General features: G+C 46.3%; 1 protein-coding gene across 1 annotated transcript; it reads right to left on the reverse strand.

The window, feature by feature from the left end:
- Nucleotides 1-43,057: 43,057 nt before the first annotated feature.
- LOC147749195 (maestro heat-like repeat-containing protein family member 1) lies at nucleotides 43,058-121,515 on the reverse strand. Its single transcript, XM_086936550.1, has 14 exons — nucleotides 121,455-121,515; nucleotides 120,743-120,804; nucleotides 119,027-119,146; nucleotides 110,671-110,778; nucleotides 109,352-109,472; nucleotides 100,015-100,055; nucleotides 99,584-99,725; nucleotides 98,627-98,679; nucleotides 97,195-97,302; nucleotides 93,778-93,897; nucleotides 92,700-92,798; nucleotides 46,362-46,445; nucleotides 44,730-44,801; nucleotides 43,058-43,102 (listed from the first exon to the last, which is right to left on the reverse strand). The coding sequence occupies exons 1-14, from the start codon at nucleotides 121,513-121,515 to the stop codon at nucleotides 43,058-43,060; spliced, it is 1,236 nt and encodes a 411-aa protein (XP_086792676.1).
- Between the last annotated feature and the right edge of the window lie 381 nt (nucleotides 121,516-121,896).

Here is a 121,896-nt window from a genome sequence, read left to right on the forward strand (position 1 = left end):
ATACAGCATGGCGTATTCGATGCCCAGGTCTCTCAGTTTCTTTTTTACAGGATTGAACTCCTTGCGCGCCATTTGAACCGCCATGGTGTGATCAGGATAGAACTCAAGTTTATTTCCCTGGTGGTTGATGTCTCCCTTTTCTCTGGCAAGTCGGAGAACCGTGTCTCTATCCCTGTAGTTAAGCATGCGGGTGATTATTATTCGCGGAGGAGCCCCTGGTTTCGGCCTAGGTGCAAGTGAGCGATGAGCGCGTTCTACCAGGAAGACCGTTGATAGTCCTTCTTCTCCAAACAGCTCCTTGAGCAACGACTCCACGTAGTCCTCCATCTTGCCCGTGTTTGTGGTTTCTGGCAGGCCTGCTATTCGTACGTTGTTGCGTCGAGACCTGGCTTCCTGATCCTCCACCTTAGCTCGCAACACCTTCAGCATTTTCTCCATTCCTCCCCACTGTTTTGTCGTGGACGCTGATTCATCTCCCACCTTGGAAAGACGTTGTTCTGCCTCCACTAGTCTTTCTCCGTGTTTATCGAGTTTCGCAGCCATGTTGTCTACACGTTGCACTACGCTATCCAATTTGCTATTCATTTCTTGTAGACTGTGTTGTATTGCCCTGAGTACGCTTTCCATGCCGCTCCCCTCTTCAGTCTCATTGTCCCCTTCATTCTCAGATAGCGCAGCGGCATTTTTTGGCTGTTTCTTCATTTCGAAGTGCAGCTTTGATTGTTGTTTCTCAGGTTTCCCCATAGTGGTCGTGTGTGGCTTATAGTTGCGCAGGTGTTGTCACAGTCCTTCAATATATAGATTGTGCTCTCTATGTTAGCTGGGTGCATGTGCCTTAGTCAGAACATCAGGGCCATGGTATCTGTAGATCGTTATGTGCTATTTATCGTGTTCACAGCACCTACCCTCCGAGGTTCCCGACTGCCACGCCTGTACTGGGCATGCAGGAGCGTCGTTGTGTGTATGTGTGCGGCTATGAGGAGTGGCAGGCAAGTCCAAGCATTATGTTATGTCTTTATTTGCGGCAAAACCTCAACAGCGCCACACGTTTGTGCTTCCCTGTTCTACTGTGCTTTCTGCTGCTGCCATATGTAGCCAGTAGTTGACTCAGAGGTCGTACTTCTCTGTGCTTAATGATTGCGCCCTGCACCGTGTAATTCATGGCGTTTAATTGATGACTTTTGCTCCTGCAGTGGTGGGCCATTTATCTTGTAGCGCTCCCGGTCATTAGTTCTTACAGCGCACCGCAAATAGCAGTTACAGCCGTCTCCTGCACATGCGGTTTATCCTCCTTGCACTCTCCAGCGTTATTAGTACCACCACTGCCTCATTCTCGCCCGGCACACTTTCATTACAGTCCTACCAGCATTGCGATAGCTCCGTGCTCCCCGTTGCTCACCGCCGCCATCTCCGGGTCTATGCGTTCCAGTTACGCCGCCATTTTGGGCACAGTGGAACGCAAACCCGGTGCCGTTCGTGCTAAGTGCAGAGCGCACGGGGCTTACACTTTGGGTTTTGTGCTGGTTTCGCTGTCTATGCCGAAGTTTTCCTCAAATTGGAGCCCTTGCCTGACATCAGTAGTCGTCTCTCTGTCACTCGGTCTCAGTGACCGGGAGCCGCCATTTTGGGTGCCTCGGGTGACTGCAGTTCTTACATCCGATATCTTGCTCGTCTGGCACTATTTCAGGTCCTTAATGCTCGCAGTCGGCGGACTGCATGTTCCGATTGCGTTTTCCGACATTCTCGCTTTTCTCTCGGTCCATTTACATACTTTAGGCCGCTGTATGTTACACCTGTCCGGCGGAGCTGGCTCACAAGCCAACTATCCCGCAGTGCGCCCTCTAGCGCCCCCAATTGCATCGCATCTTTAAGAAATGTTTAACCTTAGAAGTTCCTGATGACACAGAAGTATTCTAGAACGTATCGTGATCTTCAGATGATCATAGGATTGCAGAGTGAACAAACTTTGGTCTTTGTTAAGAATCAAACTTCTGCATGTTAATCTTTAATTTGTCTCTTATATCTTTGCGCTTTGGATATTTACATTTGGATCCCGCTACACGCAGTGAACGACTATTCACCACCCGGGCCTGCATCCCGTACACAGAACGTTCTCGGGCCAAACTTCGTCCATGAGAGGCGCCCCCCGTGGACGACCATCCACCACCTGCACCTGTGTCCAAATGTAAGTGAGTAACAGTCCCCGACCATTCTTGGACCGTGACAGGTGCCCCCCCTTGAAAAAAGACCCCCCCCTCAATTTCACCTCAAACAGTCTCATCACCAGTGCGCCATGGCCTGGACCTCCAAATCCATAACCCCCTAACCCGTCCTCTAGCAAGCACAATCCATGCGCGTGACCAGGATGCCCCATGCTCCGTTCACTTGAAACACATCCCGGGCTAAGCATCCCAGGATAACGCCAGACCTGACATATCCCAGTAAACTTCTCCCCCGCATGTATTCTCAGATCGGGGCAACCTCATATTTTCTACGTCCCAATGTCAACCGTACTGGCAACAAACATCCCCCCACAAATTTAATTTGACTGGTTCCCCCATCATCTCACAGCCTGATGATTGTGGTCCCTGCCCCAGTGATGTCTGCACACCCGCTAGCGCGCCTCCCGTGCTGTCCAAATGCCGGGAAAAAGACCACGCCCATCTAGGCTACTGCCCTGGCTCCCGCTCTACTTCCAGATCCTATGGTAGAAAAAGAAAAATTAGTTCTGCAAGAAATACATCGTGGTCCCCAGCCCCCTTACGGCAGTCATCCTAAACACCTCTGCAAAAAACCCATGCCCCCAGTACCTACGTCGCCACAGACACCATACTGTACTCCTGTCGCCCGAGTCCGCAGCCCCCCAAAGGATTAGCCCCCGCTGCTCTGCTCGAAATGCCTGTGGCTCATTTTTGGCATCGACTGCCGGGCTCGACCTCCGGCCTTGTTTCACCCCCCCTCCGGGTCGCCACAACCAGGTGGGCCCAAGCACCACCGGGCCTCGTGCCGTGCTGGCAGTCCCTCAACCTTGTCCCGTATACCCTTCACAGCGCCATCTACAAACTCCGACAGGGACCCGTCGCCCGACCCCCCTCCATCCCTCCCATGCCGTAAACCCCCCAGCTGTCTCCAGTGCACCATGACCAACTAAATGGTGCAGGTTCCAAGAATGGTTGGGCTCCTACCTCCACCTCGCTGCTAGAAAAAGATAGATGCCTGATGGAACCACTGCCGGCTCCGAGGATTGTCATTAAAAAATGCTCACAGTCCACTACCTAACCACATTAAAAAAATTCCCTCTGCAAAATTAAGGTGCCACTATCTGAATTAAGGAATGGAATGCCACCGAAAGACGGCGAACAGCTACCACAAAAACTCATCCCGGTGCTTAATCTGGGCCCGATCACGCACCCCCCTGGCACCCCGACTCAAGCCCCCCAAGCCTGAGGATGCGACGAAACCCCCCCCCTCGCTACGGGGCCCCCAGCAGCCGCGCACTCTGGCTCCAACCCCCTTCCACTTGCAGGTGGAGGTGTGCACATCATTAACATGACCTAATGTGGTCTCATGACAATCCTTTCACCATTTTCATAATAAAAAATTTTCATGACTTTATTTTGGTTTCAAACATCATTTCTTTTTATTCTTTTAGTCTTTCAAAGTCAATTGAATTAATCCATTCATTTGTGACGATTCATTACTTTAACATTCAACATCTACCCAATGCATTTCGGGTCGAAGTTGACCCTTCCTCGGGGGTCTGTGTGGAAAACAAGGGATATAATGAGCTATTCAGCTGCTATTTCAACTTAATCAATAATACAGTCAATTGCTGTTAGATATTCATAAGGAAAGAATACATCAATTGCAAAAAAACATTCTGAATCTTACTAAACTGCGTTTTGACAAAAATGAACCCATGTTCGTAATTTACCAAACTCGATATTACCGAATATCTGAACCCTTGTTCATAGGTTATTGACTCTTTACATTTCAAGGTGTGACCATTATACATCGAATGCCTTAAATACTATGCGCTGTTCAAAAGAAGTTCACACTAAACTAAAATATTAACGTGCCGAAGCCAAACAAACATTCTGTCTTCACTTATTGCCAAATGTCAAGTATCGCGCGCCGTGTCTTCTCTACCAATCAGGATACCGGTGACATACTCTGATGCATTCTCACCACTTTTAAACCATGCGATAGGCTCGAACCGCGATCACGTGATCGCTACTCAGTTTGACGGAATTACTAGAGGATACCAATAAAAGATTGGAGAAATATGCTAAGGAAATTGAGGAAAGAAAGATTAAAAAGTATAGAAGAGACACTATTGACTATAAGCTGGAAGAAGTATATTGTTGGGCAGAAGTATATAATCAAAGAAAATGGCAACAACCACCAACTAATTCAAGCTCATCACAAGAAAGTGTGGTATCTGACTCTGACACAGCTCAGAATAGAAAACCAATGGGCAGAAACGCACAAAGGGGACGAAAAGATCAACTAGATAAAACGGCTTTTTTAGAAACAAGTCCAGCGGCAAACAACGCTCCTTCTACGAGCACGACAACAGGAGAACCATCAAAACAAGGAGGGGAAAAAGAAAAAGAATCGGAAGCAGAGCGAGAATTGAGATCGAAGAAAAAGAAGACAACCTAGTCATAAATATATCTGATAAACAACTAACTAAGGCACAAATAAATGTGTTAAACAAGGGTTTAACTTTTGTTCCAGTATATAAATCCAACGCTCAAGAAACTTAAATATCGTTTTTTAAATTTCTCCGCATCCTACGTCTAAAGAATTTCTTCAACAATGCTCCATTCATTGAAGGATCAAAAAGTGAGCTCAAAGAATTCAAAACCAAGAGCACATTTTGTGCCCCAACATCACACAAAACTATTGATGCCTATGAAAGAGTGATAACTAATGAAATGAAAAAGATTAACCAGTGGTACCAAAAGCAACTTCTTGAGGAGAGAATGGCAGACTTTAAAATCTCTAACGGAAATGACAGAAATAACAATACAAAAAGCGGATAAAGGGGGAGCGATTTTAGTAATGAACACTGAGTTCTATAAAGATAGTGTACGCGCTCATCTTCAAGATACCAACACATATCAGAAACTTGAGGAGGATCCAACTAATGCATTTTCAGCTACTCTTAAAATTATTCTAGATAGAGCACTAGAAATGAAGTGGATCTCAACCAAGACACACCAACTGGCAAGGTAACATAAGGCATCATACCATCGAGCTGTTGCCTAATTGCCTTATAGGTAGGGCCCCTGGAATTATACTGCAGGAAAGGCCAAATTATGGGGCAGGACTGAGTAAATTATGCGGCAAGAAAAGGCAAATTGTGCAGCTTAGTGCTGCTTATTTTGTAATAGTATTACTTCATTATTTAGTGAGGTCAAAAATAACAAGCATTGGCATAGCCAATAGGTCTCACATTTGGGAGCTTATAAGTATTTAGGTATTCAGCACAATATCCTTGTTGCAACAACAGCAGCTGTTGCATGGCTAAACACTTATAAGGTCCCAAAGGCGAGACCTATTGGCTATGCCAATGCTTATTTAATTAGGCACTTTCTCTCTCTTTACCTCTCCTTTTCAAGAGTTGACAATCCATGCTTCCCTAGTTCAGACCGCCCCTCCCATGTGGATAATTTGTCCTCGCTCCCTGGGAGACCTGGCCTTCACAGGTGCTCTGTGAGGGCTCCCCGACTCCTTCCCTTCCTGAGATTATATTGGGCTCCCTATCACTGTCTTTACCCGCTGATCTTTTAAGTACAATTTGGCACGCTTAGGAGTTCTGGAGCATCTCGCCCTTGGGGTTGTTTTCTGGTTTTGAAGGCCTCGTTCTCTGGCTGCAGCTTCCAACTCGGTCTTCAAGGCTCTCTAGGATTGTGGGAAACACGCCTGCCAGCTCGTGGCCTTGCTGGTGCCGTATATAAGGCCACCTCAAGAAGCATGCAAAGCAGGAGAGAAGGAATGTGCGGGAGGGGAGGTCCAGACAAGGGAGACTTCGGCAGAGAGGACACAATCCTGGGACTGTCTGCCATGAACATCCCCGGACACAGTTCTGGGAGTGTCTGCCATGGCTGCCATGGACATCCACACAGCGGACGCCATTGTGCTGTTTTTGCTGCAGCTCAGCCTCACTCGAGCAAAAATTAGCTATTGCTCGGTCACCCAAAAATGAGGAATTTCAGCCATGCCACAACTCTGTGGCTAACTGCGGCGAAAACAGTCGAACAGCAGCATAAGCAAGTAGGATTTTGTAATGAGACACTTACTTTTGCAGCAGTTGCTGCCAACGAGCCTGCTCCTTGTAGCCGCAACTACACAGACTGCTGGGCCACCCTGCTGCGATGACTGTCCCCTGAAACAGCTCCGACCATGGTCCAGGCCTTGAGGCGAGGACAGTGCCAACGCAGCATTGATAATGGCCTCAATGCTGCTGGACAAGCTACAGGTTGCAGTGTCTGCTGATGCACTGTCACTTTGGTGGCAGACGGGTTGGTGATGACGGCGTGGGCATATTACGGTACATAATAGTCTGACGCAATATGCGCAGTGTGAGAACTCAGCAGAAACGGTCTGCGCAACCTTGCGCTCGCGGCACAGGTGAATTAGTTAAGTTGTAACCCCACCTGCTTGAGCCTTGTGCGAGTGGAGCCAGCCCCCCAAACAAGCCTGCAAGCTGCGCCCTCCGAGTGCTGTCAGCTTTCTGTCTGTAGTGTTAATTTACAGCGCTCCTGTTTATTTTGAGAGCCCAGGAGACGCTATATAAATGCATGATTTTCCATTTCAGTGCGGTGATGCGGACCACCACACTTAGGGTGACCAACTGGCATTGGTGCAAATTCAGGACTGTGAGTGTAAAAATTCAGGACAAAGGGTCAAAATTCAGGACACAAATTCAGGACAGGAGGTCAAAATTCAGGACAAAACTTCAGGACAATAGGTACGTTTTACAGACACATCAGAGGTCGCACAATAGTATATAAGTAAGCCCAGCCATTTCCAAACATATTCAACCATTTGCAAACCTATCCATCATGTATCCTTCCATCTATCATTTCACTCATCCATCCCTTCATCCATCCCCTCATCCATCCTTTAGCTCATCTCCATTATCCATCCATCCATCCATCCACCATTTCACCCTATCCATCTGTACACTTATCCATCCACTCTTTATCCCATCCATCCATTCACTCATCCATTCAGCCATTTACCCTTTCACCAATCCAGCCATCCTTTCACTTACTAATCCTTCCACCCATCCACTATTTTAGTCATCCATCCATCCTCCCTTTCTCTCTCCATCAACCCTTTCACTTAGCCATCCTTCCTTCCATCCATCCATCCACCCACCTATCCATCCATCTACTCATCCACTCATGAATCCATCCATTGATCCTATCACTCATCCATCTATCATTTCACTCCTTCACACATCTATTCATCCTTTTGTCCATCTACCCTCCCTTTCACTCACTCATCCATTCTTACATCCACCCTTTCACTCATACGTCCATTCATTCACCCTTGCACTTATCAATCCATCAATCCATCCATCATTTCACTCATCCACCTACCCACCCATCATCCACCCAACCATCCACCCACCCACCATCCACCCACCCACTCATCCATCCTTTCACCCACCCACCATCCAATCCACTGATCCATCCGTTCACCCACCCACTATCCACCCACCCACTCATCCATCCATCCTTTCACCCACCCACTCATCCATCCATCCTTTCACCCACCCACTCATCATCCATCCATCCTTTCACCCACCCACTCATCATCCATCCATCCTTTCACCCACCGACTCTCCATCCATCCATCCTTTCACCCACCCATCATCCATCCATCCATCCATCCATCCTTCCCCTCATCATCCATCCTTCCCCTCATCATCCATCCATCCTTTTCCCTCATCATCCATCCATCCTTTTCCCTCATCATCCATCCATCCATCCTTCTACCCACCCACTCATCATCCATCCATCCTTCCCCTCATCATCCATCCATCCTTCCCCTCATCATCCATCAATCCTTTTACCCACCCCCTCATCATACATCCATTCCCTAATCATCCATCCATCCTTTCACGCACCCCCTCATCATCCATCCATCCACCCTTCCCCTCATCATCCATCCATCCACCCTTCCCCTCATCATCCATCCTTTCACCCACCCCCTCATCATCCATCCATCCATCCCCTCATCATCCATCCATCCATCCTTCCCCTCATCATCCATCCTTCCCCTCATCATCCATCCATCCATCCTTTCACCCACCCATCCATCCATCCTTCCCCTCTATCCATCCCCTCATCCATCCATCCATCCCCTCATCCATCCATCCATCCATCCCCTCACCTATCCCCTCATCCATCCATCCATCCCCTCATCCATCCATCCCCTTACCCATCCATCCTTCCCCTCATCCATCCATCCCCTCATCCATCCATCCTTCCCCTCATCCATCCATCCTTCCCCTCATCCATCCATCCATCCCCTCATCCATCCTTCCTTTCATCCATCATCCATCCTTCCCCTCACCCATCCATCCATCCCATCCATGTATCCTTCCCTTCATCCATCCATCCATCCATCTCCTGATCCATCCATCCTTCCCCTCCATCCATCCACTCCATCCATCCATCCATCCTTCCCCTCATCCATCCATCCTTCCCCTCCATCCATCCTTCCCCTCCATCCATCCTTCCCCTTCATCCATCCATCCATCCTTCTCCTCATCCATCATCCTTCCCCTCATCCATCTTTCCCCTCATCCATCATCCAGCTACCCTTCCACCCATACATCCAGCTATTTACATTTTCTCTCCATCCTTCCCCTCACTCATCAATCCATCCATCCTCTCTCATTAGCCATTTATTCAATCTTTCATTCATCCATTCACCCTTTCACTAATTCATCCAGCCATTCACCCATCCCTTCACTTACTTACTCGCCCACCTTTCCATAATAATTTTGAGCTGAGCCCTTTTGAGAAGAGGCCCATCAAGGACTTCACCCTCGCTGCAGGGGCCGTTGCAGGACTGGGACAGAAGCCACCCAGGGAGGAGACAGGATCCACCACAGGGGGGGACAAGAGCCACCACAGGTGGGGGTGGACTGGAGCCACAACAAGGGGGGACAGGTGCCATCACTGAGGGGAGGGCAGGAGCCATCACAGGAGAGGGAACACAGGGGTGGGCATGCAGTATTCTAGTATCATCTTGGGCTCCTCTCCTGCACAAGACAACGAGAAGACAGGCTCTCTGTCCAAAATGCCATCCCCCACTGTGATGTACAGTACTTACAGGAGATACTCTAAGAGAACTGATTGTCCTCCATACTTTGTTAATCAGTGTGGGTGCGATTGTGCCATTTCTTTATTTTCTTACATTATAGACTGCATGTTTGAAGAACTTACAATTTAGTGACAATAATTAAGCTCTGTGAAGAGAACCACGTGCTGCCTCGGTGTAATCAGGGGTGTAATCTGGCCGAGTCTCGGATGTTTGGGGCCCTGGGTAGAAATGGAATATGTGAGCCCCCCTCTAAATAGCAGAGACATGGCACATTCAGGGCTGTTTGCATGTGAATAGATGTTGCTGCTCCTGAACCGGCAGCCCCTCCCTCTCAGTCACCTTCGAAGCACCTCTTAACAGGTCATCAAGGGCTGGAGGTGTGAGGGTAGCCATCCCGCTGTGCCTCTCCAATGCTGCGGGGCATCTGAGGAGCTTTGGTGCAGCATCGGAGTCAAGAAAAGAGGTGGGTGCAAGCTGTGCCGGCTTTAGGGTGGAGCAACCGGTGCCCTGTTAAAATGACGGACAAATGGCGTCCGTTAAAGATTCCTTCACGGACAACGGACAGACGGCCGAAATTACGGATGTCCGTGAAATTTACGGACGATTGGTCACCCTAACCACACTGAAAAGCATTAGTCTAACAACACCTGATGCGTGATACTTAGCAGGCCTGCAGATTTAGTCGGACTATTGAAGGAATAAGATTGATTCATGGGTCCTTTCTTTTAAGGGATGATCTCCTGGTTGCTGAAGTGGTAGAGTTCTATATTCTGTGGCATGTTTTTGCTGGTTAAAGGTTTGGTTGTAGATTCAAAATCAATTGTGTTGGAGGTTTTTTTTACCCTGGCGAGTATACTTCAGTGACTGTGAGACACGTCCTAGGGTAATTGGTAGTATTTGTGTCACAGAGCTTCCAATTGGTGCTCTTGCCTCGAAATGACCTTGTAGATTGAATCGGTCACGTTCATCACCACAAAGCCACAGCACTGTTCGTTTGTCCAGTTCGAATCCCCTCCGAAGTGATAAAGATGTCTTTTAATTGAAATCCTATATCCCAATATTAACAGATTATTTGAAACGAGCAGGTTTAATATAGCTCCGCGATTATGCAGAATTGTGTGGGGTTGCAGTAGTCTCATATTGGTAGACCCTTCTATTGCATACTGAGTGGCACCAGCAGAGTTGTTTTTTCAGGTCTCCTTTGGCAGTGCAGCATTACATCTTGTGGAATCAACCGAAATAGCTTTAAGAACGCTTCTGAGAGTGGTGCTTGGCTCTCCCATCCATATTGGTTACCTTGAGTACAGTATTTGAGTTGTACTTCAGAAGACACCAAAAAACAGTAACTTGTCAACCTGCAGAAATGTATCAGGGAAAAATGTCTGGGGGAAAAAAGGCAAAGCGTTTGCAATTTGGTGTGTTGGAGGCTAATTATGTTGGGCGTTGTTTTCTTGTTGAAAACTAGAAATAAGAGGCATTTACCCCGAATGGTAAATACCTAACCATACGATAATGTTATTCACGTGTGGTAAGTATGCCGCCCAATAGCTTAAGACGGTCTTCCTCGATTCAGAATGGATCCATTTGAAGGTCTTGCAGAGTATGCAGAGGGTGTTGAATCATGTGTGTAGATCTGTCAGTTCATGGTGATAGAGGAGTTGAGTATGATGGCGAGGTTGCGGGCATGGTCCACGGGCATGGGAGTGTTTCCGAGGGCGGCGGGCCTCCAGGTGTCATCCCACGAGGAGGGGGTGGTTTTGAGGATGATGACTTCTGTTTTCTCAGAGTTGAGCTTCAGGCAGCTGCTGCTCATCCAGGTGATGCTCATCTAGTATTCCTAACACTTATATTTATGTGGCACAGTTTTCAATAAAGCATTGATATTTTGAAGTGCTTGATCTGCTGTGATTTCTGAATATCTGAAGAAAAATGTTCCTTAAATGTAGCTATCAATCAACCTGCTTTGAGCGTATGGGTCTGCTGCAAGTTAAGAGCAAATTAAATATTGTAGGGGTACGTGCCCAAATTTTTGCAATGTTTTACCTGCGCCTGATGATTTGCAGCTTGTGCGTGTTCAGAAAGCACAAGCTGGGCTGGATGTCTGGAGGCGCCTCCATGGGGATAGTCGGGAATTCACCTATTTATCCGCAGTACATAACTCGTTCTCCAGAATTGACTATCTCTTTGTCCCCAGAATGACAGTGAGTACAGTGGTGTCAGCGGACATTCTGCCCCGGGGCCTGTCAGATAACTCCCCGGGGGACCTTACACTTCAGATGGGTCGAGGGCGACAGCCGTTTAGGTGGCGTATGTCTGTGTGGCACCTGTAGAAAGATGACTATAAGGAGCACAGGAGTTAAGCTATCTATCACTACCTGACTGTTAACGTGGGGTCCGTTTCCTGTACTGAGACACTGTGGGAGGCACTGAAACCCATGCTGAGGGGTGGATATTTCGTGGTGTGCAGCGGCGCGTAGGGAGCGTAAGAAGGAACTACTGCAAGCGCAGGGAGGAATAGAGGTGCTTGAACGTTGGAGCTGGGAGGTAGAGGGGGGCCCAGTCAGGTGGCAACTGTTAATGGCACAACAAAATTATGCGGCCCTCTCAATGGATGAGGCCCGCCAAGCCTGGCTGGCGACGCATAGCAGAGTGTATCAATGCGGCCCGGCGGGAGAACCAATTATCGACTCCCCGGCTGTTCCCGAAAGCTTGGCTGCTTATTATGCTTAACTTTACGCTTCAAAGGAATGCTGTAATTTATGAATTAGCTGCCGTCATAGGTAAATTTATCGATGATTTACCGTCTAAAGATGTGTCGGTTGAGGTGCGGAAACAATTGGAGCTGCCACTGACAGATGAGGAGTTGGGTACTGCACTTGGAGAACTCAACCCCGGGAATGCCCGGGACCCAACGGATTCCCCATTGATGGCTCACTCCCCCGGACTGGAGACATGTGGAGGTGGTGGTATTCCACAAACCAGGTAGGCTCCCAAAGCAGCATGCTTCATACCGTCCCATCTCCCTCTTGAATGTGGAGGCGAAGGTTCTGGCCAAGGCTTTGGCCAACCGTCTTCTGCCCCACATTTCCACTCTGGTGCACCCCGACCAGGCTGAGTTTATGCCCCAGAGGGCGACCAGGTAGGTGGGCACATGTGGCGGCCAGCGGGCAACTGGAGGAGCCAGCTGCACTGTAATTGGCCAATATGAACAGGGTGTTTGACTTCCTGAGCTGGGTGTACCTTTTTGCCTTGCTGCGAAGGCTCAACTTCGGCCCGCGCTTTCTTTCCTACCTAACTCTACTATACGCAGACCTGACGGCATCGGTGCGGGTGGTGGGAGCACTTTCTTCATCCTTCTCTATTAAGCGGGGTACACGGCAGGGCTGCTCCCTGTCCCCATACTTATTTGCGCTCGCTATGGAGCCGCTGGCAGCCTGGGTGCGCATTGACGCTCAGATCTGGAGATTTGAATGGGCGCCGGGCCTGTTCGATAGGATTGCATTATATGCAGACAATGTTCTTTTCTTTCTCACGGCTATAGATAGGACGGGGCCGCGGCTATTGCGCATTCTGCAAATCTTTGGGGAAACTCCAAGACTCTATATGAACCCTCATAAGTCAACACTATGAATTTTAGGGGATCACACTGGAGTAGGAGTGTGGGAGTCCTCGGTCCAGCTGGCGGCGGGGGAGCTGCAATACCTGGGCATGTTTCTATCAGATATACCAGCAGTTTCCTGGGAACGCAATCTGGTCCCAGTGTGGGAACGCACTCAGGAAGATCTTAAGTCCTGGTCCCATATGCCTCTGTCCCTATACGGGATGGTGGTGCTTCCTCTGCTCCTCTACCAATTGCAGAACCATCCATACCAGATCCCACCCCGATGGTTTAAGCAAGTGAGCTCACCACTGGGTCAGTTCCTGTGGGAGGGGGGAAAGGTGCGGGTGGCCTTGCGCAGATGTTTCCTGTCCACCTACTGTGGGGGGCTGGCGTCCTCGGATATCCTCTCTTAATATCAAGCTTCACACTTGCTGGTTCTTAATGAGTGGTGGTACGGTGACCAGGGCGGACCGGCATATGCAGTTGAGCGGCAGCCCATGGAGCGCCATTCCCTACATACAATATTATATTTGTCGCTGCCATCGGTCATGCGAGCAGTTTTTCTGATTTGGAGGCAAGCTCTACGCCACATGGGGTGGTGGAACATTTTGACTCGTGAGACCCCCCTCTGGAACAATGGGCTTCTGCCTCAGCTAGCGGCCTTACAGGGTTTCTGGGGTTGCGACGCAATAGGTATCTCGGTCCTTGGCGATGTCATAAGGGGCGGGACGCTCAAATCTTTTAAAGACCTGCAGAAGGAATCTTCGATGCCACAATCCCAGTTTTACCGCTATTGCAATTTAGGCATGCCCTATCCCCTAGTTTGGAGAGCCTGGAGTCACTGCCGGAGTTCAGTCCATTAGAGGTGAAGGTCTTCATGGGAGATCTCACTGACCTGAAGATCTCTCGAATTTACCAATCCCTGGTCACTCACTGCTCCCCCATGCTACAGAGGCTTCGGAAGGCTTGGGAGGAGGATGTGGCACATTGGAGGAGGAGGATTGGACTGAGGCCTTAGCAGCCCCGCGGGGCCGGCAATAGCGATGCGCCTTCGGCTGGTGCAGTTGAAGTACCTACAAAGGGTCTACTTCACCAAAGTGCGTTTGTGGAAGGCAGGGCTGATCGCCTCCTCTATGTGCCTTCGCTGTAATCAGGAGGAGGGCACATTTATTCACACGTTCTGGAACTGTCTGTCTCTTAGTCGCTTTTGGAGTTGGGTATATTCCTGCCTCTCGGAGGTTCTGGGATGGGAGCTCCCCCGCATGCTGCAGCTTGCCCTACTGCATGTTATGGAGGAGGTAGGGGGTAATATCTATAAGCGACACCTCATGCAATTGGGCTTTACACTGGCAAAAAGGGATATTGCCAGGACATGGGAGGCACCTAGGGCCCCATCGGTGGCTGCATGGAAGAATGAGCTGTTCTTCTGTATGGGGCTAGAACAACCCATTTTGATTGCTAGGGGGTGCCCGCGCAAACACTACAAAATTTGGAAACGGTTGGCAGATTATCGGGTCTGGTGTTGGACCCGCCGCCGGTGGTAGAGGCACATTTGTTAGAATTATACATATGCATACTTTTAGACCAGGGGGGCAAGTTGTGGGAGGGCTCGGAGGGGCTACCAATCCTGCTGTGCCTCTAAGTGGTGGACAGGTTTATGTGGAATTGGCGCGATCTGGGGGGTGGAGGGAGGAGGGGGTAGTTGTTAATATGTGTTTGGTTATTAAATGTCAAAGTCATTATCACTGTATGATTGAATTGTGCAGTTGTCTCTGGGGTGCAGAGCCCTACAATATATGTGCAACTTGACAAATAAAATTTGTTTAAAAAAAAAGAAAGCACAAGCTAGTTAAAGTGGTCAAGCCAAATAAATATTATAGCACTTAAGGGTGACAAATAAGGGTGGGCTTCTATGCGTCTCAGTCATTGTATGTGGAGATTGTTCATTGTATTACTGATAAAAATTCATATACTTTTACTTTATTGTAATCTTAGGACTTTTGAAAATAAACCAAATAGTCATATGAACAAACGGTCATCAGTGCTGAAATACTTTGACCATTAATTCATACTAATATATTAATTGAGGAAGTTGTGAGATCCTCCAATCTATGCATGTGTAATTAGGAAGTATCTGCTAGTGTACCTGTTTATTTGTTAATATTATGATATATTATTAACCTAGCTATACCGTTCGGTTTAGATTTAACAGTTTGGACACAAAATGCTTTGAACATCTTTTTAATATTTAATAACTAATAACGTTCACAATCTGCTACAATTCAGCATGCAGCTTGATTAGAATGTTAAAAGTAGTCTGGGTAAAGTCCAGTAGTATTCAAATTGTTTGTATTCACTAAATGTTCTGCATTGTAAATGAAGACTATACGGTTTGCAAATAAGTATTTGCTTAGTATTCTGTTAGTGTTTAAGAAGTATCACTCACATATCATGCCACTATGCAGACTTTTTCAGATCTCCGTGCTCTGTGCGGAGCTCAGAGTGGGAAAAACTCAGTAAAAAACTCCTCAAGTGCAGCAAAGTTTAGTGCCCAGCTAATAAACAGAATTATTTTCTTCATGTTGCTTCTCTTGCCCATGTCTGAGCCAAGCAAATTCATAGACAAGACCAGTGTGTCCCTGTGTTTCAAATTTGTGAATGTGATTTAAGGAACATGTTTCATCCAAATCTTAAATTCTGCATAAAAACCTTGCTGAGAGTGATTTTTCAAGAGTGATGCATTGTGTTGCAATATGCCCCACACCTACTTAGTTTTGAAACTCTATCTTGAAGGATTATGCCAGTCATGTAGCCAAGAATATACGATAGCTCTCATTAAAGGCAAGAGTATTTGTTTTCTTCATTTTTTTATTTAGTGCCAATGGCGCTTAAAATGCATAACAAACAAAAAATTTACAATGTTTACATTCAGTAAGGTCTGGGTAAGAACATTCACATTACATTTATTTTAAAGAGTCAGATTTACTTTACAAATAGTAAGCAATTTTATATTCATCATAGCTGTACAATAACTATTTATTAACTGCTTAATATTGCTCAAGTTGAGATGAACCAATGTTTCATGGCTGATATTGGAGAATGATTTGATGTAGGGGCCCCAGACTCGAGGAAGCAGTACTTCATTGTCATTGGAGGTGATTCTAAGCCGCTGAGATGCTGTCGTCATTCTTCGCCAAATCACAAAAGTCGAACCTTCATGTTTCTCTACAGCTGGTGAAGCTTTACTATTCAATGATTTCTAAATGTTCTCTGCAAGTCCTCTGGTGGGATATGGCATTTCAGCACTGAATGCTTCTCAGAAAGGAAATGGCGAGGGATCCTCCATAAATGTTGTCAGTGATATCAGTCACAGTGGTCAGAATCAAAAGCTAAAGAGATGGCATTTAGTCTGGAACCTGAAAGTTGAAAGGTACAAAGTCAGATTGGTCAAGTAGGCAATTTCCCATCCTTACAGTCTAGCAAGCAACGTGGAGGCACCATGAGCTCATAAAATATCTTTTGCCTTGTTTTAAATGTTGGCTTGCAAAGAACTTGAATAACTTTAACCAAGGTAAAGGGGGAGTTAGCTGGGCAGAGATTGGGCCTCTTTAAACACAACAAGAGGTAAGACAGCTCATCAAAATGTGCTGCCATACAATATTGTACTCCAGTAGCTGTGTCGTCTCTTCTCCAGTGTCACAACCTCTCCCACGCAGGAGCTACTCCACAGAATTCTAACACTCTTGGAAGTCTTTAAACAGCCAGTAGGTGTTTTGTAATCATACAGATTATTTATAACAATGTGACCGCGACCTGATAACCACCAGTCTTAGACTCTAGGGGGCAGATAATGTTACTTAGCCATTGGGTCCCCCTTGCATCTGACCTAGATTTGCAGAATTATTTTGCTCTTCTGTGGCAATCCCAAAGCATCCATAGTGGGATGACAGCCAAGCTCTTGGGGGTCCATTCCCACGTGATGCACATAATGAATTCATATAAACAAAGTCTTTCTCTTTTAAAAGGTTTTGCACCCAATCTTAATCAACATAAAAGTGTTTCTTTGATGATGAGGACTTGAATGACCCTACCCCAGAATCGCTCCTCCTCAAGCACCAATGGGATTTGAGCCTCAATCTCTCCATGTCGTATGTTGATTACATTTTTCCCCATGACTCTTAAAAACCTTTGTATTTCGTTCTTTTTCTACACACCCAACTGTAATGTAATTTAAAACATTAATCAAAGGTCTTCTATCAGAAGTGGCTCTGGAATTCTGAAACTATGAAGGGGCGATTGTATTTTTGAATATATAGGACAAGAATATTGTGGCACAGTAAAAGAGTGGACAAAATATCGAGGGACAAAATAATGAATGGTAAATGCATAGAGGAACGTATACATTTGCCATTCTTAACGCCACATAAATGAAGATATATGTGTATGTTTTTTTGGTACACCGATGTGGAATTAGGTGCAGAAAATCTATACACATACCTTTTGATATTTTGTCTCTCGATTTTTTGTCAATGATATTAGTGCTTCACAATATTGATATTCAGAGACACATTTGGAAGGCCAAATTATGGAACACAGTGAAAATGATGCAGCAAATGTAGTGCATTCTGTGACAATAATATTTTGCTGTTTCATCACACATTAATGCTATTCTCGCAAGATGTTCTGCCTCTCTAGTACCAATTTAACACGGGTGAAACAATCAGGCGAGTAGTTAACGTTTGCCACGGCGCAGCACCATGTGTGATTTTTGATCCTTCTAAAGTAGCAAAACAAATCTTTGTGGAAAACTGCAAAGTGTGTATCATAGGGTGGATTATTTGGCAAGTAAAGCAAACCCATTATTGTATGAAAGAAGCCCCTGGATACCCTCTAGGGTGACAAGCACTGCTCTACAAATCCACCTTACATTTACATTACATTCCAGCGACCTCATTGAATAGTGACGGTTATTTGTGTGATTCTTTCAATTAGATAGTACTCACGCTCTCTCTTTTTGACAGAAAAAAGTATCAAAATCTTACCTCGCTCTATGTAGAAAGTATGAACTCATAAAACCTGAGAGTGCTGTTCATCATTTTGATCATGTTCTCAAGCTGATAGATAGAGAGAATGGAAACAAGAAGGCTATTTAGACATGTAAAACAGTTGATTTATTTTTCTCTAAAATAGCAAACTGTGGGCATTACCAATAACCGGTTGATCCTAGGTAATAGGATAGGATAGTATTTATAAAGCACACTTATACCAGCTGATGTCAAGGCGCTAAGTGAACAGGGAGAAGTAAGCACCAACAACCTGCTAGGAGGCAAATAAACAGGGGCCTGGTGTACGACCCGGGCATTTAGTGACTCGCAAATTGCTCTCAATTGCGAGTCGCAATTTGTGAGTCGCTAAATGCCATGTACAACAGTGTCAGAGACACTGTTTGTCATTCCCAATGAGGTTGCACATAGCATGCCTCATCAATATTCATGAGGCACTCATAGTTTGCAACCCCAATAGGAATGGCTGGCCTTCTCAGGTATGGCGGCCTGCTCAGCTCAACAGGCCTCCATGCCTGAAACTGCTTTTCAATAAAGCATTTTTTTAATGCAGCCCGTTTTCCTTAAAGGAAAACTGGATGTATTTTAAAAGAACATGTAACGTTTTCATTTTCCCCTGCAATTGCAAAGTGGAAGGGGTCCCCTGGGGACCCATTCCCATTTGAGAGTGTTTTATCACCCTCTTGAAGAGGGTGGTAAATTGTGAGTGTTTTGCAACTGCAATTGCAGTAGCAAAACATTCTTACATAAGGTAGCAAGTCGCAAATAGGAAGGGGCACTCTTGGAATGCCCCTTCCGATAGTGAGTTGTAAATCCTATTTAGCGAGTTGCAAATAAATTGCAACTTGCTAAATAGGGTTTGTACATGGCCCTATTTGTTTTTGCATGCGCAAATGAGTCCATAACCCGTTTGCTCATGCAAAAATGGGTCGTACATCTGGCCCCATTACTTTAAGAGCTTCTTAAAGACCGGAAGTGAGTCTGCCTTGGAAATCGGAAGGCGCAAAGATTTGCAGAGTTTTACGGCTGCCAAAGAGAAGGAGCAGCCACCCCACTTGCACCTGCGAAATCTGGGAGTGACCAATTTTTTAAGAGAAAAAGATTTTTTTATTCTTTGCTCAAAGCCAATGCCAGCCGAATCTTTTGCTTAATTTAGAAGTGGGGCTAAATTTGATCCTAGAGTGAAATGGAATTTTTGAGCCCATAGTTTTTTGCTCGTCCACAAGTAGGATCAACCCTGTGTTTTTTGTTCTCGTCTCGCACAGAAGAGGTTAGTCTAGTAGTCAGAAGGATGATTGTTTTAATTAATCCCTGTTTCCAGCAGGAGATAGATTCCACCTCTGTCTGTTTACACTGTGCACTAAAACCAGCTTTGAAATTAAGAGATCAGCTGTAGCTCTCTAAGGGTTCCAGTGGATGAGAGACAGATTGAGTTGCTACACCATTCACTCATTGCTAGTATCGTAAAGAATTCCTTTGTTTCTGAGAATGGAGCGCATTTTCCACAGGCAGTTATTCCTGTGATATCTTGCAAATTTACTTTGATTTGTGAAGATAGAATGGAAGAAACATAGTTTGAGAGAGAAGGAACATGAACATGATGGTATGGTATTTTAAAGAAGACTCAAATGTTTCTCAGCTGCTAAGGTGGGGATGTTGAAGACATCCCTGTGTTCCGGTGGTGTTACTTCTTCAAGTAGTTTATATGGATACTGTAAATATAATAAAAAAGATCAGCATTACCAAGACCATTGTCAAAAAATGTAGACTGTCATGAGTTTCACAGAGACGGAAGTCATGTAACGCTGCACATCTCAAGGTACTAAACATTTTAAAAACCATTTGTACAAGTAACTACATGCTATGCTTGCTTACCATTTTGGCATTTCACATCCATAGCACTTTGTGTTTATCACCCTCTAAAGTAGAAGATAGGTGTGAGTGAAATATTTCTATCTGTGAGTAATAGATCAAAGATGCAGAAACAGTGAATAAAGGTGAGCTGGCTATGTACAAGTGTGCTGCTACCAGAAGTGCTCACTCTGCTCTTTACCCAAGAAATCTTGTGTGACTCCTTCTAAACAATACAGTTTCTACCTGAAATGAGGCGCTAGGGGGCGCACAGCGGAATGGCTTGGTGAGACCGCAGCTCCGCCGGACAACCGAAGGAAACGCGGTCTGTGCTCGCCCCGAGGCCTGCAATGTCGCCGACGGAATATGGCCCCGACGTGTGAATACATCAGGATGGTGAAAAAGCGAGTTTGAACGCCAATATCACGAGTGGAGTAGAGAAAACTGCGGACAAAAGAGAGTGGGACTGTGCGGCGATTCAAGATGGCGGTCGCCGCGTCTGCTGCCGACTCGTACAAGCCCAGAACTCCGAAGTAAGCAACGCGGAGACCAGCAACACCGTTAGCGCTGTACGTGTGGGCTGTGACATGCGGGCTGAGACGAGCACCGGAAGGTATGGATTCAGTGCCGGACTGTAATGGCTGGGGTACGGCTCCTTTAAGCGCCCGGGAATGCACTGAGGCAAAATGGCAGCGCCCGTGTAACCTGTGATCGGCAGGCGAGCATTGCACTTACTATACGACCAACGTGATATGTGGGACTGGGGGAAGACTGCTCACTGTAAACCAACCCTTGGATGTGTAGGCGGCAGTGGCGTCCAGAGCACGCGCGGTGCTTCGCGGCCCAGGAGGCGATACTTCGCCAGGCGCTATGGCAATGAAAGGGCGCGAAAACGCACAGACTGGTCAACCCTGTATGCAAGCGAAGCCTACGGACTAGGACGATTCGCTGTGGTGCCATTGGGAGGATACGGACTTGCAGTGGCTTTTGATGCGCCGTGTCGCTCCATTCATGCACCTGATAAAGCCAACACTGTACTCAGCGTCCAATGATTCATCAGGGCTGAAGGCTGCTCGCCCTTAAACAAACATCGTGGGGATCAGCCATCCTGCTGGGTATTGCAGTGGTGCCCCCCTCAGCCCCATTACAAGATAACACTTTGCACCCCACCAGGCAGCTCAAACCACGCCTCGGTTGGACATCGGGAGCGGCGGCGCTAGGGACCCTGATTTGCACGCGGTGCACATAGTTAAATATCGCTTGGCAGCAACGACGGCGGCATCAACCAGGATCACCAGGTCCTCGCTTCAGGCTGTGGAACCAAGACCACCACTGCCAGTGAAGATGGTTAAGCCAGACAAACAGCAGCAAAAGATTTCATTTGAAAGCAAAAAAGCACCTAAACCCACGGAGCAGATGGCGGACGGCGAGGTGTCGACCGACCTGGCGCCGAGTAACAATATGGAGAAGATACTGCTTTCCATTCAGGCGAACTTACAGGACATTAACGGCAAATTGGACAACTTGACATGCACGATGGACGGCATGTCTGACAAACTGGAAAAACATGGCGAGAGGTTGGAAACGGCCGAAACCAGGATATCAACAGTAGAAGATGAGTCGCGCGCCACGACCAACAAATGCGCCGGCATGGAACGCATGTTGGAAGTGATAAAGGCGAAGGAGGAGGAATTGGAAGCGCGGTCCAGGCGCAATAATGTGTGTATCGCTGGCCTTCCTTCTGGAAACAACAAACACCGGTCGCATGGAGGTATACATAGAACAGTGGTGCAAAGATCTCTTCGGTGCAGACGCGCTATCTCCGATCTTCATAGTTGAGAGGGCTCACAGATCCCTCGCGCCTCGTCCACCGCCGGGAGCTCCACCACGGCCCATAGTGGCGAGAATTCTTAATTATCGTGACAGGGACACCATCTTGAGGCTCGCACGTGAGAAGGGAACGATCACCCATCAAGGTAACACTTTAGAATTCTACCCGGACCACACTGTAGCGGTACAGCAAGCAAGGAAAGAATTTGCGTCTGTGAAGGCCAAGCTCCGAGATCTCAACATCAGTTACTCCATGTTATACCCGGCAAATTACGTGTGTCTTGGGAAGGTAAAGCTGTACTGCTGTCGACCCCTAAGGCCGCGCAAGAATTTGTGAAAAAGGTGATGAAACAGAATAAACTTAATGCACGAGTGGAACAGAAACCGGATTCCGACTGAGCGGAATGGACAGATAGGCAGTACTCCCGCGAAAATTGTGGTAAGACGATCTCTGATCATTTGTGGTTTGATGTTCCCAATAACTGGTACGGTCATGTTCACGGCGTGCAAACCCCAGGTGGCATCGACTGCCAATTTCCGTGGCCTGCACTAACTGTTTCAAAGGGCTGTCAGATATGCAAACTATTGCTTTGGGTGTAATCGTTGGAGGCCGCTGGGCGTGACAGGACTAGAGACTGGCCCACTGTGTAGCCATGAGAACTGTATCATTGCTACGCTCATTAACAAGGCGTTGTTATGCATTAATCCTAGCCTCCAGAGGGCCCTTTATCGCTATGGGTTGCACATCACTGGCATATCTGCATTACGACCCTAACTTACTTCTGATGTAATGAGGAAGTGCCTTGCTGGCTGATTGTTAGTGCTGGCCAATGGGTCTGCACATGCCCTCTATACTGTCCCGCTCCACTCGGGACTCTGTCACTCTGCATGATAATGTTTCACGCTCCTATGCGTCCTGTAGACCACTGCCCGTTTGACGAAAGGACCAGGGTGAACAATGGCAAAGGAGCACATGACCTGTGATTTGTGGTGCGGCCATTACGGCCTCACGCAGTGTCATAATACAGAAGGTTCGATATGACCGGGTGAGATATATGTGCACACTGTATACCTTGTTATCAGCCTTACACAAAGCCCCCTAAATCGCTGGCATCTTCATGCTGGACTGTCATGCTCTACGAGGTCACTGATGTTACTACTCACAGACTGTATCCAGGTTCCTGTTGGTGGTGGGTGGGATAGGGGCAGCCAGCCATACCACACATGTGTGAATCGATCGATAAGTGAGTCATCCGCATCCATTAAGTTGGGTGTTGAGTTGTGCGCCAAGCGGACCTCCGCAAGGATATCCCCCCACGTAAGTTCTGTTAAGATGGGAATTGTTCTGAAGTTCTCTAGGTTGAAGGGTATGTTTCAGAAGGGCAGATTTGGGTTGCTGGAGTGGGTGGGGGGAGGGGTAGGGGTATTTTTCATGACAATGTCAAGTTCCTGTGTTTTGTATGGCAAGGGGCTAATAGGTCACACGTGACCGCACACATTGCAGTGCGTATGGATTCTGATCATGATTGTAAGTTGTTGCTAGCTTGGACTCAATGGCCTTATCGATGACTCCGGAAGGTAGAGGTACAGGTAGAACACATTTAAATTTCCTCACGTGGAATATCAGAGGCTTTACACAACCAAAGAAAATAAGACAGGTGTTTGCCTACCTAAATAGATGGGACATAGATGTGGCTGTGCTGCAGGAGACATACATCGCACCTAACACACATCAGCACATAGGCAAACGCTGGGCGCAGTCGTCCTACACTGCTACTTACTCCTCTTATTCGAGAGAGGTGAGCACACTGATCCGGAGGGGTGTGAACTTCACAGTACACAAATGGGAGATATGTTATTGTGTCCGGCACATTACGTGGGCAACGACTAACGCTCCTTAACGTGTACGGTCCGAATGTGGATGCACCCGAATTTTTTCAAGAAGTGTGGGGGCATTTACAGACACTCACAAACACACACATCATATGCGGGGGTGACTGGAATGTGTCTATGGTGGATGGTGTAGACCGTTCCTTACACTCCTCGGAACAGCACAAGCAGGCAAGGACGAAACTTGTTCATATGCTGACGGACCTGTCGTTAACAGATCTTTGGAGACACAGACACCCTGACACACCGGGGGCCACACACATTTCAGCGATCCACAATAGTTGGTCACGTTTGGATTACTGGCTGGGCACGGATAGCATTGCACTGTGGGCACAGGACTTGCGCGTCCTACCTAGAACACTGTCAGACCATAACCCTGTATTGTTAAAACTCACGATACCGCATTACGCACTACCCCCGTTTCACTGGAGGTTCAACTCACGTGCTCTAGCTGATAATGTTTACGCTAAAACCATCAATAAAGCGATTAGGGAATATTTTCAGATAAATGCACCAGTGGTGGAGGATCCAGGGCTGTTATGGGAGGCATTTAAGGCCACAATACGGGGCGTGTGCATGAGCACTACAATAGGCATATTAAAGGACATTAGGCAACAGATAAAGCGCTGCGAGACGCGCATGAAGGAGCGAGAAATGGCCTTTGAGACCACTCACGATATCACCCTACTGGGGGAACTGCGTGTAATACACACAGAACATCAAACATTTGTTGACGATGAAATAAAGTATATAGATCGAAAACACACGGCTAGATCTTTCGGTGAGGGCGGTAGACCTGGCGGCGTACTGGCAACCAAAATATGCGAGGGCAAGGGACACACGGCTATACTGCGCATCAAGTCTAGGGATGGTACATTACAGACACAAGCCACGGACATTCTGAATGGCTTTGTTGACACTCACGGGGCACTATACAAATCACAACCGATAGCATTGGCGGAGGAGATTTTTAGCTATTTGGAGGATGTGGCAATAGGTTGGCTGTCGGACGGCCAGTGTGGTACTGAAAATTCTGGACCCCGCTATTGTGTGGTACCGAAGCTCTGCATCCGTGTCATAAATATCATCGTACCATGACGATTTTGGTATCGGCAGACCGGTAATGATTGGGATACTATACATCAACATTTGCGTCATGATCGAGTGATGCAATCACCCTGAAATCGTAGTTTTCGTCTTTGAACCCTCGGGTTCCATTTTGTGAGCGGCATCCATTTTGTGATTGCCCTTACCTAGTCAAAACGACCAAAGGCCGAATTCGATCTAAAAGGACACGTACACCTTTGCTGACTCCTCTGTGACCTGGGCGAGTTGACTCCACTGCCTCAAGCCAAACCTGTTCGGGCAGTTCCTTTCCCAATGGCCGAACAAGATTAGTATCAAGGCATAACATGTCATAAACCGTTCATCGCATACAAGCTATGTTTTATCTCACACACACCTTTCCCTGTTTCTTCTTTATGACCTGTTTTACAAGGAGGAGGTGCCCGATTTTATTAGGGGTCTGTCGATATCTGATGAAAGTTCTGGGCCTTGCCGGGTAATCTATCACGAACTGGACAGACTGAAATGTGGGCTTGTCATCGTGACTCTGCTTTTTCTTTGCAGTGAAAATATGTATATGGTCAAACTGTAAAACAAGGAGTTCTTGCCTGAAGCTCAATATTTTGTATAAAAAGAGAAGGCTGGTTCTGTAAAAACGAGCAGTCTCCTGAGAACATACATGCGCTTCATGCTATTGTACTTCTAGGATACCTGTTACTGGTTGCAGCCAATAAATACGATCTTTGCCATCACCTAGAAGACTGTGTTTCTGTGGTCCAAAACAGGAAGGGCTCGAGGTCTTTGGGTGTTTCCCCTGGCACCGCCGGGTCCAAGCCAGAGGTTCGTGAGGAGCTTCGAGTGAAAATTCCGGAGGACGGCCAGCCACTTCAGCGACCCCTGTATGTCGACGTGGTTCCGAAGGTCTTTGCTGCGAGGTTCCCCACGTCCCGACGGCTACGAAGGACTGCTGCCCTGACTATCGCCCTGTTTTGGACCCTTGATGATTGGTAGAGCGAAACGATAGACGAGTCTTCTGGTGACGTCATCGATCATCGATACTTCAGTTAAGTATAAGTGGAGCGTCTCCCAGTCCTTAGTTTGGTTCTTTGTTTGGTATCCTTCGGATACGCTTTGATTTGGAACTTGCAAGCGCCAAAGCCGAAGGACTCGTGTATTCACGAGACTATCGTATTCGATAATCCTTTGCAGTTTGAAGCCAGACTAGAGAGCGAAGATGCCTGGTCTTAGCAGACTTGGAAATTTGTTTTGTCTTGGTTGTAGTAGGGACTCCCGATTGGAGGACTCGTGTCCGGTTCCTCCGATTGGAACTCCAACGTATGAGCTCTATGTGAAGCATGGCGTAGGCCCTATCACATATAATGAAGTGTGGATCCGATACACCAGAAACGATGGTGTCTTAAAATGGCCCCAATATGGTAGCTTTGACACAGAGATTTTAGATAATCTGCAGGTAAAACTTTTCAAGAAGAAAGCCCGGGCGGCGATGTTTGATTCCTTTCGCCTATGGCGCAAAGAAGCCAAACAGAAAGAAATGAAATTAGCAAAGAAAAATAAACAAGGTATGTCGATGGTACAAGCTGCCGTGGCGTTCAGGGATAATGAGGAAGAGCAAGAGAGTGAACAAACACTTAGAAGTAGGAAGTTAGCGGTAGACAAGGTCTACCCAGTTTTGCCACGTAAAGGACGAGGATCAAAAGAAGAACTCGATAAAGATCCTTTAATGTCTCATTTACTGAGTTCACCACCGCCTTATGCGCAGAGTGCTACAGCACCCCAACAACCTCCCATTGTTGGTCCACAGGTTCTACCACAAGCACAGCTCCTCTTCAGCTGGTTCCTACTGCTCCGGCGCAGCCCTCTCAAGGGTCGCCGCCTTTGCTACCTACTCCATCTGTTTTTCCTACGACTTCGCCTACTGCTCCAACTGCTTATCCTAATACTTCCTCTATTACTGCCTCCACCTCTGCTTTACATCAGCCTGTCTTTTCCGGCGCTTATGCCTTTCCGTCAGTTTCTCCTTCTGTTCGACAGAGAGTAACAAACACTGTTACTGGCCTTTTCTCACCTTTCTCACCTTTCTTTGGGTCGCCTAATACGACCCCTAACTCAGAACGAAGACAGTTGCGGAGTCAACTGCCTGACTATCGGGAGAGAGAATTATTGGATGAGTTAGCGCGCAAATGGGTTGTCGATACTGCAAGACATGATGAAGAGTCTATTATAGAAGTCTTCCGTCAATGGGAAGCATCGAAACAGAGATATGTTTTTGAACAAATGTGTGTACTTCTCCGCGAAGATCTGAAGGGAAATGATCCGGAACACGATCTGTCTGAGTTGTACCTTGTGCGGTTCAGGTTCGCGGAGGGCATGATTGTGGGCACCGATGTTGAACAAGCGGTTGCGACATTATTATCCTATAGGAGTAGAGGGGGCACTTCCAGATCACTATCTGAATGTGACGCACCAGGTAGGAAAAAGGCGCGACAGTATCCCATGAGAGAGGTTCCCCCAGTTTGGAGGGAAGGTGACGCAAATGCTAATCCAGCCATTCCGCCGCATTTTCAGCGTGTGTGGGTACATGTTCCTTGATAGAGATCTGAAGTTTTGGCTCTTAAACAGACATTGCCTGATCCCCGTAAAAATCCTGCAGGATATTATAAGGAGTTATCACAGACTGCGAGCTCCTGCATCATGAATTTAGCCGATATAGACATGTTGTTTGGAAATGTTGTTCCACAGCCTTTATGGGGAAAGATTCGTCATACAGATCATGATCAAGAGTTAGGTGACACATGGGTTAATATTGCAACTGCTGATGCTAGACAAGTTTATGGTGCTAAACCTGAGCCTTTAGTAGCAGAACTTCCTGGTAGGATTATTACGTATATGAAGACTTTAATGCCCGAATTGCGTGTGAATTGGGACAAGTTGTCTGCGTGCAAGCAGAAGAAAGATGAGACTGTGTCCGACATTTTCACGCAGTTCGAGGAGACTTTCGTCGATAATAGTGGTCAGGATATGGCTACTGAGGGTGGCCAGAGATTGTTTGTTGACAAATTTGTACATAATTTGCTTCCTGAATTATGTAATAAGTTGAAGGATTCTGAGAGTGCTTGGGCCGTTTCCACATCAGCACAGATTTTAGCTACGGCCCAGTACTATGAAAATCGGCGCAAAGATGAGCTAGAGAAAGCGGATAAAAAGACTAAGGAATTGAAAACTATAGTCCTTCTACAGCAAGCTTATCCACCTAGTACTACTAGTCAGCGTGACTATCAGCAACCCCAGCAGTATTCGAGAAACTCGCAAAGAAACGAGTCTTCTCAAGAACGTTTACAGTATGGACCGAATCAGTGTGCGTATTGCAAGGAAGAGGGTCATTTCGAGAGTAGTTGTCCGGTTTTGTTACGACGTATGAATGGTGCTTCTGGTGCAAGAGGTCGAGGTGTTCAACAGGCTCCTAGAGGTAGGGGCCGTGGAAATTTCCCCCAGAGTGCTCCTTCTTTCCCGCCTCAGAATTCTATGAATAGTTTTGACCAGCAGAATAACGCGTTCGCCAGGACAGCTCAGTACTATGCTGATGACTACTATGCAGAAAACGATTATGTATGATTGCTAGGACAGCCATGGACAAAGAGAGGGAGTTGTTTCAGTTCCAGTAGATCAGAACGGACCTTATGTTGAGGTGATTACATCAGGTGTGTCAGAGCCTTTTCTGTTAGATACTGGTGCTACAAAGAGTTCTATTATGCACTCAAAACTCCCTGGCGCACCTTTGTCTGGCGAAATGAATGTTTCAGTAGGTTTTTCTGGCGCCCCGGTTAGGAACCGATCTCTAGTCCTATGTCCCTTTCTGTTGGGCCATGTGAATTAGAAGCACCCCTTTTTCTCACAACAGGTTGTGGCGAAAACTTGTTGGGATTGGATCTGTTGAAAAGATTGTATGCAACCTTGTACTGTTCTCCTTCGGGAGTACAGCTTACACTGGGTAAGAAAGTGGTTTCTCCAATGTACATGTCAAGGGAAAAGCTCCCAGCAGAATTGTCTTCTCTTCCGGATACACTTTGGGCTACTGGCTCTAATGATGTGGGTCTCTTGGAAATAGCGCCATATGTTATAACATTGAAAACTAATGTTAGAATGCCACGCATTCCCCAATACAAGATCTCTAGTGAAGGTGAAAAAGCGTTGTTAGCGATCACTTATGATCTGATTGAGAAAGATATCATTGAAGAGACAGCAGGCAACATCAGTAATAGTCCTGTTCTGCCGGTTCTGAAGCGTACTGATCCTTCCCAGCCACCTGTGTACCGATTTGTGATTGATCTTAGAGAGGTCAATAAGATTGTTGTGCCACAATTTCCAGTCGTCCCTGATATCACTGCCCTATTGACTATGATTCCAGCTTCAGCCACTTGGTTCTCGGTGATTGACTTAAAGAATGCTTTCTTCAGCATCCCGATTGCCGAGGAGAGCAGAGATATTTTTGGCTTCAATTTAGGAGGCCGAAGTTTCCGCTTCAAACGCGCTCCTCAGGGCTACTGTGAAAGTCCATCAATATTCAGTCAGGCCTTGAAATCGCAGCTTGACACGATCGTTTTACCCGACGGCGCTACCCTTATTCAGTACGTCGATGATTTGCTAATAGCTGCAGATACTGAGGATATTTGTAGGGAAGCCACATTGTCGTTGTTGCGTCATTTATGTGATCTGCACCACAAAGTCTCTCTTTCAAAGTTGCAATATTGTCGACAAGAAGTGACCTACCTAGGTCACCTCTTATCGAAGGAGGGAAGGAAACTGACCCCAGAAAGAATTCAGGCAATTGCAAGATTGAGTGTCCCAAGGACACAGAGAGAAGTGCGTGCTTTCTTGGGCATTACATCATATTGCAGGCAATGGATATTGAATTTCTCCTTATTGGCCAAACCTTTGGTAGCATTAACTCGATACACTGAAACCCATTCCGTGGTCTGAAGAGTGTCAGAAAAGTTTTTCCAAATTGCGTGATGCATTGTGTTCGGCTCCTGTGTTGGGTACCCCCGACTACAGTAAGCCTTTTACATTGTATGTCCATGAGAAAGAAGGTTGTGCTTTATCAGTTCTGACACAATCTTTCGGGGACAAACAGCGTCCATGCGCATACTTTTCAGCGACTCTAGATCCGGTAGCTAACGCATTGCCAAGTTGCTTGAGAGCCACTGCGGCAGCAGCTGTCTGTATTCGACAGTCTGCTGGGTTAGTAATGAATAACATGCTAATTGTCATGGTCAAACATGCAGTAGACATTTTGCTAAACAGAACAAGGACACAGCACTTAACTAGTGCTCGATTGTCAAGTTATGAGCTGACACTGTTAGCAAGTCATGTACATATAAAGATGTGCGACACACTAAACCCAGCCACGTTATTGCCCATTCCAGTAGAGACAGATGAAGTCGAGGAACATGAGTGCTGTTTTAGGACAGAAGAAGAGACAAGAGGGAGAATAGATTTACAGGACACTCCTCTTCCTGAATGTGATGATACCTTATGGGTTGATGGTTCATGTTTCAAGTTGCCGAATGGCGATACGACTGCAGCATATGCTGTAACGACGTTGCATACTATTGTTGAAGCTGCACGTATCCCCCACAATTCCACGCAAGCAGCAGAGTTGATTGCACTTACAAGAGCATGTGTTTTGGCAAAAGGGAAACGAGTGAATGTGTACACGGACAGCCAATACGCCTTTGGCGTGGCTCACAGTTTTGGACGTTTGTGGCGAGAACGTGGGTTCCTGACTTCGCATGATGCTAAGATCCAGCATGGTCAGTTAGTAAATAAGCTTTTCGAGTCACTGACCTTGCCATTACAAGTTGCGATTGTGAAATGCAGTGCACACAAAAAGGTGACGGATGATGTTGGTCGTGGAAATGCATTTGCGGATGAAGTCGCGAAAGAAACTGCAAGGAATGTAATGAGCCGAATGTATGTTGCAGGCCCTGCGAGATGGATTGGTGATGCAAAAAAGGAGAACGCAATTGGCGAAAAACCTATGACACCGCAGATAGAAACTCCTACATCCTACTTAGGAAAAGCTATCATTCAACTATAAAAAATGCCAAAAAAGACTTTTACACCAGAACTATAAATGACGCAAAACAAAAGCAAAAAACTTTGTTCACAATAGTGCGATCCTTTACCCATCCCGTAGCCCTACAGTCTGAAATACCCCCCTCTCAAGATCTCTGCGACAAAATTGCAGATTTCTTTGAAGAAAAAATCAATTTGATTCAGAAGAACTTCCCCACCTACCAACGATCCCAGCCACCAGCCAGACAGGAACTAACAGATAATACTACTGCTCAACTAAGGGTCTTCTCTCATGTCACTCTTGCACAGTCCAAGGAAGTCATTTTAGCTTGCAAATCAGGTTCTCCCACGGATTCCTGTCCTCCGAGCATCCTGCATCAGCTGATTGATACCGTAAATCCTGTTATCAATGAAATAGTCAATACTTCCCTCAGTACTGGTATCGTCCCTAGTGCTTGGAAACACGGCTCCGTCAAACCCCTGACGAAAAAACCTAACAAACCCCCTTCCGATTTGACCAACCTCCGCCCTATTTCCCTCCTCCCAGTCCTGGGCAAGATCACAGAACAGATAGTTTACAGAGAACTCAAAGCCCACCTGGAAGCAAATAATATCCTCCACCCCCAACAATCTGGATTCCGTCCCCAGCACTCCACAGAAACAGCCCTGATTGAGTTGACCGACTCTATAAAAACCCTCCAAGACCAAAGGAAAAACGCCGTACTGATTTTGTTGGACCTCACAGCAGCGTTCGACACAATCTCCCACCAAATACTCCTAGACAGACTTAAGGACATTGGTATAGACAACAGGGCATTGGACTGGATAATATCCTTCCTTTCAGAAAGAACACAATCTGTGAAACTAGGACCCTTCAATTCCACAAAGAAAATGATCGGATCAGGAGTCCCACAGGGCTCTATCCTAAGCCCTTTGCTTTTTAACGTCTACCTCATACCCCTCATCTCCCTGATCGAATCTTACGGTATCACGGTTACATCCTACGCCGACGATACCCAACTTATAGTCCCGCTAGAAGAGAACACCACGACTGCTGAACAAAATTTAACCAACTGCCTGAAGGATGTCTTCCTGTGGATGGAAACCAACCACCTCAAATGCAACACAGGGAAGACAGAAATCCTCCCCATAGGGAAAAACGTCAACTTCCATCCCCACCTCTGGTGGCCAAAGGACTCTACAGCCCCCCCACAGACCGTAACCACTGCAAGAAACCTAGGAGTCACCTTTGACACTGACTTGTCCTTCGACCACCATGTCAGGACAGTCGCAGGATGCTGCTTCGGAATAATCAAGTCCCTCAAAAATTTTTTTGATTTCCTTCCAATTGAAGCAAGAAAGACGGTCACAGTGGCACTAATCCTTTCGCGCATAGACTACTGCAATGGCCTCCTGGCAGGTGTGAAGAAAACCACACTCAAAAAACTCCAGAGCGTCCAGCACTCTGCGGCGAGGCTAGTGCTCAAACTCCCCAGAAGATCTTCAGCCTCTGCCGCCCTGAGAACCCTCCACTGGTTACCTTTGCACAAAAGGATCCTTTTCAAGATCCTAACCGTGGCTTTCCGGGCTTTCAACCAGATTGGGCCCAGGTACCTAGTGAAACGTTATCTCCACTATAATCCTCACAGGTCCCTGAGATCCTCAAACAACAACCTTCTTACAATAGGAAAGTTCAACCTAAAAACTAAAGGGGGCAAAACCCTCACCCACCTATCCTCCAAAGCATGGAACGCCATGCCTCAGCATCTGAGATTCCTGACAAAGGAATATACATTCAGGAAACAACTGAAAACATGGATCTTTAGCTTACCAGATGAGTATGTGCGCAACATCATCTAGTCCCGGCATATTCCTTCCCCTCCACTCACCTTCCAGTCAGCGCCAGGATGCTTCTTCCGAAGCGACAGCCGCGCTCTATAAATATCGCTTCCAATTCCAATTCCATGTTGGTATGTGTGAAGATGCGATTGAGAGTGTGAAGTCTATCCAAGCCGAAGCCACAGAGAAAGAGGTGAATGAATGGAGAGAAAGTAAGGGTAAATTGGATGCGAATGGTTGTTGGGTCGAATTGTCAGAACATCAGAGATGGTTGTTACCCGATGCGTATGTGCTTGCCGTGGTGACAATGGCTCATGGAATGGCTCACATTAGCGTGAAAGGGATCTGTAAGTTGTTGGCTCCAGTATGGCAAAATGTTGGGATCCCTAAGTGTGCAGAGAATGTGGTCAAGAATTGTATGGTGTGTCTGAAATACAACCCTGGTAGAGGAACCCCAACTCCAGCTGGTCATTTTGCGCCTCCAACGTATCGGTTCGAGGTTTTGCAGCTAGATTTCATCCACATGGAAAGGTGCAACAATCTGAAATACGTACTCGTTGTTGTTTGTGCCTTCTCCAGGTGGGTGGAAGCATATCCCCTTAAGGACAACACTGCCTTATCCACAGCTAAAGCCCTTGTCAAGGAATTCTTCCCTAGGTTTGGAATGCCTAGAATGGTTTGGAGTGATAATGGAAGTGAATTTGTGGGACGAGTGATGAAGAAAGTGTGTGAGGGGCTAGGCATACAACAGAAGTTCCACGCTGCAAATCACCCCCAATCAGCTGGACTAGTAGAGTGCTATAATGGCACTTTAAAACTGAAACTGGCCAAGATTCAAGCAAGCACAGGTCTTAAATGGCTTGACGCCCTGCCCTTGGCGCTCCTATCCACAAGAATGACTGTTCACTCTAGAGTGGGACTTAGTCCACATGAAATTGTGTTCGGCCGCCCGGCCAACATATGGGGAGTGCCAAGGCCCACCATGTTCAGTGAAATAGAGCATCCTGTACTGCTTGACTATCTGTATGAATTGACGGCTAAATTGCGTGTTTTACACCAACAGGTCCACGACATCCTACCTCAGGCCTCTGAAGCTCCAGGACACCCTATCGATCCTGGAACCTATGTCCTCGTGAAAAACTTCCAGCGGACAAAGAATGATGAGCCCCGCTGGACCGGTCCCCACCTAGTTCTCCTCTCCACAAGATCGTCGGTTCGAGTGGAAGGAAAGAAAAACTGGATCCACGGGACCCATTGCAAGAGGGTCCTGTTACCTCTGCCTTACGACCAGCGGGTCCAGGAAGGGATTGCTGACTCTGAGACCGAGACTTTGCCTCGCTTCTTGCTCTTTAGTGATGCACAGATAAAAGGAACAAACTCTGTACGCGAAAGTGACGACATTCTGCAAGGATCTGCGCCACCGTCAATGCGATTGGACACTACAGAGCCTGAACTTCTGTTTCAAGACCAAACGGCACCTGGTACCAATCGTTATAATTTGAGGCTGAGACCTATGACTATGGACAAATAAACCTTTTTTACTTTTTATTGTGCAGCTCTCTCATCTAGGAAACTTGCTCATTTTAGTTTTTTTTGAACCGCCATCCGGTTGTGCTGCTAGGGTCGCGGTTGCCACAGTCTTTGGAGTGCAGCTGGAGACGGTTAGGTCGACAGTTCTGGTCGGTTCAAGAGAGTTACCCTGGACTGACAGAAGCACTCCTTAGCAGAAACAACCTCCCACCGCGGGCAGCAAATTAGGGAGGATGGAGTTTCCCAACATAGAGAGACCTGCCAGATCAACGAACTTTGAAACCAGAATATGCACTGTAATGGCAAAAACACGATTTTTAATAGTATGCATTTTTATGTTGTGTAGTATAATGATGTTTTTAATTGGCTATGCTTTATACACCTTTCGAGTTTCATTTGCACCCACTACACAGCCCATACCTCCTCCTACTGTTTCCTCGCATTCTTTTCACCCCCTGCCCGAACATGAGTCCTCTAGGAGATTAGAATTTATAAATAACTCATTCGTTCAGCTCCTACACCAACACCAGTTTGTAGTGAACACGACAAATTGTTGGGTGTGTGGACTTATGCCGCACACGACAGATAAAGGTATCCCTTATTTTGTCTTGCCATTTAGCTACTATGGTTCTCTGTGGGCATTTCAAACAATGTTCCTATTTGCCCCCGAACCATATTCCTCACGTTCCACAGGAAGCAACTCGAGCAACAAGGCACTAGTTGCGGGAATCAGAAATATGAGTAGAGATATCGACACGTATAGAACGATTCCCAGAGACGAATCGCAGGCTTACAGTAGATGGAATATAACAAACTATGAAATTTCCTTGAGTGAGAGCCAGCGAGCAAAGAAGTCCTCCCCAATCTGGATAGTACCCCATCAGGGTCACCTATGTCTGCAGGGAAATGGCAAAAACCCCAGAGCTCAGCTAGGAAAGAGCGTCTATACCGAAACATATGTTTTCTCGTCTCAGACCTCCCCTTCATTCTTAGCAGCTAAGGGTACATATTTCATCTGCCATGATAGAGCATATACATGGCTGCCCCCTGACTTTTCGGGCACATGTTTTATCTCGTTCCTGCTGCCACCCACCTACACGGCCGCGGCAGATTACCATAGGACAAGGACAGTTAGGGGTGTTGTGAGTAAAGACGACACTGCGGAACAGGAGTTTGGGGATTTCGCAAAAGGTTTTCTGCCGTTTTGGGGGCCTATGGTGAACAACAAGAACATTCGCCAATTGACGAGGGTAGTTGAATCCGCCGTGATTGAAACGGCTGGTGCCCTTAGTAACTTGACTGCGGAGCTCCAGTCGGACCGCCTTATGACTCTTCCGAACAGGGTTGCCCTAGATGTCATACTTGCAGATCGTGGTGGGGTATGTAAGGTGATCCAATCCAGTTGCTGCATCTTCATCCCAGATAACTCTCCGACAGTATACCAGGCCATCTCCAAATTGCATAAGATCTCTGAGTCCATTCATGTGGACAAAAGAGACTGGTCCTTAATGGGGTGGTTCTGGGAACTGATATCTGCCTTGGGATGGAAGATTCTGATAGTCATTGGGATGGTCTTAGCCGTTCTGTTTATGTTCTGCCTGTGCGTGCAGTGTGCTCCTGCAATATGTGCCCTCTGTGCTACATCATGTGTAAGGAAACCTGTATCAAGAGGTAAACTAAGTAATAGGATGATGCTACAGAAGCATCTCAATGACTTTATGTATACAGACCTAGACTCAGATTAGAATGAGTATAGGTTATTGCCTATATAAGGGCAAAAGAAGGGTCTGTGGTACTGAAAATTCTGGACCCCGCTATTCTGTGGTACCGCAGCTCTGCATCCGTTTCATAAATATCATCGTACCATGACGATTTTGGTATCGGCAGACCGGTAATGATTGGGATACTATACATCAACATTTGCGTCATGATCGAGTGACGCAATCACCCTGAAATCGTAGTTTTTGTCTTTGAACCCTCGGGTTCCATTTTGTGAGCGGCATCCATTTTGTGATTGCCCTTACATAGTCAAAACGACCAAAGGCCGAATTCGATCTAAAAGGACACGTACAACGTACACCTTTGCTGACTCCTCTGTGACCTGGGCGAGTTGACTCCACTGCCTCATGCCAAACCTGTTCGGGCAGTTCCTTTCCCAATGGCCGAACAAGATTAGTATCAAGGCATAACATGTCATAAACCGTTCATCGCATACAAGCTATGTTTTATCTCACACACACCTGTCCCTGTTTCTTCTTTATGACCTGTTTTACAAGGAGGAGGTGCCCGATTTTATTAGGGGTCTGTCGATATCTGATGAAAGTTCTGGGCCTTGCCGGGTAATCTATCACAAACTGGACAGACTGAAATGTGGGCTTGTCATCGTGACTCTGCTTTTTCTTTGTAGTGAAAATATGTATATGGTCAAACTGTAAAACAAGGAATTCTTGCCTGAAGCTCAATATTTTGTATAAAAAGAGAAGGCTGGTTCTGTAAAAACAAGCAGTCTCCTGAGAACATACATGCGCTTCATGTTATTGTACTTCTAGGATACCTGTTACTGGTTGCAGCCAATAAATACGATCTTTGCCATCACCTAGAAGACTCTGTGTTTCTGTGGTCCAAAACAGGAGGGACTCGAGGTCTTTGGGTGTTTCCCCCGGCACCGCCGGGTCCATAAAAACCCGGTACCTCACCAGAGGGAATATTTGGCGTTACCCATTACGGTAGAGGAAGTGACTGACGTGATCAAATCACTTCCGAACGGGAAGGCACCTGGCCCAGACGAGTACACAAATGAATTTTATAAACAATACGTAGATGTGCTTGCGCCTTATATGGTAGAAATGTACGGTGCAGCTTTCGACCGGGCAGAATTACCCCCTACACTTCGGAAGCTGTGATAATCGCCCTTTTAAAACCCTCCAAAGACCCGGAATTGTGCAACTCTTACAGACCGCTATCGCTTATCAATACTGATTCCAAAATACTCGCGAAATTACTGGCGGTTCGGCTGACTCCACTGATGACGAAATTGGTCCTCCCGGACCAGGCAGGGTTTATCCCTACGCGGGCAACATCCCATAACACTAGGACACTGTTTGCCCTCTCGCACTATCTTCAGCCTTCCACGAAGGCAGTGGCAGTCATGCTCAATGTCGCCAAGGCTTTCGATTCTATTGAATGGAGCTATCTGATTGCTATTCTGCAGAGAATGGGCTTCCCCAAACGTTTCGTACAATGGGTATCGTTGATATACACCAATCTGTGCGCCCGAGTTCGAGTGAATGGTTACGTCTCTGACATCTTTAATATAGAGCGAGGTACCAGGCAAGGGTGCCCGCTTTCACCCTTGCTCTTCACGCTAGCACTGGAGCCATTGGCCTGCCTGATCAGACAGAATTACAAATCGTCGGCCCTGCAGTTCCCTTCCAGACCACTTCATATCTCGCTGTACGCAGACGATATGTTGTTATACGTTCGCGATCCCAACATACATTTAAATCGGCTGCTGCGAGAGTATATCAAATTCGGGGGACACTCGGGATTGGCCATAAACTGGTCCAAATCCTCCATTATCCCTCTAACGGATACGACGACTCCCTTTGACACTGAATATCCGCTAGAATGGCAGAAAGATCCCATACGGTATCTGGGTGTGATGTATCATAGAGAACCTGAGGTGATTATCAGGTCGAACTATGGGTCAGCGATCTCCAAATTGGAAGACAAGGTACAGCGTTGGATACAATTGCCACTATCTTTGGCGGATCACATAGCGATCGTGAAAATGAATGTGTTACCTAAACTATTATACCTTTTTAATAACATCCCTATCACACCCCCTGGAGAGGTTTTCCGCCGCATAAAATCACTCGTACTAAAGCTCATATGGGCAGGCAAACAGGCTCGCGTGGATCTAACTCTTCCATATATCCGGGGAGGTTTCGGGGTGCCGGACTTTCTATTGTATTATTTATGTGCCCAGGCCCAATATGCTGCTTATTGGTACCACGAGTTACCGTACATCGCTCATACTGCCATTGAGGAAGGGGACGGGGAACCAATCCCATTGACAGCAATCCTGTCTCATGTCAGACAACCCCTTCATGCTCAAGACATCAACACTATCGACACCACAGTCAAAGCCTGGCAGAAACTCGGGCAACTGGCGCATAAGACCCCGCTATATGCACCTGCAATGCCATTACATCACCATCAGGCGTTGTCGGTCACAGGTGAAAAAGTGGGCATGTCACTATTACAACAAGTGGGCATAGAAAGAATGGGTGACCTGTTTCATGAGGGCACATTTCTTGACATTGAGGACCTAACATATATTCAAAACAAGTCGCCCATGTTCTACTTCACGCACCTCAGATTGAAACGCGCACTGAAAGAACTTTATCCTACATTCCCCAACGAACCAGATAGTTTAGACACACTACAGCTGCTCATTGAAACCCAAGACTTATCGCACCTAGTATCAAGGCTTGGTCATGCCTAAAGGTCCAAGACTACTGGGCGGAGGTAACCACAACACTCTCTACTATGATAGGGGTAGAGGTAGAATGCACAATACGGTCCTGCCTGCTAGGAATCGCACCACATCTTAAAGCCGCCAAACGCAAATTTTGTGTGATTTCCCTACTGTTGGCCAAAAGACAGATTGCACAATGCTGGCACAGTAGGAAAGTGCCAAAAGCATCCAGATGGCTACACGACATGTCCAGCTGTAGAGATAAGCTGTTAACATACGAGGAAGAGCTACCGGTGAAATCTAGGCCCAAGAACTTTTGGGACTACTTCACGGATTATATGGGTACACTGGATGTGGACGCGCGTGAGTGATCCATATACACGAGTTACAATGTAAGGGTCGATGTTGTGATGGTTGTGTGCCATACTGCCCCGTCGGATTGTACATGTCATGAATCATACAGATTACACTGTTGTGACAGCTGGATTGTAATGGTCTCATTTTCAGGTTTCTAAGTAATTGTTTTCTGTTTGTCGTTGGACATCTACAAAAGAACCATAAAACTGTAAGACTTCATGTAATGCATTAAGCCACCGGACCTAGCGTTGTCGGCTGAAGGGCTGTGTAACTCCTTCATTGGCTTGTCCTATTTCTTACCTCGCAGCCGGCCCCAGGGTTGTAGGCTCCTGGCTGTGTACGATTATCAAATGACAATAAAGGTCTTGCAAAAAAAAAAAAGAATACAGTTTCTACCTTATCTGATAAATACCATCATGTCTGCAAAGGGCTCACCTACCATTATATATCACTCTCCTCCCCTACATTGTAAAGAGCATCAGGAAAGAAATTACTGGTGGGCGTGGCCAAGCAGCCTAAAATGGTGGCCGTGTTTTAAGCAAGCTGGTGTCAGCTCTGAGAATCCCGCTGAATCTGACCCTTAGGCGACCTTTTTCGGTCGCAAGCACCCAAACAATGGTCCTTATTTTCACCCCCTTTGACTCACCTGAGCCCATCCAGGGAGCCTGTGATGAGAGAGATAATTTCGGTGATCGACAACATGGGTGTGCATATGACCTGCCGGAAGACTGCCTGCCGGTGGCAAATACCACCTGGAGCTGTGAACCCACAGTGGCGAACACCCCTTTGCATCAACTCCTGGATGAGCGAAGGAGAGAAGACAGCTGATTAGCCGGGGTGTGGGACAAAGCTGTTTTCACTTCCAAGTGGTAGCCCGTAATACCGGAACGGGTAAATTAGAGTGGAGGAGATGGGCTGCCTGGACGAGCCGACTATGGGGCAACCTTTTCTCTGATACAAAAATCCATAAGGTGGCCCGAACCCTTGTCCCCTTTGGCTTACCCAAGTCCATGCTGGGAGCCGGGGACAAGAGAAACGCATTAGTCCATACAACGCCCTGCCGTGAGACTGGCATGCCGGCAATGGACACAACCTGGAGCTGCAATCGCACAGTAGAGACCCACCTTTACCTCAGCATTGACTGTTGGGGCACAGCGAGGCTGAGGAGTCAGTCTCAAGAAGAAGAGAGATAAGGACCCCCTTTCACCTTTAGGCAACCACAAGAGTTTGTGACAGCCCAGCTGAGCTGATGGACAAGGGTAGATGAGACAGACTGAGCAGCATGAGACTCCAGGACTACGATTGCAGCCTGGGTGGGTGGAAACCCACACAAGACATCTGAACTGGTTTGGACTAGGCAAAACCCCCTCTGCCCTCAGAGGACAAATAATTTTGGGGTATAAATATTGGGACCCTCATCCCAAGAAATTAGATCACTTTTGGACAACAAGAAAAAACCTTTGCTGAGGAGAGGAACCTGACGAAACTGAGGAAAGATTATCCCTAAGCTGAAGTGCTGCTTGGGGGACTGGCCTACAGTGGTTGCCTAACTGCCAAAGAAAGGTGAGAGGAACTTTGTGTGTACTTTCATCAACTTGTGTAAGGCTCTCCAAGGGCTTGCAACAGAGCTTGCCTCCTGCTGAAGTCTCAGGGACGGCAATTGCAAAAACAACAAGTGATGGACCGAATGTGGATCAATGTCACACATTCACCCCAGTCAAAAGATCTGGGCCCAAATCCATCGTTTTTTTGCACTCCACACCACAGCAGACTTCACCCACTGGCTCCTCAAGAGTTCTCCTGAAGAGCCTGCAGTTGTGTTGTACTTTTTAGGGACTTGCGCGTCGCAAGGAGCTGGTAGCACGACTCAAGATCGAGAAGTGTGTCGCAGAGCTGCCTATTCACAACATGAGGTGCCTCGCATCGCCAGAGGAGAGTATCGATGTTGCAGCAGACGCCGCCGCCTCACCGGGAAGCATGTCGTAGGAGTAGAGGATCGACGTTGTATCAGTCGCCGCCGCATCTCCGAGTAGCATGTCGCAGGGCCTGTCGCCGCTCATCGCCGGAGAAGAGGATCGACATTGCAGCAGATGCCGCCGCATTACCGGGAAGCGCGTCGCATCAAGGAGAAAGCACCATCTTTATTTCTTTGCACCGGATATTAGCTGCATTTCCATCGTTGCAACACTTTCGTTGCCCTTCGTGTCGCATCTTAAGGTACATAGACTCAAAGTGTATCATTTTAAGAACTAAAGAGAACTAAGCTAAAACGACCATCTTAATTTTAGGATTGTGAATTTTTGTTGGTAGTGGTCTTGTGATAAGCCTATATAAAGAATACTTATTTTTTATATAAAACCTGTGTGGTATCCATCTGTAGTGTTGTCACTTGATTACTGTATGTGTTCACAAATGCTTTACACACTGCCTCTGAGATAAACCTGTCTGCTCGTGCCAAGCTACCAATAGGGTGAGCAGGGGTTATTTTAGGAGTATACCCCCCTTACCCAGACTAGAGGCAAGGGGCCCTATTTGTCACAAGTACCTACCTGGGCCAACTACAGACCCCCAAATCTAACAATAAGAAAGGACATTTTGAGACACACAGCTACGGGGTTTGTTTACTAATTACCTTGTCTCTTACTTATGCCAGAGAAGCCATATGATCCTCAGTTACATCTCTTCCTTCTTAGAATGAGTCAGGAGTCGAAAAAATCATTTGGGGTAAAAAGCGAAAAATCTCCTGCGAGTTAGGGGCTTAGATACTCTTTCACTTTTTTTTTACTTTGTTATTTATTTCCTCAAGAAAGATGTATGTGCCCGTTACCCTGCTCAAGGACACTACATAATAATTGAAACAGTGAGATTATTTTTGTCCATTGAAACATCCCAAATAACGAAGATGGTTGAAAATAGTTGAAGAAGAATCATAAATGTGATCAGCATGGATTTCGTTTTTTATGGTAATTTGTGTAAATGTGGTTTCTTAGATTCTTCATGGCTTTTTAATGGCTGGCATAAGCGTTTACATAAACAAGGGACAAATTAGTAGGCTTGAGTGACAAAAAATTCCACAGCGCTCCATGGAGGTCCACAAGCAGCAGAGTGAGATAAGTCACGCTGCTGATTTTTACCACAAGAAGTAAAACAGCGTGAACAGCACCACAAGCAGAGCAAGAGGAGCAAGCTTCTTTCTGCCAATTGAAAACATGTTTAACTTGAGTGGCAGCTTCCTCAATGCAAGTGGCCGGTTTTTCAACATGAGCAGTAACGATCTGCTGTGACCACCCATGTTGAGGATTCTCGCCAGGAGATAGTCTAGCCTTGGTGAGCCAGGAGAGAGGAAATACTCCACTCCATGCCACTTTGCAGAGTTTTTCAGATCTCCGTGCTCTGTGCGGGGCACAGAGTGGGAAATACTCTGCAAACTCCGGAAGTGCAGCAGAGTTTACTGCCCAGCTAATAAAGAGAATTCTTTTCTTCATGTTGCTTCTCTTGCACATGTCTGAACCAAGCAAATTCATAGACAAAGACCAGTGTGTCCCTGTGTTTCAAATTTGGGAATGTGATTTAAGAAACATGTTCCACCCAAATCTTAAATTATGCATTAAAAAACCTTGCTGAGTGTGCCTTTTCAAGAGTGTTGCAATATGCCCCACACCTACTTAGTTTTAAAACTCTATCTTGAAGGATTATGCCAGTCATGTAGCCAAGAATATATGATAGCTCTCATTAAAGGCAAGAGTATGGATTTTCTTTATTTAATTTATTATGTTCCAAGGGCACCTTAAAATGCATAACAAACAAAAAATAGACAATGTTTACCTTCAGTTAAGTGTGGGTAGGAACATTCACATTACACATATTTTTTGTGTTGAAAATTTGTATTGAGTTTTATAATATAATACAAGTTAATAATAAGGCATCAATAAGTGGTTAATAAATACAATACTAAAAAAAGATATCAATGGAGGTATAACATTTGCTGTTGAATAAAACAAATAAATATGGAATACATAAATAGGTATATAATAAATGTTTATTTAAATAAATATGTAAAGAAAGGAAATGGTGAGAGATCCTCCATAAATGTGATCAGTGATATCAGTCACAGTGGTCAGAATCGAAAGATGGCATTTCGGCTGGAACCTGAAAGTTGAAAGGTACAAGGTCAGATTGGTAAAGTAGGCAATTGCCCATCCTCACAGTCTAGCAAGCAACGTGGAGGCACCATGAGCTCATAAAATATCTTTTGCCTTGTTTTAAATGTTGGCTGGCAAAGAATTTAAATAACTTTAAGCAAGGTAAAGGGGGAGTTAGCCGGGAAGAGATTATGCCTCTTTAAACACTACAAGAGGTAAGACAGTTCATAAAAATGTGCTTCCATACAATATTGTACTCCAGTAGCGGCCTCATCTCTTCTCCAGTGTCACAACCTCTCCCACGCAGGAGCTACTCCACAGAATTCTACTACTCTTTGAAGTCTCTAAACAGCCAGTAGGAGTTTTGTACTCATTCAGATTATTTATAACAATCTGACCGCGACCTGATAAACACCAGTCTTGGACTCTAGGGGGCAGATAATGTTACTTACCCATCGGGCCCCCCTTGCATCTGAACTAGATTTGCAGAATTATTTTGCTCTTCTGTGGCAATCCCAAAGCATCCATATAGGGATGACAGTCAAGCTCTTGGGAGCTCTATTCTCACATGATGCATGTAATTAATTCATATAAACAAAGTCTTTCTCTTTTAAAAGGTTTTGCACCCAACATAAATGTGTTTCTTATATGATGAGGACTGCTTTGAATGACCCTACCCCAGAAACGCTCCTTCTACAGCACCATTGGGATGTGAGCCTCAGTCTCTCCATGTCGTATGTTGATTTAACTTTTTCCCAAGACTCTTGAAAACCTATGCATTTACTTATTTTTCTACACACCCAACTGTAATGTAATTTAAAACATTAATCAAATGTCTTCCATCAGAAGTGGTTCTGGAATTCTAAGACTATGAAGGGCCGATTGTATTCTTTAATATCTAGGACAAGAATATTGTGGCACAGTAAAACAGTGGACAAAATATAGCGAGACAAAATATCGAATGGTAAATGCACAGAGGGATGCATACATTTGCCATTATTAACGCCACATAAATGAAGATATATGTGTATGTTTTTTTTGGTACACAGATGTTGAATTAGGTACAGAAAATGTATGCAAATACCTTTTGACATTTTGTCTCTCGACTTTTTGTCAATGATATTAGTGCCTCACAATATTCATGTTCAGAGACACATTTGGAAGGCCAAATTATTGAACACAGTGAAAATGATGCAACATAATGTAGTGCATTCTGTGATAATACTATTTTGCTGTTTCATCACATATTAATGCTGTTCTCACAAGACGTTCTGCCTCTCTAGTACCAATATAACACTTGGGTGAAACAATCAGGTGAGTAGTTAACGTTTGCCACCGCGCAGCACCATGTGTTATATTTGATCCTTCTAAACAAGCCAAACATTTATTTGTGGAAAACTGCAAAGTGTGTATCATAGGATGGATTATTTGGCAAGTAAAGCAAACCCATAATTGGATGGAAGAAGCCCCTGGATACCCTCATGGGGGACAAGCACTGCTTTACAAATCCACCTTACATTTACATTACATTCCAGAGACCACATTGATTAGTAACGGTTAGTTGTGTGATTCTTTCAATTGGATAGTACTCACACTCTCTCTCACATTGACAGAAAAAAGCTTCAAAATCTTACCTCGCCCTCTGTAGATAGTATGAACTCGCACAACCTGAGAGTGCTGTTCATCATTTTGATCATGTTCTCAAGCTGATAGATAGAGAGAATGGAAACAAGAAGGCTATTTAGACTTGTAAAACTGTTGATATATTTCTCTCTAAAATGGCAAAACTGGTTGATCCTAGGTAATACGATAGGATAGTATTTATAAAGCGCACTTATACCAGCTGGTGTCAAGGAGCTAAGTGAACAGGGAGAAGTGACAGCAACAACAACCTGCTAGGAGGCAAATAACCAGGGGCCAGATGTACGACCGGGGCATTTAGCGACTTGCAAATTAAGCTCAATTTCGAGTCGCAATTTGCGAGTCGCTAAATGCCATGTACAACAGTGTCAGAGACACTGTTTGTGATTCCCAATGGGGTTGCCCAATACATGCCTCATCAGTATTCATGAGGCACTCGCAGTTTGCGACCCCAGTAAGAATGGCTGGCCTTCAAAGGTATGGCGACTTGTTCGACTTAGAAGACCTCCATGTCTGGGACTGCTTTTCAATAAAGCAGTTTTTTTTTTAAATCCAGCCCCTTTTCCTTTTCCTTAAAGGAAAACTGGATGTGTTTACAAATTAACGTTTTTGTTTTCCCCTGCATTTGCAAAGTGGAAGGGTCCCCTGGGGACACCTTCTCATTTGAGAGTGCATTATCACCCTCTTGAAGAGGGCGGTAAATTGTGAGTGTTTTGTGACTGCAATTGCAATCGCAAAACATCCTTACATAGGGTAGCAAATCGCAATTAGGAAGGGACATCCTCGGAATGCCCCATCCTAATTGTGAGTTGCAAATCCTATTTATCAAATTGCAAATAAATTGCTACTTGCTAAATAGGGTTTGTACATGGCCCTATTAGATTTTGCATGTGCAAACAGGTCGCTAACCCATTTGTGCATGCAAAAATGGGTCATGCACCTGGTCCCAGGTCTTCAAGAGCTTCCTAAAGACCGGAAGGGAGTCTGCCTTGGATATCAGAAGGGGCAAAGATTTCCAGAGTTTTACGGCTGCCACAGAAACGGAGCGGCCACCCCACTTGCACCTGCGAAATCTGGGAGTGACCAATTTTTTAAGAGAAGATTTTTTTATTCTTTGCTCAAAGCCAATGCCAGCTGTTTCCTTTGTCTAGTTTAGAAGTGAGGCAAAATTTGATCCTAGAGTGAAATGGAATTTTTGAGCCCATAAGTTCTTGCTTGTCCACAAGTAGGATCAACCCAGTGTATTGTTTTCTCATCTCTCACAGAAGAGGTTAGTCTAGTAGTCAAGACAATTGTTTTAATTAATCCCTGTTACCAGCAGGAGATAGATTCCAACTCTGTCTGTTTACTCTATGCACTAAAACCGTCTTTGAAATTAAGAAATCAGCTCTAGCTTTCTAAGGGTACCAGTGGCTGAGAGACGGATTGAGTTGCTACACCATTCACTCCTTGCTAGTATCGTAAAGAATTCCTTTGTTTCTGAGAATGGAGTGCATTTTCCACAGGCAGTTATTCCTGTGATATCTTGCAGATTTACTTTGATTTGTGAAGATGGAATGGAAGAAACAGAGTCCGAGAGAGGAGGCACATAAACATGATGTTATGGTATTTTAAAGAAGACTCACATGTTTCTCAGCTGCTAAGGTGGGGATGTTGAAGGCATCTCTGTGTTCCGGTGGTGTTACTTCTTCAAGTAGTTTATATGGATACTGAAAATATAATAAAAAAGATCAGCATTACCAAGACCATTGTCAACAAAGGTGGACTGTTATAAGTTTCCAGAGATGGAAGTCATGAAACGCTGCACACCTCAAACAACTAAAAACGGAGAAAAAAAATTGTACAAGTAACTGCATACTATGCTTGCTTCCTATTTTGGCATTTCACATCCATAGCACCTTGTGTTCATCACCTTTTAAAGTAGAAGATATGTGTGAGTGAAATGTTTCTATTTGTGAGTAATAGATCAAAGATGCAGAAATAGTGAATAATGGTGAGCTGGCAGTGTACAAGTGTACTGCTACTAGAAGTGCTCACCCTGCTCTTTACTCAAGAAATCTTATATGACTCCTAAACAATACATTTTCTACCTTTTTCTACCTTATTGATGAATACCATCCTGGCTCCAAAGGGATCATCTACCATTGACATATCACTCTCCTCAACTACATTGTAAAGAGCATCAGGGAAGAAATTACTGGGGGGGGGGGGGGGGGGGTGGCCAAGCACCCTAGGATTGTGGCCACATTTTTAACAATCTGTTGTCTGCTCTGAGAATCGTGCTGAATCCGACCCTTAGGCGACCTTTTTTCGGTTGCAAGCACCTGAACAATGGCCCTCATATTCACCCCCTTTGGCCCATCCAGGGAGCCCGGGATGAGAGAGATCATTTTGGTGATCGACAACATGGGTGTGCGTATGGCCTGCCGAGAGATGGCCTGCCGGTGGCAAACTCCACCTGGAGCTGTGAACCCACCGTGGCAAACCCCCCTTTGCATCGATTCCTGGGATTAGCGAGGGAGAGAAGACAGCTGATTAGCCGGGGTATGGGACAAAGCTGTTTTCACTTCCAAGCGGTAGCTCGTAATAGCGGAACGGGTACCTTAAAGTGGAGGAGATGGGCTGGGCGCTATAAGTAGCCAGGACTGCAACTGCATCCTGGAAGAGCTGACTATGGGGCAACCTTTTCTCTGAGGCAAAAATCCATGAGGCGGCCTCCGCGCTTTTCCCCTTCAGCTTACCCAAGCCGGGGACAAGAGAAACGCATTAGGCAAACAACGCCCTGCCGTGAGACTGGCATGACGCTAACGGACACAACCTGGAGCTGCAATCCCACAGCAGCGACCCACGTTTACATCAGCATTCACTCTTGGGGCACAGCGAGTCAGAAGAAACAGTCACATGGAGAAGAGAGGTAGGGACCCCCTTTCACCTTTAGGCAGCCACATGGGCTTGTGACAGCCCAGCCAAATTGGCGGACAAGGGTAGATGAGACAGACTGAGCAACATGAGAATCCAGGACTACGATTGCAGCCTGGGTGGGTGGAAACCCGCACATGACATCTCACCCCAAAGGTAGGAGATGGGCACACAGCTTCCCCCTCAGGAGGTGACCCCCCAGGAGCCCAGAGATCCTGGGAGACTACTACAGCAAACACTGGGCTTGGACGGTCAAACAAGTACAGCAATACTACACCTCACTGTGGTGTCTCAAGAGGATAGAGGGCGTGGCCCCTGTCCTGGACCAGCGTAGGCAGATGTTCCCTGTATCAGGTGTAGGGGGTGACCCTCCTCTGCCCTTATGGCTGGTGGGCCTCCCAGAGGGCATGTAAAACCAGCACCCAGAGAAATTCCTCATGGATCCTGGATTGTGAGTTTTCCCCCTACTTTGTTCTGGAAAGGGCACACAGGGTGGTTGCCCTAAGGCCTCCACCGGGGGGGGGACCCACTAGAGCCATTGTCATCAGGGTACTGAACTTTGTGAACTGATAATATATCCTGTGGCAGGTACGCCAACATCTAGACATCCATTGCACCAACTCCAGGGTTATACTCTTCCCTTATTACACAACTAAAGTGCAGCTCCTTTGTAAATCTTTCTTAGAGATTAAGTAGAAAGTCAGGGCTGTGGACATTCAATATATGCTGATATAACCTGCCAAATTGAAATTAATGTCACAGTGGAGAACCATTTTCTTTGAGAGCCCGGAAGAGGCCTGGGAGTGAGCAGTGGAGAGGAAATAACTGCCCATATAAACAAAGGAGCCAATGACATCTCGGGAGACTGTAGGGGGTCAACCATCCCACCCTAAGAAGAAGTGTAGCAGACTGATAGGAGGGCAACTCTGGTCACAACCAGAGGACAGACGTAGAGCATCCTCCTCAGACAGGAGAATTTTGGTATCCTTCCTTCCTTTCCTCCATGTATAGCTACAAATGTTGTCTCATTCACTTATGGAGAAGAGACACATTGCCTCCAGATAGAGGGGCTTGCTTGGAGCGAAGCTACACAAAACTATGGTGATTACTTTCTGCCGACTTCATCTCTCCCACCCCTTCACACCCCACCGCTGTTACCTGTGCCAGCCGCGCCTGAAGTTGCGTACTATAGGGCTGATTTCGGTTGCAACACTATGCCTCACGCAAGACACATTACACGGCCACGGACCCTAGTCAAACGGGCTCAACGACTCGCCAAGACCTCTGACAACAAAACCATCCACTGAAAGCTGTTGTCTTGCAATGTCAGTGGGTTGCTGGATAAAATAAAATGCACAACAATTCTCAATAGGTCCACAAGCTGACCCTGGTGGTTCTATTGTTGCAAGAGACATATTTGCTTGGGAGTAGGGGTTCCTTTTTGGTACAGCATGGCTTTAACTGCGTATATCATGCAGGGTTTACTAGGTGCTCAACAAGAGTTACCTTTCCCCTGATGGTCACGCATGCTATCTGAGACACCATGGATAGATATTTGGTGGTTACTCAATTCCTGAATGGCATCCTATGGATGGTAGTGTCTGTGTATATTTCACCGAACCTGCAGGCGACCACAATGAAAGATCTGATGACAGTTATCACCACAGTCTCGGAGTGGGACCTTATTGTAGCAGGCCACTTCAATAATGTCATGCACCCACAACTTGATGTGAAAAGAGAGGCTCAACCCTGGTGCCATGGGTGGAGTCCCTGATGCTTTGCAATCAATGGAAAGCAAATAACTAGTCAGTATGTATTATTTTCACTGCTGGACTCCGATTTCTCAGAAGGGTACCATTGGACCACTGACCGATTTAACTAATTGGGGATGCCTAGGTCTAATACGCACTGAAACCTTCAGGTTGGGTGACTGAAGTATGTTAGATTTTTGGAACACATGAAGGTAAAGATATAACTTTACCTCAGAACAAACTCCACAACAGATGTCTCCCCAATCACATTGTGGGAGGGAAGGAAAGCAGTTCTTCAGGGGAACACAATAGCAGACCCTGCATGGGCAGCAGTGTCCGATTCTCAAAAACAGCGAGAATATGGGAACATTGCTACACAGGTATGCAACCAACTCTGGCAGACAGGTTTGTCCCATTGACACGAGGCCCGACGGTGAGGTGACAAATGTTGCTGAGGCAATCGGCAATGACTGCACACATTACTATGAGAAACTTTACCAATCAAACACGTCGGGCACGTGGAGCAACAACACCCCATAGCTGCGGACCTGATCATGCTGCAGGACTTGGATGCACCTCTGTCGAAGGAGGAATTATTTTCAGCCTTACGGGAGATGCATTCTGAGAAGGTGCCCGGTTCAAGTGCAGAAAAGGTTACACCAACACTACTCTCTCACTTCTTTACAATGGTCGAAGCTGCAGGTACAGCTATGATAATTCCCTATCATATCTAGGGGGCCTCAGTTGTAGTTTTCCCCAAACCATATAGGCCACCTACAGACTGTGCATTTTACAGCCTGATTCCCCTAAGTAATATTTAAACCAAAATATTTGCAAAGGCCGTAGCACCAGGGTACTGAAACAGGTGAGATTCCTAGTGATGCAACTGGACTTAGAGAAGGCCTTCGACTCAATTGAATGACCTTTCCTCCACGCATCATGGAAAAGATTAATTTTGGCCCTAAAGTCCTTCAGTCTGTAAAGATGTTATACACAGTGCCATGTGATAGGGTCAGAGTGAACACCATTTACTCACAACAGTTCCAGCTAGGCAGAGGCCACTGGCAGGGCTACTAGTGAAGTAGTGTGGCTCACTGGTTAGAGGCGGCAGACCCGAGAGCAGAGGACGGCCCGGGACCAGGGTTCGATTCCCGACGCGGCAGGTTTCTAGGACCAGGGTCAGCGGACTCGATAATTCTCTCGCCTCGGTGCCCACTCTGATCAGCGATCACACTCGGCAACTCTGGGCACTAGCTTGCCTCATCTTCACTAACGGCCCCATCAGACCGCCGGGGATGCCTGGTCTCACCCCGGAGATACCCATTAAGGGACCATCTCTCAGGGAAGCCAGGAAGGGTTTCGCAGCGGTCTAAGCGCGGGGACACTCCGGTGCGCGTAAAAACCCAGCGCTATATAAATGCCCCTATTACTATTACTATTACTATATCACCTGCTGTCTACTCTCCTGTTCGCTCTTGTGATTGAAACACTGGCCAAATAGATCGGGGGATGCGCAGGTTTGGGGCTTGAGGTGGGGTGTAGAATTAGGGTACTGCATCTCTTTGTATGTGGTATGATGTCCTCCTTTATATTCAGCACCTAAACCAACTGATCCTGCAGCTGATTTGCATTCTAGAAATCTACAAAGAAGAAACAGGCCTGAGAGTGAACTGGGGGAAATCAGTCATAATCCCTGTGGTGGCCATTCCTCCAGAGTTACTTCCAGGTGATCTGGAGCACTTAAATAGTTGGTGTTTGACCTGTCAGCCCGAGGGTGGTCTTCCCCAATCTTTTTGCCTCCACATTTGGCTGAATCTATTGTTGGTCCTAAGACTCTGAGCGCTTTAACAATCTGAATCAGTGCTAAAGAGCATGTGCTTCTTCCTTAAAAATGTGTATAATTGGTGTATACTTAATTGACCTGTTTATTTAACTTGTAAGTCCCTTGTAAGGTGGTATATCATATGCCCAGGGCCTGTAATTGTAGTGCTACTAGTGGGCTGCAGCTCTGATCGTGCGACCAACAGAAGAAGCCTTTCAAACCTCTCTCAGGCCTGCAACTGCAGTGCCTGTGTTTGCAGTTTAATGCTACTTTGATTTGGCATTTAGAACTACTTACTAAGCCTTAAACTCCCCCTTTATTACTTATAAGTCACCCCTAAGGTAGGCCCTATGTAGCCCTAAGGGCACAGTGTATGCAAGTAAAACGTAGGACATGTACTTTTCTGTTTTGCGTGTCCTGATAGTGACAAACAGCATATTTCACTTTTCACTACAATGAGGCTTTTTTGTGTTTCGTATGTTTGGAATGGTAGTGATAAATCCAACTTACTGGTGAAGTTGAATTTAACATTGCTATTTTAGAAATGCCGCTATGCTTTAAGAAAGTATGCAAAAGAAACAATTGCTGGACAGAATGCTGGACAATGCAAACATTCACCCCCGGTCACAAGGATCTGGGTTTAATCTATCATTCTTTTGCTTACCACACCACCCCAGTTTGGACCCAGCCATATGCAAATCAGTCTTGACCCTGTTCCTTATGGGAGCAGTCCAGCCTGAACTGCCAAGCCAGGTTCAAGACTGATTTGCATGTAGCTGGGTCTGAACTGAAGTGGCGAAGTGAGCTAAAGAATGATGATGCATTCATCCCAATCTGTGACAGGGGGTGAGTGTCTGAAAAGTGTCAGCGCTCCGTACATCATTTCCTTGTGTTTGCTTTGTTCACAATAAGAAAGTAGACATTTATCTGCACATACTGCGTTGTGTGCCTGACAGCCCATCTCCAATAATTGGAGTAAGTGACAGCTACACTTTTTGCATTCCCTCTTGACAGCCACAACCCAGAAAAGATAGGTGTGTCTGAGTAGCCATCAACATGCATTTGTATTCTGATGGCCTTACCTGGGCAGAGTGCAACAGAGGGTCTAACACTTTACTTGAATAGGCAGTGGCCTGTCCCCACACAAAGGACTGATTATCCCCTATAGATAGCCTGGAGGACAGGACTGGGCTGAAAGAGGAAGCTGTGCACTTCAGAGAGCTGCTTTGAATTCACCAACCAGCATCAAAGGCACTTTTGGCTATAAGTCTGGGTCTCTGACCAACACGCCCCACTCAAAATCAGGCACTTCTGGATCTTGAACTGAATCTATGTCAGAAGGACTGCTGTTCTGCTTAAATGACTTATCTTTGGCTTGCAGGCTTGGAAGGCCTGCTTTTCTCTGGTGTTTCTCTGCTGTCTGCTTTTCTCTGACTGCCCTGAAGGAGAGCTGGGCTCTGCCTATCCTCCAAGTGATCTCCAAGGGCTTGTTGGCTGGCCTCCAATTGCATGAGACTGAGGGACATAAAAGTCTCTATCCCTGCTCCAGTACCTGAACTCACTGGAAGTGGCCCAGACACTTGCAGCATGGAATTTGATGAATTGTATGTCTGTGTTTAACAGAACTGGCGCATCAACCAGTTGCAGGAGTAAAATGGGCACAGCGCATCAGAACTAGCGCTTTGCCCTCAGAGATCGATACATTAGACTGCGTATCGCCTCGGCGGCAGCTTGGTAAGATCGATGCATCCCCTCGACTGTGTCGCAGAATCCGATGTGGCACATCACTCAACACATCTACCACCCATTTTCAGAACTGACGTATCGCCTTCACTACGTGGAGCAGATCAACACATCTCACTGTTTGAGACCAGGAAAGGTACTTTTTTCACTTCTTCCTGACGGGGTTCTGTAGCTGGCCTGTGCTTCCACGCGTTTGGCCTGAACTTTGACCCGATACAGCGCAACCTGAAGTAACCTTTTTAGGTTTAAAGTATTTTATTAAGGTATAAAAAACATGGGGAAGGGGATAGGAGGTCATACGAACATACAGTACAAAAAGCGAGGTTTGCAGCGGTACAGAAAGAAAGTAGGGAGACAGGAAGCCCCCGAGGGTAACAAGGCATAAGTCTTAAAGCAATAAGGCATCGTGAATGACCCCCTAGTAGACCCCCACTCCCTCAGCAAGGCCGAGCTGAAATAGCGTCCCGCAACACAGCAAAAAAACACACCATCCCTCCAGCCCCCCAACCCCGGAAAGTTAGGAGAGAGAGAAGCAAAGAAAGAAAAGGAAGAAAACAATACCCCAACATCCCCGTCCGAAGGTCAGCATTAGAAGCATATAACCCCGCCCCCCGGCCCCAGCCCCAGACCCCTAATCCCGCACATTCATTCCGTTGGAGCCGCCGGCGGCGTCAGCCTAAGAAGTCGCAGGTACCGTGGGCATGTGAGCTCGCGAAATTCCGTGGATAGCAGTGCCAAAAAGGGATGCCAGAGCTCTTCAAACTGGTCAACATTCCCAGCCACCGTCAGCGACATCTTTTCCATGCCCAGTACCTGCCAGAGCCTGTGTAACCAACCAGTGATAGAGGGGGCAGTGGGGGTACACCAGAGCACCGGGATGTTTTGAACCGCGGAGCCCAGCGCAATCGCAATCTGCCTACCCCTGCGGGACTTCAGCGGGTACATCAGGTCATTGGGGAGGCCTAGCAAGACATACGCAGGGAAGCGCGGGAGCTCAATCTCAAAATGCCTGTCCACCTCATCCAAGACCTCTTTCCAATAGGCCGACAGCACCGGGCACTCCCAGAGAATATGCGTGAGGGTACCCTCCTGTCCGCAGCCGCGCCAGCAACCTTTATCGCCGATTTTGCGCATCTCGTAGAGCCGTTCCGGGGTGTAATACCAATAGGTGGACACCTTAGTAAAGGTCTCCGTCAGCCCAGTGTGGTACGCAGAGTGCCTCGCCCGATACGCAATCCTGTCCCACTCTTTGTGGCTCAAGGTCCTGCCCAATTCCCTGTGCCAGCGCTCCCTCCCTGGGTTATGGTAATGGAACGGCGGGGGTTGGAGAAACTTGTACAAGTCGGTGATAAGCTTGGCATCCGAGGTCCGGGTTACCAGCCATCGCTCAAAGGGCGTAATCGAACGGGCAGCGACGTCGCGCACCGGGGGTTGAAGAGCCCAGTGGCGGACTTGCATATAACGCAGTCTGTCCCCCTTCGTCAGGCCAAACTCCTGTCGGAGCTGCTGGAAGGGGAGTACGCCCTCCGGCCCGTAGATCTGGAAAAGCGCCCTGCAGCCGGCGCTCACCCAGTGGGAAAAGGCCCCCGGTTCCAGGCCCGGAGTGAAGTCTGGATTGCCAGCAATGGGAGTGAACGGCGATGGAAAAGTGGTGAGCTCGCGAAGCTCGCACACCGCGTCCCACACTCTCAGCGGAACCCGGGTGATAAAAGAGGCGTAGAGGTTCGGCGGACGGTGAGCGCGCCGCAGGAACGGGACTTCCTGGAGTGTACGGCCCACAACTGCCTGGTCTTGAAAGAGCCAGTGCTTGTCTGATTCCCACCGGCTCCACTCCACCAGATACCGAAGTTGTGCCGCCTGGAAGTACTTCCGGAGGTCCGGGACCCCGAGACCCCCCGCCTCCGGGGCAAGCATGGAGAGGACCCGCTTCATCCGAGGCTTACGGCCCTGCCACACAAAGCGGGAGATGTCTGCCTGCGCCTGTCGTATCCAACCTACAGGGGGCTGGAGAGGTAGGGCGCGAAAAAGATACAGGATCTGAGGCAGTATGGTCATCTTCACCGCTGCGATACGGCCCAGCCACGAGAGCAGGCCCTTGTTCCATCGGCCGAGTTCCTCTTTGATCTTTTTGCCCAGAGAGGAATAGTTAGCAGCGACCATTGCAGGCAGGGAAGGCGCAAGCAAGATCCCCAGGTAAGGCACCGTGGAGTAGGACCATTGCAGAGGAAAAAGACGCTGGAGGTCCCGCCTGGTGTCAACAGAGAGGGACACGTCCAGGGCGGCCGACTTAGACATATTCATCTTGAAGCCTGCCACGCGGGCGAAGGTATTCAGTTCCCGGACGCAGGCAGGGAGCGACCGCCTGGGGTCATCCAGGGTCAGCAGGACATCGTCCGCATACAAGCTAACAGTATGCGTGTATTGCCCCATCTTCACTCCGATAGCGTCCGGGTTATCACGAATCCTCTGGGCAAACGGCTCCATATAGAGGGCAAACAGGAGCGGTGAAAGGGGGCAACCCTGTCTCGTGCCGCGCTCAATGGCAAAGCTGCCAGAGCTGTGTCCGTTGACACGCACCGATGCTGACGGCCTCTTATAGCAATTAAAGATCATAGTGCGGAACCTCTCGCCGATCCCCAGTTTCCCAAGAACCAGCTCGAGGTACGGCCAATGAACCCTATCAAAGGCCTTCTCCGCGTCTACCGATAGCAGCATCCGCTCCCCCGGGACGCGTGAGGCCTTTTCTAGCACGTGTGTCACCCTCTTGGTGTTGTCGACCGTCTGCCTACCGGGTACAAAGCCGGCCTGATCCGCCTCCACCAAACCTGGTAGATGTAGACCCAGTCTGGCCGCCAAGATCCCCATGTACAGCTTGAGGTCCACATTCAGAAGCGAGATGGGCCGATACGAGCCGCACAGAGTCCGGTCCTTTCCCGGTTTCGGGATAACCGACACGGTCGCCGAAAGAAGGTCCGGCGGGATAGCTCCTGGTTCGGAGAAGGAGTTGAATAAGCGAGCCAGGAGAGGCGCGACAGTGGGACAGAAGGTCTTGTAAAACAAGGCCGTATAGCCATCCGGGCCCGGGGCCTTGCCGTGTTTCAGCTGTCCAATAGCGGAGATGACTTCCTCCACGTGTATATCCCTCTCCAGGTGGGCCGCCTGGGCGGGGTCCAAGGCCGGGAGGGTTACTGATTCCAGATAGGCCTCAGCCTCTCCGGTGGGGAGGGCTCTGCCGCGTACAGCACCTCGTAAAAGGCACGGAAGGAGTCCGGCACCTCCGCGTCACCGGAAACCGGGACTCCATCTGCTCCCACTAGCTCCTTTACGACGTTGCGTTGCTGCGCAGCCCTGAGCCGGTGGGCCAGGAGCTTACCGCATCTATCTCCGCCGGTGTAAAAGGCATGTTTCAGGCGCAACGCCGCATACTCCGCCCGGTCCAGGTCCAACGCAGAGAGAAGTTTCCGCGCCGCCTTCAGCTGCCTCCAAACACGAGGCGCCCCTGTCCGGCGGTGAACCTGCTCAAGTTCCCTGACCTGCGCCGTTAATTCCTCCCTCTTGCGTTGACGCTCCTTGTTCTCCGCCGAGGAGATGGAGATAAACTCCCCTCTAATGACCGCTTTCCAAGCTGCCCACTGCGTTGCCAGGGACGTATTGGGGTTGCTGTTGTGAGTCAGGTACTCCTGCATGACCTCCTCCACTCGCTTCACCACCGACTTTTTATGGAGAAGTGTGTCCCGAAGCCGCCACATCCCTCTGGAGGGGGGGGCCACCGGCCAAGCAAAAACTCCGGAAACCGGCGCATGATCGGACAGGGACAAAACCCCGATGTCAGCCGCCGTGGCGGCTGAGCGGAGCGGCCCACTCACCAAGAGGTAATCCAACCGCGAGTAAGTGCGGTGTGCGTGGGAGAAATATGAGTAGTCCCTATCGGCGGGGTGCATTATGCGCCAGAGGTCATGTAGATCCATCTCTGCGATCCGGTCCTGTACCGCTCTAGAAAGCTCCCCCGTCTGCGGAAAGCGCTGGGCCGACCTATCCAAGGTGGAGTCGAAGACCATGTTCAGATCTCCCCCCAAGATGACGTGGCGATCGGGCGAGGCAGTAACGTCTACCAACACAGATTCCAGGAAGCGATCCTGGTGGTCATTCGGGCTGTATACGGAACCAACCATAAAGGCTACACCCCCTAGACGCATGCGATACACTAGGAGCCTCCCCTTCTGCTCGGCATGTTTATACAGCACCTCACCTCGGAAGGTGCTGGCTAGAAGAATGGCTACCCCTGCAGTCTTAGTCGCAGCCGAGGAAAAGAGTTGCGTGGGGAACTTGGCAGAGCGCAGCCTATGGCAATCTTTAGAGAGTAAATGGGTTTCCTGCAGGAGGCAGATATCCGCCTGCGACCCTTCTAGCAGGGAAAGAATCGCCCTACGCTTCACAGGGTTGTTCAGACCCTTAACATTAAGGGTCACTACTTTCAGGGGCGGCATCATACCCAGGGAAGCAAAGCGCTGTGCAGCAAGCTCGGGATCAGTGGAAGGGGCGCGCGGGGCAGGGGTGCAGGGAAGGCCAGAATCGGCTCCGCATATGTTCGGACAGCATCGGACGGGACCCCCCCAACACCAAACCAACTGTGAAATCCCCCCAAAACCAACCCATGGCAACCAGCCAAAACCAAAAACAAGAAAAAACACCCCATAGTCTCAGTCTAGCCCAAATGGGCGAGTCTGCAGGAAACAGTCAAGTGGACGTCCAGCCACACACCTCCAGCCACTCCCCCCCAACCCCCAGCCCCAACCCAGCATCGAAGAAGCTAAGAGTTCTCCCCCCGGAGTAAAGTTAGGCCGTCTGGGCCACGCCGTTGGAATCGGGCAAGTTCCTGGCCGCAGTCCTCAGGGCTTCCGCCATATCCGCCCTGATGGTAGGGGAGTCAGGGCGACTCGCCGTCGCCGACGATTGGCGCCTCCTCGATCTCCGTCGGCCCCGCCGCTCGGGGCGTTGCCATGCGGGTGTGGCTCCTTCTTCCTCCGTAGCTGTGAGTCCCAGTACCCCACAGACATCTTGTAAGGAGCGCAGCTGATGTAACACCCCATTCCATCGAAAAATAAGACGGAAGGGGTGACCCCAGGAGTAGGCCGTCTCATGCTCTCGCAGGAAGTCCGTGGCGATGCGGAAAGACCTGCGTTTCTGCAGCGTGATGGCGGACAGGTCCTGATAGAGCGCCACGGGTCGTTCTCGAAAGGACAGCGGCTGTTTCCTGCGGGCCTCTGTCATAATGCGCTCCTTTAGGGGGAAATCCAGCAAGAACGCCAGGATATCAGGCGGGGGTGCCGAAGATTGGCGCTGTCGGCCCACCCTGTGTGCTCTGTCTATGCGGATCGGGAAGTCCGCTCCTTCTCCCAAGATGTCGCGGAACAGGTCCTGCAAATAGGCCACTAGGTCCGCACCCTCATCCGCGGACGGAACTCCCCGCACCCGGATATTATTCCGCCTGGATCTGTTCTCAAGGTCCTCCGAGTGGGCCTGGAGCTCGACACACTGCTCCCGTAGGCGGAGGACGTCCTGCTGGAGATGAACTATCTCCTCGTCACGGCGCTGGGCCGCCGTTTCCACAGTGTCGACTCGCTCGCCCAGGCCTTCGATTTCTCTTCGCACTTCACGGACCTCACCCGCCACCTCGGTCTTGAGAGTCTGAAATTCCTCCTTGAGGGAGCTGAATAAGTCCTCCATGAAGGACCTCGTGACAGATGGTTCGCCCCCGGTGGCGTCCGTTGAGGCCCGGGAGGACCCCGGAGATGGTTGCGCCCTGTCGCGCAGTTGCTGGGCCCTGCCGAGCATGTCCGGCAAAGTGCGATCTCCCCGTGCTGCGCCTCGTCTTCCAGCCATCCTGGTCTCCGCGGTGGTCGAAGCTTAGAGCCGGCCGTTGTAGACGCGTCCAGCCGCTCGTGGGCACCAGGTGAGAAGTCCTCAGCGAGGACAAGGGTAGTGCGTCACAGGCGACAAAATGGCGGCCCGGGTCAGGGCGAGACGACCACCGGGCCAGGCAGGGCGGTCAGCAATGTCCAAGTCGGAGGCTTTCAGCTGTGTGCTCCCAAGGAGGGCAGCAGATGTGTAGGCACCAGGAGAAACCAAGGCGCTCGTATAACCTGGGTGCGGGCGAGGGTCACCAGCATCAGTTCCGCAAAGACAATATGGCGGGAGGGCGGAACCCAGGATGCCAGCCCAGGCCAGCTAGTCTATGGGCGACCCCCAAATGGCAGCGGGTCGGGGAAGTGTGGACCCAGTGTTTCCCAGTACCACCGGCCAATACGCCCGGTCCGGGCTCCGTTCAGGCTTCACCGATCCACTCCTCCAAGCTCGGGGTCCGCAAGGCGTCACACTCCGATACCCATGGCAGGGGGGTAGATCGTCGTCGCAGGGCAGAGGTCTGTCGTCTAGCGATGGTCCCGGCCACCAGGGCGCCGGCCGGGAAGCTTCCACACTCCGCGGAGTTCGTCTAGTCCGTCCCCCGGGATCTCCAGCTTTCAGCACTCGACTCCGCCGAGGCGCGCGGACAGCGCCGCAATACGCTCCGCCTCCAGGCCCTTCTCTTCGGGGCGACCCAGGCTCCCCTCCTCGGGTCGATCGTTGAACAAACTTTTCAGGGACTTCCCCCGGGGCAACAGAAGTCAAAGTGGTATCAAAACGTGCCCCAAGAACTCCGGCACAGTTCTCTCGCCCGCAGTGCATCCGCGGGGGGAGAGAAGCGCAGGAATCGGGGCTCGAGCTGAGCTGGGCCGGAGGAGCTACGGAGGAAGCGTCCGCTCACCCCGCCATCTTGGCCACGCCCCCCGAAGTAACCTTTTTAGAGCTGCTTGCTTCTAGGTGCTTTAATGCATTTATTCATTTAAAAATGTTATATATCTCAACTTCTATACATTGGATTTTTGTCATTTTAGGCTTGTTTTGGTTATAATATAATTGTCTATCATTTTCTAAACCTGTCTAGAGTCTTGTTGTGGTGTATTCATTGTGTTACTGTGCATGTGTGTGTGTTGCACACATACTTTGCACATTGTCTCTTTGGATACCCCTGAGTGTTCTGTGCCAAGCTGAGCACAGGTTATCTTTTAGTGTGTATCTTGCTTATCCTGACCAGGATTATGGCTTCTGCTTGGACAGGGTGCGTACCTGTGCCAACCAGAAAGCCAATTTCAAACACTGAGGCATGCTCTTATCAAGAGACCCAGAGGAACGCTGGGGCAGGAATATAACCCCTTTGACATGCAAAATTAAGGGACATATGGCAAGATGAAACTCTCTCCCCCTGATCATGATGGGGTCTATAGCCCTCTTCAAAATTGTGGCCTGGTCACAGCTGTTGTATGTTTAGCAACACTACCCCCACAAAATCCCTAGCCTTTTGTTTACAACCCTAGAGGCCAACTTCAATAGCAACAAGTAGCGAGGATCGTTGCTGTGAATCTCCCATAAGAACTGCATAAAATCCCCTTATGATGGTGGACTAGGGGCAGTAGACATCAGACTGTATTACTTTACTGGGCTGCCCAGCTGGTTGTGGTTATTGATTGGATCTTTGGTGCACGGGGACCCACTACGAGACGCACATGGACTTTACCAGGCAAGCACCAGGGTTTTGGCTGTATGGGGAGTCCCTCCTACCCACTCCCCCGGCCATTCCAGCCATTCCAGTGATTAGCTGGAAAGAGGCATTGCAATGGATATGAAAGTGGAGGGTGCCCACTAGGAAGAAGCCATTGTGGAAGGGTACATGGCTATGGAAAACAGTAGGGCTCAAGTACACTGAAATAAGTTGGGGATCTCAAAATTGGGAGACGTCTGGCAGACACACCATATGATGTTCTCTGACCATCTCAAAGCTGAATGCCATTTACACAGAACTTATTCCCGGGTTGGGACAGGTAAGGGGACAAAAATTGAGGGTTGGGATCAGTTGTATTTTGGCTAAACATCACATAGCAGGCCATTGAGGATCCGGGGCGCCCTCCCAATCTCAAAGTGGCTAAGAGGGATGGATTTCTTCTTTTCAGCTGAGGAAGCAGTGAATAGGTCCAGAGGGGGACCACAAAAGTATGATAACATCTGGGGACAGTAAAAAGCACTTCACAAAATACCCAGAGCGGCCCACCCATAGGAAGTTGTTGGGGAAAAGCACACAGTTGACTGGGGCACAGACCCATCTATAGTGCACCGGACTGGTTGCAGTGGACTTGACTGTGGTCTACTTCATGGTATTTTGGAACTAAATGGGATATTAAGAAAGGGGAGAATCAGGTGGATGGCGAAGCAGTGTCACAGTATTGTGATCTTAAAATTGTTGAAAACTAAGTAAAATAATTTTTTAAAAGAAATAAATTACTATCCAGCTACAGGAAATACAACAAGAATTATCTCTTGTGCAATAGCTACTCTCGAATCAGAGTGAAATGCAGCAATGAATCTCCACCAATCTGTTCACATCACAGTCAAAGCTGACCCTGCAGATGTGCCGGCTGAATTTCTTCACAACTTTTGGTATTATTGACCCAAGTCCTACAAACTAGCATGGGATTTTCAGAGGGAAGAAATCCCTCAATATGGTTGGCTGTATGTCTGCCAGGTCAGTAGAGTACATGCCACCACTGTCCTGTCCAAACGGAGTACACTATTTGATGGTCTGGCCCATCCATCAACACTACAATATTTATGAAGTTCAGATTATAGAAATATCTATGCATACATACATGCAATATCAGTGTAGAGTGTTAGGTTACCTAGGAAGAGGTGGGACTGCTGTTGTGACTGATGTATTCTAAGAGAATCAAATTACATGTTTCTAGATTGACAACTATTGGTTAAAGTAGGCACCTCACTTCAGCCTTTGTAGGTGCTGTCGCATTTCTCTAAACTCTTCATCTAGTCTGAGCCTTTCATTGTCTTGCTTTATTAGCCACTGATCATCTACATTATCCCTTTCATAACCCTCAGCCAATGCACAGAGACCTTCACAGTTATTGGATTGCATAATTTAACAAGCATTTGCAATACATTAGGACTCAGATTTTTGATATTTAGAGCAATTGACGTACATGACAATGCCTTTTACCTATATATTTTGGTTTGGAGTGAAGTGGATGTATGTGGTGTAGAGTGGAAATATGTGGGTTGTATTGGACATTGTTAGTTTTGAAATTGTGTTGTGTATTTGTGAAAGGGAATGTTGTGGCATAGTGAATAGATAGGGATGAGAGCTGCACAGAATAGATAGAAAAGAAGATCGAGAGGAATAGGTAGTTTGTGCAGGAAGTGGTGATTGATATTGAGATAGGGTAGCAAAAAGAAGGGGACAGCAGGCCACAGATGCATACAGTGGGACCACATGTGTAAGCAGAAGACACCTAAAGAAGAGGAGGAGAGGATGGGTTTGAGGGATTGAAATTTTGAAAAGGCACGAGAAAGAAACTGTGCTTCAAGACCTGAAGAGAACCATATGAGAGAGGCGGTAAGCGTGTGTGAGGGAGCGAGAGAGAGGGGTGAGAGAGAATACAAGTGAGAGAGAGAGAGAGAGAAAAAGGCATGAGTGGAAGGGGCACCCATGGGGGAGAAGCGGACCAGTGCAGAGCGTGAGGAGGTACAGGAAGGTAGCGTGTGTGAGCAGGCAGTATAGAGAGGAGACAGTGTATGTGAGGGAGGGATGAGAGGGCAGTGGTATTGCAAGATGAGAGCGGGTACTGTGAGTGTGAGGGAGAGATGAGAGGGGCTGTGGGTATGTGGAAGAGAGATGACAGGTTTGGTGGTAGTGCAAGTGTTGGATTGAAATTGTTTGTTGTGGAATTGTGTGGCGTAGTGTGAAGTTGTGTAGTGGAAATATGTGGCATGGTGTGCTGTGGAATTATGCGGATAGAATTTAAGAGTGACAAAGGTTTCAGTAAATGGGAAGCCCATGGGCAGGCTGAAGCCTATGTAGTAGATGCAGTATTTCTTGGTTTGAGACAGCTCATGTGTGCTGTCTAAAGCCAAGACCTAAAAACATGACTTAATCTAACTGTGTAATTTACCATCAGAGAGATACCTGAATAGCGGTGCAAGGCTTTGCCTGTACCAATGCATATATGTTTTCTTCGCATTCTCAGAGTGAGGCATAGAGCAAGATAGACTGACCAAGCAGACACTGTGGTTTATGAGTAAGTGGGAGCAGTATGCCTGACAACAAAAATGGCTGCGTGTGTTTTGGCCACGGTATAGGGGTAGTGGACAAATTTGTAGATGCAGACATAAATGTGCAATATGGCATCCTGTCCTTGGGGGTATGCACACAAAGTAGCACACATGTGTACAAATGTAATCCTAGGAAAATCACATGTACATGCAAATATGGTGTAATCCAATATAATAAAAGAAACATATGTAACAGGTTTCTTCAAATTAGATGAGTGTAAAATGACTCCGATGGTTCTCAAAATGTTCATAGTGTAGTACCTTACAATCTGCCACTCTTTTCGATCACATACCAACCTTTCGACCCACAGTTACGTTCTGAGAAAAGTAGGCGTTGTTCCTATTTTATTGAAGAGGTGGCACACGGATTGAGAGGTTGCTTCAGTGCGGCCCACACTGCAGTGAAAGGCCCCTCCTGCAGAGAGCCCAGGTAGACAGTGGCAAGAGACACATAAGCTTTTGCATTTTCAAATCCACTGGAGTGTGAGAGGGTACCTAGCCCCAGGAGTTAGAAAGAGAGAGCAATAATAAGGGCACGTTATACAAATGAAAAAGCCCAATAGGGACCCATCTCAGCACCTGTTTTTTAGTACTGCTGGTGCACCGTCAAGACCCAGCCCACTTAAAGCCCTGGGACTACGTGATATTTATTTGTGCCTACCCACCGGATGCCAGTGCACCCATTCCCCTGAGCTGCATACTCCTCAGCATACGCTCCCTGCACAGACATGCAGTAGAAATCTGGGACCTACTCAGCGGAACCTAGGCACCGCTACTACACCTACAACCAGCAATGCCAACCAGCCTACCATCAACGCATGGACCCCTGTCACCACAGAAGACACAGCTAAAACCATGAGAAGCATACACTCAGGAGCCCCCACTGACCCCAGCCCGACGTACATCTACCACAGAGCCACCTCCCCTATAGCACCCTCAAAACAGGCATGTTTCCCGGTGATTGGAAACAAACTGATGTCAAGATCCTCCTCAAGAAGCCCTCCGCAGAGCTGACAGCCTCCAGAACTATAGATCCATCGTTCTCCTCCCCTTTGCAGCCAAAGTCACCGAGAAGATCGTCAACAACCGGCTCACAAACTTATAGAATCCAACTCAATCCTCTACACTTCCCAATTTGTATTACGTAGTAACCTTAGCACTGAGACTGCCCTTATAGCCACCACGGGCAACATCCGCACCCTCCTCGACCAGGGACACATGACTGCCCTCATCCTATTAGATCTATCAGCAGCCTTCGACACCGTCTCCCACTGTGCATTAACCGCCAGTCTCTGCGACGCCGGAATTCAGGGGAATGGATCCGTTCCTTTCTCACCTCTCTCCTCCCCTTCGCAGCCAAAGTCAAACAGAAGATCGTCAACAACCAGCTCACAAACTTTATTGAATCCAACTCGATCCTCTACACTTCCTAATCTGTATTCCGTAGCAACCTCCGCATGAGACTACCCAACTAGCCGCCACGGGCGACATCCTCACCCTCCTTGACCAAGGACACATGGCTGCCCTCATCCCACTAGACCTATCAGCAGCCTTCGACACCGTCTCCCACCGTGCACTAACCGCCAGACTCTGCGACGCCGGCATTCAGGGGAATGGATCCCTTCCTTTCTCACCAGCCGAACTCAAATAATCAGACTCCCGCCCTTCCTCTCTGAACCAACAGAGATCAGCTGCGGAGTACCCCAAGGATCCTCTATCAGCCCCACGCTCCTCAACATCTGCATGGTCCTTCTTGCCACCATTGTCAGAAAACACAGACTCAGGATAGTATTCCACGCTTCCGACACCCAGCTCATTTTCTCATTCACGAACCAGGTACACGAACTGCAAATCCTATGCCTAACGATAACGCTATCCTCATCAATTGCCCATTACTCTTATGCAATGTAAACCAAACACAAAACCCTTAACACTAGCAGCATAATTTACACCTACATTCCATAAACCTAAACCTAGTTCAATCCTGCAAAGTATCCTTAACCTTAAGAAAATCATTTACCAATACCCTGTATCAAACCCATACTTCATCTCTAGCCATAAAGGTATCCCTAAGACTAACATTAAACAAAAACTGTTCCATAATTGGCACAATATACACAACCTGGAGTCTATCACTGCACCTAACTTTAATGTGTCCCATTACTCCTACTGTAGCTCTTATTCACACACACACACACACACACACTCTCTGGTATTAACACTACAGTCAACACTAAGGGGAGCGCCCTAAGTGTTGACTGTAGTGTTTACACTACAGTCAACACTGAGGTAAGCACAAATTGTACCATGATACAGAGGAGCAAACTTATCTGGGTCATGATGCAGTGTCTGGCCATACCCTTTTCCCTTATACACAACAAACAATGAGAGTAGGGTCTAAGGGCGAGTTTACCGACCGACCAGGTGCATGCCCCAAAATACAGTATTATCACAACAGAATACACCTGGGGGTCACAGAAAAGGGTGGATCACAAAACCAATGCAACACAAAAGACACCAGTGAGTAAGCTCCGATAGTGAAATGCAGGCCAGACTAAGGCTCAAGAGCAAATGGAGAAATAGTTCCCATCAGAAGCCACACTGTACCGCCCTTTTTCTCATCATTTGGGTTCTCCTTACCCAGGAGACTGAACGGCCGGTCAGATGTTACCGTAACCGATATGTGTGAGATAAGGGGTGGTGTATAAAGTACAAGAAATTAACGTGGCTACTGTAAAGGCAGTGTTGTGGTGGTAAGAGTGTTAAGTGAGGGAACAATATAAAATTAGGTGATCGGGTGGACGAACAACATTTATTAGTGTCTCCCAATCCCTAAGGTTTAAAAAGCAAGTGTAAGTGCGGGTTTCAAATAATCACCGTACTACATGGTGGTCGACATGTTTCTGCATTGTGTTGAACATAGTTTCAAATGCATTCTTCAGGACCAAAAATATAAAAACACTGCTACTTAGATTAAGGAATTAAGAACAATATCACCTGATCTTCAGGTACATACTCAACCGAATACTGTTGCATCGCACGATATTAGATCCACACAAAAAGACAAACAAAATACAAAAAAGAACATGAATGTGTCATATTCCCATGATTAATATACTGTGACGAAAGGACATTCACATGTATAAAGACAAACATTGCCAATTAGCAGACTCACCCAAATTTGATGGTTGAGAGGCTTCACCCCACCTGGCCACAGCGCAGGTATGAGGAGCACCGCTCTACAAAGAATTCACAAGTTACATCTTTAGAGCAATATATCAAAAGTCTAAAATGAGTTCACAAGGTGGCGAAAAGCTCGGTGTGTCCTTCACAGTCCACATTAAAAATGTGGAGCGTCCCACTAATACTCAACTCCATCGATCCAAAAATGGCAGACCAAGTCAGAGATAGCATGGTCATAGAGAAATTAAGCGTTTTAAAGACTACGCTTGTCAGCGTGTATGTTCGCTAGTCGATAAAGAATACCCCAAAAGTGTCAGCCTGACCGCCTTTAGGCCACACGCTTTCAGTATAAATGCTTAGCGTTGGGGACTTCAGGCAGCCAAAATGTAGTGCACTGATCCTGCGCTATTTCTGGCGCGATCGATATCTATCATTGTTACAGATGTTAATGTATTTATTGTAATATCCGGGTGAGAGTACCCGTCAAACTAATTACTTGTAGACAACGCGCTCGGCGTTTTTGAGAGCAGGCAGGGAGTGCTTGAGCGCGATAGCTATACCAGCGCGTTTGAGCGCTGATCTTCATGGTAGCGCGATCGTTATCTAGCAGCGCTGTTTCAGTCAGGCAGCGCGCTCAGAATGGACTGGCGCTCGCTTACCTGTCCGTCGATGTCTCCTGGCAGTCAGCTGTACTGCTTGGGGGGGCACCGACGTCTCTCTAGACAGGACTAATATGCACTTCCTCGTTGTGCATAGTGTAATGGCAGTCACATGATTCGGTCACGTGATCGCGGGCATGCTGGGAATTGTAGTCCCAACCGGAATTAGTATATAATATAGACTATCAAAGAGACAAATCTATGCACAAGTATATGTCTAGGGAATTCAAAAGAGTAATCTATAGCCAGAGGGCGCTTAGAGGTAGAGCAAGAGAACTAGCGAAAACCCATGTAGTTAATTGATTTGAACTTCGTGTATTGTATTGAAAGTTCATAGGGACATCCAGGGAATGGGTTCATTGAGTCCCTCTTTATCACTGTTAAGACGGTATACCCACTTCTGTTCTATTTTGAACAAGAACCGACTGATGTCAGTGCAGGATAGGGGTATTTGTGGTTGTTCTAGAACAGTCCAACAGAAATCTTCCGGGCCATGTCCCTTTTCCAAAAAATGTGCGGTGAGACGGGTGGCTTGTTTTTTACACCGCACCGTGCTTTTGTGTTCCTGTAATCTTGTCCTGATTTTGCGGGTCGTCATACCGACGTATCGCAAGGAGCATGGGCAGGTTATCAAGTATATTAGATTACTGCTGCTGCAGTTGGTGAATCTCTTCTGTGTCCAAGGGCGATTGGTCCCAATATCGACCTCAGTGGATTTTCTGGTTTGGGGACAGACACTGCACGCCCCGCAAGGATGGTGTCCAGAAACTGGAGGTAAGTCCCACAGCGTGCCAACTTGCCTGGGTTCTTTGTTGCGTGGGCGCGTGTGGACCAATTGATCTTTTAGATTTTGTCCTCTTTTGAAGGCAAAAATGGGTGGAGCGATGTCATCATTTCCAGTTTTCAGGATAGACCAATGCTTCTTTATGATTTTCTGTACCTGGTTTGAGCATGTGTTAAATGTATTAACAAAGGCAATGCGGTTTGTCTTATCCTTTGGTGGCTGTATTTCCAATAGGGACTCCCTATTATTGTTGGACGCCCTCTTTTTTGATTTCCGAATGATCTTTCTCGGGTAATTCTTTTCACTCAGTTGGGTTTCCAGGTTCTTAGAGTGAATTTCAAAGGCTTCTTTGCTGGAGCAGTTCCTTTGTACCCTTAGAAATTGGCCAAAGGGCAAATTGTCCCTCAGGGCTCGCGGATGACAACTGTCATACCTTAGTAGTGCATTTCTAGCCATCGGCTTCCGATAGAGTTCTGATTCAATGCCATTGATGGTTGCATGTAGCCTCAGATCCAGAAAGGCTAAAGATGTTCTACTGTGTTCAATGGTGAACTTCAAGTAGGCATTCTTACTATTCAACCAGCCATGGAATAGTAGTAGATCTTCTTCCGTGCCTCGCCACACCACCAGGATGTCATCAATATATCGTTTCCATATATGTAATGATGAAAGATATGGATTGGTGGACGTCAGAACCTCCTGCTGTTCAAAATGGTGAACATAGAGGTTCGCCAGGCTCGGCGCGAAAACACTGCCCATGCTGGTCCCGGACGTCTGCAGGTAGATGGTCTCCTCAAAGCGAAAATAGTTCTCTTTCATCGCAATCTCGGCAAGTTGCATAATGAAACTCGTGGGCGTGATAGATTGATGATCACTCTGTTCCAATAAGGCACCTACTACCTCTAGGGTCTCAGTTTGTGGAATAGACGTATATAGAGACTCTACGTCAAATGATACCAGGATATCAGTACTGACGTCATATGGTATTGTTGGTAGTAGTCTAAGGACATCTTTTGTGTCCTGCAGAAAGGTAGGCATGGCCTTGACCATAGGGTTCAAAAAATGATCAACAAAAGTTGATAATGGTTCTAAAACGGAGCCAATACCAGAAATAATGGGCCTGCCAGGTGGCGGTCTCTGAGGTTTGTGCACTTTTGGAAGACAGTAAAAGTACGGAACTATAGGGTGTTTTGTGATTAGATACTGTCCTTCTTGAGGCGTTATCCAACCTTCACCGGTTGCTTCTTCTACCAGGTTGCTGATTTTAGTCAGCAATCTCTCTGTGGGATCCTCTCTCAATGGGAGATATGACTTCTGGTCACTAAGTTGCCGGATGCACTCATTCCGGTATGTCTCAGTATCTAAGATGACTGTTGCTCCACCTTTATCAGCTGGCTTAATAATGATCTTGTCGTTAGATGTTAGTGAACGTAGAGCAAGCTGTTCGTCTTTTGAAAGATTCATGAATGGTCTAGTCTCTGTTTCATAGATGCGTTTGACGTCATTTTCCACTGCCGCTTCAAAGGTCAAGACCTTCGGAGGTAGAACCGCAGCAGGTGGGTTAAAATTGGAGGGTTTTCTCAATCCCGTATTGTTGTTTTCAGGGACAGTGCTTATTTGTTCTGGTTTAGAAAAGAAGTAGTGCAGTCTTATTCTTCGGAAAAACTTAGCCAGTTCGATCTGGGCTACAAAAGGATCCCCTTTCTGGGTAGCCACAAACCCTAAGCCTTTGTTCAAGAGCCGCTCTTCGGTAGAAGAGAGTGTGTGTGAACTGAGGTTCATCACAAGGCTTGTTGATTGCTGGTCCCTGCAGTGTCCTGTGGGACTTTCTTTCCGCTGCGGAGATCCATTCTCGATTGTTGAGGAGTTTCTGTGTTCCAGTGCACCTGTGGTGTCGTGTTCCCTTGTCTCCTCCTGCCCCTGCCTCGTCTCTGGCCAAATCCTAAAAAAGGAAACGACCCTGGACCCTGTTGCATTGGAGGGGGGCCAAAAGCACCCATTTGGGGGGGACATTGAGGTCCAAACATCCAGGGATTAGCCGGCCACCAAGGTTGGAAATTGTTAAAGTTCTGGGAGTGATTGCCATTTCTCCAGTTTCTTCTATTACCCCGGCCTCTGGGAGTTTGACCAGCAGATCCATGTTGTGAGGTATCTGAATCACTAGATGCTCCATCAGAACTAGATGTGCCATACGTGGAGCCACCCTTCTTGCCACCTCGGTTGAATGTTGGTGCTGTGTATGTGTCACTAGTGTATGGATATATGCGTTCCATGGAGAATTTGGCTAAGTCCTTCTTGAACTTTTCTAATTTACTAAAAAGAATGGATTCCTTAAATTCGTTATTGTTTTTGTCACTGTCTTCCTGTCCCTTTTTAAACATTCCGCTTTTTAGTGTAGTCTTAATCTGGCCCTCAAGAACCTGGATCTCAATTAATATCTTATCCGCTACTCTCTTTGCGGTTTTGATGATCAGGACTAGCCAGTCCCTTGTACACCTCCAGGCTATCATCGACCAGTCCTTGAGAAACTCTTTGTCATCAAGAAATAGTCGTGGTGCATTGTTGACAATAAGACCTGAAGGTGCACAGTTGCCTCGAAGGTATTGCGCCATAATGAGTCCATGTACGGATGTTCTTGAATGGGATTTTTTGAGAGCTAGAATTTTTACCCATCCATCATCATTATTTGTTGTTTGGACCGAAACTGGAATAGTGTCTAGGAGACTAGGGTTTTCGTCTAGGATGCTCTGGACCTCAGCACTCTCAAATGCTAAGCCCCAATTAGTCGCCATGTCGGAGAGGAGAAATGCAAAGTGGTAGAGGACAAAGAAAAGCCACTCAGTAGACTCAATGGGACCGGAGACCACGTGGTCAACCAGTAGTTAAAAAGGAGACCCACAGCCTTAGCTGTACAGTTCACATACACAACAAACAATGAGAGTAGGGTCTAAGGGCGAGTTTACCGACCGACCAGGTGCATGCCCCAAAATACAGTATTATCACAACAGAATACACCTGGGGGTCACAGAAAAGGGTGGATCACAAAACCAATGCAACACAAAAGACACCAGTGAGTAAGCTCCGATAGTGAAATGCAGGCCAGACTAAGGCTCAAGAGCAAATGGAGAAATAGTTCCCATCAGAAGCCACACTGTACCGCCCTTTTTCTCATCATTTGGGTTCTCCTTACCCAGGAGACTGAACGGCCGGTCAGATGTTACCGTAACCGATATGTGTGAGATAAGGGGTGGTGTATAAAGTACAAGAAATTAACGTGGCTACTGTAAAGGCAGTGTTGTGGTGGTAAGAGTGTTAAGTGAGGGAAAAATATAAAATTAGGTGATCGGGTGGACGAACAACATTTATTAGTGTCTCCCAATCCCTAAGGTTTAAAAAGCAAGTGTAAGTGCGGGTTTCAAATAATCACCGTACTACATGGTGGTCGACATGTTTCTGCATTGTGTTGAACATAGTTTCAAATGCATTCTTCAGGACCAAAAATATAAAAACACTGCTACTTAGATTAAGGAATTAAGAACAATATCACCTGATCTTCAGGTACATACTCAACCGAATACTGTTGCATCGCACGATATTAGATCCACACAAAAAGACAAACAAAATACAAAAAAGAACATGAATGTGTCATATTCCCATGATTAATATACTGTGACGAAAGGACATTCACATGTATAAAGACAAACATTGCCAATTAGCAGACTCACCCAAATTTGATGGTTGAGAGGCTTCACCCCACCTGGCCACAGCGCAGGTATGAGGAGCACCGCTCTACAAAGAATTCACAAGTTACATCTTTAGAGCAATATATCAAAAGTCTAAAATGAGTTCACAAGGTGGCGAAAAGCTCGGTGTGTCCTTCACAGTCCACATTAAAAATGTGGAGCGTCCCACTAATACTCAACTCCATCGATCCAAAAATGGCAGACCAAGTCAGAGATAGCATGGTCATAGAGAAATTAAGCGTTTTAAAGACTACGCTTGTCAGCGTGTATGTTCGCTAGTCGATAAAGAATACCCCAAAAGTGTCAGCCTGACCGCCTTTAGGCCACACGCTTTCAGTATAAATGCTTAGCGTTGGGGACTTCAGGCAGCCAAAATGTAGTGCACTGATCCTGCGCTATTTCTGGCGCGATCGATATCTATCATTGTTACAGATGTTAATGTATTTATTGTAATATCCGGGTGAGAGTACCCGTCAAACTAATTACTTGTAGACAACGCGCTCGGCGTTTTTGAGAGCAGGCAGGGAGTGCTTGAGCGCGATAGCTATACCAGCGCGTTTGAGCGCTGATCTTCATGGTAGCGCGATCGTTATCTAGCAGCGCTGTTTCAGTCAGGCAGCGCGCTCAGAATGGACTGGCGCTCGCTTACCTGTCCGTCGATGTCTCCTGGCAGTCAGCTGTACTGCTTGGGGGGGCACCGACGTCTCTCTAGACAGGACTAATATGCACTTCCTCGTTGTGCATAGTGTAATGGCAGTCACATGATTCGGTCACGTGAACGCGGGCATGCTGGGAATTGTAGTCCCAACCGGAATTAGTATATAATATAGACTATCAAAGAGACAAATCTATGCACAAGTATATGTCTAGGGAATTCAAAAGAGTAATCTATAGCCAGAGGGCGCTTAGAGGTAGAGCAAGAGAACTAGCGAAAACCCATGTAGTTAATTGATTTGAACTTCGTGTATTGTATTGAAAGTTCATAGGGACATCCAGGGAATGGGTTCATTGAGTCCCTCTTTATCACTGTTAAGACGGTATACCCACTTCTGTTCTATTTTGAACAAGAACCGACTGATGTCAGTGCAGGATAGGGGTATTTGTGGTTGTTCTAGAACAGTCCAACAGAAATCTTCCGGGCCATGTCCCTTTTCCAAAAAATGTGCGGTGAGACACTAGGGGGCGCTAGAGGGCGCACTGCGGGATGGCTGACTGCTAAGTCAGCTCCGCCGGACGAGTGCGTGTTCACGGACCCCTTGGCCCCGATTTCATCCCGTTCTCCGTGAAAAACAGCGGAATGGACGCGTAAGTGATCCGGCTCGGTAATGTGTTGACGCCGAACAATGAATATGTAACGCGACGAAGAAATCAGCGAAAATCCTCCCGGCGTTGGGAGACTGTTCAAGATGGCGGTGCGCGGTCGCGGCGATCGCGGCTGAAACTGAACGCTGTCGCCCTCGGAGGACCACAGGACTCTCCCCATCCCGGCGCACAGTCGGTGAGACACGGGAACAGGGGCAAAAGCAGTATTGATATGAAGGTGCACTGGACAGATCTTTTATTATGCACTGTGCGTTCCACGGCAACAAAATGGCGGCGGCGGTGACACGCAAGATTGGTGATTCTGCCCCAGGCACTGCCGGCCCCCCGTTCCGCGGCGCCAGCAAGTGAACAGGTACCGGAACGCAATACAGCGCTGCCAAGGGGGCGAGCGGTGGAGATAGGCGGCAGGGGGCTCGCCGGCAGAGGTGGGGTGGTGCGAGGCTTCCCAACGCTTCAACGCGCTGCACCAGTGGGCGCGAACCAGTACCGCCGGCGCCAACGGGACTGCCTCACACGATCTGGCTGATGAATGAAGCGCACTGCAGCCCCCTAAACACATCCACCTTCGCGAGACGCGCCAGCGTGTCACCGGACGCCGCCCTGGGACAGTATGTGGCTAAGTGGCCATTCAAATGAATAGATCCCCAACGCAGGGGGTGGCCAGAGCGCAAACGCGACGCACACGGATAACGACCAAACCAGCAGCCCCAACGAGCCCGAAAGTCGCTAGCCCAGCCGCACCTGCGGGCGCCATGGGGAAGCCCGATAGACAGCAAACGAAACTGCCTTTCGAGGCGAAAAAGCAAACGGCAAAAACGGGAGCTGCCCTGGACACTGACGGAGACCAGGCCCTGGGAGACGGCGCCGGCATGGAGGCAGTATTGAGGGCCATCCAGCAGAGCTTGCACGACATGAACAGCAAAATGGACAGCGTTGTGGCAAGGGTGGACTCGCTGTCGCACGAGCTGGAAAATCACGGCGAGCGGCTGGGGGAGGCAGAGCAGAGGATTTCCTCGGTGGAGGACCACACCAGATCCATGGCGAAAACACACGGCGCCATTGAAAAGACCCTGGAAACCCTGAAGGCGAAGGTGGAGGACCAGGAAGCGAGGTCCCGCCGCAACAACGTACGCATCTCGGGCCTGCCGGAATCCACCAACACCGGCAGGATGGAGACGTACGTGGAGAACATGCTGAAAGATATCTTCGGGGCTGAAAGCTTCTCCGACGTCTTCCTGGTCGAACGGGCACATCGTTCCCTGGCCCCCACTCCAAAACCGGGGGCTCCGCCTCGGATAATCATCGCTCGAGTGCTAAACTACAGGGACAGGGATGCCGTACTTCGAATGGCGAGGGAAAAAGGCGCCATCACTCACCAGGGCAACTCGCTGGAGTTTTACCCAGACCACACCATGGCGGTACAGCAGGCAAGGAAGGAATTCGCTCCTGTGAAGAAGAAACTACGGGAACTAGACATTGGTTACGCGATGCTGTACCCAGCAAAACTTAAAATCCTAACGGATGGCAAACCGGTGGTTCTCACGACGGTCCAGGCCGCGCAGGACTACATCAAGACCCTCACCAAACGCCGGAAAAATCAGGAGGCTGCGGCCAGAATGAGCGACAACGACTGAAGACAAAATAACTGCTCTGTGCGCGAAATTGGAGTGCTTTCTCGGAACTGGCAGCGGGCGATGGACACTTCTGACAAAGTGCACCTGCACGTCGAGACCCGCAGGACTGGTGTTGTCGCTGCTGATGAACTATGGCAGGGAGTCGCCATCGGCAGTATCGCAGTGAGTACACTTGGGGAGTGTTGATGCAGAACCCGGACGAGTGCGCTGGGCCTCGCCAGGTTAGAGACATGCGGCCGGCTGGCTATACTGACTGCTTTATCACCGTGCTACCCTGAGACACTAACCTCGAGGGGCTGTGACACTGCCTACATGGGTGTTGAAACCTCGGAGGGACATGGAGTGAATGACACTGATCATGTTATATTTGCGGGGGTTTGGAGGCGGGAGGAGGGGACTAGGGGATGTTTATTGACGTTATCATTAACTTGAGATCGCACTCGTCCACATCCACTATGTGGGTGGAGATGTGTGCTTCGGGCGGCACCCCCAGGAGGGTGTTCCCCACAACATGCTTAATCGCAGTTCTGATGTTTGGGGGGGAATGGCTTTGGCACAGTTTGGGCGCTGAAGTGGGAGGCGGGGGGTTGGGGAAGCTGGGAAGAGTTAATATGTTTGCACTGTGTCTGAGAAGCATTGCGACCTCTTTTATTGCCTATATTATGTATGCTGTAAATGAGCTGTTCCACAGGTGGCCACATAGAGCACGCGACACACAATTTCACCTGACCACGTACTAATGGCACGCTCTGACACACTCAATTTCATCACATGGAATGTCAGGGGGCTGGGGAATCCGAAAAAGAAACGGCAGATGTTTGCGTACTTTGACAGACTTCAGGTGGATGTGGCATTTCTACAAGAAACACACATGGCACCCAATTCCACATCCGGGCTGGGCTCAAAATGGGCGGAATCAGCTACTGGCGCATATTACTCGACGTACTCCCGTGGCGTCAGTATCTTGATCAAGAAGGGTACACACTTCAAGATTAACGACACGTACACTGACGCAGGAGGGAGATATGTTATAGTGGCAGGCGAGACAAGACACCAGAAACTAGCCCTTGTGAATGTGTATGGTCCGAATGTGGATGATGCGGGTTTTTTTGAACGGTTGTGGCACACTATAGCGGATGTACAAGCGGACAATGTCATCTGGGGAGGGGACTTTAACGTGACACTCAGGGACGGGCTCGACAGAGCGTCACACACACCTGAGCAACATACCAAGGCGAGGGAAATGCTCCTGGACGCAATGTCCAATCTACATGTAAGCGATCTGTGGCGGCTACAACACCCGGGGGAGCAGGTTGCCACGCACATAAATGCTGCAAATAGAAGCTGGTCCAGGTTGGACTTTTGGCTGGCTACACAGGACGTCCTTGCATGGGTGGAACAGATAACGCATCTCCCGAGAACACTGTCGGATCACGGCCCTGTTCTTTTGAGGTTGCGAATCCCACACTATGTTCCGCCACCCTACACCTGGCGCTTTAACGCACAGGCCCTGCGTGATCCGCTGTATGTCGACACAATCCAAAAAGCGATCACTGACTACTTTGAACTAAATGCCCCCACCACGGAGGACCCGTGCCTCCTATGGGAAGCATTTAAAGCAACTATCCGGGGCGTGTGCATCACCACGTCCTCTGGCATATTAAAAGATATTCGTCACCAACTAAAAAGGAGGGAGGAGCTGCTTCAAGACCTGGAGCGGAGGTACACAAACACTGGAGACACGGCACTGCTCAGTGACATTCAGACACTACTATTAGAATATGACACATTTGCTGATGACGAACTTAAATATATCTTCAAGAGAACGACGGCTAGGAGATATGGGGAGGGAGGCAGACCGGGCAGGGCCCTAGCGGAAAAGATTTGTTCAGGGAGGGCGCAACAGCACATAGCGACTATACGTACCAAACAGGGCACCCGTGCGCATGACATGCCGACCATTCTGGGTGAATTCAGAGACACCTACGGGACACTTTATGGGGCCAGAGCTCAAGTATCTCGGGAGGAAATTTTGGAATACATGGCTGACGTTGAAATCGCCTGGCTGGCTGACGGGCACAGGGAGTATTTGGCTAGGCCTCTCACGACACAAGAAATCATAGACACTATCAAACGGCTCCCCAATGGCAAGGCGCCAGGCCCAGACGGCTTCGTCATAGAATTCTATAAAACTTATGCGGACACGCTAGCACCCCATCTGGTAAATCTATACGAGGCTGCACACGAGGCCCAAACACTGCCACCGTCCATGAGAGAGGCGTTGATCGTCACCCTACTGAAACCGGGCAAAGACGAAGAACACTGCGACTCTTACCGCCCCCTCTCCTTGATAAACATAGACACCAAGATACTGGCCAGCATCCTAGCAGACCGACTGAAGCCATTAATGCCGTTGTTGGTAAGACCTGACCAGGCTGGTTTCATTCCGGACCGATCGACCACACACAACACCCGCACCCTTTTCGCGCTGGCACACTACTTGGCCCCAGATATTAAAGCTGTCGCTGTCTTGTTGGATGCGGCTAAGGCATTCGATACAATTGATTGGCCGTTCCTTCACGCAGTCCTGATCCGGATGGGATTCCCCCCGTTATTCATAGGATGGATTACGATGCTATACTCGGGCCTGTCGGCCCGCATTCGGGTTAACAAGCATCTGTCGTCCCCTATACCCATCGAGCGAGGCACTAGACAAGGGTGTCCTTTATCACCAATGCTATTCGCCCTCATACTGGAACCCTTGGCTTGTAAAATAAGACAACACCACCACTACTCAGCTATTCAGTTGCCTACGCGACCCATACACATAGCCTTATATGCAGACGACATGGTCCTGTACGTAAAAAACCCTGAGGCGAATCTCAATCCACTTCTTAGGGAATACATTAAATTTGGCCAATACTCGGGACTCCACATCAATTGGGGCAAATCACTCATACTCCCGCTGACGGACGGAACCCGGCCCTTCGTGCTGGACTACCCCCTGGAATGGCAGGAGGAACCGACGAAATATTTGGGCGTTTGGTTCCACAGAGACCCGGAGCTGGTCATTCGCACCAACTACGGGAGGACTGTCTCCACGCTGGAGGATAAGGTCAAAAGATGGATTGGGCTGCCGCTCTCACTGGCAGACAGACTTGCCATTGTGAAAATGGTACTCCTGCCCAAATTCTTATATCTCTTCAATAATATACCTATTAAGCCGCCGGCCGAGGTGTTCCGCAACATCAAATCCCTCATGCTCTCCTTGATATGGGCGGGGAAGCAGGCTAGGTTGGACCTGCAAACTCTGACTCTCCCATTCGCTAAAGGGGGCTTCAAGGTGCCGGATATTTACCTGTACTACCAGTGCGCTCAGGCGCAATTCGCGCACTATTGGTTCCATGAGATCCCTTTTTTAACGCACGTAGCAGTAGAACATGGAGACGCTGATCCCATCCCACTGACCAGCATACTAACGCACAAACGTCCCAGGTTGCACGATCATGACATCAACCCAGTAAACACCACGATAGCGGCATGGCAGACACTGAGTAAGATGGCGCGCTGCACACCAATCTACGCACCGGCACTTCCATTGGCACACCATCCGGCACTCTCTGTCACGCAAGAACGGGTGGGGATAGACCTCCTGAAACGCGCTGGCATAGACACCCTAGGTGATCTATATAAAGATGGGCTGTTTGTACCATTGGACCAACTGACATACATTCAGAATCCAACTCTGTTATTTAGTTTCAACTATTACCGATTGCAGAGGGCGGTGAGGGAGCATTATGTGACCTTCCCAGCGGAACCACAGGCACTCGCACCACTGACGCTTGTGCTCAACACCCCCTCAGCGTCACACTTGGTGTCCCGACTATACCGCAGTGCGCAAGCTAGTAATGGGGGCAACACCACCAGAGCCAGGGAGAAATGGAACGCAGCACTGGGGGATGACATTACGGAGGAGGAATGGGAGGCCACCTGCATTCTAACGGGGATGCTGACACCAAACGGGAATCTTAGGCTGATTCACTACAAATATTTGCACCACATGTACCACACGCCTGCTAGGCTTTACAAATATGGGCTGAGGGACAACTCTAACTGCACTAGGTGCGGCCAGGAACATGCAGATTTCATTCACTTGGCATGGCACTGCGATGCGGTGGCACGCTACTGGGATCAGGTGGTGCGGACACTCAACACTATACTGGGGGCACAATTGCCGTGTACAGCTAAGGTATGTCTCCTGGGATTAGTGCCACAACTGAGGGCGAGACGGCGTAAACTTTGTGTGATTGCACTATTGATGGCGAAGAGGAGAATATCCATTCATTGGAACAGTAAGCGGAAACCTACAGTAAAAAATTGGTTGGAGGACTTGGCCTACTGCAGAGACACTTTAGTCACGTATGAGGAAGAGCTGCCTATGGGGTCCCGCCCCAGAGATTTCTGGGAACCATTACAACAGTACCTGGTGTCAGTGGCCACTGTCAATGACGCGTGCTGAGCGCTCAACTGTCGCAAGATGTTTGCCACCCAGGGATACTTATGGCGGGGCGATGAGGGAGGGAGAATGTTGTGACACAGTGCTTCAAGTTTTGTAAGGGGTTCTTACACTGTTGTTAGTTACATCCTCCCTAGTTTATGGGGGGTCTGGTTGAAAATACGGAAAATGTAAGACTGACCTGGCGTATATTCTATGCAGATGCATTGTTCATAAAGAACGAGACTACCATGATACCGAACGAGCGCCGCCGGACCCATGGTTGTCGGCTGATGGGCTGTGTATGACTAAGTCTATGATTCGATCGAGCGTGCTATGCATAGCCGGCCTTCTCAGGTTGTAGGCATAATTGATTGTATTATTATTGTGACAATGTGCAATAAACGTCTTACCCAAAAAAAAAAAAAAAAAAAAAAAAAAAAAATGTGCGGTGAGACGGGTGGCTTGTTTTTTACACCGCACCGTGCTTTTGTGTTCCTGTAATCTTGTCCTGATTTTGCGGGTCGTCATACCGACGTATCGCAAGGAGCATGGGCAGGTTATCAAGTATATTAGATTACTGCTGCTGCAGTTGGTGAATCTCTTCTGTGTCCAAGGGCGATTGGTCCCAATATCGACCTCAGTGGATTTTCTGGTTTGGGGACAGACACTGCACGCCCCGCAAGGATGGTGTCCAGAAACTGGAGGTAAGTCCCACAGCGTGCCAACTTGCCTGGGTTCTTTGTTGCGTGGGCGCGTGTGGACCAATTGATCTTTTAGATTTTGTCCTCTTTTGAAGGCAAAAATGGGTGGAGCGATGTCATCATTTCCAGTTTTCAGGATAGACCAATGCTTCTTTATGATTTTCTGTACCTGGTTTGAGCATGTGTTAAATGTATTAACAAAGGCAATGCGGTTTGTCTTATCCTTTGGTGGCTGTATTTCCAATAGGGACTCCCTATTATTGTTGGACGCCCTCTTTTTTGATTTCCGAATGATCTTTCTCGGGTAATTCTTTTCACTCAGTTGGGTTTCCAGGTTCTTAGAGTGAATTTCAAAGGCTTCTTTGCTGGAGCAGTTCCTTTGTACCCTTAGAAATTGGCCAAAGGGCAAATTGTCCCTCAGGGCTCGCGGATGACAACTGTCATACCTTAGTAGTGCATTTCTAGCCATCGGCTTCCGATAGAGTTCTGATTCAATGCCATTGATGGTTGCATGTAGCCTCAGATCCAGAAAGGCTAAAGATGTTCTACTGTGTTCAATGGTGAACTTCAAGTAGGCATTCTTACTATTCAACCAGCCATGGAATAGTAGTAGATCTTCTTCCGTGCCTCGCCACACCACCAGGATGTCATCAATATATCGTTTCCATATATGTAATGACGAAAGATATGGATTGGTGGACGTCAGAACCTCCTGCTGTTCAAAATGGTGAACATAGAGGTTCGCCAGGCTCGGCGCGAAAACACTGCCCATGCTGGTCCCGGACGTCTGCAGGTAGATGGTCTCCTCAAAGCGAAAATAGTTCTCTTTCATCGCAATCTCGGCAAGTTGCATAATGAAACTCGTGGGCGTGATAGATTGATGATCACTCTGTTCCAATAAGGCACCTACTACCTCTAGGGTCTCAGTTTGTGGAATAGACGTATATAGAGACTCTACGTCAAATGATACCAGGATATCAGTACTGACGTCATATGGTATTGTTGGTAGTAGTCTAAGGACATCTTTTGTGTCCTGCAGAAAGGTAGGCATGGCCTTGACCATAGGGTTCAAAAAATGATCAACAAAAGTTGATAATGGTTCTAAAACGGAGCCAATACCAGAAATAATGGGCCTGCCAGGTGGCGGTCTCTGAGGTTTGTGCACTTTTGGAAGACAGTAAAAGTACGGAACTATAGGGTGTTTTGTGATTAGATACTGTCCTTCTTGAGGCGTTATCCAACCTTCACCGGTTGCTTCTTCTACCAGGTTGCTGATTTTAGTCAGCAATCTCTCTGTGGGATCCTCTCTCAATGGGAGATATGACTTCTGGTCACTAAGTTGCCGGATGCACTCATTCCGGTATGTCTCAGTATCTAAGATGACTGTTGCTCCACCTTTATCAGCTGGCTTAATAATGATCTTGTCGTTAGATGTTAGTGAACGTAGAGCAAGCTGTTCGTCTTTTGAAAGATTCATGAATGGTCTAGTCTCTGTTTCATAGATGCGTTTGACGTCATTTTCCACTGCCGCTTCAAAGGTCAAGACCTTCGGAGGTAGAACCGCAGCAGGTGGGTTAAAATTGGAGGGTTTTCTCAATCCCGTATTGTTGTTTTCAGGGACAGTGCTTATTTGTTCTGGTTTAGAAAAGAAGTAGTGCAGTCTTATTCTTCGGAAAAACTTAGCCAGTTCGATCTGGGCTACAAAAGGATCCCCTTTCTGGGTAGCCACAAACCCTAAGCCTTTGTTCAAGAGCCGCTCTTCGGTAGAAGAGAGTGTGTGTGAACTGAGGTTCATCACAAGGCTTGTTGATTGCTGGTCCCTGCAGTGTCCTGTGGGACTTTCTTTCCGCTGCGGAGATCCATTCTCGATTGTTGAGGAGTTTCTGTGTTCCAGTGCACCTGTGGTGTCGTGTTCCCTTGTCTCCTCCTGCCCCTGCCTCGTCTCTGGCCAAATCCTAAAAAAGGAAACGACCCTGGACCCTGTTGCATTGGAGGGGGGCCAAAAGCACCCATTTGGGGGGGACATTGAGGTCCAAACATCCAGGGATTAGCCGGCCACCAAGGTTGGAAATTGTTAAAGTTCTGGGAGTGATTGCCATTTCTCCAGTTTCTTCTATTACCCCGGCCTCTGGGAGTTTGACCAGCAGATCCATGTTGTGAGGTATCTGAATCACTAGATGCTCCATCAGAACTAGATGTGCCATACGTGGAGCCACCCTTCTTGCCACCTCGGTTGAATGTTGGTGCTGTGTATGTGTCACTAGTGTATGGATATATGCGTTCCATGGAGAATTTGGCTAAGTCCTTCTTGAACTTTTCTAATTTACTAAAAAGAATGGATTCCTTAAATTCGTTATTGTTTTTGTCACTGTCTTCCTGTCCCTTTTTAAACATTCCGCTTTTTAGTGTAGTCTTAATCTGGCCCTCAAGAACCTGGATCTCAATTAATATCTTATCCGCTACTCTCTTTGCGGTTTTGATGATCAGGACTAGCCAGTCCCTTGTACACCTCCAGGCTATCATCGACCAGTCCTTGAGAAACTCTTTGTCATCAAGAAATAGTCGTGGTGCATTGTTGACAATAAGACCTGAAGGTGCACAGTTGCCTCGAAGGTATTGCGCCATAATGAGTCCATGTACGGATGTTCTTGAATGGGATTTTTTGAGAGCTAGAATTTTTACCCATCCATCATCATTATTTGTTGTTTGGACCGAAACTGGAATAGTGTCTAGGAGACTAGGGTTTTCGTCTAGGATGCTCTGGACCTCAGCACTCTCAAATGCTAAGCCCCAATTAGTCGCCATGTCGGAGAGGAGAAATGCAAAGTGGTAGAGGACAAAGAAAAGCCACTCAGTAGACTCAATGGGACCGGAGACCACGTGGTCAACCAGTAGTTAAAAAGGAGACCCACAGCCTTAGCTGTACAGTTCACATACACAACAAACAATGAGAGTAGGGTCTAAGGGCGAGTTTACCGACCGACCAGGTGCATGCCCCAAAATACAGTATTATCACAACAGAATACACCTGGGGGTCACAGAAAAGGGTGGATCACAAAACCAATGCAACACAAAAGACACCAGTGAGTAAGCTCCGATAGTGAAATGCAGGCCAGACTAAGGCTCAAGAGCAAATGGAGAAATAGTTCCCATCAGAAGCCACACTGTACCGCCCTTTTTCTCATCATTTGGGTTCTCCTTACCCAGGAGACTGAACGGCCGGTCAGATGTTACCGTAACCGATATGTGTGAGATAAGGGGTGGTGTATAAAGTACAAGAAATTAACGTGGCTACTGTAAAGGCAGTGTTGTGGTGGTAAGAGTGTTAAGTGAGGGAAAAATATAAAATTAGGTGATCGGGTGGACGAACAACATTTATTAGTGTCTCCCAATCCCTAAGGTTTAAAAAGCAAGTGTAAGTGCGGGTTTCAAATAATCACCGTACTACATGGTGGTCGACATGTTTCTGCATTGTGTTGAACATAGTTTCAAATGCATTCTTCAGGACCAAAAATATAAAAACACTGCTACTTAGATTAAGGAATTAAGAACAATATCACCTGATCTTCAGGTACATACTCAACCGAATACTGTTGCATCGCACGATATTAGATCCACACAAAAAGACAAACAAAATACAAAAAAGAACATGAATGTGTCATATTCCCATGATTAATATACTGTGACGAAAGGACATTCACATGTATAAAGACAAACATTGCCAATTAGCAGACTCACCCAAATTTGATGGTTGAGAGGCTTCACCCCACCTGGCCACAGCGCAGGTATGAGGAGCACCGCTCTACAAAGAATTCACAAGTTACATCTTTAGAGCAATATATCAAAAGTCTAAAATGAGTTCACAAGGTGGCGAAAAGCTCGGTGTGTCCTTCACAGTCCACATTAAAAATGTGGAGCGTCCCACTAATACTCAACTCCATCGATCCAAAAATGGCAGACCAAGTCAGAGATAGCATGGTCATAGAGAAATTAAGCGTTTTAAAGACTACGCTTGTCAGCGTGTATGTTCGCTAGTCGATAAAGAATACCCCAAAAGTGTCAGCCTGACCGCCTTTAGGCCACACGCTTTCAGTATAAATGCTTAGCGTTGGGGACTTCAGGCAGCCAAAATGTAGTGCACTGATCCTGCGCTATTTCTGGCGCGATCGATATCTATCATTGTTACAGATGTTAATGTATTTATTGTAATATCCGGGTGAGAGTACCCGTCAAACTAATTACTTGTAGACAACGCGCTCGGCGTTTTTGAGAGCAGGCAGGGAGTGCTTGAGCGCGATAGCTATACCAGCGCGTTTGAGCGCTGATCTTCATGGTAGCGCGATCGTTATCTAGCAGCGCTGTTTCAGTCAGGCAGCGCGCTCAGAATGGACTGGCGCTCGCTTACCTGTCCGTCGATGTCTCCTGGCAGTCAGCTGTACTGCTTGGGGGGGCACCGACGTCTCTCTAGACAGGACTAATATGCACTTCCTCGTTGTGCATAGTGTAATGGCAGTCACATGATTCGGTCACGTGATCGCGGGCATGCTGGGAATTGTAGTCCCAACCGGAATTAGTATATAATATAGACTATCAAAGAGACAAATCTATGCACAAGTATATGTCTAGGGAATTCAAAAGAGTAATCTATAGCCAGAGGGCGCTTAGAGGTAGAGCAAGAGAACTAGCGAAAACCCATGTAGTTAATTGATTTGAACTTCGTGTATTGTATTGAAAGTTCATAGGGACATCCAGGGAATGGGTTCATTGAGTCCCTCTTTATCACTGTTAAGACGGTATACCCACTTCTGTTCTATTTTGAACAAGAACCGACTGATGTCAGTGCAGGATAGGGGTATTTGTGGTTGTTCTAGAACAGTCCAACAGAAATCTTCCGGGCCATGTCCCTTTTCCAAAAAATGTGCGGTGAGACGGGTGGCTTGTTTTTTACACCGCACCGTGCTTTTGTGTTCCTGTAATCTTGTCCTGATTTTGCGGGTCGTCATACCGACGTATCGCAAGGAGCATGGGCAGGTTATCAAGTATATTAGATTACTGCTGCTGCAGTTGGTGAATCTCTTCTGTGTCCAAGGGCGATTGGTCCCAATATCGACCTCAGTGGATTTTCTGGTTTGGGGACAGACACTGCACGCCCCGCAAGGATGGTGTCCAGAAACTGGAGGTAAGTCCCACAGCGTGCCAACTTGCCTGGGTTCTTTGTTGCGTGGGCGCGTGTGGACCAATTGATCTTTTAGATTTTGTCCTCTTTTGAAGGCAAAAATGGGTGGAGCGATGTCATCATTTCCAGTTTTCAGGATAGACCAATGCTTCTTTATGATTTTCTGTACCTGGTTTGAGCATGTGTTAAATGTATTAACAAAGGCAATGCGGTTTGTCTTATCCTTTGGTGGCTGTATTTCCAATAGGGACTCCCTATTATTGTTGGACGCCCTCTTTTTTGATTTCCGAATGATCTTTCTCGGGTAATTCTTTTCACTCAGTTGGGTTTCCAGGTTCTTAGAGTGAATTTCAAAGGCTTCTTTGCTGGAGCAGTTCCTTTGTACCCTTAGAAATTGGCCAAAGGGCAAATTGTCCCTCAGGGCTCGCGGATGACAACTGTCATACCTTAGTAGTGCATTTCTAGCCATCGGCTTCCGATAGAGTTCTGATTCAATGCCATTGATGGTTGCATGTAGCCTCAGATCCAGAAAGGCTAAAGATGTTCTACTGTGTTCAATGGTGAACTTCAAGTAGGCATTCTTACTATTCAACCAGCCATGGAATAGTAGTAGATCTTCTTCCGTGCCTCGCCACACCACCAGGATGTCATCAATATATCGTTTCCATATATGTAATGATGAAAGATATGGATTGGTGGACGTCAGAACCTCCTGCTGTTCAAAATGGTGAACATAGAGGTTCGCCAGGCTCGGCGCGAAAACACTGCCCATGCTGGTCCCGGACGTCTGCAGGTAGATGGTCTCCTCAAAGCGAAAATAGTTCTCTTTCATCGCAATCTCGGCAAGTTGCATAATGAAACTCGTGGGCGTGATAGATTGATGATCACTCTGTTCCAATAAGGCACCTACTACCTCTAGGGTCTCAGTTTGTGGAATAGACGTATATAGAGACTCTACGTCAAATGATACCAGGATATCAGTACTGACGTCATATGGTATTGTTGGTAGTAGTCTAAGGACATCTTTTGTGTCCTGCAGAAAGGTAGGCATGGCCTTGACCATAGGGTTCAAAAAATGATCAACAAAAGTTGATAATGGTTCTAAAACGGAGCCAATACCAGAAATAATGGGCCTGCCAGGTGGCGGTCTCTGAGGTTTGTGCACTTTTGGAAGACAGTAAAAGTACGGAACTATAGGGTGTTTTGTGATTAGATACTGTCCTTCTTGAGGCGTTATCCAACCTTCACCGGTTGCTTCTTCTACCAGGTTGCTGATTTTAGTCAGCAATCTCTCTGTGGGATCCTCTCTCAATGGGAGATATGACTTCTGGTCACTAAGTTGCCGGATGCACTCATTCCGGTATGTCTCAGTATCTAAGATGACTGTTGCTCCACCTTTATCAGCTGGCTTAATAATGATCTTGTCGTTAGATGTTAGTGAACGTAGAGCAAGCTGTTCGTCTTTTGAAAGATTCATGAATGGTCTAGTCTCTGTTTCATAGATGCGTTTGACGTCATTTTCCACTGCCGCTTCAAAGGTCAAGACCTTCGGAGGTAGAACCGCAGCAGGTGGGTTAAAATTGGAGGGTTTTCTCAATCCCGTATTGTTGTTTTCAGGGACAGTGCTTATTTGTTCTGGTTTAGAAAAGAAGTAGTGCAGTCTTATTCTTCGGAAAAACTTAGCCAGTTCGATCTGGGCTACAAAAGGATCCCCTTTCTGGGTAGCCACAAACCCTAAGCCTTTGTTCAAGAGCCGCTCTTCGGTAGAAGAGAGTGTGTGTGAACTGAGGTTCATCACAAGGCTTGTTGATTGCTGGTCCCTGCAGTGTCCTGTGGGACTTTCTTTCCGCTGCGGAGATCCATTCTCGATTGTTGAGGAGTTTCTGTGTTCCAGTGCACCTGTGGTGTCGTGTTCCCTTGTCTCCTCCTGCCCCTGCCTCGTCTCTGGCCAAATCCTAAAAAAGGAAACGACCCTGGACCCTGTTGCATTGGAGGGGGGCCAAAAGCACCCATTTGGGGGGGACATTGAGGTCCAAACATCCAGGGATTAGCCGGCCACCAAGGTTGGAAATTGTTAAAGTTCTGGGAGTGATTGCCATTTCTCCAGTTTCTTCTATTACCCCGGCCTCTGGGAGTTTGACCAGCAGATCCATGTTGTGAGGTATCTGAATCACTAGATGCTCCATCAGAACTAGATGTGCCATACGTGGAGCCACCCTTCTTGCCACCTCGGTTGAATGTTGGTGCTGTGTATGTGTCACTAGTGTATGGATATATGCGTTCCATGGAGAATTTGGCTAAGTCCTTCTTGAACTTTTCTAATTTACTAAAAAGAATGGATTCCTTAAATTCGTTATTGTTTTTGTCACTGTCTTCCTGTCCCTTTTTAAACATTCCGCTTTTTAGTGTAGTCTTAATCTGGCCCTCAAGAACCTGGATCTCAATTAATATCTTATCCGCTACTCTCTTTGCGGTTTTGATGATCAGGACTAGCCAGTCCCTTGTACACCTCCAGGCTATCATCGACCAGTCCTTGAGAAACTCTTTGTCATCAAGAAATAGTCGTGGTGCATTGTTGACAATAAGACCTGAAGGTGCACAGTTGCCTCGAAGGTATTGCGCCATAATGAGTCCATGTACGGATGTTCTTGAATGGGATTTTTTGAGAGCTAGAATTTTTACCCATCCATCATCATTATTTGTTGTTTGGACCGAAACTGGAATAGTGTCTAGGAGACTAGGGTTTTCGTCTAGGATGCTCTGGACCTCAGCACTCTCAAATGCTAAGCCCCAATTAGTCGCCATGTCGGAGAGGAGAAATGCAAAGTGGTAGAGGACAAAGAAAAGCCACTCAGTAGACTCAATGGGACCGGAGACCACGTGGTCAACCAGTAGTTAAAAAGGAGACCCACAGCCTTAGCTGTACAGTTCACATACACAACAAACAATGAGAGTAGGGTCTAAGGGCGAGTTTACCGACCGACCAGGTGCATGCCCCAAAATACAGTATTATCACAACAGAATACACCTGGGGGTCACAGAAAAGGGTGGATCACAAAACCAATGCAACACAAAAGACACCAGTGAGTAAGCTCCGATAGTGAAATGCAGGCCAGACTAAGGCTCAAGAGTAAATGGAGAAATAGTTCCCATCAGAAGCCACACTGTACCGCCCTTTTTCTCATCATTTGGGTTCTCCTTACCCAGGAGACTGAACGGCCGGTCAGATGTTACCGTAACCGATATGTGTGAGATAAGGGGTGGTGTATAAAGTACAAGAAATTAACGTGGCTACTGTAAAGGCAGTGTTGTGGTGGTAAGAGTGTTAAGTGAGGGAAAAATATAAAATTAGGTGATCGGGTGGACGAACAACATTTATTAGTGTCTCCCAATCCCTAAGGTTTAAAAAGCAAGTGTAAGTGCGGGTTTCAAATAATCACCGTACTACATGGTGGTCGACATGTTTCTGCATTGTGTTGAACATAGTTTCAAATGCATTCTTCAGGACCAAAAATATAAAAACACTGCTACTTAGATTAAGGAATTAAGAACAATATCACCTGATCTTCAGGTACATACTCAACCGAATACTGTTGCATCGCACGATATTAGATCCACACAAAAAGACAAACAAAATACAAAAAAGAACATGAATGTGTCATATTCCCATGATTAATATACTGTGACGAAAGGACATTCACATGTATAAAGACAAACATTGCCAATTAGCAGACTCACCCAAATTTGATGGTTGAGAGGCTTCACCCCACCTGGCCACAGCGCAGGTATGAGGAGCACCGCTCTACAAAGAATTCACAAGTTACATCTTTAGAGCAATATATCAAAAGTCTAAAATGAGTTCACAAGGTGGCGAAAAGCTCGGTGTGTCCTTCACAGTCCACATTAAAAATGTGGAGCGTCCCACTAATACTCAACTCCATCGATCCAAAAATGGCAGACCAAGTCAGAGATAGCATGGTCATAGAGAAATTAAGCGTTTTAAAGACTACGCTTGTCAGCGTGTATGTTCGCTAGTCGATAAAGAATACCCCAAAAGTGTCAGCCTGACCGCCTTTAGGCCACACGCTTTCAGTATAAATGCTTAGCGTTGGGGACTTCAGGCAGCCAAAATGTAGTGCACTGATCCTGCGCTATTTCTGGCGCGATCGATATCTATCATTGTTACAGATGTTAATGTATTTATTGTAATATCCGGGTGAGAGTACCCGTCAAACTAATTACTTGTAGACAACGCGCTCGGCGTTTTTGAGAGCAGGCAGGGAGTGCTTGAGCGCGATAGCTATACCAGCGCGTTTGAGCGCTGATCTTCATGGTAGCGCGATCGTTATCTAGCAGCGCTGTTTCAGTCAGGCAGCGCGCTCAGAATGGACTGGCGCTCGCTTACCTGTCCGTCGATGTCTCCTGGCAGTCAGCTGTACTGCTTGGGGGGGGCACCGACGTCTCTCTAGACAGGACTAATATGCACTTCCTCGTTGTGCATAGTGTAATGGCAGTCACATGATTCGGTCACGTGATCGCGGGCATGCTGGGAATTGTAGTCCCAACCGGAATTAGTATATAATATAGACTATCAAAGAGACAAATCTATGCACAAGTATATGTCTAGGGAATTCAAAAGAGTAATCTATAGCCAGAGGGCGCTTAGAGGTAGAGCAAGAGAACTAGCGAAAACCCATGTAGTTAATTGATTTGAACTTCGTGTATTGTATTGAAAGTTCATAGGGACATCCAGGGAATGGGTTCATTGAGTCCCTCTTTATCACTGTTAAGACGGTATACCCACTTCTGTTCTATTTTGAACAAGAACCGACTGATGTCAGTGCAGGATAGGGGTATTTGTGGTTGTTCTAGAACAGTCCAACAGAAATCTTCCGGGCCATGTCCCTTTTCCAAAAAATGTGCGGTGAGACGGGTGGCTTGTTTTTTACACCGCACCGTGCTTTTGTGTTCCTGTAATCTTGTCCTGATTTTGCGGGTCGTCATACCGACGTATCGCAAGGAGCATGGGCAGGTTATCAAGTATATTAGATTACTGCTGTTGCAGTTGGTGAATCTCTTCTGTGTCCAAGGGCGATTGGTCCCAATATCGACCTCAGTGGATTTTCTGGTTTGGGGACAGACACTGCACGCCCCGCAAGGATGGTGTCCAGAAACTGGAGGTAAGTCCCACAACGTGCCAACTTGCCTGGGTTCTTTGTTGCGTGGGCGCGTGTGGACCAATTGATCTTTTAGATTTTGTCCTCTTTTGAAGGCAAAAATGGGTGGAGCGATGTCATCATTTCCAGTTTTCAGGATAGACCAATGCTTCTTTATGATTTTCTGTACCTGGTTTGAGCGTGTGTTAAATGTATTAACAAAGGCAATGCGGTTTGTCTTATCCTTTGGTGGCTGTATTTCCAATAGGGACTCCCTATTATTGTTGGACGCCCTCTTTTTTGATTTCCGAATGATCTTTCTCGGGTAATTCTTTTCACTCAGTTGGGTTTCCAGGTTCTTAGAGTGAATTTCAAAGGCTTCTTTGCTGGAGCAGTTCCTTTGTACCCTTAGAAATTGGCCAAAGGGCAAATTGTCCCTCAGGGCTCGCCGATGACAACTGTCATACCTTAGTAGTGCATTTCTAGCCATCGGCTTCCGATAGAGTTCTGATTCAATGCCATTGATGGTTGCATGTAGCCTCAGATCCAGAAAGGCTAAAGATGTTCTACTGTGTTCAATGGTGAACTTCAAGTAGGCATTCTTACTATTCAACCAGCCATGGAATAGTAGTAGATCTTCTTCCGTGCCTCGCCACACCACCAGGATGTCATCAATATATCGTTTCCATATATGTAATGACGAAAGATATGGATTGGTGGACGTCAGAACCTCCTGCTGTTCAAAATGGTGAACATAGAGGTTCGCCAGGCTCGGCGCGAAAACACTGCCCATGCTGGTCCCGGACGTCTGCAGGTAGATGGTCTCCTCAAAGCGAAAATAGTTCTCTTTCATCGCAATCTCGGCAAGTTGCATAATGAAACTCGTGGGCGTGATAGATTGATGATCACTCTGTTCCAATAAGGCACCTACTACCTCTAGGGTCTCAGTTTGTGGAATAGACGTATATAGAGACTCTACGTCAAATGATACCAGGATATCAGTACTGACGTCATATGGTATTGTTGGTAGTAGTCTAAGGACATCTTTTGTGTCCTGCAGAAAGGTAGGCATGGCCTTGACCATAGGGTTCAAAAAATGATCAACAAAAGTTGATAATGGTTCTAAAACGGAGCCAATACCAGAAATAATGGGCCTGCCAGGTGGCAGTCTCTGAGGTTTGTGCACTTTTGGAAGACAGTAAAAGTACGGAACTATAGGGTGTTTTGTGATTAGATACTGTCCTTCTTGAGGCGTTATCCAACCTTCACCGGTTGCTTCTTCTACCAGGTTGCTGATTTTAGTCAGCAATCTCTCTGTGGGATCCTCTCTCAATGGGAGATATGACTTCTGGTCACTAAGTTGCCGGATGCACTCATTCCGGTATGTCTCAGTATCTAAGATGACTGTTGCTCCACCTTTATCAGCTGGCTTAATAATGATCTTGTCGTTAGATGTTAGTGAACGTAGAGCAAGCTGTTCGTCTTTTGAAAGATTCATGAATGGTCTAGTCTCTGTTTCATAGATGCGTTTGACGTCATTTTCCACTGCCGCTTCAAAGGTCAAGACCTTCGGAGGTAGAACCGCAGCAGGTGGGTTAAAATTGGAGGGTTTTCTCAATCCCGTATTGTTGTTTTCAGGGACAGTGCTTATTTGTTCTGGTTTAGAAAAGAAGTAGTGCAGTCTTATTCTTCGGAAAAACTTAGCCAGTTCGATCTGGGCTACATACCCTTTTCCCTGCCAGACTGTTTTAAATGGCCTCCTCTATAATTTATCACATGTTCCTAATGTTCCTTTTTGTAAATTTTGCATTCCAGCCCATTTATTACACTTCATCCGGCCTGAGCTGGAAAGAACGACTCAAAATGGAGAGTAATGCCACAGCTGGAGAGTACGGCCCCAGCCGGAGAGTAAGGCCTGGGTGTGTAGAGTTTGGGACAGAGGCGAAGATTCCGGCCCGACTGCAAACGTATAGATACGACTCATAAATGACCTCTTTGAATACCAAAAGTCATAAATAACTTCTGTGAATACCAAAAGTTGTAAAGTTAGACTTTTGTCTCAGATTGCCTTTGCTATTCGGCCCCAGGATGTCCTGAATGTAGCACAACACACCAGGGCCAGTGAAGGTTGCCTCCTGGCTTAAGCCAGTCACTATTTCAACTGGAGTTATGAACAGAGCCCTTCCCCTTTCCTCAATGTAACTGTATTGTGTATCCTGTGGATACAGAGCCCAGCCTTTAGCCAGGCCTGGTGTTTGATCCTGAGTACTCCGCCACCTTGGAGTGCAGGGACCGGTCTTAGACCCTGTCTTGTATTGATTCCTAAATGCGAGTCGCCTTGGAGGGCAGCCTTTCCCTCTGTGCTCTATCACTTCTGAAGTCATGAGTAATGCAAAGGAGGAAGTAAAGGTTGAATGTTCTTGTTGTTTATAGTGAATTTAAGACATTGTTGCATTTGGAATCATAAGCCCATTCAAAATAAATATTTAAATTTCTTTTGTTTTCGGTATTGTAGACCACCTACGCCTTTAGACATATTTTTGCTTTTCTTTCTTGTAAACTGTTATCTAATTGCAAATTACACTTTTATAGATGTGAATCGCCACTGCTGAGGAAAGTTGGAAATATGAGACAAAAAGAGATGCATGGTTCTTACCAGGTCAATAGCAAAAAGATAGCCTTTGTACTCTTCAATCACCCGACGGCTTTCGAATGGATGAGTCTTGGCACATGTTTGAAATCCAATTATTATATCCTGCAAAGAGTGAAAGACAACTCACAGCATTAGGGAAACATTAACCAAACACAGGCATTTAGGAATAGAGAGTCCATATTCGAAAGAAATTATAATGATACGGTTCTTGATTGGACCTTCAGTGTTTACAACTGGCAATTACAAATGGTTCTCCACTAGTAAAGCAAATATATTCAGTTTCCAGAAAGCATGATTTAAGGATACCCCCTATACAACTATGCTGGAGTGTCCTTACCATGCTACTGAAGAAACATCTATGGACAATAAGATGAGAGTTCAGTCACTATTTGTGTTCTGTAACTTAGTTCTTTCTGGTTTTCACCTAAAGAAACTGCAAGGACTTTTGAGTACACAAGCATTTGGGAAGAAGGAGTGCACTTTCTTTAGAAGGAATGCTTATCCTCTCTTCCTCAAGGGTACTGTGCAGGGATTATACCAGATTCTGCTCTGTCCTTCATTCTTTGAGAAATCGCCCCCCTCTGACAACAGGTAGAAACAGACAGCTCTGTTATCTATTTGGGCTTTTCTGAAAGCTTCACAAAGCTTTAGAACTTCATCCCATTTATCTGCTGCATTGATTAAGCTTGATTTATATAATTAATTCACTTGTGTCCATCAAGACGGATCACCTAAAGAGGCAAAAATAATCCCTGATGAAATGCAGCAGTAGTAACCCGAACAAAGGCGCTACACTTCTAGTTTCAGCTAGCTTACTCTTCATCCACTCTGCGGAGGGTTTCCACTCTGATATGATTTGGCTATCCATAGGGTAGATATTACACTTTTGGGTGACAGGATGTGCTGAGTGAGGAAGGTGTTTCCTGTCATCATTAATTTACCATCAAGCTCCTTTAATGAAGTTACAATCCAGAACAATATAACCCAGATGCTCTTCAGTCCCGTAAGACTCCATGTGCTTGTTCTGGTCATACAGGGTCAAATTTTACCTAAGGGGAATAGAAATACACTTGATACTTACTGCATGGTGAGGAGTTGTAATAAACTTAGTAGAATTGAACATCTTTCGAAGGTAACGTAAGATCAGCTCAGTATCATCGCATGCGGCGAGGCACTTCCCGAGGCACCGGAAAATAAAACCCTAATATAGGAGTAAATTAAAGACAGTCTGAGTTAAGAATGAAAAGAAACTCCTGCCCACTCTATGAGAGTAATACTTATAGAGGAGTATTTATCTTTGATTCACTCTACACATGTCTTCAACTCACACTATGAAACAACTCTTAATGAGTTGAGCGAAATGTTTGTTATGTTATGTCATGTTATATCTTCTGGACATTGTAGAGATTTGGATATGGCCATGAATATGACTCAAAACAATGAAGAGGGAGGACTGGGAGCCAGTAAAGGTCCAGTACCTATGCTCCGAAACTGCTAATCCAAAAAGCAGTTGAGGTACTGTTCCTTTCAGGAAGCAAAGAAGAAAGAAAGGCTGACAAAGAAGGGAGAATCCCTTTGATTATATCTTGGTGCCATCACACATCCATGAAGATGTACTATATCATCATAGGATGTGCTCCTCATAGGGCTGGTGCTGCAGTGCCCCACGAAGGGTCGCTTTAGCAAAGACCTTTTTAGGTTTGCTATCTGATGACATGTGCCAGTTTGATGGCATTTTGAATGTGTGGGGTGGAGTGAATGGGTATAGTGAAATGAAGGGAGACTAAAACAGTCTAAGAGATACCACACAGGACTTTAATGTGATGGTTCCCTCTGCAAGATTGAAAAACGTAATTTGGTAGGGGCTATTACAGGGACGTGATGTATCCAAGTAGCCTAAATCTGTAAGTGTGGTCAGGTCAACATGTTTTGCGCATGATGGTCCAAAAAGGATCCAAAGTGCTTCTTCAGAACCTAAAAAGGGGGGATAACCCTACCCCACACCTAAGACGTAATATGCTGTGTAGGTATTGCCCTAGAAGAAAACGTCTTGTTCAAAAATTTTAAAATTGATCATCCAACCTAGAAACTAAATTAGAAAATAAAGAAGACACACTGTAAACAAATTTGTTTCATGTATGGCAAGTAACTCATGTAGTCCTGTTAAACTTTTCAGAAGGGAGCAATGGTGTATTTTCTGCCTCTCCATGAACAGCAAAGGTCTGAATGATGAAATCCCTCGGTGCAAGGTGTAATTCCCATGTCAGTCTCCTGCTAAATCAGATACTCCCTTACAATGGATTTATTGACATTCCGTCATACAGGGGACCTGATCTACAATTTCACCATTGAGACCATGTAACATACCTGCTTTAGAGTCTCATATACCACAAAAAGCAGTGCTTATGATAAGCCTTTTGCAACTTGCCATGGGTATCTTCTTCATTACTGCAAATGTTTCTGTGGAAACAATGAGGTGGTACCCTTCATAAGAAAACATGTAACTGTGTTAGTCTACTGTTTTAGACGCCGTTTTACTAATATAATTGATGACTTTGGGCCAGCCCACATTTAACAGCACCACAGACTCCAGGATGGCCACCACTGAAGGATGATACTTCTGCTACACCAGCACATGAGGGTCTCACTCCTATGACTTCTAGCACACCCCTACTCTTCTCTCTTATCCTCATTAGCCATTTGCCCAATAGTGCTCTCCAAGCATGCAAATCCATTGGCAGTAGACCACTTAGCCACCCTTGTTACTTATTAAATGTGACCGCCCATATTTACAACATGAACATAGACGCCAATGTGCCTAGAATAATCCATGAGGGATGGCAGGCACTTGTGTGCACCTGACTTGCTTTCCGTCACTATATATGCATGAGCACTTAGGTGCCCCATACATTTCTCTTACCATCACCTTCCATTAAGAAAACCTTCAACTGTCTTAGTTTACTGCTTAGATGCCACCTTTCAAAAACCATGGTTGACTTTGGGTCGGCCAGCGTTTCAGCACTACACACTCTGAGATGGCCGCCAATGAGGGATGATACCTCTGTTACACTAGCATGTGAGGGGCTTGCTCCTACTGGCTCAAGGTTACTCCTCCTCTCCTCATTGGCCATTTGGTCATCACTTCTTCCCGCAAATGCACACACCACACCTGTAAAAATCACTCCAATTACCTGCACCTTAAAGCAGAGGAGAATAGACTCTTGTGCTTTTGAACTATGGGGCATAATACATTGTATCAAAGTGTAAGACCCTGCACTCACACCTGAAGACAACCAATCACTCATGAAGCAATGTGTAACACCACCAGAGATTGGTTTTATGTTGTCTGTTCCACGTATGTCCACTTGCTTTATCTGTTATATTGTAAGTACAAGTGTGTTTTTCACATTTTTCACATTGTGGTGACTGATCAGCACCAATATTAGCATGAACATTTGTACCTTTGGAGACAATGTGATACAGTGAGCTGGAAAAGCGATTCCAGTGAATCATTGGACCATATATACAAAACATTTGCTTACTGTGTGTTTTTTTATATTCTCATTTATTTTCTAGATTGGATGATCGATTTTTAACTTGTTGAACCGGGTATTTTCTTTTGAGGGAATACCTATACTGGATGTCACGCCTTAGGTGTGGGAAAGGGTTATCCACCCGTTTTTTAGGTACTGAAGAAGCATTGTGGATCCTTTTTAGGCCATTGGGCGTGAAACATAGCGACCTGCCCACACTTTAGGCTACTTGGGTACATCACCCTACTAAATTATGTTTTTTAATCCTTGTAAGGGACCCATCACATTAAGGTCCAGTTTGGTATCTCTTAGATAGTTTTAGTCTCCCTTCCCTTCACTTTAGACTTTCACTCCACCCCTCACATTCAAAATGGCCTCACACAGACACTTTTCATCAGACAGCAAAAATAAAAAGATCCCCGCTAAAGCGACTCTTTGTGGGGCCCATAGAGCATTACAGTGATGGCCTTACAAGGAGCACGCCCACTATGAAGCATGACATCCTCATTGATGTGTGAGGGCACCAAGAAATAATCCTTAGGGTTCCCCCTTCTTGTCTGCCTTTCTTTCATCCTTGCTTTTCAATAGGAACAATATCTCCACTAATTTTTGCATGAATATGACCTTACATCCACTGCATGGGGAGTGGCTCTAATGAAGAATACCTATTGGCTAAAGAAGATCCATTAGGTCAAGGAGTATAGCCCTGGTATGTGGTGTCTCCTAACGAGCCAGGTGGAGAGGAATTACCTCATGGTGTTTATCTCCATCTGACTCTAAGAAGGTTGGCTTTTCCAGGGAGTTGGAGAACCATACCTGATTTTCCCGACTGACTAATTCCAGTGCTGTGCACCCATAGTATACAAGTGTAGTTTACCAATCACAGTGCGATTGGAATACAAAGTTATATCCTTCTCTGACTTTGTATTAAACTGCCTTTCCAAATGACCCTTGAGAGCACTAACCTCCTCATTCTCATGATGGGCAAAACTGTCAATTTGTGCGGTGAGTTCTTCCATAAAAAAGGCATGCCATTTTCTGTATGGTGCGTGCTTCAGGATAGTCCCCAGGAACTAAAAAGAAAACAGTGAAAGACTTTAATGCAGTAATATAAACATTAATGCAGTATCCACAGCTGATGTTTGCAGTGACTTTGAGAAGATATGGGAAAACAAACTTCAGCTGACAACAACCTCAGCAATGATGAAATAATGTGTGGACAGAAGAACCAGAGAACACATAGAGCAGCACGTAAATAGTGTGGTGTGAAATCAGTGGTCAGAAGAAATAGGATGCCTTTACAGTGGCAGTGATTTACACAGAAACATACGCACCAAAAGCATGCTGCCTGCAAATTATTGTGAATAGGCTTACAGTGCAGCCATCCAGACAGAAAACACATGGGGATTTTGCAGCTATATCATATACTTAGGAGCAGAATGCAAACCTCTAGGTGCTGATTTACAAGCCCCTTGAGCCACTTTTAACATGGAAAAAGTGGGAAAAGTGACGCAAAAGGGGCGGACAGGGTTGTAAATCTGCTCCATATACTCTTAGATCACCAGAGTTAGGGCTGAATGAAAATGTAGTGTTAATAAGGGTGAAGACTGAACACAAGGAAAAGAAAATTACCTCACAGGAGCACAATAAAAGCAAAGTGAAGTGTGATGACCTGGCAAAGAATACACTGTTACACGGGAACCTAGTAGGAGTGCGACAACCAAGGATTGAATAGAGACAGTTATAACCTGGCCATTACAAGGTTACACTAGAACAGTGACAGAGTAACAATTCAGATGAATATGGGGAGCACTGATCACATGCCAAACTGATTGCAGAATATAAACATTCTGATGATGTGAAAAGCAGTTGGCAGACCTGGAAGAGTGATATTGGTACAATCCATGGAAAGAAAAATGTTGTGCTAGTGTGACTATCCTGGGGACAAAATGAGTTAGAGGACCTGATTTCCAACACGGGGCTACATTTCTAACCCTGTGTAAAAACAGTCAGATTGATGTAATGCAATAATCACTGCAGTGCCTGTAATTTATGTAGGTAAAACATGGAGATAAAATCCTATACATGCAGGACTATCTGCAGTAAGCACGTAATTCCAAGGTTCTGAATGTGAATATGGCCAATGAGGTTTTAAATGGTTCTGGTAAATATTGCATTCTAGGAAAAAGTTGTGTACCGAGATTGGCTTCTCCCTCACCGTGCCCATTCACAATCCAGAGAAACAATAGGCATATGGTGAACATATTGCAACCACATAGCAGAACAGCACTATGATGGGATGAATTTAATATCTGCATTAATTCACTCTAAATGAGTGAATATGAAAGACAATGCGTTAAGAGCCATGTGTGACATTCATTAGCAATTAATCCTTACTGAAACAAGCGCGCATTTCCACTGTTCCAAGTCAAAGTTTCTTTCAGTTGCAGCTGAAATAGCAGTTGGGAAAAAAGAAAATATGTAAGTAAAAGTGAACAGCAGGCAACATTTCAAATGCCATGGGCTTAAATACCAAGCACTAGCAGAAGTAGAGTCACACAATTCAAAGTGTGAAAAATCTGGCTGTTGGCTCAGCCTGTCCTGGGAATTGAATTCAATGTCATCAGTTGTTCATGTGCCCTTGATGTAACTCTTACATCCTTATATCTGGTTGTAATTTTAGGTTTATATGTTTTGGTTTCCTTTCTTATATAACCAAGAGGCTGCCACACCACTTGTTTGCAGAAGATCTATTTTTACAGAGCTTTAGCCTGAAAGCATTTGGCTGTCAGATGCAGCCTTGATCACATAGGGGATGGCTGTCGTGGTTCAGAGATAAAAAGTGCATACCTGCTCTAAAATTATGTACATATAGAAAAATACTCCTTTATTATAACCAAGACCAAAATGATTATAACATTTCATAGTTCGACCTCCTCATCTGTTGACCTATTGTTTCATATCATTCACATTCTCTTCTGCCCTCCACAGCATTCATCATGGGCCAAATCAGCCTTAAGCTAACTTCACTGTAAGTGATGGCATTCTGCTTTTTCAATCAATCAATCAATACACTTGTAGAGCGCACTACTCACCCGTGAGGGTCACAAGGAGCACATCCACAAAGTATTTTTCTTTAGTTCCAGGGACTACTAGGGAAATGTGGGCTTTTTGAGTACCTGGCATCTCCTCCCACAGTAAAGGCTTACAAAAACTGTGAAAAAAACCAAGCGTGGACAAAGCCTAAAAACTAGCAGCCAACACCAGGCTTAATAGCTTTGTCAATGCTTGTTTGAAATACCATTAATGCTTGTTTAAATTGGGTGCTCAATGGCTTGTGCTTTGGGAACTCACCTTCCAAATATGTTATCAATGGGGGGATCTTCATTCTGATGAGCCTCGCTAAAAACGGGTAGTTTGCAGGAATCAGGCGTTCGAGAAGAGCCAAGACAGCGGTTCCCTTTTCGACATCCCAGCGAGGATGTGAAGAAATGACCTGAAAACCCACAACAAAGAATTCAGCAAGAGAATACTCACTGGTCTTTAAAGCATCTGGAAATGCTACCTTGTTTTCTATACAGTACTTAATACCTCATTTTGGCTGTTTCTGTGTGATATAAATAGTATGTCTTACTGATAACCAATTGACTAGAAATAAAACCATCAAGTTCAAAAGGATAAAAGCCGAGTTGAATGCAAGCTCTCCATGGGCAGGTTGCATAGAAATGCCAGCAAAGAACTTGAGGAGAGGGATCTGTTGGAATATGGTGGGGGTGGATACTCACAAGCAATCTTATGAAGAGGCTGTGTATTGGAATTCCTTTAGCTGTTTAGATACAAAAGAAAGAAGACATGTCATACTCAGTCCATAAAATACTGAGCAACACTTGCCAAAGGAAGACATGTGGCTGACAAACACACTTAAGACACTCAGTAGTATCTGCAAAGAAGAGGATGGAGTGATGGGTGGTATTTCAATAAGGCACTAGAGGTCATGAGGATGCTTTAATGTCCCTGCAGATCCTGACAAAGACAACTCCACCACAAAGGATGCTGCTAGTGGTATACAGTACCTCAATGGTCTGTGCTACAATGCTCCACCTCCCTACCCCAACAATTGCTGTCAAGGAATGACAGCCGCAGAAGATGCTACCTAAGCTGTCATGCAATGGTCCTGCTTCAGCTGTCATTGAGTGACAGAAGACTACAGTGGGATAAGAGAGGATGCAACAGGAGCCGTGGACACGCCCTACATATTGAATGGACCATGCTAAAGAGGAGTCATACTGCGACAGCGGATATCCCAACAGAAAGAGGACACCAAAACATGTTCTTGCATAACCATTTTCTAATAATGTTAACCACCTGGGGAGCAGGCTATAATGAATACATAATTGCCTGTTCTGTTCTGCTTAGGACCCTTTACATGAGTGACAAAGAAATAGACTATGATACCATCTGCCCAGGTTACTTGTACTTTATCAACATATTCATTGGAAAGTTGAGTGGGGACTGCTAATTGGAGCTCTGGAAATGTAGTTTTCAATTACAGGTTCTCACCACATGATGCAAATCTACTTCTTGACCTTGGAGTCAGTCCAAATAATTATTTTCACTTACCCTCATTGAGTAGGCCTCCCTGTCTATCAAGTCCATATGTCAAGTGAGAGCCAATAACTAGCAATTTAGTCTGGATCTGAAGTCCAAAATAATGAACCAGAAACATTGAAGAGACAAATATCATAACCAAAAGTAACTCCATAGAGAAATAAAATACATCCATGTTGCGGCTGACTAAAGTAAAAGCGTATAAATAGGTACCATACCCAGAAAGGTCTGATCACCATACCAGAGATAGGTAACTCCATGGAGAGCAAGAATACTCCAAGGTTTGAAGAGGACCATTAGAGGCCTGAGAAGTCTCACAGAGTGTGGAAACCTGAGACAGTCAGCACATTGCATTTAAGTGGTGAGGGTAATAACCAGATGAAGAGCTGAAACCAACAGAAAGTAACTTTATGGCTGACAAACTACAATAAGTATATAGAGAACAAGGCGGCGGACCCTCCCATATCACCGGGCACATTATCTTTAAGCGACCAGGGGAGGCATCTATGCTAGTCACAGATAGAAGTACAAAAGGGGGTGGTAATAGACGGAGCATCTGAACCAATCAAACACTCACACTCAGTCAAAAGATCTGGGTTTAATCCATCACCGTTCTTTAGCCCACTCTGCCACCCCAGTTCAGACATGGCTATATGCAAATCAGTCTGGCCCTGTGCCTCATGGGAACAGTCCAGTCCAAACTGCCAAGCCATGCCTTCCCTGGACGGAAACAAGCTTCCGAGGACCGGTTTCTGGCATTCCAGCCGTCTTCAGCCCGGCTTGCTTGAATCCAGTGGCAAAGTGAGCAAGGGACTCACGTCTGAGCATACCCTGCCACACTTATGGCGGCCAAAAGCAGTACAAAAGGGGGTGGTAATGGACGGAGCATCTAAACCAATCAAACACTCATACCCAGTCAAAAGATCTGAGTTTAATCCATCACCATTCTTTAGCCCACTCTGCCACCCCAGTTCAAACATGGCTATATGCAAATTAGTCTGACCCTGTGCCTCATGGGAACAGTCCAGCCCAAACTGCCAAGCCATGCCTTCCCTGGACCGGAAACAAGCTTCCGAGGACCGGTTTCTGGCATTCCAGCCGTCTTCAGCCCGGCTTGATTGAATCCAGTGGCAAAGTGAGCAAGGGACTCACGTCTGAGCATACCCTGCCACACTTTTGGCCGCCATAAGTGTGGCAGGGTATGCTCAGATGTGAGTCCCTTGCTCAATTTGCCACTGGATTCAAGCAAGCCGGGCTGAATGTGTCTGGAATGCCAGAAACCGGTCCTCGGAAGCTTGTTTCCGGTCCAGGGAAGGCATGGCTTGGCAGCTTGGGCTGGACTGTTCCCATGAGGCACAGGGTCAGACTGATTTGCATATAGCCATGTCTGAACTGGGGTGGCAGAGTGGGCTAAAGAACAGTGGTGGATTAAACCCAGATCTTTTGACTGGGTGTGAGTGTTTGATTGATTGATTCAGATGCTCCGTCCATCACCACCCCCTTTTGTACCGCTTTTGGCCGCCATAAGTGTGGCAGGGTATGCTCAGACGTGAGTCCCTTGTTCACTTTGCCACTGGATTCAAGCAAGCCGGGCTGAAGACGGCTGGAATGCCAGGAACCGGTCCTCGGAAGCTTGTTTCCTGTCCAGGGAAGACATGGCTTGGCAGTTCAGGCTGGACTGTTCCCATGAGGCACAGGGTCAGACTGATTTGCATATAGCCATGTCTGAACTGGGGTGGCAGAGTGGGCTAAAGAACAGTGGTGGATTAAACCCAGATCTTTTGACTGGGTGGAGTGTTTGATTGATTCAGATGCTCCGTCCATCACCAACCCCTTTTGTACCGCTTTTGGCGGCCATAAGTGTGGCAGGGTATGCTCAGACGTGAGTCCCTTGTTCACTTTGCCACCGGATTCAAGCAAGCCGGGCTGAAGACGGCTGGAATGCCAGAAACCGGTCCTCGGAAGCTTGTTTTCGGTCCAGGGAAGACATGGCTTGGCAGTTCGGGCTGGACTGTTCCCATGAGGCACAGGGTCAGACTGATTTGCATATACCCATGTCTGAACTGGGGTGGCAGAGTGGGCTAAAGAACGGTGATGGATTAAACCCAGATCTTTTGACTGGGTGTGAGTGTTTGATTGATTCAGATGTTCCGTCCATCACCACCCCCTTTTGTACCGCTTTTAGCCGCCATTAGTGTGGCAGGGTATGCTCAGACGTGAGTCCCTTGTTCACTTTGCCACTGGATTCAAGCAAGCCGGGCTGAAGACGGCTGGAATGCCAGAAACCTGTCCTCCGAAGCTTGTTTCCGGTCCCGGGAAGACATGGCTTGGCAGTTCGGGCTGGACTATTCCCATGAGGCACAGGGTCAGACTGATTTGCATATAGCCGTGTCTGAACTGGGGTGGCAGAGTGGGCTAAAGAACAGTGATAGATTAAACCCAGATATTTTGACTGGGTGTGAGTGTTAGATTGATTCAGATGCTCCGTCCATCACCACCCCCTTTTGTACCGCTTTTGGCCACCATAAGTGTGGCAGGGTATGCTCAGACGTGAGTCCCTTGTTCACTTTGCCACTGGATTCAAGGAAGCCGGGCTGAAGACGGCTCGAATGCCAGAAACCGGTCCTCTGAAGCTTGTTTACGGTCCAGGGAAGACATGGCTTGGCAGTTCGGGCTGGACTGTTCCCATGAGGCACAGGGTCAGACTGATTTGCATATAGCCATGTTTGAACTGGGGTGGCAGAGTGGGCTAAAGAACGGTGATGGATTAAACCCAGATCTTTTGACTGGGTGTGAGTGTTTGATTGATTCAGATGCTCCGTCCATCACCACCCCCTTTTGAGTCACAGATAGAAGCCATGGCTTTTAATTGTACCCTATTTAAAACCTGACGCCAGGAGATATTAACCTCCTTAGACCCCTTAGCCTCTGGTGAAGAGACTCCAAGCTCATTTATTAACATCGCCCAGTCGGTCGCTGACTTGTTTATGGCGACCTTATTCAGCACTGCCCCAGAACACCTGAAATGGTTTGATGCTGAGTGTTCATGGGCCCTTGGCCTCCTAAGAAAGCTCTTAAGCAGTCCTCCATGAAATAGAGTATGGGTGGCAAATTGCTGTAATAATTGCAAGGAGGCATTGAAAGAGCGGAGGCGTCTAATACAAAGACAGGTATGGGACAAATTAGCCCAATTGACTGAGCTGGGTGATAGTATACTTTTTTGGCCGATCATAAATAGGCCCTGTTTTACGGAGCCATCAAGGCCTGTGCTATGCCCTCACATTACCCCGGAATAATGGGTTGATCACTTTGAAAGGGTGTACTTCTTTGGATATATTGAATTGCCCCTTAATGAGATAGAACCCGGCCTGGGTGATACAACAAGTGCTTTCTCTTTGGAGAAAGTATGCCTGGGCATCGAGAGATTGTCCTGGATAAAGGTGCCTGGACGCGATTTGATCCCTCCAGATCTTTTCAGGGAGAACATAGACATGTGGGCCCTAGTTTTGACCAGGGTGTTAAAAGCAGCAGCAAGTAAAGGGATGCCGCATTATTAGCCAACAGCCACCATTATACCGATTTTCAAGAAGGGGAATAAGGATAACCCCTACTGCTATCACCCCATTTTCCTCATTGACTCCACAGTTAAGGGCCTGGGTCGGGTTTTACTGACTAGGCTTTCTTTTCTGGGCCTACACAAACAGAATAATCTCTGAGGTGCAGTTTGGTTTAAGTTCGGGAAACTCAACCACTGCTCAATGTATTAACCTCTATTTAATAGTGTCCAAATACATGGTAGCTCACCCTGGTGCAGGTTTTTAGGCTTCATGGACCTTACGTCCACCTTTGACCGGGTCAACCACATGAAATTGTGGAATCTACTTAGTTCCTTGGGAGTCAAGCCCACAATCGGAACTTTACTAATAAACCTTCATGCCCACACTACAGCAGCAGTCAGATATTCACAGGGAGCGGGCCTCTCAGGGTACGTAAACTGCAGTAGGGAGGTCCACCAAGGTGGAATTCTTGCCTTCTTTTTTTTTACTATCTATATTAATCATTTATAAGCCTCCCTTTCGTCCTTACAGCCTAATTGCCTGCCAGTGGGCAGGAAAGCAGTTGGTTATTTTATGCGCTGACAATACGGTGCTGGAGGACCACACACCAATTGGCCTCCAAGTCTTTATCAATGGGTTTGTTTCTTTTATGGATGGGCTGGACCTGTATGCCACCTTCACAAAATCGTATATTTTGGAAGTTGGCTCTCTGGCAACTGGATCTAAAACTTTTAAGGCAGGTGTTTACACCTCAACGAAGGTCCCGGCTTTTCGTACCTGGGAATTTTATTGGACAAAAAACACAACTGGGGACAACTGATGGAGGGAAAGTTGTGCGACATGCACAAAGCTTTGGGAGCTATTGCCAACTATGTCCACAGATTGGGTTCTTGGTCCCCTGATGTGATTTTAAAGGTATAGCAGTCTATATGTGTTTTCAAGGTCTTTTACTGTAGTGAGGTTTGGTGGTGTACTGCGGCCATCAAGTTAGAGGTCGCTCAAAATACGTTTTTGAGACAAATTTTGAAGGTCCCACAGGGCACCCACTCGTTTACATTACATGAACATCTAGAAGTTAATTACATCACGGATTTGGTGGCAGTAAAACCTTTGTTGTGTTGGGTGAAGATATGGTCTAGCAGGGCTCACAAAATCATAAAAATGTTACTAGAACTACAGGTCAAGTAACTTTAATAATCTACTCGACCTAACTATGATGTACTTGACCCGGGAACTGGTCTCAATTGTGTGATCCTGGGCAAATATTTTGTCTTAAGGAGCCGCCTTTTCCATTATTATCACATTTTAATTTATTTTAATTTAATAACGATTTCTAAAGCGCCTGGTGACCCAAGGGCATCCCCGCGCTATAAGATTTGTGATCCTGTTGAGGGGGAGGAGAGGGAGGGGAGACAGTCAAGGGGACTTCATTTAGGAAACAGATGAGTCTTTAATTTCTTGCGGAATGCTAGGTAGTTAGGTTCAAGTCTGAGGGAGCGGGGAAGAGCGTTCCATCCCGTGGCTGCTTGAACGGAGAATTGTCGTCCTCCTGTGCGGGTTCTTTCGAATCTAGGAATGCTAGCTAGGTTCTCATTCTGGGATCGTAGGGATCTGGTTGCTGTGTAGGGGGTGATCATTTTGCTGAGGATCGCCGGGCCAGATCCGTTGATCAGCTTATGTGTCGTACACATCGCTTTGAATTGCACCCTTTGGCACACAGGGAGCCAGTGCAGAGCTTTGAGGGCCGGCTTGGCGGACATTCTGGAGGGGATGTTAGTGAGCAGGCGTGCCGCCGCATTTTGTGTCCGCTGGAGTTTCGTTAGGGTGGCCTCAGGGGCTCCCAGATAAACCAGATTGCTGTAGTCCAGGCGGGACAGTACTAGTCCCTGAATGAGTAGTTTCCTAGAAGTAGGTGGCAGTAAGGGCAGGATCTTGCGGGTCGTGCGCATGAGCCCGAAGCAGGTGCCCGAGGTTTTGGTTGCTTGTGTTTTCATAGTAAGCTCTGGTTCGAGCCACACACCGAGTGTCTTAATTTCACGTTTCGGGGGGGGGGGGGATTTCCCCGAACACATCGGGCCAGAGTGCTGGAGGGATGGTCGTCCATTGTTTTCCTAGGAGCATCACCTCCGTCTTTGTCCCATTTAGTTTTAATGATGAGTTATTCATCCAGTTGTGAATTCCTGTAAGGCAGTTGGTCAGGTTTTCTGGATGGTCGATCAACTGGGACAGGGAGACGACCAACTGAGTATCGTCAGCATAGCTTACCATTTTTATGTTAAATGGTGTTACCACGTCCTCAAGAGGGGCCATGTAGACATTAAAAAGCGTCAGACTCAGGGAGGAGCCCTGAGGGACGCCGCTTGTGAGTGGGAGAGTGAATGAGTGATGATTGTCGTCCCACACTTGGAAAGTGCACCCTGTAAGGAAGGATTCAATCCAGTTGATTGCTGTCCCGGTAAGTCCTGCATCCGCCAGTCTATGCAGAAGGACACGGTGGTTGACTGTGTCGAAGGCTGCGCTTAGATCCAGGAGGATCACTGCCACTGATCCTCCTGAATCCAGTATGCGCCTTGCTTCCTCAATGACTGCAAGAAGTGCGGTGCCTGTTCCATGGCCTGGGCGGAATCTAGGTTGGGATTGTCTAAGCAAGTTGTTGGCTTCAAGGAACTGTGACAATTGTGTGTTTACCAATTTCTCAGTTACTTTGCTGATACCAGGAAGTAGAGATATTGGTCTGTAGTTAGACAAGTCTGCTGGGTCTAGCTGAGGTTTTTTTGAAGTGCTTTCACCACCGCACTCTTCCAGCTGTCGGGGACAGATCCGTGGGCGAGCGAGCTGTTGATAAGATCCGTGACAGTGGGTACGATGACTGAGGCTACGGTTTTGAGGAACCTGATTGGTGCTGGATCCAAAGGTGACCCACTTTTCATTTTCGTTAAGGTTCGTTCGACCTCTAGGCAGGTTACTGGCCGGAATGTCGGTAGTATGGGGCGTAAGTTACTTTCGGCCTGGTCGGGGGATAAATGGCTTTCCGTGTGGCTGGGGGGACAGGGGGTGGGAGAGAGGTCAGGATGCGGGTGATTTTGTCATTAAAGTAATTCGCTAGCTCATTACTTCTGTCAACTTTAGGGGTGGTGGAGGGGGGAGTGATGGGGACTTTGAGCAGCTCCTTTACGATTAAGAAGGATTCTCTGGCTGAGTTGGATGATTCTTGTATCCGCGTATCATAGTATGAGGCTTTAGCTGGTCTGATGGCCTCTTTATAGAGTTTAACTGTGGTCTGGTAAGCTTCTTTGTTGGCATGTTGCCAGTTTTTCCTCCAGAGTCGTTCGGCTTGTTTGCAATTTTTGCGAAGTATTCGGAGGTCCGCGGTGTACCATGGAGCTGAGCCAGGTTTGCCGTTTTTGTCTTCTCTAGTTCTAAGTGGGAGTACTAAGTCCAGGGAGGAGGTGATCCAGTCTCTGAATTTTTTGTCTGCGGTAGCCGGGTCTTCTGCGTGTGTAGGAGTGGTTCTTTCAAGGGTCTTAGCCCATTCTTCCGTGGGGAGTCTGGACCAGGTCCTGTCCTTGCTGTAGGTGGGAGGTTTTTGGTGTTTCCTGAAAGTTCCAGGTAGTTGGAAGGGGACTAGGAAGTGGTCTGTCCAGGGAAGGGGAAGGGCCTCCTTCGCTTGCATCGAGGAAGAGCTAGTGAACACCGGGTCCAAATATGCTCCAAATATGCAAGTTCCCTCTTTCTGATGTACTAAAAAAAGTTTTATTTACTAGACAAAATATTTTCTCGATGTATAATAAAAAGCAAGGCCATTAATAGGGTGCACATGATGCCTGGCTTGCCTTTTAGTTAACTAAAAGCATTGTCATTAGGGCAGGAGCAGTAATAATTCCCAATTCATGTTTAAAAACTCACTTTTCATAAATAGGGTCTTCATAACTAGTGAAATATATTTTTCAAGCAACATCTAGGGTTGAGGCAGAGTTTAACCCCTTGATTATTTTATACTGTTTGTCACTAGATCATACACTTGAAATTCCCTTGCTACAGTATGTAAAAAAGTCCTTTCTGGCTCTTGGCAGGGCGGATATTTTTCTGAAATGTGCTGCAGTGTGGCCAAAGGACCTGAGAATAGTCAAGGAGCTTTTTTTAAACACACCGCTGCTCATCGCGAAAATACTGAGTTTATGCAACCAACCGTGAGAGGACATGTTTGATAAGTCAGTGCAGGGAAGGGAGAACTATCTATTTACCCCCCTAAACCCCTTAGATAGATTTTTAGTAACCCGTTTTAGATTCAATCTGCTCCACCATCTACTGGTGTCCCTGTCTGGTTATTTACCTGAAAATGTAAGAGGGTCCTGTGGCTGCAATGACAGGTCTCCACAGGAAACCTTACACTTTGTCTTCTTATGTAAATATTTTCCCCACCCCAGGAGATTGATTCTTAGGCTCCTTTTAAAAGCCATGAAACTTGAACAAGCCTGGGTTGTAGTAATGCATTTGCAGCTTTTGCCTAACAACCATACCCTTTTTGTTGCCACAAATTTCCTGAGGGATTCTTTTAGATCAAGAAGCTCAAGATGCGACTGACGTCAGCTTGGACCATGCAAATTTGCACAGTATCTCTTTTAATGTAATGAAGTTCTTCTTATAGTTATATTTTATATTTTTTTGAATCTTTTATGGATGTGACTACTTCCGAATGAAGATTTATCATTATATAGAAAGCAGCAACATCCACACAGATACATATATCACTAAAGTGAGAGCAAAAACTGTTATTGAAAGAATGACACCAACATACTATAGTAAATTAACCAAATTCCTGAGCTAATGGACTGGTTCTTCACCTCATGCCAGATCATTACTAAATATGAGGGAATCTGGGGAGAGGAGGAGGAAGCATTAACCACCTTCAATGGTAGATCCCACGGCATCAATGAGTAGGATGTTTAAGACTCACCACATTCCTTAAAGTTGATGCTTGCTTTCTTATCTACAACAAGTACCATCTGGCACAGTGCTGGCACAGATGAAGTATAGCCCTCTTCCAGCATGTAGAGCAAAATCTCTTTCCAAAATTCCTGCAAGAAAGAGTGGTGAACGTGTTATTTGTATCATTAGCATTTAATAAGGCTTTATTCCCACAGATAAACAATCATGGCTGGTGGGAGGGTTTTTGGCATTTTATTTAGTTCATAGGGCATTTTGCAAGCTCCCCTATCCAAGAGATGGGGCAATATTTGATTCATCCCCTTGCTGATACAATTCCTCGCTGATGGGGTCCAAGGCAGATGCCTAGTATTACACTGATGTAGCACTAACCGTGTTTAATGCTACAATCTGGGATTCTGCATCCAATCAAAATGAACCCATTATGTGCAGAGAATGTGTGAAACATGTTACTTTCCAAAAACCCTACAAGTGAGCTGAAGTTTGCAAATTAGCTCATTATCTGTTGGAATCTTCATAGAATCATCTTTAGGAATGTGCCAGAATACGAAAAGCAATGGCTGGGAATGAAAAACCATGTTGATATGAAATATTGGTGCCTGATGAATCATGGGACAGGTAGCAAATAGGAGATGCAAATTGAGAAAAGTTATGCAATATAACCGATGTACCATTAAGTCTCATTTCAGTCTATTTAGAAGAAGCTGCAAACCCTTCTGCCTCATTCTAATGAATGAGGTAGGATTCAATTGGTGCTCTTGTACAAATGCTCCAAAACCTGGGAAGTTCTGCATGGGACAGCAGACCTCCATTCCTCCATCAGAGGACACAACTTTTACATCGTATCTCGAACCACTGTGTGCATTAACAATGTGATCCAACTCACTAATGCATCTTTACAATGTATTCCTTTACCACACAGGTAGTTGCGATGCCTCGCCTAAAGGAAAGCGTTGTTGGACTAATTTTGGACTTTAAGGCCAACACTTTCCCTACTGTTGCACATAATGGAGTTGGAATAGTAAATTTTACTATTCCAAAGTCCAGCGCTTTCCCTAAGGCAATTCATTGTAACAACTTCTCTGGTAAAGCAATGCGTTTCAAACATGCAATCGTGGTTCAGAACACGTTGTTAAGGCAGGTGTGATAAATGCCTGCATGGTTCCAACATACAACCCTGCAGCAGAGGGAGCTTTACAAAAATGTGCTTGTATTTGAGCCGGAGGATAATGAAGAACACCCGGGAATTTAGGAGTCTTTGGACATTCTGCAAGTTATATTTTCTATACACCTAAATAACCCACCTTGTTTCACATCCCCCTCGCTTACCTCATCAGTATTTCTATGGTGTAATGCAATTGTATTGAGGAGCTGAGAGATTTGGATGAGGATGGTCTCTTCCTCAACATCAGATTCATCATCCAGGTGACTAGCGATCTGTGGAAATGTGGAAAAGAAAGCAAAGTAAAATACGATGTATTTGCACATAATTTTAATTGTGTTTTCTCTCCTTATGGAGGGACAAGAGATTTGAGAGTTAAAACATCACAACTTTCTAATCAAGGTTGTCAAGCACAAAGAGAACCTCTTGACAAATCCAAATGTGAAAGCAAAACTACTAGCCTCAAACATGTAAATAGAAATGTACAAATGCGGTTATGCTCTCATGCTCCGCTCTGTTGAGTGTAAAAGTACCCAGCCATTAGGCGTGGGAGGGTATAGCATTCATATACTGTCAAAATACCGGTGGACTCACTTATAATATATAAGGTTCTGATACATGGGACACTACCCCTGAGAAATTGCGCCTCTGGCACCACACAGTAGTATCTCTTGCTCACCACACAGATTTGCCCTTCCCCTATGACTTGATGAGGAAGTATGTGATACCTTATGGGACTTAATACACTCAATAAAGACTAAAGAATACCAGGAACCACGTTTATGGTAGGCAGTTTTGATATGAAATACTGATTTGAAGTATGTTCATGCTACTTTGCGCTGGATTTGGTGGTTTGCCATGTTAGGCATTTAAACTGTAAAGTGGGGTATGCAACAGAAAATAACCCACTAGATAATGCACTGTCAGTGAAAAGCCCAGCTTATCAGTGCAGTAGCTGAATGCCCATGTGCCTTCCCCAATCACCCCAGAAATAGCCCAGTTAGCCTTGGTAAAGTCTAAGGGGCAGTTGGATCTCATAGGCTGGATTGTGTGGTTGGCCTCTGTACTGCCTGTGAGCACTGCTGTTGAGCCAGTCCCATTCCCAAATTGTCTGAGCATTTTATTTCTTTGCGCTTAAGCCAGTCAACATGTGCATCAGGTTAACTAAGATGGGATCTAGGTGTACAAGCATCATTCTTACAGTGCGATGCAACACAAGGACAGACATCTGAATTGTCCCCAGCATCAGACCTTGTTAGAATAAAATTGTTTTTGCTGTTTTGATTATGCACTTATTCATGTAAAAATTTGCATTTGCGGAACCATTTTATCTTTGGCCACCATTTTGAATCATGACCAAAACTGACCCTTGCCTTTCCAAAAAATGGCTTTTCATAGGTTTTGTTTTTTTAAGGTTGGGCCTTGCTTAACTGTCAGTCAACATGAGCTTTATTCGACAGATGTCACAAAAGCAATTCACATAAAAACGATTTTTCAAGTTATAAAAAAAATACAATAAATTGAAAATTTCAATAAAAAGAGATAATCAAACACATTAAAAGAGCATATACTATATGTTGATAGACAAAATTAATGCTACTAATTGATAGATAGTTTAAAAATATAGCATATTATTATTATTATCGGTAGGAGACTTCATTTACAGAGGTACAAAAGGAGCCTAGATCTAATTGTCCACATCCATCTCAAAAACGTTTCCACTGATACTGCGCACTGGACTGATGGATCAGAACACAATATTCTCATTGCTACACTTAACAAGTGAGTACCCATGTTCCTACAAATGGGTGTCAGCCAGGCTTTGCGGGGAGCAGCGTACGCCGGACAGACAAACAGCACATGCGCGTATGATTCTTCAGTGTCAGTGCAGTTTAGACATTTGTCATCGGCCGCAGTGGACCATGCAGCTGTAAAGGACTTCAAAGGTAAGCAGCCTGCTCTAAACTGAAAACACAGTTTGCGATCTAGCGGCTTAGTACTAATTACGTCACAGTAAAACATGGATTTGGTTTAATTTGTTAGAACTTCCCTGTTAGAGAGGTGGCATCGCTCATTCTATTTGCTTCTTGCACCATCGGTTCCCAGTACTTTTGCTTAATTAAATGTTTTGGTGGGAACCCAGTAGCACTAGGATCATCCCACAGTGATGGCATACCCATGCTAATTAGTAATGATCTGATGTTGCATAGCCAGCCAATCTTGTGGAAGTGATCTGCCTCCATTATATCTTTAAGACCGTCTGCAAAGATGGCCAATTCTGGGGTACGCCAGATTCTACGCCAGAAGAGAATAGGGCATAGCCTTGCAAGGTCTACTATGGCTTTTCTGCCTAAATCATAGGGGTACTTTGATGTAGGCTTGTTATCCCACTCAGGAACTTATTCTCGGAGAAAGCTAGAGGATGCATTTTCTCTAAGCCCCATAATATAGATGTGCAGTGCCGGGGTAAAGGGGCTTAGTCAGTGATGTCTTATGTTCCTTTTTTTCATGGCTCCGGCCAACTGCATGTGCTTTAAGGCCATGGTGTCAATATGCGGCCTCCAGCTAAGTCGTTTATGCAGGGTGATGCCTAGATAAGTAATGCATCAACCTGATCCACGGATTGCCCATCCATTACCCCCCATTAAATGACCTATGTGGTTTAAAGGTCATGAACTTTTATTTGAACTATTGACTGTTAGGCCAGGCAATAAGCAAAATCCTTCAAAATGCAACAGCGAATGATGTAGCCCACTCAGTGTTTTAGACAGTATAAGCATATCGTCCGCAAACATTATTATGGGAATTTTTGTGCCTGCTAAAACTGGAGCATCTGTGGAAAAGGAAGCTAAAAAGCTAATAATACCATTAATAAGGAGTGAGAATAACATAGGTGCTAAAACGCAACCCTGACGTACTCCCATCTTTACCGGGAACTGGTCAGTCTTGTTTCCTAGCGCCCCCCAACAAATGTGGTCATAGTTGTATTCGTAGAGGCGCACAATTAGGAAAAGTAGGTGGGGGCAAGCTGAGTTCCTGCAGTACCCTCCACAGTTTGGGCCGTGATATCAAGTCAAAAGCAGACTTAAGATCAACAAAGGCTGCATAAAGGCTTCCTTTTCCAAGTGTTACTGTCCACCGATAAATTTTAATTAATCGGAATACTTTATAAATAGTGCTCATATTAGCCCAGAAGAGGACTCAAAATGTCATTATCATCAATACAGGTTTTAATTTTTTGCCAAGATAAGTTGAGCTACGACTTTCTGGATTGAGTTTAACAGGCTTATTTGCCTGTAGTTCCCGGGTAAGGATGTATCTCCTTTTTTTATAAATCGGGATGATTTCCTCCCCTCTCCAGGTATCCGGGATCAGAGCTCCATGAGCAATTGCATTTGCTAAAAACATTATGTTTTGATTCCATTGTCTTTATCCTGGAGAAAAATATCTGCGGGGACCTTGACTATGCCTGGCGCTCTCCCAATGGTAACAGTGCTCAGCGCCATTGTCACATCAGCTAAGTTGAAGACAGTATCCGATGATTTAAAATAAACCCAAGAAGGGTCATAATCCATTTTATTATTAGATGCATATTGATCTGAAAAAACGTAACCTACAGAGCAGGCTCCACATGATTTTGCAGTGATTACATGTGCTTCCTGCACCCCATTTTATCAGGCTCCAAAAGTGGTGCATGTTCCTCTCCTTACAAGCTTCAATAAGGTCCCGCCATCTTTCACAGTGATCAAAAAGGACATGGTACGTTTGCTGTTCTGGAGGGATTGGGGAGAGCATAAGCAACTGTGGCCTACTCTCACAGGGACACTGACAAAGCCAAGTGTGCTGCAGCCTTCAGGCACCATGCCACCTCCCATTGCCCATGCTTTCACACCATCACCTGCAGCCCCACAAACACTGGTGAAGGGCACTGATCCAAAACTCATTCCTGTCCCCTAGTCAGATGACAGGTGTTTCTACAGCGTCTAGAGATATGATCAAAGTGTAAGCGTCCATAGGACTTGAGAAGGTCCAAGAAAAGAGAAGAGGCAGAAGACGTGCCCAATACAAAATCACTCATTGGATCTGTGGAGGAAGAGGAGGGCAAATAATTAGAATGAGAATAACTAAAGGATATTATTGGACCCTTTTCTGATGTGCGTTGTTCACAACATTGAACAATTTTTCACACCACAAGAGCTTGATGAAAGCCATCAAAGGATCAGAAGGGCCACAGTCCTACTCAAACCAGTGGCAATGACTCTTATTTGGGGACACTGACTGCACTTGTGTTTGACATCAAAACTCGGACCCCACAATAGTAAGGGTACACTGTGTTAATCGTTTCGCAATAATTGAAAAACCATGGATAGGGTATACTTTGGCTGTCTTAGTTTTAAACCTATAATAACTGATAAACCCTCACCAGTTTAAACTTATAAACACTGAAAAAACACCTGCGTACCACTAATTAAATGCCATTCAAAGAAAGGAAAAGGAGAGTGAAAGAGTCATTTTTTCCTGAGGGGGCCTATACAATATAACTTTGTTATATAAGGTGGCAGCAAGAAAGACTGGGCTAACATTATTCTGCTTGAGTTTTGCTGTTGAGGGATGTCACTGAAATAATGTTTTTTCTTCCTTTTGCTTTTTGAAGTTTTGTGGTCTTTGGTCTAAAGATGCAGAGTTTAGAAGCATGTTTTAGGTCGTGTTTAATAATTTGATAAACTGTAGAGAATCAGGAAATATCAAAATCATATTTGATATTTTGGCTGTGTTTGATTCTTTTACTGATAGGTAAAATGGCTGGTTTCATACAAATCTGTCCCAAAATGTGCCATCACATTTATCCACAGAGAATGGGTAAAAGCCCTTGATAGATCAGCCCCAAGTTTCTAGTGAGTCAGTATTGATAGTAGGTGAATTGACAACACCACAGGCTTTAAACATTCAATGCAATGTATAATGACAAGTATATGTGAAAAAAGTGCTATCGCCAAGCATCTGGGATAGTGGTGAAAACATGACAGGATGAAACATGGATCGCAGTGTCACTCGGTATGCCGCTGCAAAATGTTTCTTTCTAAATTCAACAAAGATTGGAGTGATTTTGATTGTACTTGCAGTGATTCAGCTACATATATAAAAAAGCTGTGTAATGACCTTTCAAAATTGATACCTGTAAGAGATCCTGTCCACTTGTTAGATGGTATGCTAAAAGCATCTTTACAATCTTCAGAGTTAATGAAGAATGCTATTGACTTTTTAGTCCATCCTAGTGCACTGTTTTGTTGTGCGAGGGGACTAAAACACAAATATTTCTCATTTTGTGCTTTGTGTGGCATCAAAGAAAAAGTCATCCCACTGTGAACTGTGCCACTTAGCTGATGGTTCTTGGACCAAGGGGCTGTGAAATGCTATAGTACCCATGTGGAAACCGTTTACAACATGTTTGCTGAATGATGATGCCAAAGGCAAGAAATGTGAGGATATTTGTTCGCAAATTACTAGTGATGTGAAAAGAAGTACACTCTACTAAAGTCTTAGATGTTTACAGGAAAACATAACTGCTGTAGTGGACATAAAAAAACTAGAGTCGGAAAACACCCTGGTCTGCCAAGTGTTCTGCATACTTGGTGTAAATGTGAAACATCGTCTTGAGAGTTGTCTGGGTGACACCTTAAATTGACTTTGGCACTGCAACATGTTCCATGTTAGAGTGCTTGCCATATGGTAAACAAATCAGTGTTGAAGAGCAATTCAGGAACTTTTATTTTACAATGTACGAGAAACGGCTTGACATAGAAATGTCCCTTCATCAACCATGGCATTTGAAGTCAATAAATCCTCACTGTGGTACACTGTGCAAGTTCTAGTTCCCTTCAGTAAAGGGGAATTTTCTCAGTAGTTTCAAAAGTGCTGCTTTATTTTGACCACTTCAATAACTTGGAGGGCAGAATCGCCCACTTCAAAGCAAATGCTGCAGAACCTGTCCAGAGAATTGCAATCTTCAAGGGCACAGTGTAGGTATAGAAAGCTATGTCAGTGGCCAGCGTTAGCAAATAGTGTACTGGCTGTCTTGTCATTGCCCATTTCAAGTGCCAATGTTGAGAGGGCCTTTTCACAGAAAAAAGGGACATGGGAAGGAAAAAGCGAGCGCACATGACCAAAGACTCATTGAAGAAGTATTGTATGGTGTACTACAATACGTTTGATTTGCAAAAATGTATTTGGACCTCATATACACTGTACATACACTGTCTATATACCATGCATTATCAGTGTAGAAAGCAAGCAATAATAAAAGCAAAATGTTCCATACACACCAGAAAAACACTGATTCTGTTGCTTTTCATGGCGCGAAAAAGTTGTAACCCCTGACACCACTGATTAGGTCTCGATGAGTCAGCGCGCATGCGCTGTCCATATAGTAGCGGCTTTGGGAAGTGCTCCCAAAGCAGCCACCAGCTTGCTAGAATGCGCACAAGCATGCGGCCTGCTGCGCGCGTATCCCTTACGTGTTTTGGCACGTCATCGCAATCACTTTCGTTTTCACAACGATCGCGATGACCCACATTAGGTTGCTGTGCTTCATGTTTAGACATCATTTGCACCTACAATGCTGTTTCGGCCACCACCTACGTGCTTTTTTCAAAATGTCCTTTAGATGTTTAGCATGCGCGCGGGCACTCTCCCACCCCTCCCTCTCGTTTACTTCTTGCCTCGTGCGCGCACCACTCGTGTGCTGCTGAAGCTTTATTTTTTTCTGTTTCTTTCACTATTATACTTTCAATGTTCATCTATAATGAAACCAAGTGAGATACATGTGGCGTCTCTGTTTCTTCCAGCATGCAGCTGTATGCTCTCTGTTATGTGCCGGGCAGATTCTAAAGCAAATGGTAGAATACAAATGCATGGTTTTGTTTAGTTCCGGTTGTTTCTAGTTTTCTTACATTCTTTGGCGAGAAGGCCCTGTGGGAGTCCATGCTTAGTCTGAACCACAAGGAAGCTGTGATGGAGGTTAGGCTCCACCTAGTGGAGGTAGCGAGCAGAGAGAACCTGCCTATCAATTCGAGCATTGGTATGTTTGGATTATTCAGTGCTGCAGTTGACTGGGTAAACGTGGTCGCTCGTCGCTTAACGTATGTCTTGTAAAAGACTGGCAATAGATATTTACTCTAGCTGTGCAGGATGTGTGACTGTAGATTTGTAATGTGTTTGCTAGGCTGGTAAGCCCTGGAAGTAATTAAATATTGGATCCCACAGAGCTTCCAAACAAGCCCAAGCAAATGAGTACTGGGGTACCAGTCTGTCAAATCGCGTCTTTGCACCTTTCTAGGATTTTGAAGTGCTTTATAGGTGCAACGCCAACTTCTGATCTACAAAAGTTTAACAGATAAACCATATTGTTTTCCGTATCCCCATAGTCTCTATTTTTCCCGTTATTGTTAAAAGTAAACAAAAGCATTGTTAAAGCAGTGCAGCTCACAAGCCACTGTTGTTCCTCACTAGTAGTCCATTTTGTTTAGCATACTCAGTGCTCCAGGCAAAGAAGGAAAGCCGTCTATTTTAATGGCCTTTCCTTGATTTATTGCACCACCTAGTCCTAATACCCTGACATTGCTGCCTCATTTCGCCTTATGCGAGTCATGGTCCTGCTGCATGGAACTTTATGTAATATTAAAACCGCACTATCTGCCCATTTATCATGAACAACTGATGAAAAGTGTGGGCACACATCTTCTTTTACATGGAAGTGCGAGATAGTTGTTTCGGAGCTGGGCCGGTGCTGCTACCCTGCTGCAGGACTCCATAAATCATAATAATTCCGACACATTTGCCCAGTCCTATCTCGTCAACAGCCTGTGGAGATATGAGATTTTCTAGGAAAGCTGTAATTTTGATCATTGTATAAACCGTTGAGAAGGGATTTTAAAACAAGCATTGGCATAGCCAATAGGTATTTCCTTTGGGACCTTATAAGTGTTTAGCCATGCACACGAGAATGGACCACAAATAGAAACTGAAAACAGGAAAGCCTAGGTATACTGAAAGGATGACTGTCCAAGTGAAGCTACAAGTAAATATACTGGAAAGCACTTGAGTGGCTTGGTTCACGTCATGGGCACCCTGAAAGAACAAGACATAAAGAAAAGGCATATACAGTGTTGACACTGGTAGTCAGCAGCTCAATTTCAGGTTCAAATGTAATCAGCCTGATGGAGCAAGGGAGACCCATACGGTTGAGGGAGGGTGAAAGACGCACTGGAATGCAAGTGGGGAACATCAGGCTCAAATGGAGAACATGGAATGTTAAGTGGGCCTATGTGAACTAAATAGAGGTACATAAGGCCTATATTCCACCACCAGGGGCAAATATGGAACACTGCAGATCTGTATTACGTGGCAAACAAGCTACATTGGGGCACAAGGGGGCTAAAAGGTCCACTTATTTCTTTTGGGCTGACTACGGTTGCTGTTCCCCTAACACATTCACCCACCCAAATATGTACATCTGCCACTTACCTGTTCTTCAATGATGAGACTGTTTTTCCTAAGCACATATTCCATCAAAGCTCTTCCATTCATATCATAATATCCTTTGGTTGTTAAATTGGATATTAAACTTAAAGTGGCAAGAATAACCTGTGATGAAGCAAAACATGGTTAGTGAGAAACCCTTTTGATGTATAAATAAAACCAAATCCCACATTCTGGTGAGGGAGCAGCACGGGAGTGTGAGAAAACCATACAATCTCTCCTTCCTTTTTGTTCATAGAGGAAATAGAAATGCACTTGTATGTGTGGAAAGCTAGTACCTGGATATAGCCTTTGAAAAAATATTGGAAAATGGTTATTAAGACACTCTGAGAATAAAACCTGAATCAATTTAATTAAACTGTTTTTACAGAATGTCTGACCAAAGCGTGATTGAGGGAATATTCAAACATTCCAGGTGGTGTACTCCTTCTATAGGTGATTGGAACTTGGTAAAAGATTGAAAGATACATTGCAAAAGATGTCTAGGTAGGTTACAACTAGCAAAGAAGCTCTCAGGACCTTGTATTGATTACAAAAATGCAAATGAGAAATTAGTAGGCTGTAGATTCCAATAATGTGGAAATGAAAAAAACCTAGAGTAGTCTGTGGGAAGAATGATGGCCACTGTCTAACTCAACCTGCAGGATTTAGCAGACCTACACTATCCCAACACGGCCAGCAGATAACAAATGGGTTAAAGTACTCAGTGTCCATTGTCCCACACCTTGTTGTTTGGTTGATCCATGTCACTTTCAAGAAATCATTTTGGCTCAAGACCGTATATAGTCACAGTCTCCTCTAGTAGCCGGGTTAAAATTCACATCCCTAACATGACTCTGTTCGCTGCATATTTGCACAGGCTGGACCCAATGGCTTCAACCTCCAAAGAATACGTCCATGTTTTATTTCTTTGATTCTTATATTTCTGGTAGAGTTCTGTGTCTGATGTTTCTGGTTTAGTCTACCAAGAATTTAAGGTTTATATCATGCCCTGAGGTTAAAAAATGGTCACCTCAATAAACCTCTCAAAGAGAATACACTAGAGACCCAGTCATGGAAATACAAGTTTTTGTTGGTTATCCAAAGAAAATGACTTTGTTGATTTTCCTTCATGCCTATATCCTGTGCTTGCTTACATGCTGAACACGGTGATGCTGATGCTGAAGTTGCCTGCTTTCTCAATTGCACTGACATTGGGCACATTGTGGACATACACGGAGTCAACAGAGTTACATATATTCCAATTTCTACACAAAATACATCTTTTATATCACAATCAGACTTTTCAAATGTGCACATTGAATATTATCCTGTATTATTGAACCATGTTTGGTGAGAATTGTTTCTTAACACACACTTATTCAGCAATTAGGGAACAGGGACTTTCTATGGGATTGGGTCTGAAAATGAGTTGACACAGAGAAGGACAGGAAAACCTGGATATGTCCACTTGAACAGGGAAACAGTAGACACAAGACACTGAGGAGACACACATGGATGGAGGTTGCATGACCGAACACCTGCACGAAAGACCAGCCTTAGAAAAATACAACAGACTGTGGTATACGCACCACTGCAATGAGTCCACGTAAGTAGAGAATACTGCACTATTCAAAAAGTGCATAACTTAAATTAGATTGCGTTGCTAATTATGAAACTGCTTGACCACAGAATGCTGCACACATAATAACTTGATGGTACCTTGTGATTGTCATCCTCAAGAACGTGACGGACAGCATCCAGATAAGAGGCACCTTCTGAATCTATGAAATGAAGCCATACATCAAATGTTCATAACACATAGATAATGTCTTTGTCTAGTACGATCAGGAATAATAGATAAGTAGATGAAGCTTCCACTATTACATGTGCCTACCTACCTGAGGGTCCTGTCAAGTCTTGGTGTGTGTGTCTGTGACTGTGAGCCTCATGGGCCTATCAATGTCTTCCTGTTCTACTGTGCATGTCTGTGTCATCATGTACCACTGAGTGGGTCTGTGTCTTCCTGCCCCATATTTTATGTCCCTTTTTGTTCCTCACCGAAGTCTATGTCAGGATCTCTTTCCACAGTGTCCCTGTCCCATTATTGGCTCACAGTGGGAACAATTTATCAAAAAGACAGATGTGGAAATGTTTGACCACTACTTTATTTCTTCACCACGACTCATGTTAACGATGGGAGGATTTATTATTCTTAAATTACAGTGCTCTACCAGGAACTGTTGGCAGTCAGTGTAGCTGAGGAATATGAAATTGAGGTGATTTGCTCATAGCTGCACCATGTTGGTTAAGTAAGAGGGTAAGTTGGAATTATAACTTAGGGCTCCACATTCCATGAAAAGCATTCAGTCCTTTAACTATCTTCCATGTCTATCGAAATCACATGCTGCCACCCACCCACTGAGAGGCTTACCAGTTTCAGCAAGAAGCTTGCAGAGCAGCTTTATTGTTGTGGCACGGGACTCTGCACCCATATGGATCAAGCTACTTCCAAAATATTTAAGGACCTCACTAGAGCTAGAATGGGCTGCAAGAGTAAAGTGAAGAGAAAAATAGACATACATGAAAAATGACATACAATAAAATCATGCACGGAGGAACTAAACGCAGGGGAGCAGGTCATCAAGGCCAAATGTAAGGAAATTTTCAACGCATATCCAGGAGGTACAATATCAATAGTTTACAACATTTAATGATGATCGGTGGAGCACATGGTACTCATGTGACTACCATAGCTGTATATAGTAAATTGGACAACGTGTTCTAATAGAAAGCTAACAAATGCACTGGGAAGGGAGGTAATTACTGAAGCAACAATAGCTTTTAAGAAGATCAAGTGATGTGCAGAGCAGTGG

Source organism: Lissotriton vulgaris, chromosome 1_1 (genome assembly GCF_964263255.1).
Source record: "Lissotriton vulgaris chromosome 1_1, aLisVul1.2, whole genome shotgun sequence".
Taxonomy (NCBI): Eukaryota; Metazoa; Chordata; class Amphibia; order Caudata; family Salamandridae; genus Lissotriton; species Lissotriton vulgaris.

Coding starts and splice junctions, on each gene's coding strand:
- LOC147749195 (XM_086936550.1), bottom strand. CDS start 121,515: ATGGGTGCAGAGTCCCGTGCCACAACAATAAAGCTGCTCTGCAAGCTT. Junction 100,056..109,351: donor CATCAACTTTAAGGAATGTG/GTGAGTCTTAAA, acceptor GTATCTAAACAG/CTAAAGGAATTCCAATACAC. Junction 43,103..44,729: donor TACTATCTACAGAGGGCGAG/GTAAGATTTTGA, acceptor TTCAACTTTCAG/GTTCCAGCCGAAATGCCATC.